This window comes from Psittacula echo (assembly GCF_963264785.1).
Source record: "Psittacula echo genome assembly, chromosome: 3".
NCBI lineage: Eukaryota > Metazoa > Chordata > Aves > Psittaciformes > Psittacidae > Psittacula > Psittacula echo.
This window is the reverse complement of record NC_137736.1, coordinates 53,388,093-53,532,271: the sequence shown is the minus strand read 5'-3', so window position 1 is coordinate 53,532,271 and position 144,179 is coordinate 53,388,093. Positions and strand designations below refer to the sequence as shown.

At 35.6% G+C, this 144,179-nt stretch overlaps 1 protein-coding gene across 2 annotated transcripts; it reads right to left on the bottom strand.

Moving 5' to 3' along the window:
* Positions 1–22,786: 22,786 nt before the first annotated feature.
* Positions 22,787–140,817, bottom strand: NLGN4X (neuroligin 4 X-linked; the record flags this gene model as incomplete). Of its 2 annotated transcripts, XM_080612070.1 has the most annotated exons (6): positions 22,787–23,636; positions 31,133–31,922; positions 34,468–34,653; positions 94,430–94,582; positions 97,863–97,922; positions 140,346–140,817. In XM_080612070.1, the coding sequence occupies 6 exons, from the start codon at positions 140,815–140,817 to the stop codon at positions 22,787–22,789; spliced, it is 2,511 nt and encodes an 836-aa protein (XP_080468196.1). The 2 variants fall into 2 exon arrangements, with proteins under 2 accessions (XP_080468196.1, XP_080468197.1); XM_080612071.1 differs by lacking the exon at positions 97,863–97,922.
* Between the last annotated feature and the right edge of the window lie 3,362 nt (positions 140,818–144,179).

Sequence of the window (144,179 nt, the reverse complement as noted above, 5' to 3'; positions counted from 1 at the left end):
GAACTATTTGAAGGAAAAAAATATTAAAGGAATACAACAGATAGTGTAATCCTTTTATTTGCTTCTTTCCCAATCATCATAACTTTATTTCTGTCCTTTTATAAGGACAATTAACAATGTTTGGGGGGGGGGGATTACAAAATCATACAATTTAATACCATGATGTTCAGGTTATATTGCATGGCTTTCCTTGTCTTGTCGTCAGTTACAAGTTTTGATATCCTGCTAGGAATTAGAGCTAACAGAGCTCTGTTTCATACCAGGCTCTAGTAATAACACAAAAAGGAGCTGCTGCCAATTCTAAAGGAAAAAGCACAGGACAAAATTTGAGGACTATGAATTAAGGCATAGCTTTCCCAAATTCTATCTGCCAATGAACCTGGGCTTAGTCAAAATTAGGAACAGTGTAACATGGTACAGACTTTATTTGTTCAGGTTCTTGAAAAGCTCTGAGAGAAAGAAAGATCATCAGTTTTCTTCAGAGACTACAAAACAAGCTCTGGAGAGGAAAGAGATAGATCTTTTATAAGTAATGAACTAAATCCTGAAATATGCTGTAGTACATGACTGGGAAAGATGATTTGACCATGATGTTTCCTTTTTTATCTTTGCTCAGCTATCAACTAGTTTCTGTGTCAAAGCACAGAAATGCAATTATTTAGCATTAGAAAGTGAAGTAGTTTGGTCTCTTCCCTTCTGAGTAAAATGCAGCAAAAGTCTGGATGAAGAAAACAGAGAGAGATTTCAGTAGAAACAATTTTTTCTACCTGTTGTTCATTCATATGCTTTCTCTGTATTCTGCTACAAAGCATAAAGACCCCAAAAGCAAGCCAGGCAGTCTTCTTTGTCCTTTCAAAAGCAGCAAGAAATCCAGGAGAGCTGATATTTTCAAAACACCTTGTAGGTTCCATATGGGAATTTATTCTGTTCTGTCTCTAAAGAAAAACTTCTCAGTAGGGATAAGACAGGAGAAAAATTCTTGTGAAGCTTTGGCTTTTATGAAAAAACTGATGGTGTCAGGTTAACCAGGTTATCACAGTATCACAGTATGTTAGAGATTGGAAGGGACCTCAAAAGATCATCTAGTCCAATCCCCCTCCCAGAGCAGGAACACCTAGATAAGGTTACACAGGAATGTGTTCAGGCAGGTTTTGAATGTCTCCAGAGGAGACTCCACAACCTCCCTGGGCAGCCTGTTCCAGTGTTCCGTCACCCTCACTGAGAAGAAGTTTCTTCTCAAGTTTAAGTGAAACCTCTTGTGTTCCAGTTTGTACCCATTACCCCTTGTCCTATCATTGTTTGCCACTGAGAAGAGCCTGGCTCCATCCTCGTGACACTCCCCCTTTATATATTTATATACACTAATAAGGTCACCCCTCAGTCTCCTCTTCTCCAAACTAAGAGACCCAGCTCCCTCAGCCTTTCCTCATAAGGGAGATGCTCCACTCCCTTAATCATCTTAGTTGCCCTGCGCTGGACTCTCTCCAGCAGGTCCCTGTCCTTCTTGAACTGAGGGGCCCAGAACTGGACACAATATTCCAAATGCGGTCTCACCAGGGCAGAGTAGAGGGGGAGGAGGACCTCTCTCGATCTACTAACTACCCCGCTTCTAATACACCCCGGGATGCCATTGGCCTTCTTGGCCACAAGGGCACAGTGTTGGCTCATGGTCATCCTGCCATCCACTAGGACCCCCAGGTCCCTCTCCCCTACACTGCTCTCTAGCAGGTCGTTCCCCAACCTATACTGGAACCTGGGGTTGTTCCTGCCCAGATGCAGGACTCTACACTTTCCCTTGTTATATTTCATCAAGTTACTCCCTGCCCAACTCTCCAGCCTGTCCAGGTCACGCTGGATGGCAGCACAGCCTTCTGGCGTGTCAGCCACTCCTCCCAGCTTAGTGTCATCAGCAAACTTGCTGATAGTACACTCAATTCCCTCATCTAAATCATTGATGAATATATTAAATAATACTGGTCCCAATACTGACCCTTGAGGCACTCCACTAGATACAGGCCTCCAACTAGACTCCGCCCCATAGACTACAACTCTCTGGCTTCTCTCCTTCAGCCAGTTCGCAGTCCACCTCACTACCTGATCATCCAGACCACACTTCCTCAGTTTAGCTATGAGGATGCTGTGGGACACTGTGTCAAATGCTTTGCTGAAGTCAAGGTAGACTACATCCACCGCTCTGCCATCATCCATCCATTGTGTTGTTTCCTCATAAAAGGCTATGAGGTTGGTCAAGCATGACTTCCCCTTGGTAAAGCCATGTTGACTGCCCCTCATGACCCTCTTATCCTTGACATGCCTTAAGATGGCATCAAGGATAAGGTGCTCCATCGCTCTCCCAGGGATGGAGGTGAGGCTGACCGGTCTATAGTTACCCAGGTCCTCCTTCTTGCCCTTTTTGAAGACTGGAGTGACATTTGCTTTCCTCCAGTCCTCAGGCACCTCTCCCGTTTCCCAAGACTTGGTAAAGACGATGGAGAGTGGTCTAGCAATGACTTCCACCAGTTCCCTCAGCACCCGCGGGTACATCCCATCTGGACCCATGGATTTATGGATGTCCAGATTGCTCAACTGATCCCTAACCCATTCCTCATCGACTAAGGCAAACTGCTCTGTTGACCTGACTTCATCTGAGGTCTCAGGAGTACAGGGCTCTTCAGGACTGCCTCCGGCAGAGTAGACAGAGACAAAGAAGGCATTCAATAACTCTGCCATCTCTGTATCTTCTGTCACCAGGGCACCCATCCCGTTCACCAGTGGGCCTACCTTGCCTCTGGTGTTAGTTTTATCAGCCATGTATTTGAAAAAGCTCTTTCTGTTGTCCTTGACCCCTCTGGCCAGATTTAATTCTAAGGAGGCCTTAGCCATCCTAGCTGCCTTCCTACATCCTCTAGCAGCAGCCTTATATTCCTCCCGAGTGGCCAGCCCCTCCTTCCATGACCTGTAAACTCTCCTCTTCCAGTGGAGCATACCCAGCAGTTCCTTATTTAGCCACGTAGGTCTCCTGGCCCTTTTCCTTGACTTCCTACATGTCGGGATGCTCTGCTCTTGAGCTCGGAATAAGCAATTCTTGAATGTCAACCAACTATCTTGGGCCCCTTTACCTTCAAGCAGCCTTGCCCATGGGACTTCCCCTAGCAATTGCTTGAAAAGGCCAAAGTTTGCCCTGCTAAAGTCCAGGGTTGCAATTCTACTTGCTATTGTACTGGTCCTAGCACACAAGATCCTGAATTCCACCATCTTGTGGTCGCTGCAACCAAGGCAGCCCTCAACCTTTACTGCTTTGACCAGCCCCTCCTTGTTAGTGAGGATGAGATCCAGCAGCGCTCCTCTCCTGGTTGGCTCATCCATCATTTGCATGAGGAAGTTATCATCCATACACTGGAGGAACCTCCTGGACTGTGGCTGGGTTGCTGAGTAGTCCTTCCAGCAAACATCAGGGAAGTTAAAATCCCCCACAACGACCACGGCCTGTGACTGTGAGGCCGCTCTCAGCTGCCTGTAGAAGGCCTCATCAACTTCCTCACCCTGATCTGGTGGCCTCTAAGACACCCACAACAGTATCACCCCTGCCCCCTGAGTTAACCTCAACCACTCTATGATCCTGGGATTCTGTAAAGTCCACAGCAATAGTCTGTAGCTTAGAGTAGAGTATACACTTCCTTAAAATGTGAGATATGAGTATTTTATTTGGGAACAGTTTTCTGCTTTGAGGGTTGTCATTGAGTAAATTCAAGACCTGAAACTTACATGTGAAGGACTGGAGAACAAGCAGAGCAATTACTTCCCTTCAGATAGAAATATTTTGTCTTCTCTCACTCTCAAACCAGGTTGCCTGGAGAATGGATAGGTATTCTGCAGTGTTTCTCACTTTTTCTTGTAGTTTGATGTAAGAATCATGTTCATTTATCTGTTTCCTGTTGTGATTTTACATTTTGCTGGCAAGTTAATTTGAAGACAAACACCAAATCAACTGAGGGGCTCAGGGAAGAGATTATGTATTTTACTCCTGACAAAAGCTGACTTTAAAGAGTGAAAATGCACTAAAAAATTTGCTAAAATAGCACTAAAATAACACAATTGAAATGGCTCCCTTAAGAGAGAAAAAAAAGAAAAAGGAAACCAAAACCGAGAAACCCGAACAACAACCAACCAACCAAAACTCCACAGAACAATACTATATCATGTTTGGTATCAATTACAGTGATGTGGAATAGCCATGTAACTATGAAAAAGTAAATAAGAAGAAAAGATACAAAATATCAACACTGCTGCTAAATTGAGGAGAAAAATATGTCCAAACATGGCCCTTATATGTCTGATCAGGCTCTTTTCACAAATTATGTTTAAATTAAGGTAAATAGGGTGGCAGTGGTGCAGTGGTGACACAGAGGCAAAACCTGATCTGAGAATTGCAGTACTATGGGAACTAGCATTTTTAATCATTTGTTCAGTATTCTACTCTTTCAAAGCACAGAGTACAAGCAATTCTATTATCTTCATTTACAGCAAGCAGATAACAGAAATAAAAAAAGGTATCTGTAATAAAAACATACAAGGAAGACTTTCTGTGACAAACCTTCAGTTGCCATAAATAGAGCTCTATGCAATTCAGTGGAGTGATATATTCTATTTCAATATCGCCATCAGAAAAGATACTGTACTCTTGCTTGCACAAACTAGTTTTACTTTGCTCCTTTTGTTCTGCTTCTATATTAAATGTTATTGCAACTTAAATGTCCATATCAAATCAAACCCACCTTTCAACCTTTTCTGTGAAGCAAGAAGCATAAAGTGAAAATGTACTCTAATGAGAACAATTATTTTTCTAGACATGTCACTAGTGTCACAGAAAACATTCAAATTCTTGTTTTGTTGACAATTATTTATCTATTATATATTTAAATAATAAAAAAATCACTTTGCTCACTTTGAATCAAACATACAAATCAGATTATTATATCACATGTGATTTTTTTTCCTTTCATCCATTTTTAGGCTTAAATGGATTTATTTTTCATATACAATTTGATAAGCTACACTAACTAGAGCATTTTCCTTTATTCTTCTGTGATTTGTATTGAAGCTTTTAAGAATGCATTAGTATGTAAGTCATGGTACAATGCAGGGGTTTTAATATCATGTTGAGTGTGACTGTTTCTTTGGTGCAATATTTTAATCTTTTATTTATATTTCTTAATTCTTTGGGCCAAATGAGCATGATTTACTAATTTGCAGGGTAAAATTAATAATTTTCTAGTTCATTTCTCTTAGCCTTTTTTATGCTTTATGTGGTTTTAAAAACAGAAAGCTGATTTTATAAAGTATTAAAAAAAAAAAACCCAGTCACTCCGGTTTCATATTTTTCAAAGATAACCAAGTTTTATTTTTCTATTTCTGGAAAAAATATACTGAAAATTTCAATATTAATACAATTCAGTCAAAAAAATTCTAGTGTAATAAAAATTCAACCATTTTATCACTCCCCCTTCCCTCATAAAAAAAAAAAAAAAAGGCAAGAAATTCTTACAGACAATTACATAATATTTATATGTGAATTGAATCTAAATGGTAAAATTTGCACATTGTGAGAAGCAGGCAGATCTTACAATTTAAAGTGAAATTTAATTTGTATTTTGTCTAATCTTGTTATTTTTGTAATTTCCCTCATGTGTCAGTTACCCCATTTTACTATGAATTCAAGTGAGAACTATGAATATGTATCCAACTAACAGATTTCCTGTATAATTAGGAAAAACTTTCCTGTATAAATAGGAAGTCTTTCTAATATAGATATTATACAGAGCTTAGATGACTTAAAAAAAAATGAAAACCAAAAACCAACCAGTTTTGCTGACTCTGGAATAAATTATTCTCTGATTTCAGTAAAGCAATCTGAACATCTCTTTGAGAAAGAATTTTTTTCTTAGGTTTCATTTTAATTTCTGAATGTATATTTCTATAGTACTTCATCTAGCACAGCGCTCGTAAAACTGGGTGTTTTGTAATAATTGACACTGTTCCTTATCTTCAGTGACAAATTATGAAAATTATATGACTTAAGACTGGAGACTTAGTATGTAAGTACCACTTCTAGTGATATTTATTAATAAAAAACTTCACTATCAAATGTTTTTAAACAGCTGTAACTAAATCCTGCAAACACATGATAAATACTGTCTTAACTGTAAATATCTTGCTATGGATAAGCTAAAGTTCAAATGTATTCATAGAATATGGCACCAGCAATTTTTTTTTCTCAGCTTCTAACAGAGAGGAAAAACACACAGGAAAGACCTGTTCGCAAATGACAAAGCAACTGTGATGCATTTGTCTTAAAGAGAGCATGAGTATTGTTCTTGGTTCAGCAGTGTTGAATTCAGTGGAAATGTTGCTATTGGGTTTTAGAGAGATTTAGACCAATATGCACATCTGTGATTAAAGAATTAGTGGAATTAAAGCGTTGTAGGAGAATACATAGTGCTTTCCAAAGTCACTAATGGAAACCTAGCTCTTGCAGGATTTATGTCCAAATATTATTTGATCATTTGAATCTGTATGAGATGAACCTGTTATGATAGCTAAATAAACAATGGGAAACATTTTCCACAACATTTACCTGTCTTCAAGAGTCAATTTTGATGTGAATGTTTGCAGTCTTTTCATGTTAATTAACTCAAATTCTGAAGTACAAATTTAAATGTAGTATAAAAGGGGGGGGGGGGGGAATAAGATATTTTCAAAGTAGTCCAATTTAAGGAATTACATTATGTTCTTAGAAGAGTGACAAAATGAAATACGGTACAGGAAGCAGGAACTGGCTATTTCTCTTCCACCTTTTAGGTGGAATTCCACAATTAAATACTAGAAAGGAAAAAAAAAATTGAAAAGGGAATGAAACTGTAGATTATAATATTTTCTACACTATCCACTACAGAAAGCCAGCTATTTCACCAAGTGTTTACTGAAATAGCTGGCTTTCTGCAGTGGATAGTGTAGAAAACATGATAATCTACAGTTTCACAAAAAGAATGGACTGTGATAGTGAAGATGAATTAAGATATTCTTCTGTATGTTTAGAAGAAAAACTCTGAGCAGAACACAGTACCTCATTTTCTAGAATGTATGAAAAAAACTTTTTCATCTTCAGGTTGCAGTCACTCACCTTTTTTATAGAAAACTCAGACTATACAGTTTTGGACTCACCAGACTTACCAATGTGCCACTACAGCCCACATGTAACCAGAAAAAATAAGAAAAAAGAATCAGAACAGTTTATGTTCTAGAAAATGCCAGAACTGACATGACTATACCATTTAGAATCATACAATCAAATAGGTTGGAAGAGACCTTTAAGATAATCAAGTCTAACTTTTACCCCAGAACTGCCGAGTCCACAACTACCATGTCACTAAGGGCCTCATCTACATGTCTTTTGAATGCTTCCAGGGATGGTGATTCTACCACTTCCGTGGGCAGCCTGTTCCAATACCTGATCACCCTTTTGGTGAAGAAATTTTTCCTAATATCCAGTCTAAACCTCCCCTGCTGCTGGTTGAGGCTGTTACCTCTTGTCTTATCACTCGTTACTTGGGAGAAGAGACTGATCCCTACATCACGACAACTACCTTTCAGGTAGTTGTAGAGAGTGATAAGGTCCCCCCTGAGCCTTCTCTTCTCCAGACTAAGGATCCCCCGTTCACTCAGCCCTTCCTCATCAGACTTGTGCTCCAGACCCTTCAACAGCTTTGTTGCCCTTCTCGGGACCCACTCCAGCACCTCAATGTCTCTCTTGTAGTGAGAGGCCCAAAACTGAACACACTATTCAAGATGCAGCCTCACCAGTGCTGAGTACAGGGGATGATTACTACCAGGGCCCTGCTGGCTACACTATTTCTGATGAAGACCAGGATGCTGTTGGCTGCCTGAGCACACTGCTGGCTCATGTTTAGTGGCCACCAATCAGCACCCCAATATGGGAATGCATGCAATTTGCACAATATTATTGCATTTACATCTTTCCACAATTTCACCAGTCTCTGCTGCCTTTTACTGTTATAAATATTATGTACACATCCAGATTCATAACACTGAAATTACACGTCTGTATAGTATTTCTACATTTCTACCTAAATGTAAGAGAAAGAATGCAAGAACATTTTTCAGCCTCATTATTTATCTCTTGTTATTTTACTTCTAGTCTTCTGTCCTTGTCTTGTTTTATATAATACTTCCTAGCAGTTATCTCCCTTATGATCTCTCTCACAAACTGTATTGCATTCTTCTGCTTTGTTATGCATGGCTAGTATCATACCTCTGTAAATATAAACCCTGCTTTCACCTATTCAGAGTTTTTATGTCATAGATTTTTTGTATCTTTACCCCCTGTCCCAAGAGCAGTTTATTTTTCATTGTGAAATCTCAGCACAAATACTAAGGTCACAGAATGGTGCTTCAGAACTACTTGAAATTAAATACAGTAACTCGATGCAGGCAGTCCATGACTGTAACTTACATTTTCAATTCCTCTCACCAAAGTTCTTCATTTCAACTACTTCTGGTGGAAAGGGCCACTAGAAAACTGATTCACTGAGTATGAAAACTGTAGAGAAAGGCTACTGGACTGCCTACCCTGTTCTGCTGGAGACTGGTCTCAGACCGGTCTGCTAAATGGAATCTGCTTTGCTGGATCACTCTTTTTGCTTGGTGCTGTGTAAAACCACTGCAGCTGCCATGCCATCAAACCATCCAGATGATGCAGTCCTTGTCTCAGTCTACATATACTTATGTCTTAAAGTCTGCAGGCTTTAATGATTCTTGCCATCATTTCAGCTGTGGAAAAACCGTCCCAGAGTTCAAACAATTGAGAGACTATCTATCCGATCTGTCCAGCTCCTCACGTGTACCAACCCATGTCTCAGCTATGAACAAAAGGTGTCCTACTGCTCGAGAGAGAAGATTAAGGAGGCACATGCCACAGAGCACCCTACGGTTTTACCTGCAGGATCACAAAGACGTGAGAAAGTGGGATGGAAAACCTACCTCAGCTCTGAAGGAATGGGTGCGTGAATTGAAGAGGAGAACAAAGGTCAAGGATGGTCATCCCATGAAAGCTGTGGCTTCAGTCTCTGGTGAACAGGTTCCCAGATGGAGTGGAAAAGCTGATTTTACTCCAGCTCACTGTTCCAGTCAGAGCTGGGCATAAATAGATATATTTTTTTTAACCTTCCGTAAGCACATAAATTTTTGTGCTTACAGTAATCTGCAAAAAATATTTCACATCTACATTTTCCATTCAATTTTTATCACTGAAAATTCTTTACCTAAACACCAACTCAATCTTGCTCTCTCAATTTCTCCATCAGTTTTAGCTCTTACTTTACAAACTCCGCAGTTCTTTGTCTTTCCTGCTCTAGCATTTGTTTCTCCAAGCACAGAACCATATCTATTCAGTTCCTACCTCTTCTATAAGTGCTTTTTTCCCTGGGATTTATTCTCCTTTTACATCTTCCCATTCTTTCTTTTCTTCCTGATAGCTCAATGACTGCAGAGTGACTGAACTACAGTGTCACTCTCCATTTTTTATTCCATTGCTCATTTTTCTTATGTGAGATGTTAGTAGTGTACACAGAACAGAAATCAGAAAACAGTTTCTTCATTTACAGGTGTGGATAGCTTGAAGAATGTTTGCAGCTGAACCAGAATGCAGCAGTCCTGAGCTGCTGAATGCTTTCTATTTTAACTCTGCCTGAGCAGCTAAACAGGAAGAAAGAACTCCACTTGCTGCATGCAATAATCTTGCTCATTTACAAACAAGGAAGCAGTCAGTAAGAGGTAATTTCCTAAACCGCTAAGACTGTTATATTAACACCTATGTTTCCTAAATCTCCGGATCACTGTGCTCTGAAGTGTTTAAGTATCACTATTTGAGTGTGCAGATCATCAGATTTGTTGATATTAAATGCCATGGAAAAAGGTATTAATGAAGAGAGAGAATTAAAGAATATCTGTGTTTTCCAAATGCTTCAACAGTAATAAAAGCATTTTTTTTATAGGAACATATATTTCTGAACATCTGTTGAGAATGATTTTTAATTTAATGTTTGCAAACTCCACTTTCAGTTTAGAAAGACTGTTTTCACTGCCTCCTTTAATACAATGTTATTATTTGCTATCCCTTCATAAAGATTAAAAGGAGCTTTAATAATTTCAAATTATTTTATTGCAATAGGGTGTTGGGTTATGAAAAGCAGACCTAATAATTATGTTGATACTCAGATACAGCAGACACAGAACTTCTGATTTTCTTGGAATGTCTTATAAAAATTAAATATATTTGCTTTTCTTTTAATTAGCTAAATGTTACCTTCTTATTAGGGAGGAGGTATATATACATATAAGTGCAATGTAAATATTTTTGTTTCTCATTCTATGGCTAATATGTTTGCAGGGGCTACAGAGGTTCCAAAAATATTTCAAGAACTTCACAAGATACCTCCACAACAGAAGCTTTCTTGTTTGAGAGCCAAAACTTCTTTGCCAATATACAACAATTTTAATGTCTTCAGCTTTTATGTGAGGCATTACAATCCTTAACACTTTTCCCATATACCCTTAATTAAATCCATCAATTATTTCTTACTTTTATTGACCACTTTGCTCAGTTATTTTGATTTTTTTATTGTTATAAAATTTTACCTATTTAATATACCTCAAAATCAGTTTTGAGAGAATTAGTCTAATTAAAACATTGCAATAAACAATTTTATTCCTGCATGGGAGATTCAGATATTCAGAACTAAATAATGATCAAGTTGTCATAATTCAACTGCTCGGTAAAGAAAATTCAGTATTTCACTCAAGTCTGAGGATATTCTTGTTTAATTGTGTTGCTTGATTTGCAATTACTTTACATAAATTACACTTTTAGCCTCTCTAATCCTAAACTTTTGTGTGGAGAAATCAATTTGCTAAAATGAAACGTAAGATATTTTGCTTAATCAAGATAATTTGATGTTCTGTCTCCCACATTCACAAATGCATCAGCAACTCAATGCAGCTATATTACTTTAGGTTAAAATACCTTTTTCTAATAAAAATAAATGGATTTTTTTTTATTAATGTAATTTCACCAAGAGTATACAACATAGCAATTCTATGTAAACAGCTGGTATACTTTGATTCTTTGAACTGATGGGTGATTTTATATGAATTCTTTCTTCTAAAAATTTCAGACATATAGAAAAGATCTTTAGAAATAAGCTTTGAAAGTTTAAGGTAATGATTATTCAGTAGATAAAAAAGAGAAAAAGAGAACTTAAAGGAGATTTAAAGTGCCATCTTTTAAAAAAATAAATTTAATCAAAATTAATCTCTGGCTTACTTAAGACAGAATTTTTTTTTTAATTGTTTTGTTAATTTCTACTTCTGAAAACTGCAAAGACCTCTCTTTAGACTAGTAGTTACGACATACAATGTGGGTCAGATTCAGTATTAGGTGCAAGTTTTGTTTTCTCCGAGAGTAAAAATACTTCCATAGTTTTGTGTCCTTCATAAATATGTAAATATTTGGGTTGGGGGTTTTGTTTGGTAGCTGGTTTGTTTTTTTTCCTACATACCTTTAAATTGAGAAAAATCTCAAAGTTTAGGCTTTGCAGTAATTCATGAAAAATCCTAGAAGTTCTCTCATTTGATCTGATACCAGAATTGTCATGAAAGTATGGAAAGCATGTGTTGTTCTGTGTCCTTTTCTTAGTTAACAGAGGGGCTTGTAACTGGTATATCGAAGACTAAGACAATAAAAAGCCCAGCTTTGACATGAAGACCCTCACTATGTCTGGTAGAGAAAAGAAACCAGAAGAGGTACTTACCTGTACCTTTTGCAGTATGGAGGGACAAATCTGTTGTCCATGGATGTAATATTTACTCAGAGGATGTAAACAGGGAAGAATCATGCAACCTAACACTGAAATTAATAGCTCATTCCCCCTACATCTTGTCATGAAAATAATTACCAAACTGAGTAAAATAGTGCTTATAAAGAATATGCTAGGAAGTGCCTGGATTTGATAATGAAAAAGGATTAAAATAAAATGAGGCATTAAGAAAATAAAGATCTTTAAAACTGTGAAACTGTTTTTTTTCTTAAAAAAATTCTTGCATATGTGCACACCCAACATTCGCAGGTGGCCAGCATTTTAGTCAGTGCTAGGAACACATACCATAATATAAAGGGTGCATATTTTCCCACTAAAATATTTAACAAAAGATTTCAGGTTCTGAAGTGGACAGCAAGTCAACTTCAGTGCACTGCTGGATCCTTAAATCACCAGGAACAGAATTAGATTTGGTATTAAATTTGTGCTTGCTTTATTTAAAAGAAAAGAAAAAAGAAATATCCTTTTGTCAGTATAATCTGTGCACAGTCAATGGTGGGACTCACCCTTTCCCCTTTTCATAGTGTTGAGCAGAATATAAAAATGAGTGTTTTGCAAATGGTTCTAGGACTTGACAGTTTAGGATGCATCTTGGGGCTGAAATCAAAGGCACCATGCCACGAACTGAACTTACCATGATGAATTAGCTTGATGCAGTGGGAAGATTTTATCATTTTACACCCTCAGGCCATATTGTTAAATTGCTAGCCTGTTAAACATAACAGGGACAAGGACTGGTGCCAGGGCTGTGGGGAAGTGTCAGAGAATGGTCTGCATTCACAAACCTCAGTGGTTTGCTTGAAGGCATGGGGTGCTCTCCTAGATCTTATCTTTCAGTATATATCTACAAAAGGAATCCATCTCATCCACTCCAAGATCGATAGCAATGCACACAAAAGTTTACTTTGTGAGGAAAGTTTGATAAATGGGGATTGGGAAATTTCCTTTAACAGCATATTGCCAATCCCCCCAAAATACACCTTGGGAGTCCAGTGTTACTTCTTTGTTCTGTGCACTATTTTCTGAACTTTTATTTTCAGTATTATGTGCTTTCTGGTTCTTTTCTCTTCCTGGTTTCTGGTTTATGCTTCTTCTTCTGAACTCTGAGTTCAGTCGACCTAGGCTCAGATCATTTCCCAACTCCTCTGCATGTGTCCTTAGTTAACAACTACATTTCTTCTGTAGCTTCTGCCATCCTCCCTGGCTTTGTCCATTATGCACCACTCTATTTACTCACATTTCTGTAACCTGATTCTTCACAGATGAATGGGATTTTTCCTTTTTTCTTTGAGGAAAAAGTGAGGACTAGATTCTGTAACAGAACTATTGCAGTTAAGGCATTATTTTTACCAAGTAAGTGAAAATAGACAAGTTAGCTTCTCACCTTTCACTTGGTTACATTTGTGTGTGCACACTCTCTGAACAAAAGTTTGTGTATATCTCTGGAAGAAAAATGTGCTTAAAAGGACCAGTTCTAAAATACCTTTGAAATGCATAAATGCACTGGTATTTTTTATATTCTATGACTTGTAACTAATTGAAAATAGCTTTTATATTCTGAAACTGAAAAGTGCCATGGAGGAAGCAGATAATAACTATAACTAAACTATAACAACTATAACTAAACTATAACAACTATAATTAAACCATATATATATATACATATAAAATAATTCTATTGGCACATATAGATAGGTGAGGAAATACATCCCAGATATCTAAAAATGTAGATTTCTAGATCCAAAAAATTTCAGCTAGCAAGAGTTCCTACAAAGGTTCTGTATTTGCACATAAATCATATCATTGTCTATTAAAATAATCGAAATGGTACATCTACCAAAAACCTTCTTTGTCCAAATTAATATCCTATAAAATTATATTGTTTTCATATTTCCACATTTCAAAGCCTGCAATGCAGAAACTGCTCTGAAACCAATTGCTAAAGTTATAGAGGCATATAATAACCCCAGAAATAAAAGCAATACAATTTGGTTTATGTTTTTTCATAAATTTAAATTTTCTACTTTAGAAAAAAAGAAAAGAAATAGAAGATAAATATTCTTGTTTACCTTTTTGTATCAGTTTGCATTTGTTTTACAAGTCTGCAAATTCTTCCTGAGGAAAAAAATACAGTCTTAAATGTCAAGTTGGATGACACTCCACCCCATTAGGAAAGAAAAAGTGCTGTTCTACCTTTACTTTGTTTTCTTAGCAGCTGGAAAAGAAAACAATACTGAAAGTAATAATCAGTCATCTGCTTTAGACCTAAAGCAACTATTCCTGTGAAATTAAAAGGGACAGTTCCAGCTTCCATACTCATAGACGTATCATTTAGCAAATGTGAAATAATTAACTCAGAGTAATAAAGATCAGTAAGAATTTGACAGTTGCAAAACCCTGTATGCTCAAACATGTTGTTTCTCAAACAACTTTACTGTCTCCTTCAGGCAATAATTAAGAGGACTAAAATATGTTAATTTTCCTATTTTTAATTACTCTGTTTCTAAGGAAAGCAGAGATGACAGAAAACCCTATAAATTCAGAATGTGTTTACTCCCCTATCCTGCAAAACCCAAATTTTTTCAAGTAAAAAATAAAGCCAAGATCAGATCTTGAGATCAAAATGTAGAAAGATGGTCAGTTTGGTACAAATATGCACATCTGTGCTTTTTAGTGTTTACCTGTTCCTCCAGGATTACCTGCAGACTCCAGATTATTAAGTGTGATATGCCAGATTCATAAGGATCTTTTGAAATTGCTGAAGTGCTTATGAACAGCAGCGACCTTATGAACAAAAATTAATTTCCATTTTGTGGTTGGTATTCTCTCTCACATGGTACTTACTGAATAGATCTTGCCATTTCCTAGTAGACATCTGTTAGTAAACTGCTGAGTCCCAAGGAAGTCTGTAAACCTGCTCTGCAGAGGTCAGTGCACTCACTGAGATATTCCCAACCTGTGGAAGAATTTTTCAGTCCATATCCCCAGTTACATGGCAGCCTTCTGGAGGAAGAAACGGGTCTCGACAGGAAAATTCATTACACGTAATGTCCGGATGGTAGCAGGAGGTGGAGAAGACCACATTCCTAATATAGGGTCTGAGCTCTCCAAAGTTCCAGCAAATAATGTCATTTTTCTTTAGCTGTGTGCTGTAGGTCTGATAGCTGCTGGCAGTTGGTCCATGTGTCCTTGGCATATACTGCATCACATCCCACAGACTCAGCAGGAAAAGGTAACTTTGTTGAAGCAGCAATGTATAGAAAATATTGCAAATGAAGCACCACATCCTAGCTATGTGCATTTACACCTGATGATTTATACTAGTGCCTCCATGAAAACTCTTACTATAAGTGTCTGATTTGGACACATTTGCAGCCAGATCACAAGATTCAAGCCACACTGAGTATGACTTCCGCAAGTGCTGGAGCTTCAGTTTTTGGTAATGAAAAATTTTATTTGATTAATTTTTAATCACAGTCTAACTGACTTTCTGCTAAATTAAAGGTGCTGAATCTACGGGCTGGGGAGTAGCATAAAAATATTTTAATAAGCCCATCATAATGGGGGAAAGAGAAGCATTCAAGCCCCAAAAATCAACTCAGCAAGTGACTAGTGTCCCATCTTTATCAACTCCCTCACTGACCACTGCTCCTTGAGTGCCTCCTCTCGTGTACCCAACTAAAAACTGAGTAAGAAGCTTGGTTGACTCTCCCACAGTACTGGAGAACACTGATAGCACACTTCTTCCCTTACTTCTTGACTGTCCTTCACTGAGAAGAGAAAAAAATGCTAGTAATAAATGAACAGCTCCTATTGTTTCTGGATCCCAGCTCCATCTTAGAGGGACCTAAAAGTACACCATTTGTCAGTGATTTTCGAGGGCTCAAGGGCCAGTGGTTACTGGAATACAGCATGTTCTAGGTACCTTCCCTCTCCATGCCACGCCACTAGGTAAGTGAGGAAAAAAAAGGCAGATTTGAAGCTAATCTTGTTGGTAAAAACCCTGACATGGAAGATGGGTTCTCCAGGTAGGACCTGTGCCTAGCTTGTACTGTCATTATTCCCTATTTACCGAGTCGGGCACTTTGCTTTTCTTGGAATAAAGTGAGTTGAATGTTTCTTTCATCATTCTCTGACACAAGTGCACAATTCACTTTACTGCATTATCTACCACGGCAGCACTGTTGCCTGGCTAAAGTAGGGCATCTTGGAATCTAATTTTGTACTTCTCAGTACCCAGATGAGCACTGGAGATTATATTCAACAACTCTAAATCCATATGGCAAAGCATTACGACACAACATCTCTGTTCAAAGTCCCATTATAATCTCATTATCTGCAGTGATTTCATTTGACTAGTCCCTGTAAAATGCATCCTTTGAGATACCTGTCCTTCTTTTATGTTTGCTTTTCACATGGAAGATATCTATTACATTATTATACGGTCATATCATATCACATAGTATCATATTTCTTCACGTCAAATTAATTTAAAAACAATTTGCATTTGATTTCTGTTTAACACATTCTTCTTGCAGTTTCTTTGCTGCTGCTGCTCCTTACAGGCATTCTTGAAAGCATAAACTGTGAAATATACCTCTGCAATATCATATCCATTTCCTGAAATCCACAAATTCCACTCTAGTTTCTGAAGTGAGATATTCAGTGACTGAAGTGTCCTAAGTACTCATGTAGATGCTCTCTATTGACCTGCAAATTGTTGCCTGTACAAAATAACCACCAGTGCAGGGTATTAGAGTGTGATTTTCAGTATTGGCAATTTCTATGAATTTTACCTTAGGTCTTCCTTATCTTTGACCTGATATAATGAGATTTTGATGCATGAAAATGGTAATTTTATTATTTCCTCAGATACAGGAACCAAGTGCCCAAGAAGTGGAAGGCAGCATATCACGAATTCTTGTCATAAAAGGCTAACTGTGCCAGCACTGATGGGAGAATCAGGAAATATGAATGGGTTAGAAAGTTTTTTATGTTTTGATGGTACAGCGTAATTAGGTGTATCTGACCAAGAATTAAGAACACTGATCTTTCAGGGTTTGAGAAATCTTGCTGTGGAATAGAACAACAGAGCAATTTAATTTATCCTTGATTAAAGATCGATATAGGAAACAAATAAATGCTAACAGTGAGTAATAACAGTAATATAAACTGCAGAATAACAGGAGAGCCTGTCTGCAAGCCGCCATTTCCCACTAAAACATACACTATGTCAAACCAAAGCTGTTGGGCTGGCACAAAGTGCAGACAGCCATGGAGATTGATGCATTTCAAGGATAATGAATACCGTCATGTACACATTCCTTCAGTTGAAGTTTTATAACACTAAAACCAGCAAGAAAAATGTCAAATGAAATACAGAATTTAACAAATCTGGGGCCAAACTTAACTACATGACAGAAAAAAAAAACCTACATATCTGTACCTTTTAGGGAAGTACCTGATGAAATAACAATAAAAGAGATGAGGTGACATGAAATGAGTGATGGCTGTGAATTAGGTATGGTAAAAAGTATGACATCAGATATTAAAACTGAAAAAAGAGAAAGTGCTCCCTAGAAATGCAGTATTTTTTAAATACAACATAGATAAAGTTCACTGTATTTTTGTGCCAAGATCTCTGGCTGTTGGAGATGATAAACATAACTGTGCTCTGTTCTGTAGTCTAAGTCAAAGTTAACATATGCCAGCTCTGTGTCTGGCTTTTCCCTTATATTTAAAGCTGGACTCCTGTGAATGGAACTACTCTGAAGATCTGCATAACCTATAATCCCTGAAAAAAGGCAGTAGAGGAAGAACTTTTTATGCTTTCAGTTCTTGAGGGTCTTCATGGAGGAGGGAAAACAAAAAGATGTCATCTATTTTAAGTGGCTATTCCAGAAGTGACTATAAATGGCTGCAAATGTTTTGCTATTCTTTTGGGGAAAGGGTGGAAAACTTAGATATTGAAAGAATTTGTCAACTTTCCATTAAAAAAGTGGAATGAGCCTAATTGATTACATGCTTTTTCTGCATTTGAATTGCTAGAATATTAATACATATTTGCCTTAATTAAAACTGTGCCTGCAGTTCACTTGGTTTATGACAAAAATCTTTCTCTGGTCTGGACTTAGCAGCTGGACTGCCTCTATGTCACCCCTGACTGATCTGGGGTTCCTTACAACAGTAAAATTTGGATAAAGTTGTCCAGGTGGACTATAAAAGACTGAGAAAGTAGACACAGTCAGGATCTTGGCGGCCACTGTGGAACACCAAACAAAATGGTTTGAATCAAAACACCATCCCAAAGTGAAATATTATTTATTACGCTACAGCTCAAGCAAGTTGTTTATACATTTCCAAACCCCTACCTTATTTCTCATTTACATTAATAAAAACTTGGTGTCTTGTTTTCAGAATTTGAGGTGCTGAGAAACATTTTAACATATTAAGATATTAAATACATAATATCATAATTTCTAGTGGGATGTAAATCCCAGGTTTTACCAGCTGCTAACAGCCTCTGGAGAGATACAGGCTGATGAGGTTTGTTATGTCAAACAGCTGTAGATGAAAAATACTAAAAACACTTGAAAATAATCAAATAATACAAATGTAAAACTACAAATCTGAGACAAGCACATAATTTTATGCTATTATTTCCATATGATTTTTATGTGATATTAAATACCATTAAATTTTCATCCTCTTAGCAAAGTCAAATAGGAACATACTAATCTGCAGATTTATATTTCAGACTGCAAAGAAATAAAAGAACCACAGTAGTTAGTTAACATGAACAAACTTGTGAAGCTTCTTTTTTTTTTTAATGTGAAACTGATTAACTGAAAAGAAAGTAATTTATCAAGATCACCCAGCAATTTAAGGTGAACAGTTCACATGAATGACATAACTGTAACCCCTTTTCTTGTGTATGAATTATCTCAGAGCAGGCTATGGAACTTTAAGGTGTACCTGTAATTAAACATATATGCTCAACAATTCTAAATCTGTAGTTTATTTGCAAGAGCTTTATATACAAATTCAATATTCAAAATTCAAGCTGCTTCATTAGGTCAGTAGGCACATAATATGTTTCTATCTTGAAGACTGGTTTTTCATACCAGAAATCTGCTATGAACCATTCAAAATTTGCTTTTTGCAAATACTCTTCAATAATATGCTCAAAATTAATCAAACATTATTGTTAGTACCTCTAGTCAGCAGAATAGTTACAGAAAGCAAACAACACCCAGTTCAAATTACTGTCTATGTACCTTTCCAGTGAAAGGAAACATTGTTGTCAACTGGAATTTAACAGTATAAAAGAACAAACTATATTTACTTACTCAACTTTTGAAAGAAGAATGATATTAACATACCTGCAATATACGTAAATCTCTTAAATAAATATATCGGTAACATATAGCTACTCCTACTTTTTTTTTTTTTCTAACAAAACCCATTCTTCATCCAAATTTTAAATACAAAATAAAAGTATATTTACTTGTGGAGGCTGGATGTATAATATTTATCTGAATTAGTTTGTTCCCTAATTTGGAAGATACATTTTTCAGCTGCTAAGCTATACATTAACATGGGAATCTGCTCACCTAAGCTTTTTATTTTTCAGTGATACAGAAAATACTAACAAAACAATTAAACCATTTCTTCAATGGGAGCTGCACAGCATGCAGATAATAAATATATTTTCTTATATCATCGTCTGAGTTTCTTTCCTTTTACTGGCAGGCTTAGAGAACTGCAAAAGCCATGAAAACTCAATGCTAACTTAAAAGTGCAACCTCTGTTACTTTAATATCTTTGTACTGTGTATCAAGGCATCATTTACATTAGATAATGAAATGGAGATAGGACAGAAAACACACCTCTGAAAGACCTACACAAAAGGATGAACACATAGTTTTTTGCACAAAGCATTAGAAAATACTGTGATATTTTATTATTAAAAATGCTGCTGAAAAGTTTACACATATGTGTCTAGCCATATATATCTTCTATCATTACTTAAGGCAAAAAAATAAAAAAAATTGCAAACCAATAACAGAAGAAACCATTAAACCCTGTGTGCCTCTTAAGGTCAAGAATATAAGCCTGGGAAAGTATTTCTGTTTTTCTTTTACAGTTTGCAAAGTATATTCTGATATAATTATTATAGAATTCTATGAAGACTGTATAAAGCTGTTCCCTCTACAAATCATACATCATTCTAGATGTATCAAATTATTAAATCAATTCGATTGTAATTACTTTTAAAAGCTAAAATCATTCACTTACAGGAACTTTTTTTTTTACCCAAATGTCACAAGCCTGATGCAGTACTGTACATATTGCTAGCAGAAAACAATTTGAAGTACTAAACAAATACTGCAATTCACATTACAAACACACCCAACTGATCATGATGCCAAGCCTCATTACTTTTTTTCCTTTTTTTTTTTAACCTTTTTTTTTTTTTTTTTACCTTTTTTTAAGACATGAACTGGTGCATCTCAGCTGAGGCATTACATAGGTAGTGGAAATGGGCGACTATGGGGTCATCATTAATCAATATTATGTGATGGATCAGTGAAAAAAAAAATCAAACGAAACAGTTTTCCATTTGCTACAGTTGTACTTTGGGGTTGTTGCTTCATCACATTCCAACCTGAGCATCCAGGTAAGGTTTATAGCACGTTTATGATAGATAAAGGATTATATCAGCCACATGTTGCATTTTTATCATGTAATTAACTCTTTATTTCTTCCCTTCAGAATATCTTTTACTGCCTGCTACAACAAGGAGTTGTGCAGATGAATAGACCTCAGTGAATCGGTGATTACCTTGTCTTTGATTTTATTTGTAGGGGTGACTATTCCAAGACATTGTATTAGAAAACAAAAAGCATTGAAAACAAAAAGAGGTACAAGGCATCTTGTGTTAGATACTTATGGGACATATGATATTGATGCAGCTTAGTAGTTCAGTAATAATAGAAAATACATCTGGGATAATCATATTCAAGTGCAGACCAATTCGTTCAAGTATCTTTGGTTACTATCTCTCAATGATGGAGTAACTTTCAAAGACAATATATAAAGCAATCTTCATCTGTGAGAACTTATTTCTAGCTTTTCATATTTGAATCAGTTGTTTGAATCAAACTGCTAAGTTCCTTATTTTGATACCTCTGCTTTCCTGCCTCTGCAAAGGAAGGACAGAAGGGAATAATCAGCTACGAATTTTCCCTTCCTGAGAGTGATGCTTGCTGGGATTTTCATTTTTGTTCAGATGAAGAACAGCTGATGATGTCCCTGCTTCTCTCTCAATGTTCACTGACTATGGGACTGCTGTGTGTGATAAATAGAAGAAAAAGTATTTTCTGACAGGTACACTTTCAAGCACGAAACAGGATACTGGGCAGAGAAGTTCTTTGCACACTGATCACTTCTGAACACTTTAAAAATCAGCCAGCCAACCAACTCACCATTTTCCCACTTTCAAATTGTGGTTTTCTTTCACTTAGCAAAGCTAAGAAGGTGTTTTCTCAGCTGAGATTCTGCTGCAACTGCTGGTGAATATAGAGCTAGCTTTCCTCAGAAAAGGCTGACCAAAACACAGGCTTTCTTTGCTTTTGTCAGGGCACAAAACTCTTCCTAATGTAGCACAATAACCAAGAACTACAAACTGGACTCTGAATATATATTATTGGATGTTTCTTGATTCAGTCCAACAAGCTTAAAATAGTAATTATTTTCTTTTGTGTTTTTTTTTCTCCATTTTCCAATCCATTGCTGTGTTGCAATTTAACAAAGGCTAACACAAAATTATATAGAAAAAAAATTTTCAAAAAAGAACAACAATCTCCTATGAATACTTTAACATGCACTAGTGTAACCTGTAAGAGAAAATACACAGGTCACACAGACAACTGTATCCTCTTCATGACACCATGGCCTCATATAAATGAAACATGTTAGAACAAACTCATGGTTTTTGTTTACCACTAGTAATTAAGAAGAAATTCCCCCTTTGGGCTTGGAGGAAACAGAGGTGATATGACTAATGCATATACACATAGGTCACAACCAAATGCACAATCTTTCTAAAAGCTCTTTTCAAACTGAAAACATCAATAAAAGCTGCTTTTTTTTTGTTTTTGTTTTTGTTTTTAAACTCACAGCTATGTACAATTTTACAAAGTTTCTTTAAATATAGTTCATGCTGGCAAGTCATCTCTTTGCACAGAACTATACGTATTTTACTGCATAGTCAGTCCTCCTCTTTTTTTTTTTCGTTTTTGTTTTTAATAATAAAATTCTATTTCCCCAATCTGGATTACAGGTTCATATGCTGGGTAAAAGCCCATGGTGATGTCTTTGTTTTAGCAAGGGCCATTCATGGTATGGCACATAAAGAATTTATTTTATTATTTTATTAAAAAAACAAAACAGAACAAAAATCAAAACACCTGTACAGTCACTGGATCTGCATTCCAGAAGACTTTGCTTTGCTTGTTACACTCAGAACACCATTTTAAGTGACTTCTTCTGGCCTCAACTTTCAATCAAATTGGCTGAGATCTTAAAGCAGTATCATAATAGCAATGTACACTTTTCACATTTCACAGGGTTTGTAGTTGATCTTTAACATCAGTGAGTTTCTGTGGGAAGGATCAGTAAGAAAATAATGACTGTCCTTCTCTTTAACTTGTTTTTACTTTAGATTTTGACAAGGTGTTCAAAGGTATTATAACTTTTTCCTCTTCTTTGTTTGTTTGTTTGCTTTTTCTTTCTTCCAAGTGGCTTGTAAGGGTAGAGGGGGAAGGGCTGAGCTATACTCTAGTGGTTGAATGTCCATGGGGCAAATTTGTACTGTTTTGTCCTCCACTAAAGGTGTTGAAAGTATGCAAAGGCTGCATTCCTGTTAATGTGTTTGGAATCATGGTTATGGTGTTGGGTGTCATTAACGGGATGTCATCTGGGGACCTTCTCAAAGTAAGCGTGTAGTCAGGTGGACAGGTTAGTCTCAGTGTGTCATGGGCCTGCAGCGATTCACATTCGTGGTCATGTTCTAGCTGTTTCATCTGCAACGACATAATCTCTTCATTTTGTATGTGTGCTATATCATTGGTTGTGTTCCTCTGGGGGCTAGGGCGCCTGTGAGTCTCATGACGCCGCTTGTCCTTCTTGTAATATAATGCAGCAAAAGCTAAAATATTGAGGAACAGCAAGGATGCCCCCACAGCAATGGTGACACTCAGCTCTGTGGAGTAATCTCGCTTGTTTTCTATGAGAACTGTCGTATCCTCTGGAGCTGTTTTATGGGTGTCTTTTGAATGCTTGGGATTGTTGGCAGGTGTCATTGCTGGGCGTTTGGTGGCTGGCCACAATTTACCAGGAGAACGTCGTGTCACATAAGGAAATGATGTCATGTCAGGAGGGGGGACTTTAGTTGTTGTGGAAACATACTGAAATATTTCATTCAGGTTGTGAAGGTGTGGTACGAGCTCCAACCAGAATGCAACTTTTGTTGCTCGGTAGTGATCACGAACTCGGGGTTTCAGGCCAATATGCAGGTAAAGCTGATCTTTAGGATTGTATTTGGACCAGGCCACTTCTTCAAAGCGGTTGGGTTTTGTGTGGATGAACTTTGTGTCCTGTGGAACAGGCTGGTTTGGATCTCTACAGAAATAAAAACAGGCAATATTATACTCTTTAAAAAAACTAAACCAAAAGCAAAACCCCCAAAACCCTCCATCTTTCAGTTATTGTTTTATCTGGTAATTAACGCAACCTAAAACTGGAATCTAAAACCCTCACTAATTTAAAAAGACAAGTTAATAAATAAACAAAAGAAAAAATACCTACTGTACAGTGCATATCAGACACTATAATACTTTTTTACACTAAAAAGGAGAAAGGGTTGTGTGTCAGCTCGCGAAAGCTTATCTGAAGTTCTATGTTTCAGTATCAATCTCTGAAGCTGTCTTAGAGAGGTATTACCTTTATCCATAGCAAAGGTGTGGGTTCAGCTCTTCTCAAGGTTTGATATTAATTTTTCTCACTTAAGGTACCACTATTTCCACTGCTGTAAGTAGTAAATACAGGCATCTAATCCCTATGGCAATGTTGGAAGTCCATGTGATTGTAAGAATTTACACTAGCTGTGTATATTACTTAAAAACCTTCCAAACATGAAGTAGCAGGGCTAATACATAACTGGGAACTATTTATCTTTCTGTTCCTTTACTGAATTATTAGTCCCCATTTTTGTTCAAATACCTACTTTAGGGAAAAACCTTTGAAGAATTTGCATGTCACAAATCTTTCCATTATTTGCATTAGTAGATTACTATTTGAAAGTTCTGTGCACTCATTGATTCTGAAAGACTATGTTTAATGGGTGTAGGACAGTGAGCCTTAATTCTGTCCCAGTTTGTAGAGATGAGAAATATATTAGCTGAGATCAATAGTTTAATAGTAGTTAAGTAGCAGTAGAGATAAGAGTACTACATGACTCAGATATTATTTCAAAACTGGTAACTCAAATATTTAATTGAAATTATGCTTTTTCCATCTTTTCTTTTGCTTTTCTTCTAATAGGTTCAGAATAAAGACAAACCAATGGCACAAAAACATTTAAATGTGGTTACTGTCTATATATCCTTATAATTCTTATAAACTTTATGTAAATATTACTTCCTTTTGGCATGCAAAAAATACAGAAATTTAAGGTTACTAATACTAATTTTAACATTCTGTTGTGCACATCTTTGAATCTCCTTTTGCAGCAAAGAGTATATTATAGGACTTTGCAATATATTATACCGACTACATGACTCATTTTCTCTGAATTACTTTGAGAACTTTCCATTCTCCTTTCCATTCCCATATGCATTAGTTTATTTTCTGTGAAAATGATTCTAGTCTTTTCCTTTTCTTCCAGTATACTCTTATGTATGTCATGGGAATACCAAGACTCACCACTATAGATTTGAAAGAATTTTTTTTCTCTTTCCCCATTTTCAAAAGCTCATGAACATGATTGCCTACTTTAGCATTCCTTTGCTGTCCATGAAGAGCTATTCCTTGGTTCTTCAACCAGACTGGTAATTTGACTTTAATGATCATATGATTCCTGTATTCATCTGTTTACCTGAAAGAATTTGTCTTACCTTTTTTTGAGTGAAAGAATGAGGATTTTTTCTATACAAATTTGGTACTTTGCTTTACTTATACTTGTGGGTTTAGGTGTTTGCGTTTTTTGGGGGGTGTTTTGCTATTTTTATTTTTTATGTTACTGTATCAAAGCTATTTATCTCTCATTATATGTAATAAGTTAGCCAAATTGTGCTAATTCTGAATGAAAATAAAATTGCACAGTAATTGTTCATTCTAGTCAAAGCTCAAGGAGTAATATCCACTTCTAAGCAGTACAGCAGCAGCTGTATGCTGCTACTTTGAGGGATTCTAACATGCATTCAAGAAGGAAATAAAAGTAGGTCTTTTGTTCTTAAAGAATGGACTGAAAGAATCGGAAAATCCAGAGGAGAAGATACTGGCCCCATTCAAATGTATCTATTACTGTATTACTTTGGCATTTAACACATAAATTCTAAAACAAACTAAAAATCAGCAAGACTATAAAAATACAACGCATTTTTTCTTTACAGAAACTCAAAATTCATCTTATGTTCTCCCCATTTGTTATCCTGGTTCACAGCACAAAAGACTCTGGGAAGGGTCCTACACAAAACATGTAAATTAAACTAGCTCATGCGAACATGATTGTCCACATGTATAAGTTGCACTTGATACACAGTACAGGAGATGAAGAAGCTGAACACTCACTTCAGTGAGCCAGGCTGGACATGCACTTTTTTTTTTCTAATGGCCCCATAAACATGATAGCAGATGCTAATTTTAGCAACTAATCTTTTAAATTAGCATTCCCTTCCCCTACAAACAGCCTACAAAACAAGTAAACATCAACCTCCCTTTCCTTTCCCTCTCTTTCATTCCCTACCTCCATTTCTCCTTTTTAGCTATAACTGTCAGGAAGAGCCAATTATGCTGCCACCTCCTCCAAACACGAGAGAGAAAATACATTACATGAGCGTAGTCTTGTATTTCAAGATTTGTTTACATGCCTGTGTGTGGGCATGAAACTGTCCATTGAACAGAAAAAAAATCAGCCAGCTCCACAGCAAGTAATCTTTTTCTGAGGTTTTTTGTTCTGAGGCTATCATAACTCTACCATTGCCATGAGTTCTATGGTTGATCACTTAATAACTGAATAAATGGTCTGAATATTCTGTCTGAAATTGGAGGATAGGTATAGAAATGATTTTTTCTTCTTACCAGAAGAAAACTAGCAACTGTAATAACTTAAGTCCAGTGCTAAATAAAGGATCTAATGATCCATGGATCAGTTTTACAGAGTAATGATAATTCACTAGAAATATTCAGTGGATATAAATAAGAGGAACTTTTACTTTCCTTGGCCTGCCTCCTACGTATGCTGGACGCAATTCATAAAATCATCATGTTACAACTTATGACAGGTTAAGTCTTTTCTAAGTAGCGGGGCAGTTTATCCTATTATGAAGACCTTTCCAGTATTACAGATAGGCATAAATTATAGATGTACATACAGTCATTTCTCCTATTGAATCAGCTGTTTGACAAAACTTTTGATCTGTTACTTTAATGTCAAATTTGCTTTTTTTAGCCTGTCACATCACCTTAGTGTTTGTGGACATATCTGATGCTCAAGTGTGCAACTGCAGAAAAAAAAAGCTGCTAGGAAACCTCCCTTTAAAAAGCTGTTGCAATCACGCTAATCCAGTAAAGAATCTGATAGGAATTGGATAACTTACTTGTTAGCAAGGGCCCTTTTTTTCCTTCATTCTATTGCCAGAATAAAATTGATGATTATTGCTGCTCATTTTGCTCTTGGATTATTTATTTTTACCACATTTAGAATTCAATTTAAACAGTTGCTCCATCAAAAAATGCCCCATCATGAAATGCTTGAACTTGTCATCCATGTGACAGAAGACCAGGATGAGAAGTCTTTCTTGTATTAAGATATAAAGTAAATGTGCCTGCAAGGGATACTGACTGAAGAGCAAAACACATGCCTGTACACAAGGTGAATTAGTAACTGACCTGAAGGGCAAATGAGGGAACTGAGTATTTCATATCTGGTGATGCTGGCACAGGAAGAATGATGGGGAATCTTAAGAAGTTTACTCTTATCCTGAATTCCATATAACTTGTTATAATACCATTTTAACTACTTCTGCAACAGTGTTAACTATCACACAGGACAATGGAACTATTACATTAAAGCACTTTAAGTGTTTTATTCATTTCGTCGTTTCCTAACTTCATTGGAGAGCAAAATGTCGTAACAGTTGCATACTGAGTCTGCCTCCAAGACACTGAAAGGCCCCTTTGACCATTTATTTTCTTTCAGCAATCCTCTTTTCTCCATATGGGGGGAGAGGGGTGAAGAAAAAGAAGAGAAAAAAAAGAAAAACTCTGTGGCATTTCTTCTTGCTTCTACTGATTTTTCATATTGTCATAATATTTATAATGGTACAGTCATTTCTGCCTGAAGCACTGCTACACAAGCGTATTTTCCCTTACCTCCTTCCCTCACTTATCACCAGTCCCACTGTTGCCATGCTCCCAGTCAGCTATTATAACTACTAAGGAAAGTAAACCATAAGTACAGTAGTTTTCTTGGCTAAGACAGATTGGCCATTGGAGACAGTTGTTTCTTCACACAAAACAGTTAAAAAGAGATGCAACAGCCTCATGAAGGGCTTCACAGAAAATTGATTTGAAAATACACTTTAATCATTGTGAGTTTAATTGTGTCTTCCATTTGAAAGCCAAACTGAATACAAAACACAGACATCCTTAATAGCTCAGGTAGTTTTCTGCTTCAGAAACAATGGTAGTAAAATAATTCAGGAGTATTTATCTGAATTACAAGGAAAACAAAGATATATCCTTTAGGTCTTTAACTTTCCCATTACCAAACGATGTAGACCTGGATGATTGGGAGCAAAAATAACAGTACTGTAACTCCTTAAAAGAAGGTAATTCTTAGAAACCCAACAGATGCCTCTAATGAGAGCATGGCTTCTTATATGCTCTATGAAACTTCAAATCCTTCTTTACAAGAGTGTGTCTGGCAATGTATCTGTGAAGGACTAGCACACATTCCCTCATGTTGTTCACTCTCTCCCTCGGGGTGTATCTGTGAAGGATCTAATGTAGCCCTAACTAACAACATTTGAGCATATAAAATTAGCTTTACATTGAGGATAGTACTACTGGCAGCAGACTAAAGTTTTAAGAGCACCTGTTAATGAAGCTCTCACATATAATTTTGCACATAGTGAAATAAAAAGCTGTATTTTCATGTCATTTTTGTATCCCAGATGTAGTTTCTCACACCTAATGTGTAACAAATTGCTTTCCTGTTTCTAAGGCATGTTAGAAACATAGTTTTGAAAAGGTCAAAACACTGTAAGGAAAAAAAAATTCATAGGAAGGTAGAAAATGGAGGATTAGCAAAATGCAGCTTCCAGGTATTCATTTCAAGCACGATCCACTTGCCATTTAACACTCTAATTGTCACCTCCTGTTTGTTAGCTTCAGTAACTAACTTTAAAGTAAAACACAATAAAAGCACTGTGCCTTGTGCTATTTCTTTGACACCTAGTGATTTTACAAGCTTGACCTGCCCTCCAAACCCAGCCTTGGCAGTAGGCCCATTAAACAATGTGTGTTTTTTAGCAGCAGGTGGCGTATCAGTTAAAAGCCCAGCACAATCCATCAGAACAATGCACCACCTGAGCCGTAATTATACAAGTACCTGGATGCAACCTCTGTGGGAGAGTCATCAAGACTGGAAAATTCTCAGAAACATTAAAATGAAATAAATAAAACTGCAGTGTTAATGTTCAAGGCTCATCAACAGGAAAAAATGGAATAAGAAAATCTTTCAGTTAACTGATTTTTCATATGTGTTGCTATGGGTACAAACACAAAGCAAGCTGAGCTCTATCAGAATACGGATGGAAAACACTCAATTACAAAAGGGGTGGGGAAAACAAACAAAACAAAGCCCCCAACAAGGCAGTCTTGAACTATATCAATCTTTTTGAGAGTTGGAGGACCCGAGTGGGCACATGGATTCCAGGTTACATGTGGGAGGATAGAGAGGAGAATGACTACCCCAATATGTTCCCTGTTCCCTTAGGCTTGAGATGCTACAACCTTCCTTTTCCATTGGAGGCATCAGAGGTGCACAGCAAATGTAATTTGTGCTACAGAACTATCATTATTCATATAAACAAACAAACAAAAATAGCAAGTCATGCATTTCATGTTGCTCCTTTCCTTGTGAAAACTGAAATTTTACAGCTAATTTTTTTAATGACACATCTTTTATACCATCTATAAAGAAGCAAGTTTGTAACAGAAGATACACTCCCCATTCCTGTTATCTGCAATGGCAAAGTTTCAGAAATGGCTAATGGCTCTCCCAAAGCACCTGTTGTGTCTTTAGGTACAATATGGCAATGGGTTCATAACCAGAGAACTGGGTGATGGCATGTACAGCCTGCTGAAATTAACTTTCAAGTAGCAACAGCTGGAAAGTGCTTGCAATTGTGAGTAATGGTGGCAGCTGGGACTGTGAGAAGCTCCTGACAGCCTCAAAGTAATTGCTTAAGTATGACTTCCTATTCTACAGGGAATAGTCATAAAGTAATTGTAAGCAACAGACTGTGGTGATCTTGCATCTTCATAATAATTCCAGCTATACATATTTGTAAGGATCTGAAGTCCTCTAAGTGTATGTGTCACTGCATCTATAAAAATAAAGACAGGCTGATGGGATAATCATCTTTCTGAGTGTGTGGTACAGCCAGCATGTGGCATCCTCTATCCATAAACCTTGCTTTCATCCTGAAGTTTCCCCTGATGACTTCCTGTTGCCAAATGCATTTAAATATTCCACAGTTCATTCATTATTGCTGCAGTACTGTGGGATTTCTCCATGCAAAAGTATCTGTTTGTCTAAAATGCAACAAAAGCTTTATTTTTTGCCTTTTAAATTGACCTGAAGCATTTCATTGTTTTTTACTGAATTAATGCCTGAGGTTTTTGTTAAGACTGCAAAATCTCTCTCCCTTGCACGTCATTTGGATTCATTAAAGGCTGCAAGAGCTGCTAAAGCCTTTGACTGTTTCACGCTAGGCATCTCTGAATTTCTTATATAGCTGCACACCATTCACTGCAGTGCAGTAAAGCTGCAGTTTCCAGAGCCCAATCCTGGCATTCAACATTCATTGGAAAGATTTACAGCCCCTTTGTGCCACAAGTATCTTTGTTTTAATCCAGTAGCCAAGACTCAAGGTTAAAAAAAAAGGCCTTGCTGCTCAAGTAAAGCACTACAATACTCTTCAAAGGAATGTGACAGGAAGAGCACAGAAATTATTAAAAGCACTTGCAGATTAAGCTGTCTTGAGAGTTCTTTCCTTGATTTTTACAACACTACATTAGCAAAACATTGATGTCTTATTTTGTTTCATAACCAGAATTAATTTAAAATTTGTAACCTTCTCAAAGCAAAATTTGTATCTGAGTCTTTTCTTCATTCCAGTCAAGTACTTATTATTGTCATTACAGCCCTCAGAGGGAAAATTCTTTCCAGTGTCTGCCTTTGTGTTCCAATTCCTTCCTGAGTCCCCATCCCTGTGAAGGTCGCTAAAAACACCTTCCTTTCTTTTGTAGCTGGTAAGTGCTATCTGCCTGACAGTTCCTTCTTCAAGTAGCAGACATGTTGCCTCTGATTTTTCAGTATCTTAGTGAACCCTCTCCTCTCTGAGACATGCTTTGTCTTAATAATTGCCCTATTTTTTGAATAAAAAATAGTGCATTATTATTCTCACTGAGCTACTGAAAGAAAATAGTTTGAGGGAACACACTAATTAAAAATCTATTAAATATGAATAAGCTCCAGTTACCTTCTGTCTTACGCAAGTACTGCTATAAAACTACTGCAAGATCAGGGTTTGAAGCGACCACACTGGGATGCTGACTATTTTAGAGTCATGCTATCAACAAAAAGGAATGCTGGGGGTCAAACTTACCCAGTTTTGGCGAAGTTTGTCCAGTATGTCATAACCACTGCACTGAGCATGACATCATTCTTGGAAAAGTTGCAGTTGAACAGTTCTGTGGGGCCAATCATAGGAATCCCAAACACGTAAGGGACTTCATCGCCATGAGCTGAATCAGCCCAGCTGGGTTTCATTTCACTTTGGCAATGGTGGTAAAATGCATAGAAATATGTTGGAGATCCATACTGGGCATGCAGGTCAGCAGTAGCAACAGCTGGAGCAACCCACTGGTGGTCTGTAAAAAGAGCAACTAGGGTCTTCCGTCTTGTTTCAGGGTTTTCTTTGTCTGCCCAATCAGTGTACATGAATTTAATAGTCTCTCGCAGTGTATCTTTCCCTTCTGGATAACCATATAGATTGTCCACAAAATTGGAGACAGAAAAGTCAAAGTCATTGGGGGAAACACCATCTTCATTGTCTACAATGCCGTCCACAAATTTTAGACCTTCCCCTTGGTTCACGCCCAACATTATATCATAGTTAAGGAATTCCCCTTGCTCCATGAGAATCTGAGGGTCATCTGGAATCACGTCTCCATCTATCACAGGCCCAAAGGCAATGTGGTATGTGGCTGGAGTGATGGTCTGTTGAATGAGTTCTTTGTAATTCTTATTCCGAAGACATTCAACCAAATCAGTGGTATCCAGCATGTCGCAGCCCACTTTATCTGCCAATATCCGAGTGTACTTGGCAGGCTGATAGTTCACTGCCCAGCTGGACAGGGCTGTTCCGCTCTGTATGATGGCCTTTTGGAATAAACCTGTGGGTACAAATCGTTTAAATGCAAATCCCATTTTTATATATATATATATATATATATATATATAAAAAAATTAAAAGCAGCTTTCACTAAGCAAAGAAAGTTTTGTTTGAACAATCACTAAAGGATGCATATACCTAAATTTCAATTAAATTTCCATATATTCTACTCACTGCTACTTTTTTATAGTATCTCTAAGAGCCTACTAAGTAAAGTATCTCTAAGAGCCTACTAAGTAAAGTATCTCTTGTTCTTGATGCTTGCACACATAAAGCATGATGGTTTCAGGTTACTGTTTCAAGAATAAAATCATGCTTGTTCTGCAGTTCTCTTGCATCTTTAATGGAAGTCCCCTGGCTTTAGCACAGTGGTAGTCCTGTAAAAATTTCTTTAAAGGAGTGGCAGCTACAAGCAATCATACCCTCTTTGCCATGTAAATGACTCTCATAAATGCTCTCTTCAGTAGTTTAAAGGTCAAATGAAAATTACACACTCTCATTTCCTTCACAGAAGCCATGTATCACATAATTTGAAAAAGAAAATCTGCTCTGCTACAATCAATTTAATAGGCTTGAGTCTTCTACTCTGACATAATTTTTTCTTTACCATTTCAATTTGTGTGTGTGTCAGCATTGCCTATATGTTGAATTTAAATATATTTACATTTTTTTTAGAAGTGTGTAGGATGAGATTCAGTAGTTCTTTCTGGTTTTTTTTATATGTACTAATATAAGGAGAGACAAAAGACTGAGTCTGAAGAGCTTCTTTGTGTCAGAACACTGAAAAGCTTACAGATGAATCTGCTCCATCTGTTTTTTCATGGTAAGATCACTAATATGGCCTATTTTATACTTAAACTGAAATGCCTGGGCCTCTTCTGCACATGGTTTATACTGTCAAGCTTTGTCTTTTTTTTTGGGGTGGGAAAGGGGTGAGGGAATAGAAGGGTAAAGTATTGAGGATAGAAATCCCACACCTCAAACACTTATGAAAACCTTAAGAATTCTGTATGGGATCACACAGTCCTTGTGGGAAGTTAAATACATTTTTAATAAGGTTAAATTATGTTATTATTAAGTAAGAAAAGCATCTAAATACATGTTGGAAATGCAGACAAGAGTGTATAAAAAATGAAAAAGGTCACTTCCTTTTTCCATTTTAATTAAGGCAAATTCTTTGATAGAAAAGCCATTGGAGACTGCTGATAAAGCTAAAAAAAGTATACTGCCCATGGCATTTATTGCATGAAATTTCTGCTATAATAGCATCTGATTTTTCATATAATAATATTTATGTTGACTAATACAAATCCAGAATACTAGCTAGTAGAATCACAGAATCATAGAATAGAATCATAGAATAGAATCATAGAATAGTTAGGGTTGGAAAGGACCTTAAGATCATCTAGTTCCAACCCCCCTGCCATGGGCAGGGACACCTCACGCTAAACCATGTCACCCAAGGCCTCATCCAACCTGGCCTTGAACACCGCCAGGAATGGAGCATTCACAACCTCCCTGGGCAACCCATTCCAGGGCCTCACTACCCTAACAGTAAAGAATTTCTTCCTTATATCCAATCCAAACTTCCCCTGTTTAAGTTTGAACCCATCACCCCTTGTCCTGTCACTACAGTCCCTGATGAATAGTCCCTCCCCACCACCCTTGTAGGCCCCCTTCAGATACTGGAAGGCTGCTATGAGGTCTCCACGTAGCCTCCTCTTCTCCAAGCTGAACAGCCCCAACTTCCTCAGCCCATCTTCATATGGGAGGTGCTCCAGTCCCTTGATCATCCTCGTGGCCCTCCTCTGGACTTGTTCCAACACTTCCATGTCCTTTTTATGTTGAGGACACCAGAACTGCACAAAATACTCCAGTGAGGTCTCACAAGAGTAGAGTAGAGGGGCAGGATCACCTCCTTTGACCTGCTGGTCACGCTTCTCTTGATGCAGCCCAGGATACAGTTGGCTTTCTGGGCTGCGAGTGCACACTGAAGCCGCCTCATGTTCATTTTCTCATCGACCAACACCCCCAAGTCCTTCTCTGCAGGGCTGCTCTGAATCATTTCTCTGCCCAACCTGTAGCTGTGCTTGGGATTGCTCCGACCCAGGTATAGGACCTTGTACTTGGCACGTTAAACTTCATAAGGTTGGCATTAGCCCACCTCACAAGCGTGTCGAGGTCCCTCTGGATGGCATCCCTTCCCTCCAGTGTATCAACCGAACCACACAGCTTGGTGTCATCAGCAAACTTGCTGAGGGTGCACGCAATCTCTCTGTCCATGTCACCCACAAAGATGTTGAACAAGACCGGTCCCAACACCTATCCCTGAGGGACACCACTCGTTACTGGTCTCCAGCCAGTAGCCAGTATTAGTTATTCTACTATTAGTAGAATACAAATGCATAAAATGCATTTGTATTTCTGCAAAAAATACAGACCTCATATGATTCTAATTCAGTTTACCTGGTATGGCCATTTTTGTTATATTGTAAGGTAAGGGAAAAAAATAAAGGAAAAAAATTCTTTGCTCAGAGGATTGTTACCTTCTGAATAGTGAGAGAGTGTCAGGAGACTGACACAGGAAGCTCCTGCCCCAGATCCAAAAATAGTAACTCTTTTCGGGTCTCCTCCGAAAGATCCAATATTTTCTTCAATCCAACGTAAAGCTTGGATTTGGTCAAGCAATCCATAATTGCCTTTTGCAGCTTGGTCCCCAGTACTTAAAAACCCTATAAGGCAAAAAAAAAAGATAATTTTAGCTCACCAGATACAGAGTCAACTACAGGGTATCCACATATACACAACACACATCTTCCCATCTTTTCATCTTGTGGGCTTTTTCTTTTCTTCTTTTTTTTAAAAGGTCACAGTCTTTAGTTAAATGTCTCCAATGAAGGCATGAAGGCAATGGAACTCATTCTGTATTCTGTTTCTCTTCGGTTTGTTTTTCCTTACTGCAGAGGCCACATTTGGGAAAAATAATTATTTCCTGTTGGAAATAATTTTGTATTAATATAACAGTATAGACTGAAAATTTTATACATCTGATAACTACATGTAAGGTGAAAAAAACTTAGGAGATAATTTTTCTGCAAAGAAGTGTTATCTCCGGTTTTTTACTGAGAACAAAGCTCCATAACACATTAATTTAAATGCTTCTTACTATGGACCAAAATGGTTCTGAACTGCATAGCTCTTTAAATTATTGTACTTGTGAAATGGATAGACACACTCACAAATAGAAAAAGAAGCATAAAGAAAATTGTAAATGGAGGAGGAAAAAGCCTAGGAAAAAATACACTCCAGTTTCACAGAGGATATTTATTAGGAAGATAGGAGGTAAATCCTTGGTAATTCAGCCTTTAGTAGGGAGATTTTATCTGAACAAATCAGGTTTTCTCTCTTTCCTCGGAAATTGCAGGAAGAGCTGCACTGCTGATTTTTGTTCCTGTAATGTGGTTATCAGGTTTTAGAAACAAAGCATGACACATTGCTCCTTGTCTTGCAACTGAGAACAAAATGACCAAAAAGGTAGGACTAGGATTCATTTTGTTTTTCTGAAACCAGGTAAGGTGAAACACGTTATCCACGCTGCCTATCATTCACAGTTAAGATCTTGAACTATGTCCAAATTAACACATTAAGCCAGCTACTCACCTTTTAACTCCTACAGACCTTATCCTGTCAGACAACTAGAAGTCAGAAGTCTATCAGAATTTACCTTAAAACATACAAAGTTTTCAGATGGACATTACTGATCTAGGCACTGCTGACAGATGCTTACCAAGACAAAACTTGGCTGGCGTTTCCAAGCTAATTATCAGTTCAGACAAATTTGCCAGAAGAGGGCCCCAGGACTCTCAAGATCTGCAGTCCTGGAGCAGTTAGAGATGAGAGTCTGCAACCTTGAGCCACCTTAGCCTGCTGTGACAAAACCTTCATATGTTTAAGGAAGACTACAATGGAAGCCTGAGGTCCTTAGAGAAAAAAAAGGCCTTGCAGTACATTTCACCTGCTTTGGCAGAGGGGAACAGATCTCTTTGCGTTGGCTGCAGTTATTTTTTCAGTTGATAGGAAGAATGAAAATTCACTAGGTGGAAGGGATTCACAATATAAAAGAAGTGGAAGAAGAGGAAAGGCATGGGAAAAGAAGAAGAAATTAGATGTCTCACATTTCCACCTGTCAGACTTTTACCATAATGTTTTCTGTAGTGAAATTCCTACAATAAAATACAAAATCCAGCCACAAAGTTTAAAAGCAAGATCATATAAGCACTAAGTTCTAAATATGGAATGCTATATGGCCTGCATTATGGTGGCATAAATTTCCGCATGCAAGGTCAAGCCTGATAGAATGCAATGTATTATCTTGCACCTAAAAGAATCTTTTTCACATTTAATTAGTACTTATTTATCAGTATTTAATGTCAGCAAGTATTATATCTGATGAGTCCTTGTATTTTTTACAAAATGGTTGCTACAATTGCAGTAATAAGAATCATATCCTTATTGTTAAATAGCATTTAATACGGATTTCTCATTAAAAAAGTCTCTAATAATGGCAAGCACGGTGGTTAGAATAGCAGTAACACCTTTTTTCTCTTCTATTCTATTGGAGAAAAACACAAACAAACTATTAATCCATAACTGCCTTAATTTTTTCTGACAAAAGTATTTTTCTCTTTTTCAAATGCCTTTATTATCTTTCTAGGACTGTCAATGAAAGAATTTCACTTGCTGGATTTGTTGCTGCAGCTCACTGCAATATTCCGCAATATTCTATAATTAAGCCTTTATTCAATCAGAACTATGACCTCCCTGGGAGAAAGTGACTGTTGTAACCTTTAAAGCAGCATGGTAATTAGTATTCAAAGCCTAAACACATTTTAGCTCTTCTACCAGCATCAGGCTAAAGCTGGTTGATCTTTGTGATTTTGAATTCTTTTCAAATGTACTAAAAGGTGACTGAGTAAAACTCCAGTCAATGAATATCTGATGCTAGACAAATGAAGATTTTTTTGTTTCCAAGTTCTCTGCTGATTCTCATTAATTGCAAGAACAATTTTTCTTGATTTAAAAACTAATCATCATGGCAAAGTGTCAGCCCTACATGACATAAACTGAATTAATAAATCTGCCTCTTCTTGATGAGGATATATTTTCTTTCATGTTCTGAATACCAGATCAAAATATTTGTTCAAAGCAATCTCAAGAAATTCAGGCAAAGAAAAAAATCTGTCCAGAAATACACAAGACTTAAGATTTACTTTTTTTTTTTCCTGTGACCACTGTGAAGATTTTGAAACAGGATCCTCATGTGTGACTCTAAAATCCTGAACAAAGAATGTAGCTATTTTTCTGAGATGGGGATTTACACTCTGTGCCTTTTATTTTTTTTTAACTGCAGTTAATATGTTTCCTATTTTATGATTTGGTGTGATTTGAAGGGCATTCTGTGATCTGAAAATTAGTTTAGGGCTTTGATAGAACCTGAAAGTTCTTCTCACTAGCCTAATGCAACAAAGAATGGCAATATCAGAATATGGAAAACAAAGAGATCTGTTTTGGTTTGGTTTTCCACATAATGATACAGAAAGGTATTAACAGTAATATTCAGTTCTTGACTTCAGAAACTTGTCTTCCCTTACACAGTGAAATGGAAGGGTGACCACATGGTTCTTCCACTGCAAAATTACTTGGACAGCAACAGCTGAAAAAGATGAATGTGAGGGCATCCTACATGTGTTGAGTGAAATACACCACGTTGTCTTAAGGGACATTTGCTCCAAACTTACTGTGCCAGAGGGAAAGATGACTACTATCTGGACTGAGTAGTAACCAGGGAATTACAGCTTTGTGAAGCAAAAGGTCAGCTTGAAAAGAAGGGCAAAAGTAGCATGACGATTTGTAAAAGCAGAGAGGGGGAGGTGGGAAGAGTGCAGCAGCTGGACATGGTTTGGTGGTGTGAGAAGTGGCCACTGACATTGCAAACTCCCTCCAGCCTGGACACAGCATCCTCCCATGGAGTGCCTGTACCCAGCCAGGGGCTGTCCATGTGGGCTGACACACAGGGACTCTCTTGGCGTGTGTGCAGTCTTGTGGGGTGTTTTTTTAGTCTGTGTCAGTCAGTGAGTGGTAGGAGCTTACTTGATGCTGGAGCAGCCATACCACAAGAGGGTCCTGCTTTTATACCCATATCAAAACAACCGGCTTTGTGCCAGATCGCTAACTGTTTACTCGTGCAACCGTGCAGTTTCTCATGATCTCACCGTTGTCCACTCTGGGAACATTGGCCAGGCGCCCCAGTGCAGCCAAGTATGAAGCTCACAGAACAGCTGCACACCTATGTTTTCCTGTCTTTTTTTGACAAATAGTCATAACTAACATAAACATATATACTCTACTGAATATGCTATGACAAGCATACTTTGTTATGTCTCTCAGTCATGACAGGCAATCAACTCTCAGCTAGGTTCCCATCCATTACAGTCTGTGGTTAGAAAAGTGTAGTTATACAGTTAGTTACAGAAGGGTGTTTAGAAACTTGCAACTCTACTAATCTTTCTTAAGTGTCAAGGATTGTAGCTTATCTTTTATAATGCTGATATTCACTGGCTGCTGGTTAGTTATATGTCATTAATAAATGAATAATCTGATTTGATTTAAACCACATTAATTGAGCAGCTTTTCCCTTATGACAGTTTATTCTTGAAAAATGAACAGTGCATTATTTTAGAAGAGGAGACACAAAGAATTAATTTTATTTCATTTTTTGCTGTGTTACTTGTAATAATCTTGTATCTCATATTTTCTACATTCTTTCATGTAGAGAAAAGAAATGCTTTTTTAAATTGAGGTTTCTGAAGTAACAGTTCTATGCATATATCTCTGATTCTGTTAATGGACACAGTCTAGATTAATGCTTTAGTTTTAATCTACTAGATTAGCTACAGTCAAGGAGGAAGAAGACTACACATGGAAATAATGGGGAATTTTCCTTTCCCACAGCCTTTAAAAATGAATGGACTCATAAACTACATGCTCTCACTTGCACTGTTTTAATAATGCAGTGAAGACACAAAACTACAAGCAGAACTCTTTTAAATCCCACTTATACAAGAGGAAATCCCTAGGTCTATCTTCAGTGTTGGTTTTGCCACACCACCACAAAAATCTTACTGAGAGAATAAAAAAACCCCAAGAAACCAGTGCTGATATTTCCCCTTAATTACTAAAAAGTCATGTGAGAACCCACAGTGCCAAATAGCAGATGCCAATATCTATGAAATCCACCCAGTTTACTTCTGTTTATATACAGCCTTGCCCCGAGGCCAGAGGCCATCCATTGAATAGCATGCTGTGCAGACCTACAAGTGTTGAGTCGAGAGTCTCAAACTGAATAGCTGGATTTTGTGTCCACACTGTACACTTTCTATGTGCTGTTTTTACTTTGGACCAACTCTTGTCCAGTCCCATGGGATAAATGAATGACCACTGGTGGACATAGTGCGTAAAGGTCAGCACATCTTTCAGCTGAGGTTCACCTGGAAGGGTCCAGGCTGTACTTTACAGAACGTCTCAGCAATGTGAAGCAATGTGAATAATGTGCAAGGAGGTGGTAAGAATAATGGGGGTTTCTGTGGAAACTCTTTATTGGAATTATAAATGCTAGTGTGGACATGCTCAGGATCAAAATTATATTTCTCCAACTGTGGAATTTTAATTTGCAAAGAGGAGGCTCAGCTGCAGCTGCATCTCAGCTGTGGACATATTCCAGATATGCAAATAACTCAGTAGGCTGCTTAACAACTATAATGCATTAAACTTGTAATAAATATGATATTGGAATATAATCTATCCTAATACTTAGACAAAAATATTTTCAACTGAAAGCTACGTGATGATTTATGTGCATTGAATAGATAGTTTGAGGAGAACAGCATGTCAAGAAACAACATCAATCATAATGGACGTATTTGAGCTCCAGATCAGAGGAGACATGTAAGGATGTATGGATCACAACTTCAGACACCTAAAAAACCTGTGTCTAATCTATTACCTTTGTACTAACTTGACAGCCACTGTGGAGAGACAAAAGAACCCCTCTAAAAGTAGCTTCAGCTTTTTAGACCTCTAGCTTTGGATTGGTCAAATTCCTATCAAAGTAATTTTATTTCTCTGTAGAAAATCGACAAATGTAGATGACCAGCTTAGAACTGACACCTGCATTTCAGGCAAATTTAGATGAAGTTGGTCCTTACCTAGAGAATAAATTAATCTCTAGTACTTATAGTAAACAAAATGTTTTAATTTCTGAGACATAGACCTTACATAAAAATTAATACCAAACTTAGTAAGACACAGTGAGTAGCCAAGATAGCACAACAAGAAATTAATTGTCAGGAAATCTGTATGAGATCAACAAGCTAGTGCATTTTGATCTGTCTCCTCCTTTTTAAGCCACTGCTGTAGTCTGGCTTCACATTTCTTTTGACTTTATGCCTCTTCACAACAGCTGCTCAGACCTGCTGCAATTTGTTTGTCAGGCAAAGTTATCACAAATAAGATTGATTTGTACATCTGATCAGAAATATGACATAAGTAATATAAAAGTAAGATACAAGAGACTGTGCTTCAAAGCATAATCATGTCTTTTCTGTTCTCCTTGTGAAGTGCCATGGTAGGACCATGTTTAAAGAAAAGAGCAAATTACAAGCATACAACAGAATCTTTATATTTTCTATTAGCTTTGGTCTGTATATATCACATTTACCACTGTAAAAGTGTATCTGTCTGTTGAACTCAAATGCTAATGTATACAAATATGAAGTGAAATCCATTGGGGATTACAGAGTACACAGAGACTACAGTTGGTTCAGGAAGTCCCTAAGACATACATAGTTGGAGCATAGAGGAATATTAGAAGGAATTATGCTTACCCTTCATTAACAGTCCCCAAACAACCTCAACTGCCTTCGGTGACAGGAAGCATGGTTAGATGATATTTTATTTGGAATCCATGTAACTATATATATCTTTTTGTTTCAACTGTGTGCAACTTTAACAGTACCATTTAAACTTTACTGAAAAGATGGTGGAATGCACAATGGAGTGATCATGTCCTTGGCACACAGTTAGTAGAAAGAAAAACATTGCTGAATTTTTCCTGCAGCACGAATGGCTCATACAAAGCTGAGTAAGCACTACTGCTGTACAGACTCACTCTGTGCAGAATCTGAGACAACTATCTAGTAAGACAAATGTGAGTACTGTGGACTGGCCACGTACAGATCTGTGCAGAAATAGTTACACAGACAGTTCTTCATCCTGAAAACAAAATAATAATGGTTTTCCTTCAGCTACAAAATGATTTGCTGTTTGCAGGTGTTAGTGTCAATGCAAATTTTGTAATGTTCAGCAACTCAAGCAGTAGTATGGCCTGCTAAAGTAGCAGTCACCAAAATAAACTTCTGCCTGCTCTGGCTAATTACCCTAAGCAGCTTGACATATTATATATATCTGTATTATATATATTATATATATATTAACATAATATAGATTATGTTAAAATATAAAGGATAGTGATGTCTTTAATCCTATTTTCTAACTCAGGCTTATGGAACAATAAAGTCTGTTTTGATTCTACCTTGATGAATTCTTTCAAATTATTTCTATTGTGAGAATAAAACCTAAATCTGCTTGTTTAGTAAGAATGTCTGATTACCACATGCAGTACAAAAGAATAGGTCAGAGACAGGGTGAAGAGAGAATATGATTTTTTTTTTTTTCTATATTGCTTTGGTACTGAAATCTAAATGTGTTCTTTACAATTCAGGCAAATACATAGTCTTAAATACATAAAAGCCTTTTGTAAAAGCTCTGGATAGCATATAAGAACAGTTGGGAGGGAAGAGGGAAATAACAGACAATAGAATGCATTTTAACAAGATTTAAAACCTATTTTTATACACATTTCTAAGCAGTGAAAAGTTTCTTAGCATAAATTTATCAGAGCACTACAGAGGTCAACAAGTTTCCTTCATTTAAGTCATTATGATATTTCTACAATGAAATACTTTTAATGAGTCCAATTAAAATTTGTACGTGACACTTTAACTGTTTTTAAATTTGCTTTGTTCATTGTAAGATGCTCTGAAACCACTGTGCAATGAGTTTAGGCCAGTGGATGTTATCTGAAGCACTAGAGATTGAACATTCAATTCTGTTGTTATTCATGATGAGTAGCACATAACTCTATGTGAAGTGTCATTAAAGAAGCTTTTGCCAAATGTTCTGAATGTAGATTTTTTTTAAAAAATAGTAAAGATGACAGCAACAAATTTTGCAAAACACATTAACTGATCTATTTTCTTCTTATTATTTATCCAAATATTCACAAGTAAAACCTGCTATTACACAAAATACAACCAATAAAACAGCAGGCCCAATAAAAAGATTGTTGTTGAATGCATTATAAACAGTCTGATTAAAATATAAAAATCCCAAGCTAAAATAAATCAATTGTTCTAGGAATGTCAGTGCCAGGAAAAAAAAAGCAAAAGTTAAAACAAATTGTGCGTTGCAGAGGACACTGACAAACACCTGGTGTATTCAGTCAGCCTATGCTTTCTCTAATTACTGATCTAGAGGGTCAAATCCAAAGGTACTTAAGAAGAGAAATGCACCATGATTACAGTAAAACAATTGAACGAGTCACTGCTTTTCTGTGATGTGTTGACCCTGGCCAGCAGCCAAGCACCCACAAAGCTGCAATGCAGTCACCCTCTGCCCCTAGAAATACAGAAGAAAGGAAGAGGAGAAAATACAAAGAACAAATGCAGCAAAACTTGTTGGTTGAGATAAAAACAATGTAATAGGTGAAAGAAAAAAACAAAAAGCCAAACAAAAAACCAAACCAAACTGAAACAACAACAAAGCAAACAAACAAACAAAAACCACATGAAAGAAAGGACATTCCCCCACAGGCAGACTGATGCCTAGCCAGCCCCTGAACAACAGCTACTCAGAAGCCAAACCCACCCCACTTCTTCCTCTAATGTTATGTCCCCTGAGTGTGATGTTATATGGCATGGGATATCCCTTTGGTTAATTTGCGTCAACTGTCCTGACTGTTGCTTACCCTCCAGCCTCTTGACCACCTCCAGCTCACCGGCTCTGGAACAGATGGAGAAAAAAAAAAAAAAAAAGCTCTGTGCAAGCACTGTTCAGTGACACCCAATACAATAAAACCAAAACACTGCACTATGTGCAGCCAGATCTAGTATGTAATTCCACAGTTGTGGCACAATCTCCACTTCTAAAGATTCTGGTGAATTTATAAGTGGCTATTTAGTCAAGAAAGAAGAGTTGTGCTATATGTTTATTCAAGCTGGAAATAGGGGGTTTTATTATTAAGTATAGATGAAACCTTGTCCTGGGTTCAGCTCTAACAGTTATTTTTCTCCTTCTTAGTAACTGGTGCAGTGCTGTGTTTCTGCTTCAGTCTGAGAGCAGTGCTGATAACTGATTCGGAGAAAACTCCAGCAGCAAACTTGCCAACAAAGTTTTCAAGTTGACAAGAAGGTATTCTTTATTGCACTACTGGGAGACACGGGGGATAGCTCCTCCTAACGTGTGTCACTGTATTGCTACACAAGCTGTCCTTATATAGCCACTGGGCATACATACATATTCATGAGGCTATGTATGGATTACATCATTTTCCAGAAAGTCCCCCATATGCGTACAAAAATGTGGTGGTGGTCTCTGAGGGTCGTTTACTTCTTCCAGCAATCTTCATCACTTCTGGCAGCCTTTGAAGCATGTGCAGTAGATGTTTATACCAGCTTAATTGGTTCGTTAACACCACAGACATAACAATCATCCTGTTCTTCTACTTATCAGTTAACTTAGCTGCAGCCCATCCTGGACACCTACCATTCCCAGATACTCCTTATCCTTACATCCTGTTCTTGCTTGTTTTCCTTACATTCATTTTGTACTAAGGTCATAAGGGCCTAAACCTACGTCAACTACAATGGTTTATATTGTACAAGAATTCTCAGTATGTTCTCTAGCTGTACTCTATTTTTTTTTCCTGTGAATCATGCATCTCAGTAATTTTCCATTGCTACTGTTACAAAGCCATCAAACTTAACATTTCTTAAAACTGATTCTAAAGGTTTATATATTTCATTTTGTGATTTTGTGCCCCCCTTGTCTCATAACACACCAATGTTTTAGTTGGTGCTAAGCAGCATGTACCCTGACCAAGGACATTTCAGTCTCTCATGCTCTGCCAGTGAGGAGGGGCACAGGAAGCTGGGAGGAAGCAAAGACAGGACACCCATCCCATACTAGCCGAAGGGGTATTCCATACCACAACACATCATGTCCAGTATATAAACTGGGGGTAGTCACCCAGAAGGCCCAGATCACTGCTTGGGTTGGACTGGGTATCAGTCAGCAGCACCACATCAAACCTACATGAAATTAAGACTAAACTAATATACTTCTTTTTTTTTCAATTAAGTAATCAATATTATTACGAAGACCTGACATCTTTAGCTAGCCATCCATATTAGAGAAAACCTAATAGGACACAGAAAAAAAAAGTTACATATTTTAAAGACTAGCAAAGACATTACATTTACACCTACAAATGACGGTTAAACTGTGTGACATAAATGGGAACCAGCTGTAAAAACAGCAAGGGGATTTTTATCTTTAATTGTCAGCAACAAGAGATTGGTGTCCTTCAATAAAAGGGTTTAGGCATAATTTTTTCTTGATAGGAAAAAAAACCCCACCAAAACAAGTGACCAAGCAGACACTATTATTGCACTAATGTACTGGTGTCAAAAAGCAAGTGCTAACAAGTCACTGTGAAAATGAAAAATAAGGGCTCACAACATTAAGAACTTGAGTTACTTTGTGTTTAGTATTTAAAACAAAGTTAACCAACAGTCTGTTGTTTTTATATAATGCTACTTTTAAGAGAAATAAAATTGAACTTTAAAGATATTCACTGAAACACACATTTTTCTACTGGTCAATAAGCTGTTAGTATAATGGTACCATTACCTCTGAAAAAAGGCAGGCAGGTTCAGTATTCAATGAAATTAAGTCACCCCAAGTGGCCCTCCAATGAATCCTGTTGCCAGTTTACAAAGTTTCCAGTACTTCCAAAACTTCCAGTTTTATTTTCTTATGATGGCATAAACTACCTCTTCTTCAGGAGGAATACTGCTCTTTGCTGTCTTAGGTAAGAACTGCATTGCAACTGGCAGCACCTATAGTACTCACTTTGTCTTGAGTGAATGAAATTATTAGAAAATGAGCTTTTGCAAGGAATTAGCATTTTGTACACATTTGATAAGGGCCACTAACAAGCCAATCAGTGTGCATTATTCTAATTGCCTACAATCGTTTTCACTCAACTTGTTTGACCTGAATTAAGATACATGCCCACTACTGCCAATGGAAAGACACTTTGAAATGAATGTTTCTGTAAATAAACAAACAACTAACTAAATAAAATTGCACTGCTGTTATCTAATAAATATAGCAGAGCAACCTTGATTCTGTGAATTCAGCAAAGTTGAGGCAGATTCATAGATTCAACAGGGACACAACAGGTAAAATCCAGCTCACAGAGCTTCTTGCAGGAAGATGAGCTGAGTTTAATAATTCAATGGATGGCAAAGACATGGAAGCAGGATAATGCTCTCTGCACTGGCCCTATAGTGGGAAAAAGTAATGCAGAACAAAAAAAGCATGGCAAGGGTCACTCCAGTTTGGGATTAGTTATGGCCTCTTGCATCTGTGTCTGGCAGAAACTGTGACTTCCAGTGAGCCACCCTCTGATAACAGAGTGGCTCACTCTCTGATAGGACAATGGCTCCACAACAAACAGGAAAACAAAGGTCAGTTATGATCTTGTCTCCAAGCCACAATGCATGGCCCTCCAAGGAAGCTGTATATTTGTGTTTCTGTTCACATTTTTCTTGTGTGTTTCATTTTGAGCTTAAGACTGCATCCACAGTTGGAAGAATGAATGCAGCAAAGTATCAGAAAGCAGAGGAGTAGCACATATTGGACAACTAATATAACACACAAGACAGATCATTTAAAAAGGGGGATGAAGAAAAATAAAAGGAAGATATAAATTTGATCAAATGGACTACATGAAGAGGTAAGAACTTTTAAATGCAAAATGTAGCAAAATGCAAGTAAGAGAGTGCAGCATCTAACAAAAAATATTTTCCTACTAGATGGCCTAACGTCGTGAATCTTATAAAAAGCTATGTGATTTCAAACAGCAGACTTCTTATGAGGACTGACCATTTGTAAGAGAGTGATGTTTCACAAGTGATCACTGGCAATGGTCTCACTCATCTTCTGCTCCATAGACAGCTGTCTTATCCTTTTAGGCACCATTCTCAGTTGCAAGAAGCAGTCATAATAACTTACCTCATTGGGTTGTGTTGCTTCCTGTTCTCAGATATAATCTCCATTCCCCTGAATCAGCAGTGCATAACATTTACACAGCTTAGAAAAAAATGAACCCAAACTGTACTTTTTTAATTTTTTTTTTTTAGCTAGAAAAATTAAAACACAGAAAAATATCATACATCTGGAATACAGAATACTAGCTGCAGAATTCAAAAGCTATTCAAATTAAAGCTGCTGCTTCTTCCTGTCTTATTCTGGCAGAAGAAGAACATGCTTACAAGCACAGAACTGAAATACAACAACTGTACCTGGCCTAATGCATCAGCTATTACTCACTCAGCAGCATTTGAAAGCCAGCAGCTACTGCATCAGTGCCAGTTAATTTATGATGAAAAAAGCATCCAAGTTGAACCTTCTTCTTTCAGAAAAGAGATTTTGCGTCAGTAATATGCGGCTGGCTTGAAGCCTGGACATTCATCAGTGCCCTGTGAGGAGCCATCCTTTGGTTATAGATCAATTCTAGACATCGCCTTCAAAAACATACTTTGAACACTGAAGCAAAATGCTTTTTGTTGATAAGCACAGAAAACAAGCACATATGATACTGAGAGAACAGCTAAATCTACTCTGCACAAATAAAGCAGCACTTACACTATTTCTCTGCCTTCCATTGTGATTTTAATTTCCAAAAAAAATCTACTACGACGTGAAACAAAATTCATAAACATTTATTTTGCATCACAAATAATGCTATGTTTAGGCTCACGTAAGAGCTGAGCTTTTCATTATGTGGAGTGTGGTGAACTTTTAAACCAGACTGTAAGTACGTATTTTTCAGTTAATAGTGAATTGTTAAAAATAAGCAGGTATGTGGTATTATTTTAATCTTAAGAAATGGTTCCTATAAGAAGCCAATTACATTCTGATTTCTTAAAAAAAGCCTGATAATATTGTTGCCTTATTTATTTGTGGTGCATACCATTATGAATTATGGTGTCAATAACCTATAAATTAAGTAGTATGCTATTCTGGAAGCCCATGTCATGCAGTAGGATTTTCTGAGAAATTAGACAAATCAGCTCTGTTGATATTTGACTAGAATTTATAGTCTCTTTAATAACCTGAAAAATGCTCAGCTCTTTTAACAAAGCACTTAGGAAAGGGACTGGGGAGAAATGAACTTTACCATTTACTAGTCTGACAGTGACTAATCACTGACAAAACCTTTACTAACATTCCTGGGAGCCAAAAATAAAGAACATAAAGTTATTAATAAAGTTATTGAAAAGTCTTTTAATACTACATACTCCGTATATATCTTCTAAAAATGATTAATAATTATACTATATAGACCCTTTTGAGAAAGGCAGAGCACAAACGGTTTTCAGACAGAGTAAATAATTCATAATTCTTTATCTTGAACCACTAGGTTTTTTGTACTAAATAATCCCTTAAAATTAAATTTCCTGTCCAACATCTAAAATGCTTGCTTGTCCTGGCAGATACTGGCATATGCAAATACCAATGTTCCTCTGGCGTCAGGTTTTAACAATGGTTTGAAGAAAAATAAAATATGATGTTCTATGTTTTGTTCTTTCTTAACATGCTCAGTAAATTGTTAAACTTTGTGTTTAATCAAGGCTAACTGGTAAATAAGTTTGCAAAGCTTATGAGTTTGCTTAATTTAGGATGGCAGTGTTCAGGATGATCACACATGGGTGTATTCACATTTCACTGAAAGTCTGGTTAGTATGCAAGGATGTCTCAGGTGTACCCCAAAGTTAGACCCTACAACCATGTAGATACAGGTTTGCTCACTAGGCTGTGATGAAGCTTAAACTTTCAGTGATTTACAGGGCTCTGGGGAACCATTCCAGTGCCAAAAGCCACAGATTAGAGTAACATTGTCACTACATCTCCTAACCTTTACATCTTGTATGTGTTGCCTCTGCTGAGTGGTCTTACCCAATAGCTTCAGATATGACTAAAATGAAATTTTGAAAAGATAAAAGTGTTCACATACTTCTATCTCCAACTACTATTCAAAATAGGGCTTCAGAAGACTGGAAGAAGACAAGGCAACGTTTCAGGAATTACATTAACAGATTTCTAGAACTCCTAGTAATATACTCAATTTTTTTCCTTTTTTGGGGTGACTTCTGCTGATAGGAAAAAGTCCTATATGTAAATTATTTTTTAAAGTAATTTTCCACAAAATGATCTTTTCTAAGTCTTTTTGCCACTGAAGTTCCCAGAATATATTAAAATAGATTGTCTCAGATTGGTTTTGGATACCATGAATCCCTTGTGAGAAATAAATGGATTTAAATAATATGCCTTAGCATTCACAGTTCTAAGAAAGTGAACCAATGCAATTCTACTGCACATTCAAACACACGGAATATTCTCAACAAGTGTTTCTAAAGAGGAGTTCATCACAACAGCAGAACTATCATGTATCACAATTGTTATTCTTAAAAGGAAAAAGGCTAGTGTAAACCCCTTCTTAACACTTCCATAGCCTCAGTAATTCAATAATTTACACAAAGCAATGCTAACAATTTTAAGGTAGAGCATTCCTAGAGAAACATCAAGCTAAACATCTATCATTATAACGTGTGCCAAACAAGTTTCATAAAGTGGAGTCATAAAATAGGTGGGCTTTTTGATAATCTGAGGCATTTCGTCAACTTTAAAAGAGATTTTAGGATAATAACATGTTATGCTCAATGAAACCATGGATCTGCTTCTTTGTTTCATCACATTATTTTATAAGTTTTCTATAATGCTCTGAATAAATTTGGAAGGTCTTGATCAGTCTTGCCCTTCCACATTATCTTAACAGGTGAAATATTTTTGCTGTTTTGTACCAGTCTTGAACAATATCTGATGATTTAGAAAACAAATATATATACTCCTTATTCAACCATGCAGTTCCTAATTTTATATTAAATATCACTTTGAGGATCCTACATGGCATTCAGTTAGGCTTGATCTTAATCATGCTCTATATAAGACTAAATAACAAATATATGATTATAGAAATATAATAGGTAAGTAACAATATAACCATAAAAATAAATTAGAGGGGAGAAGTGACTTGTTAAGTCTACTATTCTGTAACATGTAGTCCTGATGGGAGGCTGTCTTATTCATTGTTCACTTTTTACTTATCTGGCAGCATTTTTGTCTTCGTATCTAGTTATTCATGTCTTTCATGCTTTTCTTTATAGACATTTTAATATAAAAATCACCTGTTGGTAGCTGAGTTCATGCTACAATAGCTGTCATTTCATAGGAACTGCATAAACTTCCTTCTCTTAAGTGGTATATAATGGCTTCCTAATAGAATTACTCTGGGCCTTAGGGAGAAAATAGATTTTCAATTATTACATTTGTAATTTAGAAAAGGAAATGACAATTAGATTTGTTTAATTTAACCTTCCAGATAATGTGGGATTTTCCGCACTAGTATATTTGTATTGTGTTTGGGTTTTGAGCATTTTTTCTGTGCTTACTTCTCTAATTAATAATGTCTATTTTATAGGACTAAAAAAGGCTAACAATAATAAATTATTATTCTCTACTTTTAGAAATCTGGTTTTAAGAATCTTAGGCTAAACTTCATTAGCTGATGATGGTTTTAATTATTACATTGTTTACATTTATGTACCCATGTAGTGATTTTAATACTATGTGAGAAAGCTGGAAATACTAGAATAAAAAAATTGAACTAGAATTGGCTTTAGAACACATTCTGGGGTTTTTAAGTATCTCCAAAATATGCTCTAGCTCTTAATTTTCAATTCAGGATGGTTTCAGTTTTGCTGATTTCTGAGAGACTACTAGAAATTGCTCAGTGACAATCCCCTAGTCTTAGAGTTGATTTTGGGGGATACCCTCCCCCTCCTTTCCCCAATACACACTGCCATTGTACACAAACCAATAAATTTCAAAAACATAGTAACACAAATCCTTGATCAGTTGCTAGAAAATATTCATAACAACATCAAGAATTCGACTTCTGAGACAGAGATACTAATAGTAGGAGGATCCTATTCACAGGGGCAAGTTCTTGCAAATGAAGCTCAATCTTCATAAAATATTTTACAGTTATTGGGGTTAGAAAGAGAAAAAACAAACCTTTTTTAGAGGGGAAATTGAAACACTGAATCACTCTCCTGCTCTGAACTGCCACTGAAGTAATCATCTTCACACTGACAAGAGGAGTTTAATGGGAGTACTCTCTTCAGAGCACAGCAAGCACAACTCCTGATCCGTGCAAGGGAGGGAGTACCCCTCATACCAGGGGCAAGGAAGAGAAACACCCACAGAAGTGTATCACATGGGATAATTCAATCAAGAAAAGTGGTGCTGAAAGAGCAGCGAAAGAGCTGTTCATTTAACGCTCTCTGAGGAAATCAGGAGGAAGACAGAAATTACAGAGATTCCTCCTGGGAAGCAGCACAGGTTGGAGGGATAGTTGGAAAGACTGCTTCCCCTCCCCTCAGACCTAGGCAAGGTTGTGACAGCAGGTAACATGCTTCTCAAATCTACACTATTTCACCTCCTAGTTTGTACTACCACTTATTTTACAAAAAATGAAACATGCTATCAAAATCTCCCACATGAATCTTATTCCTGCAGAACCAATCCAGATCTTCTTCTGGCATTAAATGGCATGCACTGAAACAGCACTCTTGATACACCCACACTTGATGTATTACTATTAAAAGATGAGAGTCCTTACTAATTTGTACTCGAAGCGATCCTCAATGTGTTCAAGTTAACTTAGATCTAAGGGGTTGAAGGGCTCAATATCAAGCAAAATAGTTGTGAGCATATGACAATTAACAGCAAACAGTACCAGGCATAAAAAAATGAAGAAAGAAATCTATCTGCTGCAAAAGAAAATAAGGAAGTATTTTATAAAATGTAGTATGACCATTTCCAGACTTTAGATTAATTATTCAGATGAGATAGAGTCAGATCTTCTGAAATGCTTCTTCATAGCAGAAAATGTATCTGAGAAGCCTGAAAAACCTTGATTAAATTTGGTTCTAAACCCAAAGATATATATTACCTGGAACCATTCTGATGCCTTCAGATTCTAGAAGACAGTAAAAAGTTAAGGCAGCAGGTCCTGAAAGATATGTTACATATACAGAAAAGCTGAAATTGCTTCTGGATTTGCACACATACATCTTATTTTATGAAATGTAAATGCTGAGTATGTGGACTTTTTTTCCATGTTTTCATCCTGTTTTCTTCTGGTTATGAAACCAGATGTTTTATTCTGGTTATTTTGGAGAATTAAAAAAGGGTTAGAAACTGTTCAATATTCACAGTTTAAAAGTTTCCAAATAGTATTATATAGATAATTTTCTGTTTGTTATTTTCAACCAAACACTGTAACAGAAATAATTGGGTTTTTAGAAACCAGTTCTGAAGATCAGGAGTTCACATCCTGCAGTTTTGGCTAAGCTTTTTGTGCTGGTTTCTACAGAAAGCCAAAGATGATTTGTTCCTCCTATCTTTTAATTCCAGGAATTCATAAGCTTGAAGAGAGGAGAAGTTCTTGCCAAAATCAAATTGTCTTCATACTTAATATTTCTCCCAACTATCATGTATTCAAGAACATAATCCTAAACTTAAGAGACAATTCAGCCCTCTGAAACAAAAAACGTTACCATTAACCACACTAAAAGCACTCTCACTGCATGTTATGTATCCCTATTGTTCAGCAGAATAAAGAATATCTAGGAATGACTAGACAGAACTTCTTCATTTTTAACTCCACTCTATTCTGCTTGTAAAGAATAGTAACAATAAAGTGGTAAGTATTAAATAATCGGGGGAAAAAAATTGTGAATTTGTGTTCATAGAATCATAGAATAGTTAGGGTTGGAAAGCACCTTAAGACCATCTAGTTCCAACCCCCCTGACATGGGCAGGGACACCCCACACTAAACCATGTCACCCAAGGCTCAATCCAACCTGGCCTTGAACACCGCCAAGGATGGAGCATTAACAGCTTCCCTGGCAACCCATTCCAGTGCCTCACCACCCTCTCAGTAAAGAATTTCTTCCTTATATCCAATCTAAACTTCCCCTGTTTAAGTTTTAACCCGTTACCCCTTGTCCTGTCACTGCAGTCCATGATGAATAGTCTATCCCCAGCATCCTTGTAGGCCCCCTTCAGATACTGGAAGGCTGCTATGAGGTCTCCACGCAGCCTTCTCTTCTCCAGGCTGAACAGCCCCAACTTTCTCAGCCTGTCTTCATACAGGAGGTGCTCCAGTCCCCTGATCATCCTCGTGGCCCTCCTCTGGACTTGTTCCCCCCAGAAGTAGCTATTTCTGACCTGCTTATGTACATTATTGATAGGAATGAAATTATTCTTCCTAATGAAGAGAAACAAAATTGAGGGTAACTTTGTACAAAAGCCTCTTCATGTTATGGTATTAGAGACAAAATTAAGGATATATTAATATTTATGGTTGTATTTGTTGAAAAATTTTTAGAAATTCTGATTATTGTTGACCTTTTTTTCAAAAAATTTTTTTTTGTTTCTCTTTACCCTTAACAGATGGGTAAACCAGTCCTTCATTTCATTTGCAGTATGTGCCTATTAAAAATATTTACTCTCATACTTTACTATTAAAATGGAACAATTTTATGCTGCCTAAATACAGAACAGAAGGCTACTTTATATACCTAATACACATGAATAAACAAAGCAATCAATCACATGAAAATTATTATACTATTTTCTTTAAACTTCTCTGCCCTTTTTTGTTAACATTGCTTCATATATTGTGAAAATAAAATAATTTTTACTGGATTCTTACAACTCTAGCAGGATTTTATGGTCTTTCATTTCCATTCAAAGCATTTCACCAGCTAATTTTTTAAATAGATTATTGCACCCATTCAGTAGATTGCTGGCACAAAGAGGAGGATAAGCTATGGCATTCAACATTCCTAGTTTTACTTACTGCTTTAGTTTAGTTTGGATGAAAATACAATGCAAGTGTCTTTCTTGAAAAATCCATAACATTATATAAAGTTGTATTTTCCAACTTATATCATGAGACAATTTTAAAGAAATACTCTTTCTCTAAGTCTATTCTCTCTTACAATCATCTTAAAATGAAAAATAATAGAAGAATGCATTATTTTAAATGTGTTTGAAGAACTGTGTAACTTCTGTTATTACGCAGAAATTGTAATTCCGATTCTTGTTTTTAATTTGAACTGTACTTTTAGGCCCTACCTGTGGTTTTTGTTCTCTAGTGCAATTTTTATATACATATATTTGTGTGTGTAGTGTTTATTAAGTAACAATTAAAAATCCTGCCTTTTCTCAAACACTTCAACCCATTGGGGGGTGTTTATTGCTAGAAAAGGAAATGTAAGAAAAAAAATTTGCTAAACTGGAAGAAGGTTGCAGAACTGATTTTCTGGACTGTGGTTGCTTTGTTTGTTCTTGTTTGTTGGGGATTTTTGCCATGGGAATTTAAACACTAATACAAATGAAATACATATATATAAAAAAAATTACTCTGATACCACCTTTTTCCCTTCTCTAAATGTTTTCATCATTCATGCATGCAGGTTCCTTCTGACTCTTCATGTTATGGCCCCACAATTTTTCTAGCCTGTCCAAATAGCTACCCAGCTTACAGAAAGTTTCCAGTCTATCATCATGTGGAATATCACCTTTGGGGCTGAGCAAGTCAGTAAAATAAGTTTCCCACATCTTGGGTAAATACCAGGGTAAGATGAGAAATAGCTGTTTCTATACACTGCCTGCTCCTGAATGCAAATCAGACTGGTTCCTAAGGGAAAGGTTCCCATTGGTATCTCCTTTCTGTAGGATGGTCGCTTTGTCTTAACTTAGGAGAAACCTGCATTAGAAAAAGTCATTCTTTCCTATGATCTTCAGAGCTATCTATCTTTCTCCAGTGACTGCACTACTAATTAACTTAAACACTCTATTTTTGTAGAACAGACCTGAACTGTGGAGTCAGACATCTGCAAGTTCCATGGAGAGATGCTCTAAGTTAAGCATCTAGTCAAGGACAAGTAACTAAAACAAAGGTCTGACAACCAAACATCTCAACATCTCTACAAACATATAAAATAATTGCTCCAGAAATAATTTCAGCACTTATTTCTACGGAATATTTAAAAAAAACCCAAAAATACCCAAACAACTACTTGCCAAGTACTTCTAGAAAGCTCTCTGGTTTAGATCCTCACACTTGTAACATGTAGAGGGCTTTGCTTTTTCATTACAAATGTATGCAGAATACATGTGTAGTGGTAAAACAGCTAGTGATAATTGGTATTTGCCTAACAATTAGTGGAACTTCTGAAGCAGCCTGGATATTGTAAATGTTCTTTTATGTGAGCTGGTGAGTTGTTTGTCATCATTTGCTGAATTTGTTGCTTTATATAAAGAGACAATTTTGCCTGCATGCTACTTTGGGATCAAAGCAATGACTCACAAGCACTATTTGTCTGTTTGCAACAACAAGTCTTTGTACTAATATTCTTACTGAAGATACGCGAGCTTCCAACAGGATGTATAATTTTGATGGTGCTTTTTTCATTCTCTAACTATTTCATGGCAGGTCACCAAATATTTTTGTAAGTGGGTCATTGAGTCCATTCACAGTGTTTCTTTTTTTCCCCTATTTTTATCCAAGATTTCTGATGGCATAAATAGCCTTCTGAGAAAGAGCATCAATGCATGGATATATTTATCTGTGTTGTTTAATACCAGAGAATAGTGTCTGAGAATGAAAATTAGAATAAGAAAATACTCAACTGCCTGGACAAAAGCTCAGTGTATTTTTAATGAGTTTGCCTGATCTGAAGAATTTGAACACACACCCCAAAAATACCCTTTCTGGTGAGAAGATAGAGGGATACAGGTATTTTAATTTTCATAGGCTGATTTGGGAAGTTTTAGTTCCTCGTTAGTACACCATATCTATTACTTCCAGGGTCTTAAATTTTAGGTCATATCCATATCATTCGGCAGAAATGTTCAGCTACTACAATGTGAAACAGAAAGGTTCCAAGTTCCCTTCTACTTCCAGGTTCCTAACTCCCTCACTCCATAATCTGGATTTTAAAAACATCCTGTTTACACAGAATTTTGAAGAAGCTAAGACAAGAGAAAAACAAAACAAGTGAAATAAATGGTGTGAATTTGGGATAAAAAAGCCCAGATATTTTTTGACAATTTAATAACAAAAGACTTCATATGAAATTATTGCAAGTCTGTATTGGTGTTTCTTCTGGTATCACCCAGATATTTAAGATTGGAATAAGTACAGTAAGTGCACAAATACCTACTGCTTTTCTATTCTGGAAAAGGGACTGATGGAAAAGGTGGCTATGGAAGAGACATACAAATGTGTATAAATACTCTCTAGCCTCACCATAACTACCATCTGCTGAAGTATAGGACTACATAACAATTTATGTGGTAAGATTACTTTTGTCTCATTCCCTCCTCTTCAACTCTTCGCCTTAACCTTGTTGCTCCTATAGGCTTTCCATATATTTTTCATGCATATATTGAGCAAAGAATTAATTTTCCTCCCTTTTGTGAAAGACAGAAGGCACCTGCAGTACAGAATTCAAAGGATGCGTATACCTGTATAACAAAACTGTATCTGCCCTGTTTTCAGTAAAGGGCTATTGTAAACTGTGTTCTTAGATAGAGTGCTTGTCTGTTATGAAGTATATTCTTGGAGATGGTCATAAAAGGAACAAATAAATACTAATATTTATTCCATAATATGAACAGTCTTTCTGATACTAAATATTAAAAGCTGCTGCTGTAATTAAACCATATGAAATTATTTTATACTTGAAATATGTTAAGTCAATGCATCTTTAAAGCAACTCATAGTGAAATACATGAAAGCTGTCTAATCTTCTGTTTTAATGTTTTTGACACTTTCCCTGCAGTAGAGAAAAACATGTTTATAGAGACACATGAACATTTAAACACATGAACATGAACTTCAAGTGGTAACTTGGCTGTCCTGGGGTAAAGGTTGGACTTGATGATCTTAAAGGTCTTGTCCAACCTACTTGATGCTATGCTATGATTTTCAATCTTTTGTTGTTTTGTTTTAGGGTTGTTTTTTTTGTTTGTTTTTTTTTTTTTTTTTTAAACCATTGTAGAGTTAGAAAGCAGAATTATCCTTATCTTGCAAATGAAGAAACTGGATCAGAGAAACTGAAAACCCAAGACACAGAGAAAACATTTATTATAATTAATAACAGAATAAAGAAGTACATGGCTCCCAGTCCTAAGCTCAGCACGTTGTAAAGTGAATGTTTTCATCAATGATCTGAAAGCAAATAGAAAATTACCAATAATAAATCTTACAGATGACTGATCCAATGAGGATAAAACACCCAGGCAGCATGATACAAATCCACTTAGTATTCTGTTCTTTTTTCTTCAAACAAAATTCTATATCCAAAGCAAAGCACAGATTTATACATGAACAGTAATTGAATCTATAGCTACAGAATGTATGCGAATGTGAGGATAGCAATGGGGCAGCACACTACAAATCAATGACTAAAAAAGCCCTGGGGGTTTGAGGGGTTTTTTTATATCAAGAGAAGATTCTAGTGTGATAGACTGATGCTATCTTTGGGTATATAAGAAGGAAGCAGTTTATAAGAAAAGATGGATGACATTGACCCTACTAAGAACATTGTCATCCATTCTGAGGTTTTTATTTTACAAGATTATCAGCGTGAGTAAAGGATAAGCCAAAAAAAAAAAATCCCATGGCAACTCAGGAAAATGACAGAGGAGAAACAGTAAGAATCATCTCTCCTATTTTCAAAAGTTGCCAGCGTAGACAGCTAAGTTATACCTCTAGGTCTCCCTTTACTGTCAACGCTAATATCTACCGCACTTTAGGCATACACATTTAATAAAAGTTATCTTATTCTTTAGACTTTGGAGCCCAAGTCTCCTGATGTTTTGCAAAAGGAAGATTGAGACATGACTTAAAAAAAATATAAAAATACTCTTCTGATCACAAGAACTCACTCATTTAGCAAGAAAAAGTCCTAAAAGCAAAATCAAGGCAGCTATAAGCTAGAGTAAGACACATTCAAATTAGATATAAATCATGATACTTTAACCTAATGTCTAGTGCATTATGTTGCTATAACCCCACTAAGAAGTAGATTTAGTGGCTTAAAATTTAAGTGAGGAATTATTTTATTTCATGAAACATACCCTTACCTAACGAAGGGCAACTTTGAAGATGCTATATTATTACAATTTCAATGGGCATAGGTTATCTTTTAGCCTGCCAATAAAGTGAACTGAAGTTTATGTTCTAGTCTAGGACCAAGAGATGCCTCATTTTAAATTTTCTCATGCATTAATAATTATATATAAGTTGCTATGTACAACTAGTGAATGGTATAGCTAACTGAAACCACTAGTAGCAGTTACTGGGGAATATACACCCTTATAGAGCAAGAACTAAACTGGCAGCATGAAACAAAGTGCTAGCATAGGAGACCACTCATCATATTTGGCCCTTTAGAATTTCAATTTCTTAGATTAGTGGAAGCCCCTTTTCTGACAAGGAAGGAATAATTCTTATTTTCATGCAATTTTTTCTATTACTATGCAATTAGTTTATTTTGTAGTTATGTTTTTCCTGACCAAATATTTCCTTCCCAGTCCAGGCACTGGGATGTATTCAGTTCAGCTTCCTGCATTTCATGTCCTAAACAGAGGCAGATGATCACAGTGTTGTGAATGTGTACTGTTGTTACTCACTTTTAGAAGTGATTATCAAGTGTTAACCTTTGATCACCTATACAACAATTTGTCCCTTCATCTTGCCCTGTACAATTTGTTTAGGATGGCAGTTCAGCTGCTTTCCACTGTGGCATTACATTTACAGTTCTGCATGAAATTGTTCTTCTCTCAGAATCTCTGTGAGATATTGCCTTTTCGTTACAGCAACACAAACCACTAACTCCATTTAAATGAAATGCATAACAAAGTGGATATTGGCTTTGCCTATGACTTCCTCTTAATGCATGCTACAAATAACCCAGTTTTCCTAGTGTCTTTCATATGGATTCTGTGTTACTTCTTGCAACAGTATCTGAGGATTATTTTATTCTGCTTGTGAGTAAATTTTTTTTACATAAAATTAGTCAAAGTTCTTGGAAATAAGGAGAAAAATTAATAGACTAAATTTCTAACATATATCAAGAGGACTGGGGGGGGGAATTCAGGGTTTAAGTTGAAGCCTGGTAACAGAGCCCATGCGCCTTTAAAATTTATAATTTTTAGTAACAGAAACAATGTAACACAATCTACTGTTACTACTATGCAAAGATTACAAAACTAAATAATTACACTGTTGCTATTCCATGAATATTCACATTTACATGTTCTTCCTGTCACTGAAGTAGAAAAAGATAAAAAGGATTTACACAGAATCTAGCCCTTTCCTATAAGATGATCTCAGAAAGAGAACGGAAAAAAAAAAAAAAAACCAAAACCATTATATTTAAATATAAGACACGATTATAAAGACAGTAACTGGTTAGACCACAAGTGTAAATGATGGAAAAAAATATGGTTTGAATCTGCATCTTAAATTGGATTTTTAACTAATTTGTTACAAGAAACCAATGGATGTAGAGAAATATCATGGAATGAACAACAGAGAATACAGAATGAACTTGTAACAAGTATTTTCAGGATCTAGTTATTTGATTTTAAGAAAACAGTACAGACAAATTCATTGTATCTTTTAAGCTGTGCAGTTCAGTTCATAGTGGAACTTACATGCATTTGCCTATTATTAAATGCCTCACAAAGTCTGTAAAAAGGACATTGCCATGGGAATACAAAGAAATTTAACTAAAAGAGAGCTCAAAACAAGCAACAGGTTCACAGGCAACTTAATAGGCCTCCTGTGTGGAACAAAATAAAATGCTGAATGAAGAATTACTCTAACCTTTAAAGCCTAACACAATTATGATAACATGGTGATTACTTCTTGTTATTGTTTGCTTTTTGTTATTGTTGTTTTGGTTTTTATTTGTTTGTTGTTGTTTTGTTTTGGTTGGTTGGTTTGGGGGTTTTATTTATGTTTGTTTCTAAGAAGAAAACCTGTTTAAATCCCAGTCTTATAAATACTTGTAGACAAGGATAGCTTTGCACAAATGATTAGGTCTTCTGAAATCAATAGACCCACTAACATTCCTAACTGTTTGCAAAATCAGACTGCATATCCTGTAGGAACTATTTCCCAAATGTAAAATCCAGTAGCTGTAATTTTAATGTTTACCATCTGCCAGCAAACTGGACTTTATCTAAAAATACCAGACTATTATGCACTTTCCACTAGAGAAGAGGTTTTTCTATTACTCATTCCTCTGATTAGTCTAAAGCTGGATGATGTGACACAGATATAGTAAGATATATATTATTATCTCTTATATAAGATGTATTTTATGTTTGATATAAAGATATTTGTTATATTACTAGGTTACAGTAGAATAAAGGAAGCAGCCACGCTCAGCCCTAGATAGAAGAAGGGCAATGAGAGGTATCATACAATTAACACAACAGAAATCTTTTAAAATATTAAATTAGAGCTTTAAGAGGCTCTGTTCTACATATGCCTTATGTAGAGCATTAATTATGTTAAATTTCTGTTCAGCCATTGACAGAAGACACAGGAATGAAAAAAGATAAACTTTCTACATTAAAATATCAATGTCAGTTTGAAGCTCTATTAGCAGTGGAAAAGTAATATTTTGTCTTGAATACTGAAAAACATGAGTCAGTTCAAACTTTCAATACATTTTTAATGGGTTCTCAGTCAGTTTAAGAAGCTTTTTTACTTCAAATATTTTTTTAACATAACAAGTGAAAATCCAACTGGAAATGTTTTGTCACAGGTTATTCTCTTCCTGACAGGTTTCTACCATTCTGTTCTGCTTATGAGACTTTTCTTATGCATACCATCTGAACACATACACAGCAGACACTTTAAAGAAGTGAATTCTCTACACTGGGCCTCAAATACTCCCATTGGTAGTGATGAAAATGACATGTCCTCATAAGCTCAAATGAAGGTATTAAGGTATTAAAAGAGCTTAACCAAACTTCAGAGAAGCTTTTAAGGGTAGGATACCTCTTCATCTATCTTTACCAAGGTTAAGGACCTTGCTGAATCTTGTCATCTGGGTTCTTCTTTAGTCAGCCAACAGAAACTGCCTAACAGCAACTCTGACTATTTTTATGCAGGCTGAGTTATGAGCCTTTGTTTTATTACTGTGATGCAGTTAATATAAGAGGTTACTATCAGATTATCAGAATTTATGAAAAGACTGGTTAAATATAATATAGCTACTTATTTTATGCTAAATTCTACAGCAGCTACATACATGTGAATACTGGATGAGCATCTACACAGTTACAAATGCAGAATTTGTAAGACATATTTTATAGAGGATCTTCAGAACTCTCACATAATCCTGCACTGGACAGTACAGCCAAAGGACCGGCATTTGTAACTAATATCAATATGTTTTGAATGATGTACCCTTTCATATTCTTGTCCTATTTCCCAAGCAAACTCAGTGGTAGAGTGGCATACAGTATAATCAGTGCTATAAAAAGGTATAATTATCTTATTATCATGACTGTGTACACAGGAATTTGATGTCTGGAAAAAGGAAAAAATTAAAATAACAAGCACAAGGAAACAAAAATAATCTTGAGGACAACTGAGTTTCTTTCTATCATCAAAATAGCTAAGAAGCAAGAAGCCAAGTATCCCTGCATAAAGATCATCTGGATGCTAGTTTTGAAGTATTCCTTCTTAATGTCTTTCAAAATAGCTCCCTCTGCGCATTTACATTGAGATAGGAGTGGGGCTATTTCTTTCCCGTTGTGTTTTTTTTCTTTCACTTTAGATTTACACTTCTCAAATCAACACAAGATGTCTCATTTATGAGGATGAGAATATAAACTTGACAAAAAAGAAATCGTCCATACCTTTTAAACCTGAAAGTAAGTTTTACTGCAAGAAAAAAAACAATTTACTGAGATTGCCAATAAATCTGCTGTGCTCAAGGCTAAACAAATATTTATACTATGTACACAGATCATTACCAGCCACATTTCTAGTTCAAATCTAAACTGACACTACATAATAATATATATATGCTTAACAATAATGGTGTATCTGGATGTCGATTATATTTCCACTGTTAGTGGTCTTTAAGATCAGAAGTATTTTTGTTCTTGTTGACCTTACTTTCTTTGGTAAAAATGCTTATTTCAATTCCCACTCTATTTGCTACTTAATCTCTCATAAAGACACAGTCACTTCATATTTTACTTCCTACTTCAGAAAAAAAGAAAGCAATACCAATGGCCTCTAATTCATTTAGTAATGGGGTTCTCACAGTGAAGCTGTTACACAAACCTAGATTATTTCAATGATTAAATAAATATAAAATGGGCACAATTTTTAAAAAAACATGTAGTGGAAGAGATATTGTTCTATTCTTGCAGTATCTTTCTAAAACATTCTTCCACAGGAGACTCTTAAAAGCTTCCTATAAACTATAGGCTTTGTCTCCTTTTGTTCAATAACTCTTCCAACTTCCCAGAAACATCACCAAAATCTGATTTGGTAAATCAGTCCTTCTGACAGTTAAGCATTATCAGTGGAGGATACAGTGGCTGGATACCCAAACACTGAAGAAAAATGCTAACTTACAATAAAATATTCATTGCTGACTGCAAATGAAAACATCATTTCCATTTTTATTATTTCCATAAAATGAAACATTACTGTAGATTTTTCAACAGCGATAAGAACAGCAAGAGATCAAATCAGTTCCCGCAATACTGTGTTCTGAGGGGAAAGGATGAATTAAAAGATCCCTACCAAATCAAGGATAAAGTTCAGTATGCTGTTTGATAGCATATGAAAGAGTGCAATTGACAGAATAAGATCACTATGCGACAAAGAGACTAGACAGAGTAATATGTGATCAGTTCAATGTAACTTATTTGCCTTATTTATATTCTTTGCTAAGACTCATCCTTCAAACAGGTAACAACTGAGTCATAATTGAATAAGAAAACAATACCATCAGACTTGCTGGTAAGCAAATCCGTTCTTCAGATTCAACTTTTACATATTTCATTGACTAAAATTAACTGTATTTGCTTTACACATTTCCTTCCAGTTTTAGTTCTGTAGAATACAGAATTTATGAATGTTTACCTGAATGAATGTATGCAAATGAAATAGCAAAGTCCTTCACCCTCTTTTACTGTGAACTTAACCTTTATAAAAACTGAATTACTCGTAACTCTACAAGGAAATGAAGAGTACGTTTGCAACAAAGAAGAAAATTTACAAAATAAAAAAAACCCTTAAATATGATTAAATCATTCATACGTGAAAAAAGTACAACTTACTGCTATAAAGACAGAAAAACAAATGCTGTCTTTCCCTTTGTCTTCTTTGTTACCTATCATCTGATTTATCTTTTTTTACACCTTGTTTTTTTAGTGTGTTGGGTTTTTTTGTTTGTTTGTTTTGTTTTTTGGGTTTTTTTGTAGTGTGTTTTCAAAACACTATCTATCTATCTCCTTGGTTTTTGTTACTTTTTCAAGTACTGTTATGTGCAAGCAGCGTGGCGTCAGTTTTACTGGAAGCAGTGGTTTGGAAATAAATAAATAGCAAAGATTTATTATAACACTGAAAAGAATTTTTGATAAACCATTTGAATCAAACCAGAAAATCACTTTGTTCTGGCTTCATGCAGCAGCTGGCCTACCTGTCCACGTATGTTATCCCATTACATCGCTATACTATTTAGGAATTCTAAACTTGAGTAGATAAACAAATAAGGCAAAGCAGACACAGAAGAAGACTGCAGACAAAAATCAGCTGGAACTAGTAAAAGCATAAGCAACCAAAACAAAAGCTGCACTACCTAAAGACTTTCCTCCCGTTTGACATTCTTTGATACAAGCTTCTAGAGGAAGAAACTCCCAGATGTAAGAATATCAAATGACGCATTTTTTCTCAGTCCTATGCTTGGTACATGACAGCAGAGAAAATGGAAAACAACAAAGAAATTAGACTAATAGAAGCCAAATTTGGGCATGAATTTACATGCTGCTTTTGAGTGAGATTTCGTCTATGTTGTTCTAAATTTCCTACCCAATTTTCATTTTTCTTAGCTGTTCTTTCATATTCACCTCAGCTTATCATCCTTCTCTATTTCCTATTTCTTTCCACTAGATTGTCCTAAGAATACCTTCTCTTCAAATAAATTATAATCCATTACTTCTCTCACTACCATATTCTTTATGTGCCTTTCTATCCTTCTTTCAGTATCCTGTGACTGCCAGTCTAAAATAAGATTTTAGGAGAAAGACTGCTTATTGCTTTGCGTCTGTGCACTCTTCAACAGGAACAGGTATCATTCCTCTAGTCCCAAAGGGAAAAAACGTAATTAATCCTAAGGGCAGATGCTGCCTAAAGAGAGAAATATATCTTCCCTGAGTCCACCAAGGTTAGTCATATTTCATATCATATATTCAGCCTGCATATTAGTATTAAAAAAAACCACAAAACAACCCAAAACAACCACACAACAAAACCCAAGCAAACCAAAAACCAAACCCCAAGAACGATCCTTTCTCATTCAAACTGAACAGGAAAAAATCAGTTTCTGTTTTTTTCAAAGATTCCCAAATCATTTCTATAGTGGCTATCAAACATGACATTGGCAGTCATCCCTGAGAAATTTGTGAGTCAAAAGCTTATACAGAAGGATACAAACACAAAGCAGAACAAGAAAAGAGTGGTTTCAGTCTTTGGAAAATAGACCATAGAAATAATAAATCTCTTACAAAATTATTAAGGAAATAAACATTCAAAAAAGTTTGTCTTTATCAAATTCATAAGCAAACACAAAGGGCAGAATTGCACTTGCAAATTTTATGAAAAAATATGTAAACGCAGAATTTACAGCAAGGGAGTTTAGTGTCTGTGAGAAACAGCAATATGTATTCCTGCCTATAACTAGAACGTATCATGTGTGAATCTTGCATCTGTAAGAAACCAGGCTCAGTTTTCAGAGATTATCAATGGAAATCTGTGTATCTAGCACCAAAATACTGCATATCAAATAATACTAATAGCATTAGTAAAAGTAGCAATAGTAATAGTGAACTTCAATAGATTTAAAGTAGGCTTTATTTAATTCAAGAAAACATTTTGTAACTATTTTCTGTTAGGTCAGGCTTTTACCCACAATGACACTCAGAAATTTTTAAAAGATTAGGAAGGTATTTCATGCACTAGGACATTCAAATGAAGATCTGTTTGTGTGAAATCTTCCAGAAGTGAAAAAAAACCCACAAACAAAAAGCAATATCAGTTTTCGATGTTACTCTAATCCTGCAATTCTTTCATGTCACAGCAGAGAAAGTCCTGTAGATTGACAGGGCTAGTTTTCAGTTTCTGAATTAATTATTTGATCACCTTAATACATTGTGTCATTTCTTCTCTTCAATTAATCAAAAAATTAAAATATTCATAAATATAAAAACTGTTATGAATAAAAACTGTTGTGAATAAATACATTGTCCAAAGCTGACCACAATAATAAGTACTCTAGTAAAATTCCAAAGCCACACTTGAAAGTTCAACAATTTTCTGCAATAAAAATGAAATATAAATATGAAGATGAGGTGTAAATTCAACATTTCTTCTTCATAGTGCCTTATGTCTTTATTTTAAGGAAGGATGAGAAACATTTTCTTCACAACTTAATATACATCCACTTTAATTTTACATGGCATTTAAAGTTTAATTGCTGACATATCTCAATGGGTGTATTTCGTATGAATTTTATATAAGAAAATTGGTGGTAATCTTTTTAATAAAATAGAAATCCTTAGCAATTGATCACATGTTCATAAAGAATTTATAGAACGTGTAAACACTGTTGATGTGCTGTGCTGTCTCTGAGGGGGAGAAACATACAAAATTGCCTTTTATGTGAATGATGGTGGCAACAGAATAGGTGACTGTACATAATGATGAACAGCTGCAATAAGAAATCTGGTGGGACATCCCTCCACTAGGAAAAATCATTTTACTGAATATCACCAGCAGGTATTCTTCATGGATTCAAGGGATCAGACCAACACTCTGTGTAGACAAATTTGTGACTAATAATGTAATTATTAAGTATATTATGGTTTTAGTTCAGCATTCTGATAAAGCAAAAGAGCCAATAACTCTGCAATCCTTAATAAATCTTCTGATACAAATGGCTACAAATCTGGCAAAATTGTCTGCTAATGTAAATGGGCAATACTTCATCCACACCAGTGCAGACATTTTATGTTGGCAATGTTTTGCAATATCATAAGGTGAAACTCAAAGACAAATGCAGCATACCAGTGTCAACATAATGCAGCGCTAATGCAGAAAATAAGCTAGAGTGTAGGGGTCAACTGGGGTAAAGCCTGGTGGCAACGTTGAGTCAGAGATCTATTCAAGGCAATATAGATAATACTTGGATTGTGAAATGACATAATGGGACCTCCATATTCACAGAAAGTGGAGTTAAAAATAATCTTATGCAAAAAAACCCCAACCAAACGGACACAAGCCCTCCCACCCCCCAAAAAAAACAAAAACAAAAAACAACCCTCAAAAAAACCCCAAAACCAAACAAGAAAACAAAAAAACCAAAACAAAACAAAACACCAAATAAACCCCCACCAAAACCCCACCAAAACAAAAAACCAACAAACAGGCAAAAAAACCCAAATAAAACCCAGGGAGACAAAGAGAGACCTCTCTAGCATACAAAGTGAATGTACTATAAGGATTGAATTTCTGCATTTTCCTGAGATTTCATGGAAAATGCCATGCATTTAGCTAAATTGCCTTTCTGGAACAAGCAGTGCAAAATGTAATGGCCACAGTATCTCTATCAGATAGACTGAATTCCATCCTTCTAATCCATCCTCTGTAAGTCATTGGGTCAACCTCTTTAGCCATCTTTAGGGCATCAGTGGAAGCTGAGATGGATGTCAGAAAATTAAAACAATGCCTCTCAGATTCTTGGTTCTGCTCAGCCACTCAGGACCTGAAATCACATTTCCTGCAGTCCAGAAGAGTGTTCCAAACATTAGTCCATACAGTATTCTAGAGCAAAATCCTGCTTATGGTATTTGTTTTCCTACTGACAACTAGCTGAACAAACAGGAATTCAAGAAGCAGCAAAGGACACTCACTAGAGCCAGAGAAGGTAACAAACAGAAGATGCTCTAAGGAGCTCAGGTTTTCAATCCATTGTTTTATATTTGTATCTAGGAATTAAAGTACTTAAAATACACTGATTAAAATTTTTAGCTGTGAAACAGATTTGTTCACAGCATTGTGGTTAGTACATTCTCCCATAAATAAGCTTTGGACTTTAAATAGAGCAATCAGCAAAAGCCTCAAAACTATTCCTAAAAAATAACCACATAGGATAAAAAAGAAAGTAAAAACATTACCCTCTTTGCTAACAGCAGAGGCCAATTTTAAGAATTTTTGAAGCTACTGTTACATGGTTTTGAAATAAAATATTATTTAAGATCCTGCCAATATATAATATTTATGATGGCTACCTGAATCTTTATTGTATCTGAATTCTTTTGCTGTCTAAACTCCCATCTTTGCATTTTGGCTGGAGAATGATCTGATCAGAGCATAATAAAAAGGCTTAGACTGAATTTATTTACCACACAAAAATTCTCTTTCCATTTATTTTACTCTGTCATAAAGTATTTACATGTTCTGCACATTATTAATTTCATATAAAGAAATCTAATATCAGATTCTTCAGGTTCAAGGTTAACATTCAACACAGGTGTCTGCACTCCCATTGTAAGCAACAGAGCTCTAAGCTATGCAGCCAGTGGAACTGAGTGTATCAGTCGGCTGGCCAAACGTAGGCATCTACTTTAGTGACAGCTGAATGGCTTCCTTGACTTCACTGACTGGATCTAACCCACATTCAAAAACCCACAATGAAGACATCTAAATTACGCTATTTGAATCTAGCCTTTAGCTCTCACTTCTCCCAGTCAGATTGGCTGTCTGCTACAATGATTTTTAGCTTTTCCCTAATTAAAGACTATTCACTATTTTATTTCTTTATATGCATTTTTTCATGTAAAGTGTGAAATATTAATTGATTCAATGGTGGTAAAATAATTCAGCTTAAGAAGTTACACAAGTCATTTCCTAAAGCAAAAGCTCACCCAGGACATAAAGAAGCTATACCATATTTTTGTTCTCTTTTCTTTCAAGGTCCTTTTTTTCTTTCTAAATTGAATATAAGATTTAAATGGAAAGTTGAAACATTAGGCAAATGCCACTTATAATACGTTAATAGAAAAGGCACAGAACACAGTTCACGACTATTTATATCAACAGACTAAGTTGTACGTATCAGAAATACATAGACACACTCTGCCCCTTCCTTACTATATTACTACATATTTTTATACAACCTAAAAGATAAACGACACTTTTCATCTCACAATCATCTGCTTTTAAACAGATGAAAGTTTCAAAAACGGCCTAGCTAAACTACCTTGAATACATATATTACACTGTAATACATTCTGTACACTCCACCCATATCGTGAACGTACTGTCATCATACAACAGTTGTATACAAAAACATAGCTTTAAACCACATCTATTTCTTTGAGCATTGTGCTCTATGAGTAGTGGCTAGGTATATAGAGACAATTTAACCCATAGCCAAAATTCTCAAAGCATCTTAAAATGGCTTGTCCTTGCAATTAAAGGGTCAGTCATTCAAATTTTTTGCACTCATCAATTTCTGACCCTCCTGGATTACTGCAGGACTAGTGCTCAGAGGAAGGTCTGTAGCCATATACACTATATGCCGGGCTTGACCCCAAAGCAGGACTATCTCCTCGTCTTGTTGATCCTGTGTGAAAGCCAGCTGCACATGCCAACTGAACGTAGGCAAAACAAGGGGATAAAGAGATTGCAGAGAGAGAAAAGTGTATAAATAGTTGCAAACATTCTTTTCCCTAGTCCAAACTATTACCAATATATGGCATTTCTTGCACAGACATTGACTAAAACCTTTTAGAAAGCCAGTAAGAAAGCTTACTGGTATTTTGGTGTGAAGACACAGGAGGTGAGGTGCATTGTCAAAATATTACTACAAATTGGGCAGGCCACATGCATAATTACATGGAAGACAAAGAAACAGAAGAATGATGCAAAGTAGAGCTTCCATTCAGTCTTTAAAAGCATGCTCGAAGTGCTATAAAGCATCACATTCAGCATGATCATACCCTTTATAAGCAGTTATTGAGATCCTGTAAATCATGTTGGCTGCTTAAAATGCTGATAAAAGTTACTTCTGCAGACAAGGACGGATAGTGCAGATGGCTGTCTCTGTTGTATGTCCTGTACTTACAGACAAAGATGAGGATGTCTTCTAAATCAGGAAAATTAAAAACATCATTAATATGCCCTTTACACAAGTAGCTGATGTGTATGCTGATGGGCTTTTTTTCCCCCATTTCTTTCCCATTTGTTGACTGTCTCAAGAGGATCTCAGTGTATAAAATACTTTGCATAGCAATACTGTGTCTAGTTTGAGCAAATTAAGTGGCAGTGAAGCCGTAAATTTAATCATTCTAGAAGTGCAGAATATCATCCATTTTCTTCAAATCTCATGCACTTACACAACTTTCCTCCAGGAATCTTACATGTGAAAAATAACTGTCTTGCAACTCTGTATACATTTCAATAAATCTAAGTGATTCTCCACCTTTATACAGAAAAACAGAGAGAGGTTAACAAGTAAAATGAAATTTTGCTTGATATATTTCAGTTTATTTATTTATTTATTTTTAAAGCAGGCTGCTGTGACTGTGGTCCATAGCTTCATTCCCTTTTCAATGCCAGTTCTTTTGGACTGCATATGTGCTAGAGTTCAAAATAACTTCCCAATTGGAGAGACAGTGTGTGGGCAGAATCTGAGTTCACTCTACAGTAGGTGAAGTCTATTAGAAGAATTGAGAAGAATAGGATCAAAATTCAAAAATAAGAAATCTCATTACAGTTACTTTTCTCGAAGAATGTGGGCATTTGGTAACTAAAACAAAAATTTGTGTGAGAACTAAAATTAGATCTGTTGGAAAATTAAGATTATTTCAATACTGCTATATCCCGTATATTCTCCTTTTATGTTTTTGAAATACTGCCTTGCATTTGAAGAACAAAAGGGACAGAAAATGGTGTCTCCTTTTCATGACTGCAAGTTGTTATTTTCATTAGTAATTTCATTTATTTTTCCCCACTAGGCTATTAGGAGATATATCATTGTTAGTAACAGCAGTAATTAAAAACCGGACTTAAGTTGTCAGAGCAACATCACATGATTATTACAAAGCAAGTGACAAGCTAGAAGACTTTCTCTAGGGAAGATATTTATTCATTATATGAATACAGAATGCAGGCTGTTGAACAAGCCATGAGAGAAATAAATGTTGCAATTCTTTTTTAGTCCGTTTCATTTCCCACTTTGATTCTCTGTTCCTTTCTCGAGCTGCTCCAGTACCTTATACATCAATTGAATGTAATAGTTTAACTACTTTTTTTACATAAAAAAACCTTTTTGAGTTGGCTTACACTAGAATGTCTAATGTAAACTGAAAGTCATGCATGTAATATCTCAATTGCAAACTGAAAATTGCTACACATGCATGACAAAATAGGAAAATTATGTTGTATGCAAAATATTTTATTAATTTGTCTTATTGCCCTTAGATATCTTTTCAGGACCTTTCAGTTACAATGAAGATATTCTCCTCTGCCATACAAGGAACTCTCTTATTCATTGGTTTATTTTAAGTATTATTAATTGGTATTATTAATTTAAGTATTATTAATTGGTATTATTTAAGACCATTATGTGAATAAGAAATAGGTGCTACTGGGGTCACATACAAAATAAACTCATTTCAATTTGTTTGTGTCACAGGATATGAAATTTTACAATATTTTTCAATATTCTATTCCTCTGGTTTAATATTTACTTATCATGTAATAATGTAAATCACTAACCTTGGGAGGAAGAAAATAAAAACTTAGTAAATGCACATATTTGTATCCTGTTCTGTCCTGGATTTAGTAATGCTTAAGAAAACGGTGACTCAGTCACCCCATTCTGACAAATCTTTTTTATTCTTCATATTTAACAACTAGGGAGACAGCCTTTTTCTTAAAGGTCAGACGCCATACACTGGAGCTACATCTTCGGCTGTCAAAGCTGTTAGTGCTGTCAGGTCTTCTCCATGTTTCTTAACTGAGGTGCAGTGTTCCCATTATATTTTGTGTACATTGTACCCTCTAGGAATTATGTCAGGATTCCTTTCATTCTGCATGTCTTGCATTTTAAGGGGCACCAGTGGGTGTATCATTATGACATTTCTATTTGGTGTTTCACACATACAATGTTATTTTTATCTCCAAAGTTTACACCTTGTTTTCACTATTCCTTCAATCAACTCAGAGAAGGATACATAGTTGAAAAAGCTGGATAAGGATACTGGATAACTGTCACGTAAGATCCCATATTCTTGAGAATTAATTTAATTAGTGCTTAATTAATTAATTAAATTAATTAATTTAATTAGTGCCTATTAGATTGCAAAGCACAGAAAGGATAACTTTGCTCTAAAATGACTTACATTGCTTAATACGTTTGCATATTCTGCTGTTTTGGTTTGGTTTTCTATTGGGTTTTGCTTGTTTTGTTCTGCTTTGTTTTTATTTTAGGTTTTTTTTTTTTTTTTTTTTTTTCATTCAAAACCAACAAACTATTTCCCAGGATCAAAAATTACTTACCATGATAGTGAACGGCTGATTCCAGAGACTATCTTCAAATGCAGGAGGTAATGTAAATTTTTATTCCACCTTTGTTGTTGAACAGTTATTTGACTAGTGAGATCAAACCAAATTCCCTTTTACAGTGCTCCAAAAGTTAAAAAAGATTATTATTTCCAAGTCTCTTATTCAAATAAGTCTCTAAACAGTTTCACTTTGAAAATAAACATAAAGCATAAAGAAAGAATACAAAAGATACTGAATTTTTAAGGTTACCTTATAACAAAAATTTAACAGAAAAATGATGCCTGTGCATACACTGTCAAGTAGTGACATGGCTCAGTTCACATCATAGACAAAACAAAATATTCCATGAGTCCAATTGTGTGGGATTTTTTTCCTCAAAGTTTTCATATTCTAAAATCCAGAGAAACACGACACAAAGCATGAAAAATGTACAACCAAAACGTCCAAACAACAGGTAATTTCAGCCCGAAATACTATTTTAATAGTACAAGAAACAGCACCTCTTTCCTTTACCTCCAAGAAACTACTTTTTTTCAGAATCACTGCCTTAACAGATGATTCTGAATCATCTGCAGTCCTTACCCTTTTCTTGCTGGTTACTCTGCATAAAAAAACTGAAAAGAGCTATTGACTCCGGTGACAAGCATGTGCTTTGAATTCCATTATATACAAATTATAATCCCCTAAACATTTCAGGTCTTTCGGAGTCCAATAAAGTTTTTTTCATATAGCGCAAATAGTTGTTACCATTACTTGAATGTTGCGTCAAATTGCTGGTTGCCATTACCTGAAAGTGACAGTGCTGAAAAAAAGGAATTTTTTTACTCTTTTTTCAAGATCTGTAGCTTGCAAGCTTGTTATTATTTTTGTATTACATTTAGCATGTGAGAAAAATCCTCTGTCCTTTTTTTAGTAGACTTTCTGACTTCACTCCAATATAATCAACTTTATCTACTGTAATTATCAATTTCTTAAATAAGCTTTCGTAAGAACATTAGTCTCCTTAAAATTCAGTCGATATAATTTTAACTGCTTTTGAATTCCTTCAAATTAAAAAGGTCAGGTTATTTTTTTAATTTTTTTTTTAATGATGCTATTTCCATTACTATTAATTTTTAAAAACCCCTCAGGAAACAAAAATAGGACCGAGATCATGTTTTGAATTAATGATAAACAAGCAGAAATTTTTCTTTTTTTTTTTTTTTTTCTTAAGCTACTACTTGATTGTGAAAGGTCACTTTTTTAGATCACCATGTCCTAACAAACAGATAGCTATAAACTTTTGAGGAACGGTTTTGCTCGTTTGTTTATTTGTGTACTTTTCCTCTTACTCTCTGAACAATGTAGTTACCCTAAGAAAGTGTTTGTATACATGGCAGGAGGATAGAGGACACTGTATTTCTAAAACAATTGGTTCTTAAGCATTCTAAGTATTTTTCACACCTAAACATAAAGGCACATTTTAAATTTTATGATGCTTTGCACACCTAGCCTCCTACTGCTGATTTCATATTTTATTAAAATTCTCATTAAAATATCATTCATGAAATGACACAAAAAACTGTTTATAGAATGTATTTAACTGTACTAAAGCAATAAATTATATTGTTAAAATTGATTTATGTAGGAACGACAGGACTGCAAACGAATAAACAAACTTGTGGTACACTACTACTATTAGTTTCAATTATTAAAAAAAATGCACACAAAAAAGTGAAAGCTACTTCAAAACACCACAACTATTGTAACTAGACACTAGATTAGACTCAGTTGAACATCTTGTTAACAGTTCCCACCACCAGTAGACTTCAATTTTTCCTGATACTATAACACCTTGAAATAATTTTTTTTTTTGTGGCCAAAATGTATGAAAAAAATGTGATTTAGAAAAATGACACAATACCTCAGTGGAATATTATCTGCAAATATAAGGTAGGATTCACCTAAAAATATAGATTTATGTATGTATCTATCTGAACTGTCAAGACTTTCTTTCCAGTAAGTTCAGAACAGAAGGCACTTCTGAGACTATTTACTTCCTAATTCACTGTCTAAAATTAATCAGAGTAACTTTGCCTTCCTGTACTATGTAGAGAGGATATATCACACACAGACAGACATGCAAGTTGTAGATTTTCCCAGTCTACTCAGTCAGCTGAGCTCCCAAATAGTCTCTACCTCCCAAGTCTTCAAGAAGTGATATTGTTACTTCATGTAGAAAGTATCCTAACTCCATATATCCACGCTTGTAGATACAGTTAGCATCAAATAAAAAATATTTCTGAATAGGAGCACTTAAAAAAAAAGTTTAATAATTTGCCAGTTTGAGAATCATGTAGGGCAGTATAAATGACCAGATCTTCTATTAGGATTAAGAGACTGTTTCCATTCCGTTCTCATGTTTTAGTATCAGAATTCTGTGCAAGCAGTCTGTTACCTCCGTAGCCAAACTATTTAACAACCAATTTCTTTTCATTTTGGTTGAAATTCAGTTTCAAAGAAAAGAACTGTACTCACCTTTCTTCAATTTAGTATCTAATTTAGGCCCTTTTCATAGATACAGAATGGTGATCTAGTCTACCCATGTCAAGTATAAGTCTTATCTACCAACTATGGGAAATACCATGCAACGCTATTCACTGGAACTTCACGCTAAGGTGTCATCTTCTGAAGACAAGTAGTAAATTAAGTAAAACAAAGCGGTGATTTCAAACTCAAAGACGCCTTGTTTCCAGAAGTGTCCTACCCACCAAGACATGCTGAATCCTTGCATAGCATTTTGTTTCTTTCATCAAGCTGAGAAAATATGTGATTGAGAATGGAATATTTCAGGAATAGCAGAGAATAAGAAGAGCATGATGAAATTTAGGGTAGAAAAGGGCAGAAGTCTGACTAAAATCCACCTGAGCACAGAATTACTAGCTACATTTTCCACAATATTCAGTAGTTAGGACCCCAGTTTCACTCTTAAGTGAGTACTGTAACCACCAGACTGCTATATACCACAACCACCAGGTCAAAAGAAGGTAATTATAGTCCTGACATTGTCTAGCTTCAAAGGTTTCCCCAAGAGGTTTAGGTCCTCAGGACCTTATCCAAAACCTGGCTGTACTGGATCATAGTGCAGAAGGTAGATAGAAAGGTAACATTCCTCTCCCACACCTCAATTCCCAACTAACCTTACGTTTTGTGCAGGTTTTTTCTTTCTGTTCTTTCTCAAAAGCTGTCATGTTTACAGCCAGAAAAACAGCTGCTGTGAGTTCAAGCTTGCTTTGGGGTAGAGATCGTTATTTGATGGTTTGCTGGTTCAGTTTATTCTCCAGCTTCTGCTTTTCCTATCACTTTTCATGTTCCTAACCACTGAAAATACAAATGCTATTCTACTTAGTACTAGTTGACCTTTAGAGACTTAGTCCTTTCTTTTCTAATTCTTTCCTACCTTGAGTCTAGATATATTCGAACCAGCCAAATATTCTGAATCAGAGAATATTTCAGTAAAGATTTTATGTTTCATGTTAACATGTTTCAATAAGATCCACACAGTGTATCTTTTTAATAGAGTGATCCTCCTGTGATCTTTCAAAAGTATTAGGCAAGACCAGGCCTAATCCTGAGAACAGCAATTAAAAAAAAAAAAAAAAAAAAAAAAGAGCATGCAAAGAGAGAAAATACCTTCCCAATAAAAAAAATAATAGTGAAGGAAAGAAATAATAATCCATTTGCAATAAACAAAAATTATTTCAGATCTTTGGCAATCCTTTGCAAGTTTACAAGTAGATCTTTACAACACACTAAAAATGCTTCACTGGATGAATGAATCTACTATAACTGCATCCTTGAGTTTAGAGGTTGTTTAGGTTTGTGGTTTTTTTTTCCTTTTTTCTAGCAATGAATTTTCAGTGCATTTTAAATGAATAGAGAGATTCATTAGATTGAAGCACAAGTGAAACATTTTGCTGGATTAGAGCCAACTGCTCAGCACCTTACAGAATCAAGTGCCAAATTAATTTATTTGGTGAATGAGCCTGTAATTTTGAAAAGAAAAGCTCATATACATCTTTACATGCAGATCATCTTCTAATACGCTCTGGCACAACTGACTGAAACTGATATGGAGACAACAAGAGGACTAAAGTAATCTTCCTGTTTCTGTATTAATATAATTTTATTTTTCTCTATTTGCCACTCTGCTGTTTTATAGAATCACAGAATCCACTAGGTTGGAAAGACTTCTAAGATTATCACGTCCAAACTCAGGTCCACCACTAAACCATGTCACTAAGGGCCTCACATTGATATTTGCCTCTGTCAGACCCATGAGGGCACCACCAGCGCTGATTGTGCCTTCCCAGGCCCCCTGGGGCTCCCTGAACCTGCCCAGGACCCCATGTCACCCCCCGCCAAGGGCCAGCAGTCCCTGCTCTAGTGACACCACAGCAGGGCTGGTCTCCAGCACCCCACAGCCCTGCCCTGCTGGGCCCATGTCTCAGCTGATCTTCCCATCCCCAGGGAGGTACCAATGCCCAGGACTGGGGCTGCCTTGGTGCCCCTGGCTGCCCTGATCCTGACGGGGGTGAGACAGCACCTGACTGCTAGGCCCTGCCCTTACCCACCATGGGGAGCCCTCAACATGGTCTCTCTGGCCCCAGACAATGTTTTCTATCAGTTCTCCTATAGAAACTATAGGAGAACTATCGTTTCTGACCGCTAGGCCCTGCCCTTACTCACCATGGGGAGCCCTCAACATGGTCTCTCTGGCCAGAGACACTGTTTTCTATCAGTTCTCCTATAGAAACTATAGGAGAACTATCGTTTCTGACCGCTAGGCCCTGCCCTTACCCACCATGGGGAGCCCCCAACATGGTCTCTCTGGCCCCAGACAATGTTTTCTATCAGTTCTCCTATAGAAACTATAGTTCTCCTATAGAAACTATAGGAGAACTATCGTTTCTGACCGCTAGGCCCTGCCCTTACTCACCATGGGGAGCCCCCAACACTCCTGGTCTCTGTGGCCCCAGACAATGTTTTCTATCAGTTCTCCTTACGTATATTTTTGCATCTACAACACCAAACATTTCTTGGGTTATGTCATACCTGATAGCCACTTCCAATTTCTGTGTGGCACCAACCATTAACTGATCTTGCTAATTTTTTCCCATCCTATTACGTTCTTATAGACCTGTGGACATTTTTTAGAATTTAAAAGAAATAAATCAAAATCTGTTTGCAACCTTAACAGTTCAGTGTATTTCAGACAAAGGCATTATTGTTTGGAAAGAATTTTTCCTTCAGTTACTAACTTAAAATATCTTTCTGCAATGATCTCACTGTATTGCCCCCGTTTGATTCTGTTCTCTTTTTTCGTCGTTTGTGCTCACTGCAACTGCAAGAGAAATACGTAAGCCTATATAAATGTTGTCAGTATTTCTTGGTTCATTGTTCATATCCTGTAAGCTTCCTCCCTCACTCTCTTTCAAGAGTTCTTAGCTCTTACACAAAAAACCCCAAAACAAAACAAAAAATAAACCCAAAATTACAAATGAAGAATTCTTTTACAAAAATTATTAAAGCAGAAGAGAGGGGAAAAAATATTGTGTTTTATTCCTGAAGGAAGTGTTTAATTTCTTTTAAATGAAGCAACTGAATATAAGTACTTACAAAAGGGACATAGTCTTTCCTGTTTTCCAAGTATAGTCGTGATATCTTGGGGCTCTCCTAGAAGGTGATTCAGTGGAACCAGGCTCCTGCTCTCAAGCACTTTTTCCCTTGCTGAGTGTGTATGGAGCCTGCTGAGACTACGTGTCTGCTTACCTCATACCCCACTGTTTTCCAGCTCCCCGATATAATGCTGGAAACCATAAAAGTGGATTTCAATAAGAATCCTGATGGTCCATTGGTAATGCTAGTAGTATAAAGATGTTCATGGAAAGACCAAGATATTTAATTTTATGGAGCTACTACAGTCTACATTTTAACTCCCGGGGACCATAAAGAAAACAGACTTCCAAGAGGAACCTTAGATATATCCACAGAGAAAATAAAAATAAAAATGTGGGTTTCAGAGCTTTTCTGATCATCCACTTGAGGGCTCAGAAGACATCCATACCTCATATGATCCTTTGCCCTGACAGAGAGTTCTCCTTTTTAAGCAGAACCCTTTTCATGTAGTCCTGTTCCTGACTTCAGCTGTGAGAACGAAGGCCTCAGCCATACTTCATTCACATCCACAGTCTCCTCTCCTTCACCTTCTAGGACAAGGTGCCATTAAGTATCTTTAGCATGTCATTTCTCTTTGGTTCAGTAAGATTAACCTTCTGAGGTTAGTTCCACCCAGTATAAGACCAGTCCTTCCCTTTTCTTGCCTAGTGTGCAGATCAGCTCATTTGGTTATCTATGTGAACACATCATCTCATATATTCAACTGAGTACATTCTTCAGGGCAAGATAAAAGGATAAACTGTATTTTCTAACTAAATTAATAGAAATCATAAGAAACATGTCATACCACTTTTTTGTTAGTAGCCTATAATATACTAATAAACACAGTCAGCATTCATAGCAGTGAGGAGGACCCAACCACCTTTTCCTTTTGTGTTTATACAGCATGTGTTCTCACTGGTAATTATTTAGTGGAGTCATTTCTGCTTTAATTAGAGGCTGGGATTAGCTTTTAGGATATAATCTCCACTAAGTAATGATCATCAGACAAGAACTTAGTAAGACAATTCAACACATAAATGAAGTATATATTGATTGTGAAAGAAGAATTTCTTCAAGATACTCAAATAAAATTCACTTTAATTTGATCACAAAGACATTAATGAACAAACAAACATGTATTCAAGTTCTTATTCATGCCTAAGGAACCACTACTTCAAATAGCCAGAGCCTCCTATAGATACAGCTGTGACAGTTTCTGTTTGTCTGTTCCATAACCATAAAAAAGTTCTGTTCTCTAAACTGCTCTTCAGGTACAGGTAGCTGTTTTTCTTCTATTTCTGTCATGGTCTCTGATAAGGCTTTTCTCTCCATAGGGAAATAAACATATACTATTTCAACCTATTCCACAATTATGATCATGGCATTTGTAAAGAGTTACATAATTACCTGTGAATGGAACACAGGCAGAGAAATAAATAAGTGAAATTTAAGTCCATAAAATTAGGTAGATGAGGATTAGAATCACTCAGGAAAACAAAATATTACTGCTAAGAAGTATACATAAAAAATATGACACCTGTTCTGTTTTCCATATTCATACGAAGTCTAAAACCTGCTTACATGAAATCTAGATTTCCATTATCACAGATTATGGTTGGATCTCCTTATCCAAAAAATGTTCAGAGTATTTCAAAACAGCTCATTTAAAGAAAACATAATTACAGTTTATAACACAATGTAATTAGAATATGAAAAATAAACAAATCTCTCAAACATGACCGAGCACTAGGACAGGCATGCCCTTAGAAAAGATAATATATACTAATATATAAACATATATAATTTGTTGTTATTTATGCCTTCCTTTAAGAAAGATGTTTTGAAAGTAAATAGTATTTACATATTTTTAATTGGTTCTTTGTTCTTGGCTCAAGCTAAGTTTTTCAGATCAGACTATTTCTAAATACACAAGCCTGTCAATTATATCACCAGGGCTTTTACTAGGCATCCAGCTTAGTGATAGCCAGAGAACACAATACCCTGTCACAGATGATAAGCCTTCCCTTCATTGTACACTTACAGCATTCATTTAGCTATTCTTGCCGCTTAGCTTCTGTCATCTAAAAGCATTGAATCTTTAGATAATTAATCAGTTACAAAAAATGCAGTAGGAGGCAATCTGCATAGTAACTAAAAGGGCATGATATTAAAACAATACATTTAAAAATGTATAAATACTTAGTAACTACTCTAACAATTGGAGGTCCTTTTGTTTCAAGCTTCATCACCAAATCCAGCATGAATTCAATAGGATAATTACCTAGTTCTGATTTGGTTGTATCTGTCGTTTATTTCACGTGGTTTCTGAGCATTTCTTCTGCTCTTGGCGTTCAGTTTTGCTCTTTCTCTTTTGATTATTAATTTTTCTTTTTTTAGTAGTTAAACATGCCCTTGAACATAACTGTCCAGGCAGTGCATGTGCAAAATACACAGCATGCTTCAGAAAATATTATGGCACAATGTGCAATCAGACCTTGAAACCATGTCAAAAGTAACCTTCAACCCTGCTGTCTGTAGGCAGCATTCAAGAAATGTCTGATGTTCATACATACAAAAAAAGAGTCAGCTCTAAGAGGATTTGAATGTGATTCCTAGGTTACCACGAGGAACAAAGACACACAGTATAAATAGAAGGAATACATGAAAGCAATTAACTTCAGGAAATGTGACATTTTGTGTCCCTGCATCAATGGGTCAAAGATTACTGGTTTATACGGCAAAGGTGACAGGATACACAAACTAAAGAACAAAAATATCATTAGCTTGAACCAGAATGGCTTTTTAAATTTAGTTTTCTTTTTTGCATTGCAACTGGTATAACCACCATTTTATGTGTTCCAAGTACTACTCCAAGAAAACTACACTCAAAAATATGTAATGTGACAGACCAAAGCATGACCAAGCCTACAGGGAATAAACCAAACCAAAACAAAACAAAACCCCACACTGTTTCAAACATGTCTTCATTTTTTAAAAGCTTTACATTTGTGATCATTTTGATTGCATTTGAGCAATAATCTTTTCAGGGATGTTATAGTCAACCTACTTGGCACCTCAAGAAGACACAGAGCATTATAACCAAATTAAAGAAGTCCTATAACCAGTTAAAGAAGTCCTTCAGAAAAAGAGATAGAACAAGCACGTGATCAAAGAGTCTAATGAACACATTTCAGCCGAGTTCTGTATCAAAAGGCTACCATTTCACAAGCCTGGATTGCAAAGTTTCCGATACAGTCAGACAGATACTGAAAATCTGTATGTCTTTTATTGAAAACATCTGAGAATGGTGCTCTGATCTATTCATTTCATGACTGTTTTAAACTTCAGGGTGCAATATACCAGCTCACATTCCTGTTCTCTTGCTTATGCCAGTTCTAGTGCTTATGTGACCATAGGTAAAATCAAATCTGCAACTATCACTTGCAGAAACTGTTTTCAATCAGATGTGTGAAATGCCCTCTCTTGCCCACAGCTGCATGTTTGCTAGAACAGATTAAAGGAAAGACCTTTACCTCTGATTTACTCATTATACTGTTTCAGGCAAGCCCACACAAATCCCCATCCTGTGTCCTAATCTATCCTTAAAAGGGAAATGGGAGAAGGAAAAAATATAGTGTTCAAAGACTTACAGGAGTTTCAAAGCCAGCAAGTACCTCATATCATCTGAAATTTTCAGGCAAATTCATAACCAAGCTACAACTTTTAATTAAGGCTGATATATAAAAAAAAAAAAAAAAAAAAAAAAACCAAAAAAAACCCACCAGAATAACAGAGCAACTACTGTATGAAGAAAGAATCAAGAATCAGAAGTTATGGCTTTACATAAAACATCACTTTTACACTTCAGGGTGGGGGAACAAGATTTTTTTTTTCCTAAGCTAAACAGCAAAGAGTGTTAAAAAAGTTCCTTGAGTACTAATAATTTTGGTTGATTCCAAATAGAGAATACCTGTTGGCCTTCAGTAATTTCTTGAGCTTAAAATGTCACAAACTATTATCTTCAGCACTCATGCCAGATGCTTCAGTAGTTGAAGTGTTACTTTAACCAGGAAATCTCCTTTTTTATATGACAGAAAGGAGTCAGTGCCCTAGGGAAACATCCATGTAAGAAAAATATTCTTGTAAAAGCTGCTATTAGATATGTCTGACCTTATCTCAACTGTAGCCAAAATATGGGAACTGTGTAACAACAAAAAGTATAAAAAGAGTATAGGAAAACATTAACATTCCAATCAAGAGGTTTTTCTCTTGTTTTGGCTATTAAGATAATCATATTTTAAAAGGGCCAATATTGTAAAAAACACTGTATTTGCCAACTATACATGCTGGTTGGCAACATTAACCTTTTCTGAAATATAAAAGTGTAAAAGATGTTACAATTAAGGCCCAGACGAGATATGCCAAATGTTGGGGGGTTTAATTAGTCTGTATTTTCCAGAAGCAATGTGCTTTTTATGTATTAGAGGATATTTATTAAGTCATTATATAATAATCACAACTGCAATTTCTCCAAAACTGGATTTCCTTAATTAAAAAAATGCCAAGAGGATGTACTCTGTTTCCTGTTCTTCTAAATGATATACAAAGTTCACAGATTTTGGGTCAAACTTCTTTAAATACTTTTTTTTGTCTTGTAGAATAAAATTAATTTGAAGCTATTTAACAGCATTCCACCTCACAATCACTATACAGCAATAGAAGCAAACTTTGGGTAAATTTTGGAGTGTCTAATCTTCAGAATTCTGGGTTACCCCCTAAACCATAGCTTACATGGCATTCAAGAAACCTAAAGAGTAATTTTTATCTGCAAGTGCTTCTTCCCTGATATATATATTTTTTTAATTCTTTTTTATCTGACGTTCTGATAGCCCTTCTAGTACATCTCCCATATCGTTTGTAAATATTCCAGACTATTGTCTTTCATGCCTGGACAAGAAGGAACCCTGCTGTTTTCTATCCTTTAATAGAATCTACATATTCAAGATGCAACAAAACCCCTACTTTAAACCAATATATTTCTGAATGTTTTGTAAGATTTTGTGAAATGACCCCATTGCTAAAGTATAAGTAGTTGCTTACAGACAAGTTAACAAAATTTGTTTAACATCTGTGGGTCAGCCTTGCCACTTGTAGGATGTTGTCATTGTAAACTACTTTTGATTGACTATTCTATTTCTGGAAGTATGGAGGAAAAAGTAAAACATGGAAAACATGGAAAGCAATTATTTAGAATATGTATAGCAAACTGCATTAGATGTAGTTCTTTGAATATTGATATAGTTCAAGATGATCCTGCAGTTGTCCTTACAGATTTAAAAAAAAGTCAGAAAATCCCAGATTGCTTACCAGCATGCTGAGTAGCATCTAGTTTCTGTTAAGGTACTCTTGAGTCCAGGAACTTTCCACTGAAACAGCCTGCTTCAGTTACATTATTAACCAATGTCAGGTGTTAGTGATCAGCAAGACTAACCAAAGACCCTGCTCAGAATTTTTTTTCTGTAATCTTGCTTTTCCATTAAAAACCAGTCAGCATGTTACATTCCATCAATACAGGGTGAAAATAAAGCTCAGTTGTCTTCTAAATAAAATATATTATTTGCATACATATTAACTATATTAAAAAAATTGCTATTTCTCATTTTTCTGATCCTGTCTTTTACCTACTTCTTCTTATAAACAGAGAGTTACATAAATGATGCATTAGAATTTCTAAAGCAGTATCTCTCTATATATTATTTCCCTAAGCCATCAATTTAATTTCCCTTAGGCAGGGTATATCAAAGTCATGCATGCTGAGTACTGCCTTCAGAAAGTGGAAAGGGTAAAATGTCACCAATTTATAACTTCTATGGTAACTTATCTTGTTATGTTTCTAAATGTAAATTTTCCTTCTTGAGATGACATAGGAGATATTTTTAGAGATGGGAATTCTAGTATATCCTTCTTTTAGGTACTGCCTTTTGACAGATACCAAGATGCAGGCAATTTGACCTTGATGAGTCAGCTATATAGGTAACCGATTACCAGACTGAGATACTTCTTTGTCTGAGTGATTTGCTTCCTGTTATTATCCTTGCAAATGACAGAATCAAGTTATTAAAATTAAAGGAAGATGTACTCTGCAGTAATAGAAGCTGCTGCCTTTTAAGGAAGACATCTGAAGGTGAAAACTGGATGACTTAAATTGAAAAGTAAAAGCCCTATTGATTTAAACAGCAGGATTTCATCATGAATGTGAAAAAAAAAACTGTCCCACAGGTTATTGAATATATTGAATGCAGTTATGAAGATGAAACAATAATTCACGCTCTGTGTTATTTTAGCAGACATGCACAACAAATTTTTTTCTTCTCTATAAATTTTCTCTTTCAGAAGACCGTATTTGAAGTAAATATCTAGAATATTTCTCATAAATATTGTCCATATACATATCCTTCATGAAGGTCATCAAGGGGGGTAAACTACTGAACTTTAATAAAACTATCCCTTATGAAGATAGATTTTTAATAAATAACTTCATAAAGGGGCCTAAGAGAAATCAGCAGCACTCGTAGAACAGTAAAAGGCTAGCTAGGTTTGATTTTCTCGTATCAAGACACAGGCATGGCTAGCTGACTTCAGTAGGCACTATGAAGATGACAGTAAAATTAGCTGGCATTTCAAATGATCCTTGATCAAAATTACAAGAAAAAATCACAATTATAAATTGGTAGTGGTTGTAAAACAGCCTTACAGAAAGGGATCTAAGATTCCTAGTCAACAGCAGGCTCAATAGGAGTTAGCAGTGTGCCCTGGGCAAACCACACCCTGGGGTGCATCAAACACAGCATAACTAGTCGCTCAAAAGAGGTGATTCTCCCATTGTGTTCAGTGCTGGTGTGGCCTCACTTTGAGTACTGTGGGCAACAGTGAGGGCAATCAGGAGGGCAACAAAGCTGAAGGCTGGAAGGAGGAGTGGCTGAGGATTCTGAGGTTTTCTGTTTGGCGAAGGGACTGAGGGGCGACCTCATCGATCTTTACAGCTTCCTGAGGAGGGGAAATGAAGACAAGAGGTCTATTCCCCCTGGGATCCAGAGATATTCTACTCTATTTTAGTCTGTTTGAGTCTAGTCTATTCTATTCAAATGCATTTTAATGGAAACTCAGTTACAGATGAGATTACAAACAGAAACATGAGGAAGTTAGGTCAATACTTGCTATTCAAACTAAAATATTTTCACAGAGAACAAATATTTACAGTCATTGTTTGTTGTACATGGAACAAAAACGAAATGTGAAAAAGCATACTTATGATATTGTTGCAAAAATAGTGTCACATACCTGAGTAAATGTTAAACAGTAGTTTAACATTCCTAGTAGAAACGAAAACACAGACTTATGCAGCTTACTTAGAGATTGGTTTGGATTTTCTTTACATGTCTAAGATTTGATTTTATGTAAATTAATCCTGTATCAGTGAAGTAACCTATGTTCCTTCTGGTTTTATTCTCTTATCCTCTTAAGTTCTGCTTAAGTATAAGCATTTATTTTACCCTATTCCCAGTTCCCAAAAAGGGTACCTAGTTTTAGGCAAAATATATAATATGATTCCCAGATGGTGTGGGAAATGGAGGGAAAATAAAAAATTGGAAAAAAAAAAAAAAAAGACAATTCTGAAACCATTTTTTTGCCTGTTGTAAAATGAACTAGTGCTATTGAAGGCGACCTGGCACGAATGAGTGCCAAAAGCACACATTCTTTTCATTCCCTAAATGGAAGTAATCATTTTCAATTAGAAAGCAGAAGTGAAGAGATGAAAATTGATCACCTGTCTCAGCTGGTAACCTTTACCTGCAGATATCTATTAAAGTACCACTTAACATCCATCACTAGAGAATGCTTTATTTGTTCAGTATGCTCAGATATCTTATACAGGCATTTGGAGCTATTGAAACAAAACAAAAAAAAACATTGCCGGTTCTGAAACAGAAGCCCCCAAACACACAGGGATCATAGTTTTAGCTGTGTATACTCTTTATGTTCATATAGTGGCTAGTACAACAGAGTTGAGACTTTACACAGTACTGTAAAGCAGTAAAACATATTCTGATCCTTCAGTGACTGACAGTCTGTGATTGCAAGGAATGGCATAGTGGTCTGAAGTAGTTCGGAAAATAATGCATTTGTTTTGTGCTATCCTTCCAAGAGTACATCTCGTTGCACGATGCCATCATGCAACTTTAACTCTATGAACTATTGCACAGTGCCGCTCCCCTTCTTATGCAGTATGAGCACCATACTGACATTACTAGCTACCTCACACACACTTTTGCCATTCTGCTTTGGTTGTCAGGCTCACTTCCAAGGGTTGGTTAGATTGAGTTACACTTTATACTTTTTCCCCTCTAATTTCTCTATAAAATGTTGCAACCCCCTGCAATTATGGAAGATTTAATACAAAATAAAAGATTTAACATGTATTTCTTTAAGTCGGTCAGAATCTTTATGAAAGCATGCATTTACACTTTTGAGGAAACTATACAACTCTGTTTAAAAACACAGACTATCATATTGGTGATTTCTTGTGAAATAAAGGGATTCAATACACTGAAATCTTGCCACACTTAAGTTGACTAGCAAATTCCTTACGAACTTCAATGCACTCAGAACTTCATCCGCAGTTCTTTTTCTGTAATAAGCTACAATATAAGCAATGTGTGTATTACCATTATATCACCACTGCATTTCAGGTCGATGCTCTAAATTAAACTGTGGGAATATAAAAAATATTGTGAAAATATTTTATATCCATATCATCAAAATGTTTTAAATTATAGAAGGAAACTTCCTTCTCCCCTATGCTTGTTCTATTATATAAAAGCATTCTAAAGACTTCACCTTCTTTTGACTGACATGAAGTTGAATGTAAAGTTTCAGATTTCAATTACTAAAATCATTATGATCCAAGCTAACAAGACAACTTCTGTAGATTGCATAATAAATACTAAAAAGAAAAAAGAAGGAACAAATGAACGCTATGGACAATATGCAAGAGTCCTTATAATCTATCTCACTACAGGATCCAGCGCATAGATATGAACAGCATTATAAAAGAAGTCCAATGTTCTGACTGACTAGGTTCTCCAAAATATGAAGAAAAAGAAAAGAAAACAATGAAAGAGTCCTTCCTTTCCTCAGTTCAAATTCAACTTCCCTGGGCAACCCATTCCAGTGCCTCACCACCCTCACAGTAAGGAACTTCTTCCTTATATCTAATCTAAATTTCCCATTTAAGTTTCAACCCGTTACCCCTTGTCCTATCACTACAGTCCCTAATGAAGAGTCCATCCCCAGCATCCTTGTAGGCCCCCTTCAGATACTGGAAGGCTGCTAGGAGGTCTCCAGGCAGCCTTCTCTTCTCCAGGCTGAACAGCCCCAACTTTCTCAGCCTGTCTTCATATGGGAGGTGCTCCAGTCCCCTGATCATCCTCGTGGCCCTCCTCTGGACTTGATCCAACAGTTCCATGTCCTTTTTACATTGAGGACACCAGAACTGCACACAATACTCCAAGTGAGGTCTCACGAGAGCAGAGTAGAGGGGCAGGATCACCTCCTTCGACCTGCTGGTCACGCTCCTTTTGATACAGCCCAAGATACGGTTGGCTTTCTGGGCTGTGAGCACACACTGCTGGCTCAGGTTAAGTTTCTCATCGACCAACACCCCCATGTCCTCTGCAGGGCTGCTCTGAATCTCTTCTCTGCCCAACCTGTAGCTGTGCCTGGGATTGCTCCGACCCAGGTGTAGGACCTTGCTTTATGCTTTTATAAGAGTTTTATCACTGTTCACAAGGTATAGACAAATGAAAATACCAAGTAAACCTAAGCAGCATCTAATTTCAACGAGAGCCTTAAGAAACTTGACAGCTGGCAGTAAGCATTTACAAAATACAGCTGGAAATGGGTTTCATGCAAGTTGCTAAAACCAATTTGTCCATTTTAAATTTATCTCTACCTGCCTTATGGCATGCACTCCAGCCTGTGCTGTGTTGTGGCTTCCAACCTCTTTCACAGTTCCCAAAACTGCAAATTTAATCAGATTAAGTCTTCCAAAAAGGAGTATTAGTTGCACAGGGAAGAAAAAGAACAATAGGGTGGTAGGTAAGTCCCTATCACAAACTGTCCTGCACAACTGCCTGCTGGCTATCAGAAGCTTGGGTAAGTGTCAAAGAAAAATCAACTGGATGGTTTATTATGTCATTAATTTCTTCAAGATTAGATTTTTGGGAAAAACTGCAGAGCAGGCCAGCACATCCTTGGAAGCATAAACAACCAGTAACTTTCATTTACCTGCTTAAAATTCATACTGAAATTCCTCAGTTGTGAGAAGAATAACTGTAAGTCCAGGTTTAAATAGATTTGCCAATAAAAAAGATGAAATGGAAGTTTTTATAGCAAGAGTTGGTTAGGTTTTTGGTTTTTTTTTTATTGAATCAGAACACACTGTATTAGTTGTTGAAGGAAATTTGAACTTTGCTTGAACTTTAATATTACTTTTTTTACCAACCATCATTTTATAGTGACAGCTGCTTAATCACAGGTTATTTCAATAGCTTGTTACACTTCTTTTATTGTCAATTTTTCTCAATTAAGACAATGACAGTAAGTCAATATTTTCAGATTTATACTGTCACTGAGTTAATTTCTGAATTTTGTAGTAGCATATATTTAATAATAGTAACATAAAATCCATGAGTTAAACACAAAAATGAACAATAGTTGCCAGGCTATACTCCAAGCTTTTCACTCAATCAGCCTACTTTATAGGTATATGTGAGAAATTTAACCCTAACTTTAAGCTCTTCTTGCAAACTTTCAAGCAAAAGTCCCACTTGGTGCTAACAAAGTGAAACTACACTTAAATATAGTTCCAGTCTAAAAAAACTTGCTACTTTTAAAATACAGTTTTTCACTATTGCCTGTCTGCAAATTCTGAAATAATAATTCCTGAGGCATATTACTAATACAGAATGATTACTACCCAAATAAGTATAAAATCACACAGTTTCAGATAAGGAATTAGGAATTCACAAAAAACATAGATAAATCCCCTAAAACTATGATTTTTGCAAACATATCACAATGCAGAAAATTCTTACTTTTCAGTGTTATTACAGGAAAAATAAGGAAAATTACTAAATTAATAATTAAATTAATATATACTATGAAAGAATTGTCACATTTTTATTGTCATAAATTCATATATCATTTCAATCTAGACAGAGTCATACTTACCTTGATGCTGCCAGAAATGTTCAAGTGATGACAGCCATGCTTTCACATGCACGCAATACTAGGAAATGTAAACTAAGTAAACTAGAACTACCTCATAGCATGTTAACATTTAGTGCAAATTTTTATATTACACTGCCCAGTATGATCTATAATTGCATGTGGATATAATTTCTATTAAAAGGAAGTTCAGCCTTTTCAGATAGACTACTTAAAATGGATGCTTATTGCCCAAAAGGCAGATAGATAAGAGATAGGCTATTTTTATCTGTATGATTCGGAATTCTAAGAGGAAGCAAATGTTAAACTGCAAATGGTCTTGGAAACGTGATGTCAATTTCACAATTTTGAACTCTGAGTGTCTCTCATTTACTGCAGTAGATGCTTCACTTAACTCTGGCTTCCAGAATACCTGATTCATATTTCTAGAATTCATCTCAAGTTTTGCTTTTCCTTTTTCCTGTAATAAGATTCTGGCTTCCAAAATGCCCAATTCACATTTCTAGAATTCATCTTTTGTATGCCTTTAATAGCTCACACAAGAACGTAAAATTCATATTTGAATATTATAACATTTTTGAAGATAGGATTTTTTTGTTCTTCAAAATGTATAATACTATGACTGAATTTAACTGCATAAAAAAAATTATTCTAGGGCTTTACAGCTTTGATTTTATTTTTTTTGTTTTGGGTTAGTTGCTTGGGTTATTTTTTGGATGAAGGGTGATTTCTCAGATTTACTTTTTCCTGATACACAAGCTAAATGGGAATTAAGCATATTGAAGTCTCACCATGAAACAGAGAATTCAGGTCATGTCACTCTAAAACAGTAATAAACATAGTTCTACTTCTGTATTTTTCCTGCCAACATAATCCTGAAAAAGGCACTAAAACCGTGTTTATAGATAGGTTGGGAAGATACAATTTCTTCTTAAAGCACATTCATGAAGACTAAGACAGCAGATAATAAACAGGAACTGAGCAATACCTAGACTGAGTGAGTCAGGATATTCAAACCATCCCATTTTCTGTAATACTATAACATTCTTTGAATTAGGATGTTAATTTTGCCTAATTCTCCACTCTGCTGATTTTCCATTATTTCAGTTAAATAATTCCATATATAGTTTTGAAATTCTGAAAATTCAACCCAACTGCTGAATCACTTATAGTTATTATAAAAAATTCTATCATCCTACACAGGATGGGAGGCAGGGGTGGAGACAGTGGAATTTATTACTTCTGTGTGTTGCAGTATGCAATTTATCAAAATACAGGAGCACTGACTTGTACTGGGACAAGTTAGGAATTTCCAGCAGTGTCTTCCGTTGTCACCACGGTGAGGTGTGAGTAGGAACAGAAACTACTGAGCTGGCACATGCAGGATCCTCCCAAACCCTAAAGTGCACAAGAAATTAAACTTAGCACAGCAGCACTCCACTTTTTGAACAGTGTCTACTAAAATAAGTAAAAGGAAAATCTATATCTTTCTGTTTTACTATCCCAGAAAGATCCTATCCATGGAATGTATTTTGATAAATGCAAAATTATATTCAAAGTCAAAATAAGGCCTTCTGAATAACATCAACAACCCATATTATTGCTGCATGCAAGCTTGGGGGGGTCTGGAAATCTCAGGAAGAGTAATTCCAGAAGTACTTTTACTCAAAGGATAGAGAGGGATAATTAAGAAGTTGGTAAGTCTTGTTTCCAGCTGTCTGCTATTTTGCTGTGGTGCTATCAGAACACAGAGAGAGAGGGAGAGATGAAGTACTTATTCCCAGAGAGCTCTGCAGTTATTCAAGATGTAGACGAAATGTGGTTTGTCTGTATTCTGGAGTTACAGCACAATCTAAAACTTTACATTTTACCCAGATGGAAGAAGAAAAGATAGGTATTAAGATATTTGTCTCCATTATCCAGTTAAAATGTTTTATAGCCCCAAAGGTCAAGTAAAGCCTTCTTTTTCTGTCTAGGATGCCTGCTTTCTAGTTAACCTGAGACTAGAATTTTCGGTATCTCAGTTTAGCCAACAGGCAACCAGACTTCTGCCAACTAAAGATGGAGAAACCTAGCCTTTATCATGCCTGCTAAAAGCCGGTTTTAAAGTTCAAGGGGTGCAGTGTGCTGTATTAAAACCAGGTCTTTTTAACTCATAAGACTTCTACTAACTTATAGGATGATCACAGATTTCATTAAATGCAATTAAAATTACATTATATCAGAAGGCAGTAAAAGAAACACATATAGTTTATATTCTATTACCTTGACAAATATACCATGGCTGTATAGATACTTCTTTAGGCCAAACTCAGCGAAGGATAGTTAGGTAAATTGGTCCCTAATAATTTTCATTTTCCCTCATGTATGCATTTCCAAAATCCAGATTTTCTCAAACATATGTAATCATGCTATCAATTTGATTCCAGGATCTCAAACTGGGATTTGTTCCCACAGTTTAAACCTTGGGAAGCTGATGCTAGCAGCGGCAGGATCAGCAGCAGTTGCCTCTGCAAGTGTGTGGACAATGCAAAGAGTAGTGCACTTGATATGCTAGAGGGAGCACTTAATAGGCTATATCATACAAAGGAATCTTGACAGCCATGACAACAAGGCCAAGTGCAAGGTCTTGTATCCACATTAAGAGGAAACCCCAGTATCAATACAGATTGAGTGACGAATGGATTGACAGCAGTCCTGCAGGGAAGGGCTTGGGGATATGGGTGGATGAAAGAATTGGACATGAGCCAGCAATGTGAACTTGCATCCCAGAAAGGCAATTGTATCCTGGGTTGCATCAAAAGAAGCATAGCCATCAAGTGCTTCTGCCTCTCTGCTCTTGTAAGACCCCAGCTGGAGTACTGAATCCAGTTCTGGAGTCCCCAGTACAAGAAAGACATGGACCTGTTGAAGCGAGCCCAGAGGAGGACCACAAAAATTATCAGAAGTCTGGAACACTCCTATTAAGAAGAACGTCTGAGTTGGGATTGTTCGGCCTGGAGAAGGTTCCCAGAGGACCTTAGTGAGGAATTTCAATATGTAAAGGGGGCTTATGAAAAAGATGAAGAGAGAATTCTTACCAAGACCTGTAGTGATAGGACAAGGGGTAATGGTTTGAAACTGAAAGAGGGTAGATTTAGACTGAATAGAAGGCAGAATTTTTTTCACAATGAGGATGCTAAGGCACTGGAACAGGTTGCCCAGAGAAGTTGTGCCACACACTTGGAAGTATTCAAAGTCAGGCTGGATGGAGCTTTGAGCAACCTGATGTAGTGACAGATATACCTTCCCATGCCGGTGGGGTGGACTGGATGATTTTTCGGGTCCCTTCCAATCCAAACTATTGTATGATTCTATGATTTGTCTGGCTACTATCATCCAGTGATTATCTATACAGTCCTAACAGATTTTCTATCTACTGCTGTTAATGATGCAATGTAGACTGAAAGGGAAACAATGTAATGTGCCTCAAGAACAGAACTAACATTTATGGGAAGTATGATGTCCTGCATTCAGGTCTATTCAATTCAAGTGATAATTTTCCAAAGAAAGGAAAGAAAGATCAAACACTCTATCTATCTATCTATCTATCTATCTATCTATCTATCTATCTATCTATCTAGGGTCATCAGTAACTCATTAATGTGAACAATTCAATGCATATTCCTCCATCACAGGATGCAATAATAGGTACAGAATTACACGTCTCTGCCATTAAAATCAGGATCGCATGTGTCTTCTTGTATAAAGTTACAAATTCAGTGCAACCAAAACACAGCAGATCTACAGAAAAAAAAGATATCTTTCAAAAAGAAGACAATCCAGACTAGAATAGATACAAATTTTGTTAATCTTTCGAATTGTATGTCATAATAATTATACTACTTTTTTAACTTTCATGAATAACAGTTTGTTTTCCACATGGTTGCTTACCTGAAGAAATTTTTGTTTTCTTTTTCTTTTTTTACTTATTAAGCAAGTAAAAAATACCTGGAATTCACCTATCTTCCAATGTCAGGCAGAACCTAGTGAGTTCTCAGGATCACATTTACATTTCCCCCAGGAAGAAAAACCAGAAATATGCTCATAAAACACAATTCTCCTGATTTTTTAAAAGCTATATGTATATTCTGAATATCTTTTGTTCTTCTAATTCAAACACAGATCTTCTATAACAAAGAATAAATTCCATAGTGTCTCAAAAGCTTGATTGCTACTGTTGAAAAGCAGTATTTAATGCCAAACATAACTGTATCATTTATTAATCCATTTAAAATCTTCCAATACTTTCCTGTTTCTTCTCGGAATGCCTCTGTATTGTGCCTTCCTTTCTTCTAAATGCCAAGCATTCTCTTTCTCCATTGTTTATTTTCAATATAAATACATAAAAATAGGAGTTCACCAATGAAAATATTGTATTTGTTCCTTTAGATTGAAATGAAGCAGCTGGACAATGAAATGTTTAAAATACTTATTATCACCTGTATCCTTCAGTAAGGATTTTAAGAAACCAAGAGAAAACATTCTTAGGAGACCCATTAAATAACCTTTTTTACAGATAAATAACTACCACCAAGTTCCTGGGTATACTCTTTTTCCGACATCAATAACAACAACAATAATTTCTTTTTTAAAAAAAGTCTGGAGTTCTTCACTTATTTTTTTCTCTTTTTCTTTTTTAATTTTCCTTTTTGGGGAAGTGCTTCTAAGTACCAAGACTGCATGCATTAATGTACCAAAATATCCTTTTATATTCCTGGCTTTATGGTTAAGTCTGACTCTATCATAAAAAAAATGCTCTCATATTTAAGCATGGGAAATCAGGGAAAAGAAAAAAAAAACCAAACATAGTACTCTGATGTGCTAGAACATTGTTGAAACACATTAACTACATTAATAGACAGCTCAGCAACAGAAGTTTCCTGTGTTTCAAAACAGTGCATGCCAAGAATATAAATCAACTTTGCTATCAAGAACGATTTAAAAAAAAAAAGCTTTGTCAATGCCATTCTAAATAAAAAAACCCCACAAACAAAATTACTACACCTTATCTTGCATATGTAAAATGCTGGAAATATGAGCATGTGAGCAGTCTACATGCTATTCTATACAAAGTATATGGTTTTTTCCTTAAGATAAATAAACTCTAATGTTTGCTGTTATGAGCAAATTTTTAGTTTAAATTTCTATGGAAAAGTATAACTTCAATAAATAAACCTTCATGTGCAGAGGAGCCTGGTATGTCCAAACATCCAGGAGTTAGAATCACAAAGGCAGCAGAAAAGATTTGTGGTGTATTGTCATGGATCTAAGGTTATTTTGTTATTCAATCTAGTACTGACAAAGGAATTTTTATAATGTCAAGAAGATGCAGTTTTTTCTATTTGAAAGACAGAAATATTAATTTCTCTCAATATTACAGTTCATTATTATGGAGTTCTTTATATTTAAAAAGATAACGTGACATTACTCCTTGAAGCTCCTTGACTCCATATTACCTGCAACATAAATTTAATCAGTGTACATAGCCTGTTTTGTCTGTATTACCTTTATATCATCTACCCCAAAAAACAACCTGCACACAAAAATAATAAATACAGATAAACAGTAACATTTCCCTCTTCCTATCATTACCCATTGTTTTCAAACTGGTGAGTACTAATCCTTGGTTAATTTATTTTTCTTTACATGGAATTGAGAAGATTTTAATAAGAAAAAGAAGCAAGTTTTCAAACTTGTTACACCAGTAAGCCAAGAGCAAATATGATCTAATGAAAAATTTAAAATAAACGATCACTAACATCATTATAAATATCCACTCATTTTTGTCTAAGGTGAAGGGAGCTGCCAAAAAGAAAGTAACTTAGCCCAGTTTCCATAAAATATTGAACAGAATTCAAAATCCACCAGCAAGAATGGTCTGTTTTAAAACTAGCCCAAGGATGTAGGATCAATCAGTAGATAAATAAAGCAATCACATCTTTATATGAAATTGGTGATGAAGAAAATAATCACTTACCTAGAACCCCCAGCCTGTAATTGAGAGTGATAACAATGACATTTCCATAACTTGCGAGAATGCTGCCATCAATCATATTGCCAGTACCCTCCATGTAAGATCCACCATGGATGTAGACCATAACAGGTTTCTTGCTGTTCTGATCATGAATGTCTGAAAAAATTCAAGTAAGGAAAACATAATAAAGTAATAAAAAATATGGAAATATGGCATTAACAATTTATAGCAGTGCTAAAAACATTTCCTATGTTTTCAATAGGAAATTTCACCACTTCAGCTAGTTTACACAGTTTAGGGTCATCCTACAAGTCTAATATTTATAGCTTGAGTATTTCTCTTGGTTACTTCAAATAGTATTTCCTCTGACATGTTCTCTGAACACTTGAAATATCTTCAATATTTCAAGGAATTTAATTTGTATATAAAAATCTAAAAGCCTAAAGAGAAAAATCAAATTATGGAATAGTCCTGTCTGTTTTTAGAATATTCTGAAATATCTGTACATATCATAATAAAATTACAATAATAACCTATACTTTCCCATTCCTCACTGAGACATTGTTGAAATTATAGTCCCAATAGTTCAGTATGAGATAATATCACAAAATCACATTGTTCCAATAGAAGTAAACATAGTACACTGTTCCTTCTTCCAATAGCATAGGAGTTATCAGAATTTACGTGAATTCATGGACCAGATTTTTTGTATTGAAATCAAATGGTCTTCTGTGTTGTGCTTTTCCTTGTCATAGCAGCTAAGTCTTAAAGAACAGCCTTGAATTAATGCTCCTTAATGGTATTGTTAATCTTCTGTATATGCAGAAAAGCTCTTGACTTCTTGCAAACAGGTAAACAGCTGGGTCTTTATTTATAAAAAAAATTACACGAAATTGATAGTAACACTTTCATACTTCACGGTGAGTTATAAAGATTAACTGAGTTATATTTAGTACTGTATTCATCTCTCTTCCATTACTAATCAAAAAGTTAGGCTCCTGACCCAGAGATGGTTCGGACTATCAAAATTGGGAAGTTACAATCTCTACAGAAACAGTGGGAACAGGGGCTAAGGTCCTTTAAAAAGCAGAGGGCAATTCAGCAAGCTGCGTTAGGTATACACACCTTTTACAAATAATTTGGTGTATCTGCATGTGTAATAGGAGCACTTCTTTCAATCATACAGTACAACATAGGAGAGAAAGCAGAGTCTCTGATTATTCTAAAACAGTCAGAGATTAAAATGCAGTGTTCTTTTCTGGGTCGGATAAGCGTATACTGAATAGTGGGAAAAGGAACTAGCGAAATAAAAAGCTGAGCTAAATATTTAGAGGTAGGCCATCTAGGTTTGAAACCTTCCAAAACTCTTCCTTCTCCTGAACGTTGTTAGAAAAGATAACAAATATGTGATCAGCAATGAGTTGCCACCTATATAAAACATGCTGTATTTTATGTACTTGATCAGCAGAACAAAAGTTTTTGTGGTAAGATCTTAATTGTTGTGACTATAAGAGTGATGCAGCTATTAAACAGATCATATAAAGCAATGAGGTGCATTCCAGTGGATGTATTTTTTTTTAATTCTGAGCATTTTCAGCTAACTATATGAAAGTGTTTCTTCTGTAAAAGCAAAGCTAAGCCCTGAAAAAATGAAAGCAAACAGTTATTTAACACAATTATTTGTGCCACTGAATTACCTCTCTCCAAAGTCTCATGGCATGGTTTGTTGTATTTAATCTTTCCTTATTACATAGTTCTACCTCAGGGTTGAATCTTTCACTGCTGAAGTCAATGGGAGGTTTCCTCTTCCCCTTCAATGGGAACACGATTAGCTTCAACATAAAGGAAATGAGCTCCACGCTTTATGTTCTCAGATCTAAAGTGGATGCCCTTGTTAATCACAAAAAACCTAGCATTTTATAATTTTTTAAGAAGTCTTAGTTACAATGTATTCATAATCCAATATATATCATAAGTTTTTAAAGCAATTCTGGTTTTGCTTCTAATTTACCTTTTGCTTAAATTAAATACAGAATTTGATACAGAAAATTATGATATCATTTAAAAAAAAACACCTACGTTACACAGAAATAGGAAGGTAATATTCAGAAAATAACAGAGAAATTTTGGAGTATTTTGAACAGCATTGTTGTTTTATAAGAAATAGTGTAATTCAGTAACAAAGGGAGTACAGTAGAGGGCAATCAGTGTGAATGAAAGACCAGAGTTTTTTATTATGGCATTTTGTGTACATATAGAGTAGCTGCAATTGAGCTGAATTCCCAGGAAAAGAGGAGATAGTGTATGCAGAATGCATATTATGTTAAGGCAAACAACAGGGACAAATATTTCAGTTACTGGAACTGAATTCAGATAGAAGAAAACAGGAAAAAAACCCAACCCCAAACCATGGAATAACACTTTGGATTGGCCGAGAATGAGAGGATTAAGAAACATACTGCACAAACAACACACCAATAAACTACCCAAGATTTTTATCTTTTCAATTAATTTGAAAAATATTTGTCTTAATTTGGTAAATATAGAAAGTAAAATATGCTGTCAGTGTGACTTTAATGAAAACGGTGAGAATAAAGGGAAATTTCATGACTTCTTTCTGTATCAGTGCATCCCAAATAGAGTGGCCATGCCAAGGCAAGAAAAAAGTATTTCCTTGTAAAAATTTTTTGGGTACTTCACTGTGAACTTTAACATTTCCTTTCAGTGAATCCAATCCAATTCTGAAAGAAGTCAATGAAAATGATTGTAATTGATTTCAGTGGGAATGTGGTCAGGGTCAGAACAAACGTATCTCAGAGGCGAGCTGATTACAGGAAAAAAAACAATAAAGCAACATCAACAGCTGCCTTTATTTTTGTGTTCTGAAATAAACCACATCCTGTGAGAAAAAAAAAAAGTAAGTACATAAAACCAGCAAAGACAAAGCACAATTCAACTGCATCAATGTACAGCATGTGCACTGGGGAAACAGTGGAAGTGAAAGAAAGGATAGATGTTGAGTTTTTTCATGAATTTCAAACAGGTGAATTTAGAAAATATGTAGGAGGGAAAAGAGCACATGCATGTTTTTAAATTCCATTTTCTCAACCTAAGAAAGAATAAAGGAAAAAAAAGTGGTTTCAAATAATATTTATGTTACTCACTTCACACATATTTAGGAACAACTTTTACACCTATGTCAGAGGAACTGCAGTCATCTATATGCTAATTTGAAATTTAAAAAGAAAAACAATGAAAGTAATCTCTAAAGAAGGAAATGAAGAAGCACACACTGAAGTGTGCTTCTGCAAATAAGGGATTAAAAATAATGTTGAAATAACAGCAATAACAATAACAATAATAATCACTATTATAATAAAAATTTAAAAGTTTATGTTCATGCATCAGGGTTGAGCTTTGAAAAAACAAAAAATACCTTCATCTTCACCACGATCATTACTGGTTATATCATCTGCGCTTTTCTTTGTGTTGGCTCCTGGGATCATAGTGAGGAGGAGAATAAAGGGAAAAAAGAGAATTCAAAAACAGCAGGTTCTCAAAAATAAAAAAATATAAAAAAACCAAAAACACTAGTACAAAAAAATGTAACAAAAATGTCAAAATCTGTTACATTTTAAATCGAAAAACAAAAAAGATGCAAACTGCACATAAACATAAAATGTCAAGAAGAACAAATTGAAAATGTTTGAAAAAATGTATCATATTCTGTGATAATGCAGTTACTTCAGTTAAAAGTGATTTCTGCAAAAACAAAATTAATGTGCTATTAAAAAAGAATATAAACCAAAAATTATATTTAAAAATTGACCAAATCATGGTTTCTAAGCAAGAAATGCAATTTATTTCATTCTGTTCTGTAACCTTGCAGAAATAATGCCTTCAGTTACTAGCTTCAATGACTTAACATTTCATATATGCTCATTAGGATTTATTAAGAATCATTAGAAATAATGCAAATGAAACTATCTTTGAATCTTACTCAACATGACTGGACCAAGACAGACCATAAAGACCTTGAAATTTAATCTCGCTTCCCATATAAGCAAGAAGATATTTAAAACAACAGACTGTAAAAAGGTGAAACAGATTTGAGTCGATCCCAAACATGAAATTGGTACAAAAGTAGCCTTGGTTCATATTGTATCACATTTCATGCTCTTTAGAAAAACCTGAAATTTAACTGAACACAGTTACTTACCATGAGAAAGAACTTGTACTTATTTATTAGCAGATTCAGTAAAGAATATATTTTAATTTGTATTCAGTATGCTTTGTCAAAATACTTGTGAGGTGTATACACATGCACAGACACACGCACACACAGATAAACACACATGTCCATACATGCCCTAGACTGTGCTTATGGGAGCAAGAGGAAATAAACATAGCTTTTCCCACTTGTTTCCTTGTGCAGTATTTCTGTTTTCTGTCTAAAAAAAAAAAAAAAAAAAAGACACCAAGACATCCTTGTACCCAGCATTTCATTGTGACGTCCTTGCTCCTGTAGCAAGTAGACCTTTTGTTAAAGGTTACTTGATAAAGAGTGAAACATGAATAGGAAACTCAGTTTCTAATTTAAGACATGAATTAAACATGGCTTCTAAAAAAATCAAATGGTCTAAGTCACTACATTAACCATTTTTTTCCTGAATTGTCTTTATTTGGAAGTGAGTTTTCAGGACACATTGAAAAAGAGCAGTATATTAATTTCATAGAATCATAGAATCATAGAATAGTTAAGGTTGGAAAGGACCTTAAGATCATCTAGTTCCAACGCCCCTGCCATGGGCAGGGACACCCCACACTAAACCATGCCACCCAAGGCCTCATCCAACCTGGCCTTGAACACCGCCAAGGATGGAGCATTCACGACCTCCCTGGGCAACCCATTCCAGTGCCTCACCACCCTCACAGTAAAGAACTTCTTCCTTATATCCAATCTAAACTTCCCCTGTTTAAGTTTGAACCCTTACCCCTTGTCCTGTCACTACAGTCCCTGATGAATAGTCCCTCCCCAGCATCCTTGTAGGCCCCCTTCAGATACTGGAAGGCTGCTATGAGGTCTCCACGCAGCCTTCTCTTCTGCAGGCTGAACAGCCCCAACTTTCTCAGCCTGTCTTCATATGGGAGGTGCTCCAGTCCCCTGATCATCCTCGTGGCCCTCCTCCGGACTTGTTCCAGCAGTTCCATGTCCTTTTTACATTGAGGACACCAGAACTGCACACAATACTCCAAGTGAGGTCTCACGAGAGCAGAGTCTGTGCATGAACTTTGAGTATGTCACAGAGACATCATTTTTAGCTAAAATAAGTATTTTACTACTTCTTTTTATTCTACTAATTAAAATGTCCTCATATCTCTCAAAATTCAAGGTTTTAAGTAAATCTCATCCATGATTGTAAAACTGACAGAATGCAGCTAATCGTTACTACCGTACTTAAGAATTGTTAATATATTCAGTTTCGGGTTCTGTGTACTGGTTTGCTTCTCTTTGATACAGACAGAATATAGATTTTCTATAGAAATTTTCTGGAAACACTGCCATTCGATATGGAGTAATGATGATTAGTGAGTCAAAATGTGAAAAGCAGTGGCTGAGACTCCATCTCCACACAAAGCTCACATTTTCAATGCCGCTGTTCAATAGTTATTGTGTATGCAATATATGAGTGCATTCAATTATATGTATTCAGCACATAATTAAACTAGGTAAAATATGATTGTTAATGAAATACAGATGCTCACTAATCTCAACTTCATTGAGAAATGTTAGATACAGGCTTTAAATCTCAGTCAACATCCAAGTTTTGGATGTCATGTGGGCTACTTTTTTCCTCGCTGAGAAGCTCTATGTGCAATGTAATTGTGAAGTTTAATTCAGTAAGCATTTATCTTTAAAAGTTTTTAATTCTGAAACACTGACCCACGTATTAATAAACTTAAAAAAAAATACCTGATTTCATTTATCTGCGGATGTAAAGTCACTTTGCATTCTGAGATTCATTCTCAGTGCCATGCATACATCCATCACGAATGAAGAAGTCAACACCTGTAAGCACATCTTCTGGCTCACATTTCCTTTGATAATGAATAAAAATCTCATTCAGAAACAGATTTTCTGGGATTGCAAGTCTTCCCAGATGTATTCACAGTTTATTCTACATCTTCCTCTATCCAGATAATAATGATAATATATACATACATACATAAATATATATATATATTTATGTAATGTAGTGAGGTCCCATGCATGCAGTTTACCACTCCTTGCATTTTAGGTATCCATTCTGAAGCCTCTCATGGCAGCAAAAAATTATCAACTACTGCTTAAGCTGAGGCCATTTCTCTGCAATTTATATGCAATTGCTGCATCTGTCACATAGTGCACCTTTTGACCCCATTTAATTTTAGGAAAGCGCTCAGTCTTCAGAAACCACATAGCACATTATTAGTTGTATGACCTCCTAGTTTCACAGAGAGCATGCTCAACTTTCTGGAAACTTCCAGCTCAAACCAGATTAACACAGGATTTAGTAGTCATTCTCTTAGTGAGATGTTTTATTCATACAGTCATTTCGATAGATCTCTAAAGCTCTTGGTTTCCCATCCCATGACAGGTATTGCAATTTTACAATCACCTCAAGTCAACAGTTCATTACAGTCTCAAGGGATCATTAGGAAAGTGGAACTGTATTTTCTTTTCTGCATTTCTCCCAAGACTGGTAGGTTGGCTTAACTTTGAGTTTCTCTTAGTGGACAAGCCTCAAGTCATTTCATGTCCAAAAAGAAGGGTCTATCAGTGGGGGAGTTTTGTGGTCATAACACTGTCCCTGGCTCATGGCTATGGCCAAGGCTCTCCAGCTACCTTTATAGCCATACCAAGAAGTTCTCTACGAATCTATGTCCTAATTTCAGCTATAACTGTTATTTTTTCTTCTTCCTAGTAGTTGGTGCAGTGCTGTGGTTTGGCTTTAGTCTGAGAATAATGCTGATAACACACCCATGTTTTAGCTGTTGCTCAGTCTCTCATGCTTTGCCAGTGAGGAGGGGCACAAGAAGCCTGGAGGACCTGAGCCAAACTAGCCAAAGGGGTATTCCATACCACAGCATGTCATGCCCACCGTATAAACTGGGGGAAGTTACCTGGAAAAGACCAGATTGCTGCTAGGGTCAGGCTCGGTATTGGTCAGGGGGTGGTGAGCAATTGTATTGTGCATCACTGCTGTTTATTGTGGTTTTCCTCTTCCTTTTCCCCTTTTAGTTTTATATTCTCTCCGCTTGTTATTTCTCTCATCATTATTATCATTAGTAGTAGTATGCTTTACTTTAGTTACTGGACTGTTCTTATCTCAGCCCATGGGGCTTACATTCTTTCAATTCTCCTCCTCATCCTGCCTGGATGGGGGAATGTGGCAGGGAGAGCAAACAGCTGCATGGTTCAGGGTTACTGGCTGGGTTTAAACCATGACAGTCTACATACCTGTGTTTTTAGAAGCCTGTTGATTTGAATTAGAGAAAAAGAAATATGTGCATATTGTCTATATTTAAATAACCATTATTTCTTAATTATTTCCTGAATATTGGCAAAATGTGTGTGCCATTGTGTGGGTGTATACATATGGGTAAATATATACACATGCATGTACATGAAAATGCTCTGTACAGTTAATAGTCTGAATACAGGTTTATTCTCTGGCACACTCTTCCCATAAAGGTATTAAAATGAAATTATAATCTGTCAGCAGTGTGCATAAGTCCAGCAAACAGCCACATTCAATGATTTCAAAGCAGCCCTTAGATGCCTTCCATCTCTCGCCTAAATGAAATTAAGACTTAGATTCCTACTGTAGTTTTTAATGTGGAAGCCAATGAAAGCTCAGAATTTTACTTCACTTTGTCTGAATTAGATTTCTGGGAGTTTATTTTAATTCCTATATTATCACTGAATAGCAGAAGACCATGATTACAATGGCTGTTATTTTAATATCATTAACAACAAAAACAGAACTATTTGGGTAGCAGCTGCTAATTCTGTATACCAGCAACATTTAACTAAGGAACATGTAACGTAATTGAGTTTGTATTCTTAATGACTCCAGCTACAACACACATAAAAAAGAAATCCCAAAGCACTAGAATTCCAGACCACAGCAAAAGTTTAAATGCTGCTGTATAGCCAGGAAATGTCTCTTTTCAAGAAATGTTTCTTTTCAAGGCTAGGTTGGACGAAACCTTGGGTGTCATGGTTTAGTGTGAGGTGTCCCTGCCCATGGCAGGGAGATTGGAACTAGATGATCTTAAGGTCCTTTCCAACCCTAACTATTCTATGATTCTATTCCATGATTCTATTCCATGATTCTAAAAGAGAATTAAAAGACAATTTTCTGTCAGATATTTGAAATTGGATGGTCTGTAAGAAAATGCAGCAAAAAAAACTACAGTTTTGTGTTCCATACATTAATGAGGATTAAAACAAAAAGAAAATGCTATTTCATAGGCTTCTTTCAAATAGTTTTAGAGAACTTACGAGAAAAAAAAATCTATATAGACACTTCTATTGAAAAACTAGATGAATAGATGATATGCAATCCTGATCACTATTAGGATCAAAAAGAGATTACAAAAGATAGTAACAACAGTTACCACTTAGAAGCTATGTTGTTACATGAAATGTCGGCCTCTCTACATTCTGATTAGATGTACTATCCTGTATTCACCAGCTAAATGTTATTGGCTCTTATTCCAAGTAAGATACAAAAGATAAATAAAACCTTAATTTATTTACCTTTGGGCAGTATTTCTTCCCTTTAGTCAATTTTTTCAAAGCTTCCTATATATTTCATTTTTGGAAAGTGAGTCATTCATTTCAGGAAGATCGTTAAATACATGTCTGTGATGAAGATAAACACTGGCATTTACACTAGACACTTGTCATAGCTACTAGAAGAACCACAACTGAAAGTTATTTCTTATTCTGAAAATAGTTTCATTTGCTTAGATTGAATTTATTCATACAATCATAGAATAGTTAGGGTTGGAAAGGACCTTAAGATCATCTAGTTCCAACCTCTCTGCCATGGGCAGGGATGCCTCACACAAGACCATGTTGCCCAAGGCTCTGCCCAACCTGGCCTTAAACACTGCCAGGGATGGAACATTCACAACTTCTCTGGGCAGCCTGTTCTAGTGCCTCGCCACCCTCAGAGTAAATAATTTCCTCCTTATATCTAACCTAAACTTCCCCTGTTTAAGTTTGAAGCCATTACCCCTTGTCCTATCTCTACAGTCCCTGATGAATTGTCCCTCTCTGGCATCCTTGTTGATATCCTTGAGATACTGGAGAAATTTCATCCTGGAAAAAACTGTAAAATTACTAAGTTTAATCTTTCATCCTGTCTTACTTTGGCACATTTTTTAATAAAATACTCTGAATAAAAATTACTAAGAATAACAATTTTTAAAACTTTCAAATTAAGGTTTAAAACTTTGTTACACAAGTTACACAACATTTAGAACTTAAAGTCTTTATATACAGAACATTGCATTGACACAGCTGTCTATAATGGCTCAAAAGAAAGAAAGCATTGTGCAGCCTATCCTTTCAGTGACCTCCAACAAATAAGGGGAGTGTTTCTTGAACTTCCAGTGTAACTGAATCTGCTTTATTTGATGGAGGACTGGACTGAGACTGCAATGCTTACTAACTGAATGGTGAAAGACTCATTAAAAAGCATAAATTTATCATACAGCTATTTAAATTAATTTAGATATGTGTATTTTTTTGTACAAGCATCAGAAGGAACACTGTCATGAAAGTGTGGCAGTGACCTCTAATAGCTTATATTTCTCTATTAAACTGGTGTACTTGATGAGATGTGAACATAAAAATGCTAACATGTCTGAGTGCACAATACTGCTGTGTAGAAGAAGCACAGCATTTCCTTTCATTCATTTCACCTCCCTCATCAGCAAAGCCATTTTGAAATTTGGCAAAGATACCTACATGCTACTTTCTTGAACTACAACATCCAAAATATAACAATCAGCTCAATATACTGAAATATTTAAAAATACACTCTTTCCCTTTTTGTTACATATACTGTCTCTGTGCTGGCAAAGCTCTTTGGGCACATGCAAAGTTTTCAGCATATGAGAAGTCCTATTCAAAGAAAATACCAGTATATACAAGCTTTCACACTGTCATGAAGCTGGTTTCAGTCTTGTCTGAGGACTGACAACATGAGTAAGTCTATAGTAAATACTACAGTAAAGATCCAAGAATATGAAAGCCCCTGTAGGATATATAAATCCCACTGCAAATTTGTCCAGAAGTATATATAATATACAGCACTGGCAAGTCAGCAGGTGTAAGATATGGGTAAAGTACAATTAGCTGTAGACGGACATAAGGTTGTTAATATGATGATTATACTATAGTTAGGCTTCTAAGAATATACAGGACTTCTAAAATGCGCAATTCAACATTTGTTATTAAGCAAAATTCCCAAGCCTCCATGTAACTACACCCTATGTAATCTAGGTAACTACTCTGCAGAAGGAATCCCATAATGTTCCTCTAACACTACTTATAACTGAAGTGTGAATATCTTCAAATAAGCTTAAGAGAGGTAAGTACCTATGTCCCATTTAAAATGAACGAAAATGAATGTGTAAAAAAATGTGAACAGCCAGTTTTAATAACTAAAGGTAACTGTTACACCCTCTGCAGGCTGCTGAACAATGCAAGCACATAGTCTGCATTTAACAACTGCTGATGAAGTTGTGCAAACTCTCCCTCTGGGCATTTGTAGGCAACACTGAAAGCTGTGAGCTGAATAATCAATTCTTAAGAATACCTCTAATTATTTGGTGCAGCTATTTTGATTCTTCATGTTGGAAACAAGCTCAATTTGCAACTGCCTTCAGAGAATTCAGGAAATAATTGTGTTTGTTATTTCAGCAGATCCTGTGAGAATGCAATTTTCTTCCATTGTAATAGATAGTGTAATAGTCTGGCATGCTATTCACTTCCAATTTTGATGTTTACTGGATCTCTGACATCTTAGATTTTTGTTTGGGAATCACGGAAGTGTTAGTTACAGATAAGTAGGAGGTAGTAGATAGTATCTCTATTTAAAAGAGATACATGCAAAACTTCGTTGTATTTTTTTGTTGGTATTAGGTTGGGGTTTTTTCTTTGGTTTGGGTTTAGCACATAATCCAGTGTTTTCAAGTTTTTGCCTCTAGCAGATTTCAATGTCATTTTCATTTACACACAATGTATCAATTCCTACTGGAATCAGCAATATCAAACCAACCGAACTATAAAAAAACTATAAAAACCCTAAAATGTTAAAAAGGAGTTCAGTTAAAAAATAAAAATTAAAGGAAAAGATGGGATAGAATATACTAATAACTATTTTAGAGAAAACCAGATGTAAATTGAATATGATGAAGAGCTTTATAATCTGAAATATGTATACTTAATCATTCTAATATTTCCCAAAATAATACATGCATAGGAAAGGTTTTCCCTAGATTGAGTAGCAGGTGACTAGGAAATAAAATAGAAACTGGAAAGTTCATTTAAACATTTTACTCATTATTACTCAGTATTGAAAACACACTTGACTGAAAAAAAAAAAAAAAATTATTGTCCTTATCCCAAAGAAATTATGCTGTGAGCAGATACCACGGGAAAAAACTGTCAAGACTTCTGAATAAACACACAGAAACCATCCTTTTAAAGAAGAAGATCTTGCATTCTATTTTTTTTTAAATTATTACTACAGAAAGATAGTTGAAGACCACAAAATATTAGGATTGGGCTGCTTAAAAATAGAACAACTCTATCCAAATGTCAGGAGATTGATTTAGAGGGTAACAACCAAGGAGTTCATGAGCATACCACTTCCCAGTCTCACTAAAATCATGGAAATTAAATGGGCCAAATCTAGACTTAAACAAAAAAATCTAGAGACAAACCAGAAGTTTCTTTTATGTTAATGCTATTGGTTTTGAGGTTTCATTTTGTGGCATGCAAAGTTAGCACAAGGCATTAATAACGGTTAAGCAGTTGTAGGACCTTATGCATAAAGTCATCAGAAGATTTAGATGTTCATGAATCTATACCAGCAACAATTTTTGAAAATATATTCAGTCCATACTAACTAGAGCTTGAAAACAATATTTCTGGCAATACTTTCCTGTCTTCAACCTGGAAGATTTTTAGATGTTTTCATAGAAAAATATTACAGAGGAGGTACGAGAAGGGTGAAAGCACAGACTGAAATTGCAGCATTCCAGATTATTTACATTCTAACTTCTTCGAACCATAAATTCAGAGCATATCATGAAACTGGGAGATTTTATCTACAAATGTTAAAGCTGAATAAGGATCATTTCAGTTCACACATGCTATATAATTATTAATTATATTAAGCTAGCATCAAAACAGCTGTTTGGAATCATGATTTAAACTTTGAAATTTCAGTACCACAGCACCAATCTCACTAGTATCTGACCCACCTAAACTCCACCCAAACTTGACAGTTGGTTAGTTTTGATTCATACTATGTTGTGGATTATACATCTGTTCTGGTGGAATAATCTTTTCTCTATTGACCAAAGTTAATGAGAATTCATGTCTCATGTTGGTTTTCCATTTTGCAATGTTTCAAGAATAATTTAAACTTAGTTATTTTCTATGTTGGGGTTCATGCTTTACTCAAAATTTAGAAAGGAACAAAAGTAGCTTGTCAATTATCATTATGTGACAGAAGTGGGAAATAAGATGAAAATAATAAAAACTTCTGTATGATATAGCTACTACAAGGCATGTGACATTTGTTATAATATAATGATAAAGTGTCATTATAATATATTATTTTACTATTTACTCCACCTGAAAACAAATTGAATTTTGCATTTAAAGGGAATCATATATGAACAATATAGAATCATATTTTAAATGGTACAGCTTATGTATGCAATTACTTCTGAGAAATCAAATTTGAGTCTTTGGCTAAATATAAATAGTTCTTGTGAAAAGGAACAAGTCAAGCTTTTATTCTTTTGGTTTACATAAGCAGTACTATTTTATGTGTGCTGACGTTACCTGTTGTCACATGTACTTCAGCTCCTACAGGAAAAAAACCCAAAAACCTAGTACTGCATTTGTATTCAGCTGTAAAAGAGATCTGAATATTTCCTTATCTCAATCAGTGCAATTTACAATTTAAAACACCTACCATCTATTTGAGAAAATTAACCATAATTGGCAGCTTTGCTCAGGAAAATAAGCCACGGAGCTTAAGCGTGTTGAAGGTCACTGACAAAGTGAGCGAGGTTGAAGGTGGAGCTGGCACAGCATCGGTCCAAATTATACCTGTCTGTCTGTTGCCATTATTCTCTCAGTCATATCAATACTGAAATACACTTGCAAGAACAAATGGAAATAGCAGCACCGCAGCCAACTTTCCTACCACTAAGAGCAACAAGAAGTTATCAGACTTAAAAACAGCAAAACAATTGCTGTAATCAAATCTCTCAGGTTCTTACTTCACCTTTCTCCTGGCATAAAGAAGTATTCTGTCCAAGCTCAAAGCCTCCTGACAAAGACCTACATGATGTAGCAGAATGAACTTATTCTATGCCCTTCAACTCTCCCCTCCACCCTAAAAAACACCCTATTTGTGCCAACTGTTTTTCACCTGAGGCAAAATTTTGAAAAAAAAAAACACTAGGTGAAAGGTGATTTTTGTAATAGTTGTTGCTCAGCTGGGAAACTGCCAAAAGGCAGATTTCATTAGTTTCACTCTGTGTCTATGTGGTTGTACATGTGCGTCTGTGTGATATCTGCCATGTTCTCATGCCCTTTCTGGCCTTCCATGCCTGGATCTTTTAACAACACAGGGAATGGCTGAGGATGTCCATTGTATTTGTTTTGCTTTTCAGGCACCACAGTGGGTAATTTCATAATTCTTACCATCAAACCCTGATAAAACTGGTCACAGACAGTGCAGGAATGTAAAAAAAGGAAAAAAAAAAAAAGAGAGACAAATCATGCTTAACTAATCCAGTGGTCTTCTAAGATGTAGTAAGTGCACCACTGCATAAGGTAAAAGCTACGGAAGCCATCTACCTAGACTTCTGTAAGCTTTGCTATGGTTTCTAACAACATTGGTGCTGCTAAACTTGAAAGATATGCATGTGCTGGATGGACTGTTAAGACGGAAAAGGAATTGGTTTCACAGCTGCCATCCATCAGTGCTTACATCAGTGCTTACATCCATCATATGCTTACAGTCATCAGTGCAATGTCCACGTGGAAACCAGTAACCAGTGCTGTCCCTTAGGGGTCCATACTGATACTAGTACTATTTAATATCTTTACCAACAGCACAGTGGGATTGTCTGTACGCTCAGCAAGTTTGCAGACAGCAGCAAGCTGAGTGGTGTAGTTGATATGCTTGAGGGAAGAAATGCCATCCAGAGGGATCAACAGTCTCAAGAGGTAGTCCCATGTGAACCTCATAAAGTTTAACAAGGCCAAGTGCAAGGTTCTGCACCTTGTTCTGAGCAATCCCCAGTATCAATACAGACTGGGGAATAATGGACTGAGAATTGAGAATAGCCCTATGAAGAAGGACTTGTGGGTACAGGTGGATGAAAAAATTGGACATGAGCCAGCAATGTGTGTTTGCAGCCAAGAAAGAAAATCATACTGTTGGCTGAATAGAAATGTGGCCACCACTAGGAGGAGCATGGTTTCATTTTCCATGTTTTCTAAAATCTATGACACATTAGTTTTGTCATATGTTTAATAATTTCTGCAACAAAACTGTGATGGAACATTCTGCAAATTTTGCATCTAGAGTTCAGTGCAAACATCCTTCTACCTTTTAGCATTTAGATAAACCTTTGCTGTCATCTACATTTGAACTCTGATGGTATAATTTTCTTAGTGATCAAAGTGCATTGCCCTTCTCTGTCGTATATTGACTTTATCACATTTTATTTTAGTATCTCATTTCACAGGTCTCTACATAGCTTCCCTCTTAAGTTTATTATGAATTCTGCTGTAAAAAGCAGCAATTCCAGTAACCCCTAATTTGTGATTCAGACTCTTTACTTTAAAAATAGGTTCCAAATCCATTAATATCAGCAGCATGGTACAAAACAGACCATTAAAATAATTGATAATGTTCCCTCTCTCTAAAAGTAGCTCACAGATTTCCACATGCAGAAACCTGACATCATCTGACAAGTTATTTTCTTCCAACTCTTTCTTCATTCTTTTACACGTTTTTGCATCCTCTGGCACCATCCTTTCTTCACACTGGTTATCTTTCTAAAATTATGCTCTTCTTCCTTACAAGTCTTTGATCCTTCTTTTCTCTCATGCTTTTATTTCATAAAGGTCTATTTTTTCAGTTAACTTTACCCTAGGGTCTTGTTTGACTAACATAATATATACTACACTACATTAGACTACAGAAATTATTCAATCTCATGCTGCCTTCAGTTATTGCTCGTCTTCAGCGTTCACTAATAATTGAACACTTTTTCAGGTTCTTTGACTCCGTATTTTTTAATTTTATTTTCTTCTATATTTACTCTCTTTTTCTTCTCTGGGTATCTACTTTTACAGGGAGCAAAAAAATAATACGCATTTATTTTGGAGTACCTAAGAATTAAGATACATAAAAAAGAGTTACAACATATTTTGATAAACTGACATGTCAGAAGAGCAAACACTAGCACCTATATCCTTAGCTGCATTAAGGATAAACCACTATTTTATTCTCAAAAAGGGTTTAAGGATACAATTATTGATGTGCTAGCAAAATACTTCAGCGTCTAATTAAAATAAGCTGCTATAATAGGAGACAAAAGAGATTTCTAAGAACAGATAATGTGCCTATTAAAATCAAGAAAAATAATGTTACAACAGCCTAAAGAAAAGAGCAGTTAAAAGCATTATAGAGCATTTAGATGCGTAGACATAAAATAACCCACAGTTGTCCTTAAAGAAAAAGCATCACTCTTTGATCTCCTAGAAATCTTTAGGCCTCTTCATAGAATACTTGATAGAAGAAACTTGTTGATAAAATTTTGATTTTCAAAAAGTCTTTGATAAACCCTTTATCTGTGGGAAGATGATGAGAACATAATTATTCCCACAGAAAGAGGTGAAGTAAGTCATGGATTAAAATCAAGCTACACAGTTGTAACCAGAGGTCAATTTTCAACATACCAAAAGATTAACAGTCTAGTGAAATATTCTCTATATTAATCTGATGTTGTGTAACATTCTGTTAACGATCTGGAAAAAGGGATGAATTATGACATTGTATGATTTTCAGTAATAGAAACTATATGAGCCAAGGCCAGAGTGAATATTAATATCTTCAAAGACAGTTTATAAAGCTAAATGATGGATGATACTTAAGGTGCTATTTTTTTAACTGAAGTCAAACATACATCTAAATGCTTGTGAAATATGACTGCAGCCAGTGAAATATTTGCCCCAGATTAAGATAAATTGCAAACAAGATATGCTTTTTTTCCTCTTTTTTCTCTCTGAATAAAAGGTAACATTAGCACAGATATGGAGATACCTACACAGTAGCAGGTTTAAAAACTTCAGAGTCATGCACAGTGGAAAAAGTACTTGAGCCAGATACAGATCTGTTAAGATCCAAATTATCCGTAACTTCCAAAGAAAAAGGCTTGGGCATTACTCTAGTCATAGTAATGAGAACCTTAAGAAAATGGACAAATAAAACACTCAGAATGTCAAAGGATAGCGTGAATTGTTTCTGAAAATGCAGTAGTTTTGTGCATTAGTGTATAATAACCAGGTATGTCAGGTCTCATCAGGAATGATATATTCACATCCAGTGTCATTTCCAGAGAGAACACAGCAAAATTATAGTCTTCTATCAGTACTCTGCATTGCCGGAAGACAAAAATGGTCTTGCATGAAAAAAGATTCAATTACAACCCTCAGTTAAATCTAGAGAACAGAAAAATAAAAAAACAATACCATTGTTCATTTATAGCATGTATGAAGTGAGACTAAACTTTTTGGTAAATTCAGGAGTGTTAAATTCCTCTAAGTAACTGAATATGTATTAACAGCCTGACTCTTTAACAGCTCAACAAAAATGGTAATGCTTAAAAAAAGTAATGAAGTCATAATGCACAGAAATATAGAACATTTATTAGCATTTTGTATTAACTTCTAGGTATGTTACACCATGTAACTGACACCAACAACTCAACAAAAGACAAAAAAGGCAGTTATGTCTAATTTTATTGAGATAAGCAGGACTGCTTTAAGTTCAAATTGAGTTTAGGGAGCAGAGAGCACGAATTATGTCTGTCACAGCGCAGATCAGCCACCAATATAACTGGAAAGAAAATTCCCATGAAGTTCCTTGAGACAGAAGTCTCTTGCACCACCAGCATTCCTTACCTTGATGCATAAGAGAGCTACCAGTTTGGGAGAAAGGAACTGCATACAAATTTTTGATGTGGTCTTAAACAACACTTACAACTTCAGTTTTTAATGATATCACAGAGTATACTGACTTACATAACAACGTAGTTATTCAAGATGTGACAGCAGTGAGATCAAAAGCAGGCGCTAAACTGATATTAGGATTGAAGGCAGGACTTGACTTATTATTGATCTTAGTACTCACCTGGAATCACAGAATCAAAAAATAAAGTTTCCTGAAAGTTTTCTCCTTGCTTTGTTTTCATTCCACCTTTAAAACTTATTGTGCTATTCCATCTTATTCTCTTCCAACTTTAGTATCATAAAATAAATACTATTTTCGTAGGATAAAATGTGGACCTCTGTTCATCTTTAGAATATTGTGGGCTTCACAGCTGTCTTGAAATACTTTCTCAAAACACAAAAGCCAAGCCTGCAATTACTTGCACACAGGTATCAAAAAAAGTGCAGCTCAGTTTCAAAGGTTACTTCAAATCTGCAGTGCATGTGCCCGATAACTTACTCTCAGAATGGACATAGTAATAAAAGAAATACACAAATATCTGTCCTCAAAGAAGGAATGGCAATGGGAAGCACAAGGCAAGTGACCCTAACATACACACAGAAGACAGACTGACCTGACTGAGAGCTGCAGTGGCATAAAAAAATGCATCAAGTTGCAAACAAAAAAGAAAGAAAAAAAAAGCTGTGATCCTCACACTTCTTCACACGTGCAACTGGCAATGCAGAAATATTTAAACTCTGTGGATTTAGCTACTCTATTAAAAAAATTGAATAAATACTAAATTCAGATCTGAATTATTATGTTTTTTTGAATTTTCATCAGAAATCTATGATAATGGATAGACAGCAACCATACCTATATGTACATAGAAAAAAATAACATTTGCCTTTTAAGGATTGAGGCTTCATTGTCCATAATTAGAAAGGGGACCATTCATATAAGTAAGAGTAAGACGTAAGCATTCACAGACTGGCAATGGGCATAGGTTATTCATTCCCAGACGAAGAATGACAGCACATTCCTGGAAAGGGGCAGAGGGACACAAAGGGAATGTTGATGTTTCTTTAAACCTCCAATGTATCACGACGCTTACATCATGCTGCGTTGGGTTACATCATGTTACGACTAGTGATGTAACCCGTCGCAATGCAATGCACACATCGCATTCAATCAGCACTTTTTCAGCTTGTCCACATGATCACCGTGGCCAAGAAAGGTTTGATTGTGTTAATTAAAATTGTTGTATTTCTATGGCGTTTCTGGTTGTTCATGAATGAAAATTTCCTCATTTTAAGAAAAAGAAGGAAGGCAATTAAAACTAAAGTGTATTCTAAATACATGAAAAAAAAATGTGTAGAACATGCAGATAGGCTTAGTCCTAGTTAGGTGAAATGAAAAGCCACCCACATGAATATATTACATAGTAAACTTCAGAGCAAGTAAATCAGGGGAGGAATACCAAATGCTTCACTCTCACTATAAGAATGTTTCCTCCTTAGGGATAAAATACATTTTTGTGTTCAGTCAGAGTTTGAGTCAGAGGTCTTCTTTATGGAATGTGTTAAACAGAATTTTAAGGTAGGGGTTTAGAGTAAGCTTATCCTATATGTCATGGGTTTAATGCTCTTGCACTACCAAACCAGGCTTCAGCTCTAGATGAAGAAATTATTTCCATGCAGTAGCAGGCTTCTGATGGTATCAAAACAGGCTCATCACCAGTATCTCCAATGGACATGCTGGAGTCTGTAGCAGCTGAACTGTGGTTGACGGTGGAAGAGGTGCCCAGCAGGATATTCAGCTGGGGCAGCAGCAGCAATAAGAGCCAAATATTGCACACCAATGTTTTACTGTTGTTTTTGTTTATGTCCAGTTAATGTTTCTCCCGTTCTGCCTATCTTTGCAAATGACATAGATAGAGGATGTAAAGAGTCTTGCTGATTTTCTACTCTTCTCTTCACCTTGCACACTTCGCTCATAGCTTGGACAAATACACAAGGCCAAATACAAGTATTCAAGGCCAGGTTGGACAGAGCCTTGGGTGACATGGTTTAGTGTGAGGTGTCCCTACCCATGGCAGGGGGGCTGGAACTAGATGATCTTAAGGTCCTTTCCAACCCTAACTATTCTATGATTCTATGAAATATACACACACACATACACCACAAGCAGATCATACCACTTTCTTCTGAAGAACTGACTGTAAATTGAGTATTTTTTTTAAACTTGGTTTTCAATTAATGTGAATAGCTGCATCCTCTTCCACTGGCAGTTATAGTCATGAAAGCATTTACCATTTCTTGAGTAAATCCTACCCTTTTTGCACCATCTGTCATCTGCTTATTACTATCTTCTTGCTAGAAGCTAATTCAACTGCACATGTGATTTCTCCAGGGTTCATTTCAGACAAAAATGTGTCAAGTTAACAAAGAACGGCTCTTTAAACTGATTAAGCTAAAACACTCTGACTGAAATGGGTTAGGAGACAATCATCTGAGTAGCTTCACTAGCAGAGGCAGCAATTGCTATCTTGGAGAGTGACAAGCAATGACTTTGTTTGCTCGTACAGCTGTAGCAGGAAAAGGATGTATCCGCTTCTCTGAAATATTTAAGCAGGTGAGAAGTCATTAGCAGAGAAAGAAGGATTAAGAATTTGCTAGAGAAAGATAAACACTAATTCAATCTCTAAGAATGGAGTCAGAAAGCAGAGTGGTATTACGTCATCAGGAAGCAGGAGCTACAATTGATAAAAGAGTAGATGCTAACAAATGTCAAGTCTCAAGATAATCAATACAGCTGATTCTCTAAAACATGCGACTCCCAAGTTGCAAAAGAAATATGTTATCTAATTTCTGTACATATTCTTCCTGTCCTTCTCCTTTAATGGCAAGACATGCTACTCATAAATGAAATCAAATGCCCTTATTAAAAAGATTCCAAAACAACCTAATTAAATGCCTGGTATCAGATCACAAGACAGTCAAAGTGACTAAGCATGACTGACAAAAAAAAACAAGTACATTTCTGGAACTGGGACTTCGGAAAAGCCTATATACTTCTCAAGCATAAACTGACCTCTGAAATCAGGTCAATTTAGAATCAGTTTTACTGAAAGTAGAAAAAGAGTAAAGGATTACATTTTAGTTGTATTAATACGGGTAGCTTTACATGGAAAATAAAATCTTTAAATGCTGTGTTTGAACTGCAATCAATTTTAACTCTGTTGTGTTAAAATAAGTGAATCCCTGAAGCAAGAAGGGAAGAAAAAGGGAACAGAGCTTGAAGGTTTTCCCTAAGGCACTACACCTTCCAGGGCTCCTTTTGGGACAATACTAATTATGCATTAGCTTTCACTCAAAGCTTGCCTAAAGGCACAGTCTAGCCATAAATAATTATTCATATCATTGACTCCAACAAAGACTCATTCTTTTCTAAAGCAAGAATGTTAAACTCTGAATCAGGTCAGAATCTGATAAACATTAAATAAGCTGAAAAGTCTTTCTTTGTAGATTATGTAAAGCCTTTAGAGGAAATACTCATATGAACTTGCTCTAACGTTTATGCTAAACCAGCTACATTTCCCTATAATTAGGAGGACAATTTATCATGGGATCTTCTACAATCTTAGTGAAAAGTATTAAGTCATTCCTGCACTCAAGTAACAAGGATTTATGACATGACAAGCTGTTATAATAATGAGGTTTTCGCTAATGAAGAGAAAGTACAGTCTAGCAGAATGAACATTTCAGCAGTTTTTCACCCACAAGAGAAGTCTTTGGCAAAATGATGTCTTGGTTTATGAAGTTTGTGGTATGACATTTCACATTTGCAATTAAAAAACATATGGAATATATAGTCTGAAAGTAGCCTAGAGAAGTTTATAAAAGGGCACTCTGGCACAAGAAAACAAATTCTGATTAGGTAACTGTGGGTTTGGGTTTTTTTAATGATTTACAGCTTCACAGATTTATTTTTTTTTATAATCTCATTCACATGCTTGCAAACTAAACACAATTATCAAATAAATGTGAAATTTAAAATTAAGTGCATAACTAGCTGAGATACAGCAGGTCCGCATAGAAACTAACAATGCTTTTAGAAGTTCCAGTCTTACGGAGTTTTGATCCCATCACAGAGGTTTCTGCACAACATGATTTATTATCTTGAATGTTGCAGATACAGTCTTTTCAACTCATGTATTCTGAATAAAACACTGAAAGTTATTTATCCTAACCCATTACATTGTCCATACTTTCACTGCTGTAATACTGAAGCCCTAGTCCCTATTTTAAATGTGACAATATTATTCTTTATTGCACTTGCAGAAATGCATCTTCATATAAGCAGCAAAATCAACTACTGACTTTAGAATAGGCACAGATAACATCCATTAACATTATGAGACAATATGTTTGTTTCCACATAAAATATCAATACTATTGTGGTAGATGGAGTGAGATGAAGACTATTTTATCATATCTATTTGCTGTAATAAGAAAATATCAGGGGAAAAGTAGGCCTTAGCAGCTGAGGAAAAATTAACTAGGAAAAGATAGAAAAAGACAAAGTTAGTACATTAAAAGCCTGCCTCCTCAGCCTTCACTAAATTTAGCATCTTCTCTTTTCTGAAATGGACTCTATTTTAAGTGCACATGAGTGTGCGCTTCTAGATCCTAAAAGTTCTAAAAGGGTCAACAGGTAGAAGAGGCAAATAAGCTATTTAATTTTTGGCCCTTGCTTTACTGTCAATACAACTAAACATGATGTGAGCTTTGCTGTAAGACCTGTTAGGGTGACTGTCATATTTATTGTAAAAACAGTGTTAGAATGACAAACCATAAGTATGCATACAGGTACTACTTATAAACATACTCCAAATGGAAACCTGCAAATGATAGAAGGGAAATCAGGGGTTTAACAGAGAACTATAATCTCAAGTCTACCTGCGATTTAAAATAAATAGCAGAGTTCTACAAGAAGAAACTGCACAACTTGTGCTGCTAACTCATTATTTCTGGTAATCCAAATAAATGGAGTACCTATGGATAAATAGGCATTACTTTACGGAGACTGAATTTTGAAGAAGCTGTTTTAAAATCAGAACATGGTCCCAAATATCCATTGCAAGCTACACATGTTGCTCATACAAGTTACCCTTCAAGTTCCATCATTAAAGTCCCTTTCTAAAGTTGCCATACATGACTGGAAGAGAATGTGTAGAAAGCAGACAGCAAATCTCACCAACAGGAGCTTAATTAACAGTTCAGATGATAAAAAAATAAGCAATGTTTATGTGAAACCTCCAATTAGACCTTTCTTACTCCCTAATGTGGTGTGCAAAGAAAGAAATGCTTGTTCTTAGGCTGAGAGAGCTGGGTCTCATTAGCTTGGAGAAGAGGAGACTGAGGGGTGACCTCATCAGTGTTTACAAATATGTAAAGGGTGAGTGTCAGGATGATGGAGCTAGGTTTTTTTCAGTGATATCCAGTGACAGGACAAGGGGTAATGGGTGTAAACTGGAGCATAAGAGGTTCCATGTGAACATCAGGAAAAACTTCTTTACTGTGAGAGTGACAGAGCACTGGAACAGGTTGCCCAGGGGGGTTATGGAGTCTCCTACGTTGAAGATATTTAAGGCCCGGCGGGAAAAGTTCCTGTGTGATGTATTCTAGGTTACCCTGCTCTTGCAGGCGGGTTGGACTAGATGATCTTTTGAGGTCCCTTCCAAAGCTTGGGATTCCGTGATTCTGTGATTCCTCTTGATTATGTTCCTTTATTGCCTAGTTGCCTCAGACCACACTAGCTTCAATCCTGTTCCCTTGGGAATTTATTCTGGAAACAGTGTGATGGGCATGGGCCAAAAGCTGCGTCAAGTTTACTTTTGAAAATCCAGGACAACTTAATCCAAGTCTACATGTGGCACACTTGACTAAATAACCTGTCTACATCTAACATCATACAACACAGTTGTATTGCCTAGGGGCAGGAATTGAACAGGAAACCAATAACCTACCAGAAATTCTAGCAGAATAAGAAAGGTAACCATTTGAACTTTGGAATAAATGCTCATATTGGAATATTTTCACATTTTATATTATGTTCAAAGACATCAGAAAGGGTCAGAGAGCAACAAAAGTCAAAAATCCATGCATGAATACATAAGCTACACATTCAAATGAGCTGGAAATCTGCAAAATATTAATTTCATAAAAAATGAAGAATTATCAGTAAAGAAATAGATTAATAAAAATAACAAACATAATGACACTTTATTTTTTCAAAGCATCCTGAACAGCTATGCAGCTGACAAAAATACAGGTGTGAGGTTTAAATTTGCTCAGAAAAAGTAAACTGCATATTGTTAAATCTTGTAGATTCTCAAATGCATGTTAATCCACAGTTAAGGAAGCTATGTTTGGTTTCTCCAGTTTATAGCTAATGTAACAACTCACAGAATCATAGTATCATAGAATAGTTTGGACTTGAAAGGACCTTCAAAGCTTGTCTAGTCCAAATGCCCTGCAACGAGAAGGGACATTTTTTACCAGATCAGGTTGTCCAATGTGTCTAATGTGGCTCCAAGTCCAGGCTCCAGATTTCATATCCCTAATTGTTTTATTGCTTTGGGTTTTTTGGCTACATATAGATGACTCCGTGAATATGGTTTAATTCCTAACTAAACTCAAAGTGAGATTTCTGCTCTCTTTCCATATACTCCATGTTAAATTACTAGGAATAGCCAGAAATCAAAGTAATTACAGAAGGAAATACTTGTTATGCAGTAGTAGAAAAACAAGAGAACTACGGAGCAGAGGACTAAGCCCTAGTTTTCTATATATACTTAGACACAGTAAAAACTTTAACTTTCAAAACCTCTCTTAAGCCTCTAAAAAAAGAAAAAAACCCTGAGCCTCGGCAAGCACTAGAGAAAGGAAGCCTCTCCGGGAAGCAATTTATGACACCAGTGATTGGCAGGTTTTATGAGTCCTAAGTATTTTAATTCTAAAACATGTGCCTACAAATTCTCTTGTACACCCAGTTTCTACTGTCCACCTTATTACTGGAGACCCAACACTCCTAATTACATCACGAAGTGGTAAAGCAATGACAAGATGGAAAACAGACAAAAAAAAAAAAAAAAAAAAAGGAAAAAAAGGTAATACTAAAATTCAGATTAGCTTTCAGAAGAGTAATATATTTGTAAAATATAGGTTACATTAAAAAATAGGTAATCCAGGCAACACACATAATTTTCAAATGCAGAGAAAAATAAAAGGGCTTTAATGAGTCCCTAAGAGATCATCTGCAATGTATGAAGTAGCACTGTAGAGATCCCTGAGCTAGCACCAAACAGGCTTATTGGTGACTAGAAGCAGAAAAACTATATTGCATTCTGCCTACTCAAGCTAATTAGTTCTGATAATTGGCAAGAACACTTAGCTTATGTGAAGCAACTCATTATGTTCCCCACGCAGCGCTGCACACTGCAGATATATAGGTTTATTTGGGATAAGCTTAGGGTAAGCATAAGAATATTTGAGAGTATTGTATTTTAAAATGACAACATTTTCTCAAGGTTTTTCCTCTTGTAGTTGAACTTCATCTGTATTATAGTTACTCTCTGAAACACCTTGTATTCCTAAGGGCTGCTTTTTATATAAATATATATAACTTCAAGTCATGATTAAATTAGCCTCTTTAAACAAAATGAAGAACCTAAAATTATCCAATCAATGAACAGATCTTTTTCTTTTTAATGGCATCAGGTTTGAATATTTACCAGGAATTTGGTACTATCAAACAGTACAGGAAAGAAAAAATGCAGGAGAAAAAAAAAATCCTTTTTCTTAAAGCACTGCAAACATACAACTTTTGTTTCAATTTAACGAAACAACACAGTGGTACAATAATGGCTTTCCTTGATACAACTGAGGTAAATGTAGTAGTTTAAATTAATACCTGCAACACAGAGTTGAAATTAATTAGAAATTACTCTCCATTAATTAATGGTAGTTAATTACTACCATTTACAAGAAAATAAGCTATCATTTATAATTTATTTAAAGAAATATTTTTGTAATTATTATGAACATGAAAAAAACAAATTAAAGCAGATTAGTTCCTTTCTCTCCCTTGTAAACGTAAGCATTTTTACAAAAATTTAGTCATAGACAAATGTAGTTCAGAAGTCTAAACTTGCACTACGATTTAAACTTCCAAGTAAAAATTGATAAACTCTATTTTTGATAGCCTTTTACTTGAATTGTTTTCAAAAGTTAAAAAAAAATTTTAAAATATATATATTTCTGAAAATTCAGCTAAAATAGTTCAACATGACTGAAAATGCACTGCTGAAAATACAAGCTAATGAATTTGAATTCACCTCATCTGTTTGGTTCTGTTCTTCAGAGAAAACATACCATTTATTTATCTGTATTATTTTCAGACATCTTCAGACCACTGAAGTCCCAAATATCATGTCCTTTCGATAATTCTCCGTGGTGATTCTACTGTCAAGAACTCTGAGGTAATTCATCTCAGATATTCTGATATATATTCTTAATTAACAACAAAAAATCAAATTCTACACCCAGTCAGAGAGATACAATTAAGTAACAGGGAAGGGTCCCACATAAGAATGAAGGACACACCTTCAGCATACCTGTTATAAACCCATAGTGTTTAGGATAGCTTCATCCAGCTTTGACTAGCATTTACTTCTGCAGAAATACCTGCAGCATCCAAGTCAAGCAATTGTACAAAGTTACCATTCTGACAAGCTTTGAAGGAAACTGGTATCCTCACAGTGCTGGGGTTTTTTCTTGTAATACTGGGCACTTGCTACAAAGGGAACTATTTCTGAAAATGCAGTATAGCTAAAATGAATTATCCCAAGCATTCTGACCTACAGAATTATTGCTGTGTTCAGATTGGTCAAGAACAACATAGTGATAAGAAAACACTGGTTATGTCATACCTCTTATTAAAATAGGTAATGGTAAACAAACTTTAAGTCCAAAATTTAACAATATTTATCCCCAAAAATATTTATTTCCCATAAAGTAATGAAATACCTTCTTAATCTAATTACAACATTAGTTTTTTTTCTATGCAAAATATTTTGCTCAGTTGCTTTAATTAAGGTTCTAGAAGAGAAAGCAAAGTCCTTTTGATGCTATTCTATACCTAATGTTGTTATTCATATGGTACCGCTGTTCTTACTTCACAGTCAAACAGTAAATTCAGCCCCTGGGAGTTTTGCTGCTCTCTTTTAGTTATTAGTGTTAAACAATACTATTCCGTATTCCACGCATATTGACAATTTCCTGGTATTTTTTTATACTAGAGTACATATGTTATTCTTTACAAATAACAACTCTTTTTTCAAGCTTATTAATTACACAAACTGGTTTGAAGCCTCCCATGACAACCAGGATGGAAGGTTTTAATTTCTGTGACTGCCATACGCATAGCTCATCTAGAATTTTCCTGGAAAAGGCTGTAAGATTTATTTTGCAATTACATTTTTCATTTGGTTTCATAGGCCAATAAGCCTCCTCAAATTAAGTCTCCTTTGCTACAAATAATTACACCGTTAATTAATTTTAGTCAATGTCAATGCCTTAGGTAGCTAAAAGATTCGCAAAAAAAAAATACATAGCAGAGATCCAAGCTATGTTGCTTCTCAGGAAAACAAGGATTGATTCAGGAATTCTACCTTTTCTACTGCAACAACTGGCAGCGCAAGCAGCATGACCATATTAACCAGTCCAGCCCAGCTGGTGTGCAGAAGCATGACTACCCAAAATGATATTTCTTACTGCCTTGAATTGCCATGCAGGCATGGAAAGATCTCGAAATATTGTAAAAGGCAGGGAGTCAGACAGACTGAATAGGAGACCAAATGCTTAATAAACAGGTATTAAATTTTTTTGCGTCCAAATGATTATTATTTATTATTACCATGGAAGAGCTCTCGTAACACTAGATATCAGAGAGGGCACAGAGAAGGCACAGCCCTCTGTTTTTAAGAATCTCATCTGCTAATATATACAAATTAAGATAGGGTGATTCCACAGTACCAAATTAAAAGCTAGTTCAAAGATCTATTATGAAAACTTTTTTGTGATTTTCTTTTGTGTTTATGTTTTTCCTATACACACTGATAGTAGAGTTTTGTTCAAACAGTTCACACTGGTGGCCCACATAAAAGCTGTTGGAAGAAAAGAAACAATACTATCCACACAATGGAAGGGTAAAAATGCATTAAATATTTGTTTTAGGTTGGAGTAAAGCATAAAACTTGCACAATGAAAATTTCAAGGGACAAAAGTCTTACTTATTTAGTATTTTAATTTAAAAAAAAAGAAAAAAAAGTCAACCAGATTTAATGAGAAATCCAGTGAGAACTAAATGCAGTGAAGTTTACTTGCATTCTAGCAAAAGCGTCAAGAGATTCAATCTTAGAAGTGGCAAGATAGAAAAAAAACTTTAAGAAGAGGACTTGAAGAAGAATTTGACAGTTCAAGGGAGGTTTAAAAGAAATTGATTTTAGCTGCTTTTGTAACCAATATGCTTTATACTGAAGTATTTATTTCTTATAAAAGTTCAAACTTTCTTCTTGAGGTAGTTTCATTTCCCACACCTAGAGGTAACAACAGGTAAGTATAACAGAAGAAGGAATTAGGAACTAGATATCCTCCCTCAACAGCACTTGAACAACATTTTCTATGATGCTGTCTAGATCAACAAACATTCAACAACCTCAATGCCCTCAAAATGAAAATGGCTAAGAAAAGCCACTCTGAAATACCCATTGTGTAGTAGTTGAAGTACTTTCCTCTTAAGAGGAACTTCTGGGTTCATGTCCCCTTAGCAGAGGAAACAAATGCGTTGCCTGCTATACTTTAGATAAATGCCTTAAATATTGACAGTGAATGAAAGAGACTCCACTTCTGTTCTTCATTTAACTGAATCTACCCCAGTAAAAAGTCAGAGAATATTTACTTTTAAACCTCATATTAGCCTCAAAGCTGTAATATCATTCATATTATATATGCATGCAGCATAACAAAGGGACTTTGCCTCTTGGTGGCAAAGCTGTAAATAAAATACAAATACAAAATTATCCCATTTTAGACTACCATTATTTAATTCCTAAAAAAGTTTTGCTTAGGCGAACCCACACCACTGACAAAATACCTCTGGAATATGCATATGTATCAATGATAACAAAATGAAATTACCATTTCTAGGATTCGTAAGACTTAGGATTTATCCAATCTACTTCAAAATAATATGGTCTTAGTACAGAATAAAACTTCACTCTGTACAACATTGCTTTTTCTTCTGTTCTGACATTAACTTCAATTAATTCCCCACATGTTGCTTTAACCCTGTCAGTAAAAGAAATACATTGCACGCATTTCCAAGAACCAAAGCTGAGCGGACACAGCAACAACAACAATAACATATGGTCGCCAGTAGAGTTCTCCTCTGACATTTCTTTCTGAGCCTGCTGAATGTCACCTGTGCAGTCCTACACACGCTTCCCACAGCTTGACTGAAAACACACTGGTAGGAATAGATTGTCTAGCCAGGCTAGCAATGGGAAGGTGATGATAGCCATCTAACAAGCATTTTCCGAATCACTGGAAACAAAGATAAGAAAAATATGGGTTAAAAGTTAAAAAAAGTAACTAAAAAATAGTAGTAAGTCTTTACTATTACATTTTATATTATGAAACCCTGTGAGCCCAATGACTTGCACTACACTGTTGCGCACCACAGGTGGATACATTTCTGATGTAAATAATAAACTTTCATTTTCATCAGAATTTTTTCTACAATATTGAATTCTCCTTACTGATAAAAATAAAATAAATAGAATAAAATAAAATAAAAATGCTTATATTATTGAAGTAGTCTCACTTCAAAATGTCAGCTGTGGTTCTTATTATGCCTTTTCTATTACATTGAAGAGTCTTAGTACTTGCTATTTTCTCTCTGTTAAAGTACTTAAACACCATAATTAAGTTGTTTGCAATAAATTTGACTTTCTTTAGCAGTCCAGTGAAAACGCAAGCATACAGGCTGATACTGCAGCGAATGTAGTGATTGAATTGTGCAATAGGCAAGTGGGCAATTAGAAGCGATGATGAAAAAGCCTTGATAAGCCTCTTCTCTTTTTTATTTTTTTTAAACAAGAACATTCATCTGGATTGTTAGAAACAGCAAAGAAAAGGAAGAATAGGTGACTACTGATGTGCAACAGATAGGCAGGCAGCCACCGTGTGCAACAAAGAACAGATCTATTACCTTCAAATGCTCCAGTCAGAACTACTGGAAAAGAAACTAATAAACTGAGGAAAATAAGTCCACAAAATAGCAAAGATGTAACAAAAGTATTTTTAAAACTCCAGGAACTACTGATGTTTTTATAATAAAGTTAATACAATGTATCAATGAAGGAAAAAAAGAAAAGAAATGGCTAAGAGTACATCCTGAATAACATCACAGTTTGAGAGAAATGAGAACGAAAATTCAGGAGACAGAATACGCAAGACGCTTAGGATGGCAGAACATAAGTTTCTAGTTACTCTGGCAATAAATGCCCATTAATAACTGATAAATTAATGCATTCAAATGCAAATGGAAATAGATTCCCTTGAACTACTCAGAGTTCATTAATCAAACTAGTTATGATCTTCTCTGAGATGGAAATCTCTCATCAGTCCTTCAAAGGGATCAGGCTGCATCTTCAACTAAAGCATTTCATCTCAGATTACTAAAGAATAGATTAGATACAAAGAATGTGTGTATAGATGCATACAAGCACACATATGTGTACATACACATTTCGGATATGTTGGATAATAAGAGTTTGTTTATGCAAAAGTCCATTTGAAACAAATACATTTAACCTAATACAAGAAACCTGCCTGTACCTCATTTCTACTTATTGCAGTATAATTAAACTTTTAAAATATGACACAAATTCTTTACAAGTCCATGTTGTTCTATCAGACCTATCATACAGCTTGCTTCAAAACTAGAGTCAGTGCACATAAAACCCTGAGAAGACATCTTAACATAATCACAGACTTTTCTAGAAAACACAAACACTTTTGACTAAATAAAGGACTGCTTTCAGCCTATCCTAAAAGACGAAGAAAAGACTATGAAATATGCTTATTCAGACCTGTGAATAGAAGTCCCAAAAGGAGAAAATAAAGCTAAGGATTTATGTAGTAATTTATTTGTAGAGAAGACAGAAGAGGGAAATACTAAAGGAAGAATAGCTAAGAATAGTGAAGATGCTGTGCTGTTTAGGAGGGAAACAAGTAGGAAACGTTGTAATTAAATGTCTGTATCCCATCACAACCTTTTCATTCTTTTTTTTTTTTTTTTTTTTTTTTTTTGTTTGGTTTATGTACTGTTATTTCTGAAAAATGTAGGTTTTCTTTACCACCTTAGATCTACTTTGCCATGGCCTATTCTCACGAGACAGGGTGAACCATGCTCTCTGCATACTCGGCTCTTGTAGGAATTCAGGCCAGGTTTCCCAGTGACTGTAAAAATTCCTGACTTTTTTTGGCAGCCGCTGCTTCTTCTTTCTTCAGCAACTTTGTTCAGTAAATCAGCTACTCACTGAGGTCCAAACTATATAAATGTATTGTCATGGCCATTTGCTAACTATTAGCAGTTTTCCACTTTGCCGGAGCTTTGGATTGCTCCCCAAAGGTACTCATAGCTTTTTTTCATCATTAAACCCAAATATTTCACTTGGGCACACTGAATGACTTGGCTGCTATCAGGCCTTTCTTTTAAGGGTGTTCTGACAGCAAACTGACCAATATTTTACCTACTGTGTGCTGAAATTAAGAAATACAGTGCCTATATCTGACATAGAAATTTCTATACAGAGCATAGATTTTCCTCTAAAATCATAAGGGCTGTGCTCAACAGAAACTTTCAGGGTAGAATTGAGAGATCTACCAGCTTACTTGAATAATTTCCACCAAGCTACAGCACTAACATTTTATTTATAACATATTTACAGCACTAACATAACAGCACTATTACTTTATTCTCTCTTCAGAGAATAAAGGAACATTTTATTTTTCTTTGCTCATTTCTGTGGCCAGTGACTTTACCTATGAAGTGTAACTTCACAGCAAAAAATGCAGAGTTTGTCCTCAGCTCTCTTATCTGAAAGCTTATCTGTGCTATCATATAATGTAGTAAGGAGTACTGAAGTGTAATGTAAATTATCAGCATAAACAGGTAATTTTGAAGGAAATATCAATCAAATACAAGAGTAATTTTCAAAGCAATTTTCAGGGAAACAGCTTAGTGCTTTCTCACTCTTTGTTAAAAATTCACAGCAGTGTATGTATTTTCTGGGCTATAGGCAAGCCAACATTTTTTGAAAACAACACATAAGGCTCTTAAATCTATTTCGTCATAAACTTCAGGAACTATCACTGGCAATATAGAAGTGGCATCAAGACTGCATTTTGTGTTTCTAAAAAGAAATGCTAATAAATGCTGGCCTCAATATTTCCACAAAGAACATAGCAAATCACAGGTACAATCTACAGTCACTGATACGTGATTTCCAAATGACCGAATTCGTATCATTGATAAGAAAACAGAAAATTTGTTAATTCATTTGATCAGTATGTCATGTGGGGATAGGAGGAATCATTCTTGGTTTATGCTGATGAACATACAAGGATGCCAGCTCTTGCTGTTTTATTGTGTTTCAGGTGAAATTCACATTACCTTCAGTAATTACCAACTATGTATTCGTATGTCATCTTGATTACTCAAGCTGACACATTTAAATCATTACATTACAAACATCAGATAAACTGTGGCTGCGCATAGTGTGCGTACCTTAAACTCACAATAAACAGGGTAACTTAAACAGGATAGCTTAAGCATCCTTAATTAATGCTTTTTACATCTAGGTTAAAAGTCAGGGCAGTTACAACAGATTAAGAATGTTCACCTAGTCAATTCATGTAGCTGTATCTTACACTGCAATAGCCCAATTGTGTCTGAAATCTTTTCAGTCATTCTTAGTTGTGGGGAAGACAGAGCAATGTACCTATCAGTAGAGAGGGAACACATCCTGCATGAAGCTGTTTAGACTTTGAAATCAAGTCAAGGTTACAGACAAGGTTACCGATCACAGAAAGCAAGCAAGGTGTACTGGTTTCAGCTGGGATAAAGTTAATTTTCTTCCTAGTAGCTGACACAGAGCTGGTACAGGTCTTTGGTCTGAGAATAATGCTGATAACACATCAATGTTTTAGTTTTTGCTAAGTTTTTGCTAAGTAGCGCTTACCGTGACCAAGGACTTTTCAGTCTCTCATGCTCTGCCAGTAACAACAGGCAGAAGAAGCCTGGAGAGAGCAAAGACAGGACACCTGACCCAAACTAGCCAAATGGGTATTCCATACCACAGAACATCTGTTCATTATATAAACTGGGGATAGTTAATCGGAAGGGACGGATTGCTACTTGGGTTGGGCTGGGTGAGCAGTTGTATTGTGCAGCACTGCTGTTCATTGTGGTTTTCCTTTTCCCCTTTTAGTTTTATATTCTTTCCCCTTGTTATTTCCTTTATCATTAATAATAACAACAGTAGTATTATACTGTACTTTAGTTATTGAACTGTTCTTATCTCAACCTGTGTGTTTTATATTCTTTTGATTTTCCTCACCATCCCGCTTAGGGTGGAGGGAAGGCTGTGTGGTGCTGTTACCAGCTGGGTTTCAACCACAAAACTAGGGATACAAACCCAAATGCTGTATTAAGGAAATGGGAACTGCGGAAAGTGCTGGTATTTTCTACTAATAAAACCCCACCATTTCCAAGTTGTATACACAATAAGTTTGCTGCAATCAAAAAGAATACAACTTCTTCAAAGAATTAAGCTGTGAAAACAGAAGTAGTTGTTTGCTCCCTGTAAGGGTTGTTTAACAGCCACAAGAAAGTTGAAATAGTCAGGGTCTTAGGTCTATGCAGTCTTAGCTGATTGAAAAGTGTGATAAACAAGTTTGTTCATAAAGAATACATCTGATGGTCCCAAAGTGCTGGACACAGTATACAAGTACATATCCCATTAAGTCCAGGCTCAGGAGCGTGTTTATAGGTCATGTGAAGTATTTATTTCAGAATGATCTATAAAGGTTATGCCAACTAGGTCATAATCAGCTGGCAGATCTGCTAGAGCAAACACTTTCTATTGTACTCAGGAGTAATTCCTTTATCAGTTGAGAGATAATGAAGAAAATTAAAGGACTCACAGCAACATTCCAAGCCATTATGTTGCATCTGCAAATGGCATATTTTCTTCTAAAATCCATTTCTGACTCCATGCTTTTGGTAATCTTTATATGAGAAACCTATTAACTATGTAACACATTAGTAACAGCTTTTTTTTTATTCATCAGTAATTCATTTGATCCCTCCTGAGTTTAAACACATTACACTGGCAGCTTATATGCCTTACCCAGTCACAAAATTTTTCCTATCTTTCAGTATTTTAATGCCTTAGGATCCTCTTCTGGCTTAAGTCCTATTTCCTATATGTCTTTTATCTCTTGGAGAAATTCCATCTGCCATCTCATTTCTGACTCTACCCCATGAAGATTGAGAGTAAATAATTAATGTAAACTTTGATAGCGAGGCTTCACTCTTCTATCAGTAGAGTCAGATCATTAAGGAACCACTTCACTGAAAAACCGCTTTCCTGAATTCTTTACCATCATCACGGTCCAATGACTCCCAGATATATTGCCCTTTGGACCTTCCAGAGTTTTCCTTAGATATTACAATACAACGCAATGGTATGGGAAGTGCTGACAACAAATGGCTCACAGAAGGAAGTAAGACAGTCTATAAAAATCTCTGCATGCAAATAAAAGTAAGAATGTAGTCTATTAGGTGATAAGTACATAAGAAGTAACTTCAGCTTTTTATCACCCAAAGGCAATTCCCTAATCAATCAGTATAATCCTCATTTTCTGAATGGACAACTAATGCACAAAGACAGTAGACAGTCTACCTCACATCTCTCGCTGTTAGAAATGCCCTCAGACCACCTCAGTCCCAACATATCTAAACAATTCAATCCTTTCAGTAGATTAGAAAATAAATAAAAGGAACAAAACCCCAGGTAATTTTGCTTCACGTCTCTTCATGAGACAAGAAATCTTTAATAAAAAATGCACAGGAAAAGAAGGAGTTGGAAAACAAATTAGTAGGTGTTTGTGGTTCCAACTAATGCTTACAAAAGAAATAGAAGTCCCAAACAAAAAAAAAAAAGGTTACTTGTGGTAAAATAACACATTCACTAAGTACCTCATGAAGAAATATGCTTTAAAGTTGCTCCTCTTATAATACAGAAGTAACAGTTTTATCATATGGTTTTGGAAAGTAATGGTAATGACCATTTCTGTTGATGCAAAGTGGGAAAAAGATCAGAACAGGAAAAAAAAATAATACAGACAAGCAAATCCAAAAGCTATTTATTTGCATTTTGAAAGAAGTTAGTTAATAATCCCAATACTAAGCCATCCTGATATACTATATTAGATATGCAAAACAAGCATGGTAAAATAGCATGCATTTAGAATTTTGATACAATATTAAGATATATCCAGAAGCAGCACTCACAAATGGCATGAAGTATTAATTTCATAATATTTTTAAAACTTATACATGCTGGTACATTCTAAACTTACCATTACTAACTTCTCAATTTATTTCAGAATAATACAAAATTATCTTAAGTATTATGGGCCGCATTTATAAAGGTGCTAAAAGCTGAAAACAGCTGGTTAAACTAAAGTTGTTATATGATGGAGATCTTTCACTGGCTTCCTAGATGCTCAGATATTTTTATAGGCAACCGTATGCATTTAGAGAAAAGCCACCATTAATATCTGAACCCTATCTATCTCCCCTTTGAGTCTTGCACTATCCCAAGTACTTGCTGGGCATATTTATACCGTGTAGTGTGGGACAAACATTTCATAACAACCGAAATGCAAACAAGACCTATGTAGCTAAGACTGAAAAATTAAACCTACAGCAACAACTAACAAGCACAAAATTAGAGAAAATCTTAATGTACCATCATAGGGTTCATTAGGATCCTCACGTACTACCCTACAGCCAAAACACAGCTTGCCAGGAATAACTGAGTGGACCACTGAGGGAGTCCATTACAGAAATAAGACATGAAAGGAGAATCAGGCTTTTCTTTCTTCAACTGATCCTTTTACACCCACTGCATAGCTAATTTTCTGATCCACCTATTTGTAATCTGTCCCCTTTCCAAAAAATTTTTCAAAAGCCATAGCCGTTGTTTCCTCACCTTTTGTCTTGTGTGTAACTCTGGTATTTATTTTTCTTTTTTTTTTTTTTAATCATGAAGAATATCTAGATAAATCCTTTTCTAGAAATGGAAACTGCTGCTACATCTATTTTATGGCATTCACTTGTACATCGAGCAAAGGTGTTCACTTCTAAAACAAGCAAAGAAATGGTGGCAAAAGTCAGTAAAAACAAGTGGTCACAAGGAATGGTGAAACTGAATAAAAAGTATTATGGCTTGTGCACCTCAGTGGCTTATTCTGAAAATGGCTACAGTTAGGAATAAAAATTTACATATTCAGTCTATCGACTATGATTTAGTTCCGGGAATAAGACTGAAGGCATTATAGATAATTTCTTGATAATGGAAATAAAGAATAGACCCTCTATCATGATTTTAAGAAACTTTTCCCATTTTTGAAGTTAATGTTACTGCATTTATTTGCATTCAGTTCATTCTTCAATATGTTTTCATTAAAATATTCCCACCTAGAGACTGTCATACTAAGCTTCTCTCTTCTGTACAGTGTTTGTGTCATTTTCTCAGACTTAAATACACTTTGAAGTAACTGTTAGTAACGAAGCATAGCAATCATTCCATATGGGTGGTTTTACACATCACCACAGTAAATACATCTCCCGAGCACACACCCTAGACATCAGTTGCAACTCAGCCTATCCCCTGAAGGCAGCGCAAGATCTATTGTTTAGGTAGAGGGAGTCCTGAGGATAAAAGTATCTCAAATCAGCAAGACTATAAACATACCAGCCCTTTTGAACCAGGTACACTATGCCTGGAAGCAAGGCATTTTGGAGGTGAAGCCCTTCAAAATTTGTGTAATTTGGCACTTTGGATGACTTGATATACCTTAGTTATACTGTTAATTCCAACGTGATGACAGCAAAAACTGAACGCTCTGTACTGTCACGGAGGATCAAACTTCAGCATACTTAACATTTTTGGTCTCAGTGAAATAAGAGGATGCAAAACGCATTTGGCATTTTCCATGATTCAGCTGTATAATACAGAAAATTGAGAGTCAACTGCATTAATTGGGGAAAAAAAATTAAAATCTGCCTCTTGTCTAAATTGAGATTATAAATAAGAAGGAAAAAATTATTTCTTTTTACACAGGAAAGTTTCTACTAAATCAGCAAACAAATGAAATTCTCTTCTTTGGAATCAATTCTTCAATTAAATGCCTTGTAAGACTTTCATAGCAAGTACTATTATTTGCTATTCAATCACAAACTGGTGCATTCCCAGTATGCTTCTCATCTAAACCTTTATTATTTATTATAGTTTCATGTAAGTTTGTCAGTATGAGCACATGTTTTGCTTGAATACGTTCTATTCCATCCATAAATTCCTCAGACCACAAAAACAGAACCAACACTAGCAATGTTATAAATTTTCAGCTTGGGAAAGATGGATAGGATACCCTCCTATTTGTTCGAAGGGCATAAACCAGCACCTGTTTCTCATGGTTTACTTCTATATCCACCAGCATCACTGCAACGCTCTCAGTGCTGAGAGATAGAAAAAATTAGTTTGCTGGTAACTTGTGCTCCCTCTTCTGGCTGAATAAAGAATGAAGAGCAAGTGAAAGAATAACCATTGGGGCAGTACTACAAATACAAAATTATTATTTGAAATTTTCTAGCCACACTTAAAAATACCACATAAAAGATAATTTGATTCTTATTTATTTCTAAGAGACTGAAATCTATATATTTAGATTGGGTTTTATTTGCCCTTCTGCATATTTAATAAATAGGACAATGTATCCATGATTTCCAGCTATGATGGCTTGTAAACATTACCAGTGATTAATTGAATAGATGTTTGAGTCAGCACAAAGTAATTTCTCTCCATTAGAATAAATATGTCACACCCTGTCAATTAAAAATCCATTTAACACCAACTCAACAATAATAAGCATTTTGGAGCAAGGCACCAAAAGTGTATTTCTGACTAAAATTCTCTGTATATAGTATAGGAATTTGGCTTAGTATTGCAATTAAATTTATTTTTCAGTGTAAGTTTGTCTACAACAAGAACTGTAAAAGAAAAATTTTCCTTTTATTATAACATTTCTGTAATGGATTTTTAACATATCGGCACCAGATGGCTGTAAGCATTAGTTCATTTTCACGGATTTATAATAATTATTTCCTATTGTTTGCCTCTTCGGGTACCAGGAGCAACATCCAGATAAAAAAGCCTTAAACCTAAATGTTCTTACTTAAGAATGTAAATTCATCCATATTTCTTCAGATAATGATAATATCACAACCACAAATGAAATATGCTAGCTTTAAAATACTTCTTTTTTCTATTTGGATAACAACTTTTTTTTCTATTTGGATAACAACTAATACTATCACAAAATGAGAGCATGCATAATTGATTATATGCCATTCTGAGAATTTTATCTGGAGTTATAAGCAAGAAGCACTGATGCAAAGTCTTGAATGCTGGAGCTATTCTTTCAGTTTTAAAAGGATGACAAAAGTACTGTGCAAAAAGCTATTATGTTCAAGAGAAATTTTTGTCTTCATTTCAGTTGTCAACAATTTTGTCAGGAAATCTGAGGAGCAATTGACAAGCATTTGCTTTATTTCCAGTCTGTGTTAATTTATCTTGAAAATATCTAAACATTCCTAGAACAAAATTGAAAATTTGCCTGATTCACACACTACCTATGACTATCATACTGATGTGGGGACAGTTTCTTTAAGTATTTCCACAGATGCAGGCCGATTCATGAGCCTTGTGAGTTAGCTATTTAGCAAGAGTCTATTTCATCTGAAGCTGCAACTAATATACTAAGTAAGAGAAACTGAACCAAATTTAAATGATCTTAAGGTCCCTTCCAACCCTAACTATTCTATGATTCTATGATTCTATGCATGTGAAAAAAACACCTGAAAATCAATGAGATCACAAAGCCTTATTAGGAAATTAAAAATGCAAAATGTATATCTATGACACTGCTATAATCCGAGTATATTCCACACTATTCATAACCCAGACTTCTGCTGAGGACAACTGCACTGCCCTAGGACAGAGGCACTGCCCCAGTGTTAGTAGGTGTCATGTTAATTTGTGTTCTGTCAGAAAGCAAGACACAGTGAAAAGCAGCACTGCACAAAGACATGTTTTGCAGGAGTGCAGAGGAAAACTACATTTAAAAAAACAAAACAAAGCCAACAACAACAACAAAAAAAAAAACACCAAAAAAAAAAAAAAAAAAAAAAAAAAAAAAAAAAAAAAAAAAACAACCAAAACAAGAGGGAGAGAATGGGCAGAATGAAGTAAAATTGCCTATGATCTGTCTCATGACTCACACGATTAAAGGCTGTGTCTTGTGCATCACTGGGCCAAATGGCGCAGCCTCTACAGCTCCAAAGACATTGTTCTTTGACTAAGAGGATGATAACATCAAGTTGTCTTTGCAGAAGAAACATTAATTCATCGTGTTTTATAGACCATTCCCCCCATTCTAGCAGGTTTTTCAATATAAGGCAGTGATGAAACTCTAGGAAACAGTGCCAAAAATACTGTTCAGATTAGATAATGTCATATTGAATGCTGAATCTTCCTGCTAGGCTTCACTTCATATCAATTCTCGAAAAGGCTGTTTGGGTGCAATGCTGTGAAGTGCCTGGGGAATGGGCAAGTCCTGGAGGAAAGGACAGCATTTTGAAATTAGCAACTAAATCTGAATTTATCTCTAAGGATTTAAGAACTTTATTTCATCTAGATTAGAGTCCTGCTCTTTGGTGTCAGAAGGTATTTGCGACTGTTAAAAGCAAGAATGTAAAATAAGGGCCTGGATTAGCCACAGCTTTATCCTGGTAGGCAGAGGATAGGCAGACATATGCCGCCTTCCTTCTCACAGATGCTGCAGTATTTTTGGATTAGGAGTAGGGCATATATTGGACCCTAACAGTGAAAGAATTCATTTGAGGCACTCTGACACAATGAGGAATTTATCTTTCACAATGGAGAGCGATTTCCTCTCCAACATTAAAAAGTTTATGTTTATGTACAACTGGAATTATATGAAATAATTCCTTCTCCACTATCATTTTGTATTGTGATGTTATCTACTATTAATCCTTCTCACTTTCCAAAGTGATTCAAGCATTTTACAGAAGGATATGTCTTACTGTGTATAATTTTTGCACAGTATAAACTGAAATGCATTTAAATAGCAAGATAATTTTAAAAATTAAACTGCAATTTTTCCAAAGAAGACGAAGAATTCAGTGAAAGGGTGGAGGCTAAAAATAAACCAGTCACTGACAAAAAACTGTGACAGTCTCAAAACTGAGAACAAACTCTTGTTACATTCTGTTTTGTCTCAGAACAAACACTATCTGTAATATGAAACTGTACAAATGTTATCATCTAATAAAAAAAAACCCTAAATATGTTTAAGAAAGATTTAACTGTTAAAAAACCTATATTTAATTTGCTTTTAAAAATATAGATCATATAGTAATATATATAACAAAATATACTATTAAAAATGAAACAGTAAAATAGACTTGAGAAAACAGAATTAAACTCTACATTCTTACACCAATTACACAATTCATAACTGACTTCAAAAACACATAATAATGATTTTGAGAAAGAATCAAAGCTATAAACATGTAAACAAGAGATACTGGATTCAATTTCTTAAAACTATATACATAAATCCTGGATTTGATTCTCAAGTATCTACTTAAGTTGACAAAAGTAGTGAAGAAATAATAGAACAACTGCAATTTTGAAATTACCTGAAAAATGTCAATACGCATCTGCTGAAACTTGACACCACATACAGTTCAGAAGAATCTTGTGCAGAAATTCAGGTTTATTTGGAAAATAAAAGTTACTATTGCTATTATCACGTACTAATAATTCAACAAAAATAATATTGTACAATATTGCATCTGTCTTGTACACTATGTTACTATTTTATCTATAGACTCTTATTTTATGTATTAGTAAAGAAACCATTGAAGAATTATTTATTCCATGTGATCAAGTAATCGTAACATTTTTATTCCATGCAGTCAAGTAATTGTAATGATAGGACTCATCTTTCTCTTATCACCTCCTTTTTCCCACCAAAAAAAAAAAATAAATTATCAGTTAGGTTTTATCATTATAATTTTGCTAAAAATACTTTTTCCAAATTAAACAGACACTGAAATTCAAGAGCAATGACAAGGAGGAGGCTGCAAACACTCACTTATGTACTAAGCAGACATCTGACTAATATGAAAAAGTGAACCAGTATGCAAGCTGTAGAAATCAGCTAAGGCATATCTTGTTTATGAGTTTTGTTCAAGTTTTTCATTTCTCTTTTTCTTAGTCAAATAGATAGTCTAAAAAAAATGAAGGCACCTTTCCTTCCCATGATTGCTCAGAGAAGGAACACAGCTGATCTCTTTGCTCTTGACCAAGTCTTTTTTCTTCCTATTTGCTCACCATTAAACATACCATTAATCCCGGACAATATTCTCACTTTCCCTAATCTGATGAAAAAATTATGACCCACCCAGTCAGCTTCAATAAATATCATGGTCTATCACCTTTTTTGTCACTTCAGCTGTAGTTGTTGTAATATAAATGAGACAGGAGTTCACAGAGTAGTTTTAGTGAACAAACCTCTGAAGATGCTAAATACTTCATTAGTTAATACTTAACATTTATATGGTGGTTGAGCAGCAGCGCACTTGTGTAAAAAGTACCTTCTATCCACATACCAAAATAAGTTTATGCACTTACTATTGATCATGCTAAGACAACAAAAAGACATCTTTTTATTATATCTTCCTTTTTGATCAGAGCAGAGCGGGTTTTAAACAAATTAAAGATTTATTGAAATTAAGTTTTGTTTGCTGGGTTTCTTTTAATTTTTATCTTTGCTTGTTATTATTAAAATTTTGAAGTTTACTGTGAAAGAAATGCAAATTAAGGGTCTTTTCTGGTTTTTGTTGCCTTTTTTTTTTTTCCCAGTTATGACAGGAGTTAGCAATCTCCTTCAGCATCCACAGATTCAAATTATAAAGGCCAGGGATTAAACACAGCCGATTAACAGTCTGTGTCCTCTTCAATCTAGCATTTCCACTGTAGATAAACCCATATTCAGACTGAAGATATAATAAACAGACTGTCCTCAATATCATTTCCCTAGATGACCTCCTCAAAACTGACATTCAAGTATTCTTGTAGAAAATTACAGACAAGACAATACAAACCCACACAAATGATTCTGAAGATCAAGCCAATTGTTTAGAAAGTAATTTTGATAAAATGATAATTTCACTATAAATATTTTATTTGCTCCGGTTCTGAGTGATTGCTTATGATGACAGCTTTGGCACATAAAATTTGTGAAATTTTATCTTTGTTGCTTGTACTGTATTTCTTTAAAATAATTGCATTTTTATACTTATTATGAAAAAATAAAACAAACCTCAATGGATTATAGTGGCTCAACTCTTTCATTTCCAAAGGTAAAGGCAAAAATAACCCATTGTAATTCTTCAGCTACCCTAGATTCTCTGAAATACAAATGTTACCCTAAGGAAAGTGTCAGCAAAAACCACTTGTCCCATGAACAACAGCAAAAGAATAAAAATCCACATAGCCAGAATTGCAGAAATATTCTGTTATGTGTTTTGATTTCTATCATGAAAAATATTTTCACCAAAAATTAAAAACAAAAAAAGGCCCTAAAAACAAAGACGCTTTTTGCTTTGTGAGAATATTTTAACATGGAAAATTCTGACAGGATTCTGCTCCTATTTGATTGAAATTCACGGTCAAAAGAAAGGCTATGATTAATACAGACATAAGCTGTGTAACAAGGCACTTTTAATTTCTTTGCCTAGACGCTCCAACTATTTTAAGGAATTATGGAATTTTATGTCATTTACTCCAATAGAAGTACCAACATTTCAAACTATTTTATTATAAATAACTCATCTGATCTACCCAGTTAAAGGGACGGTATTCTACTCTTTTATTTCCATTAATTTACACCAGCAGAATGCTAGTGAAGTAATTCTGCAATCAGATGAAGGATGTGTGCATTTATTCTTCAACTGTTCATTCAAAGTACATGATCAAAATTTGGTTCCCTTTGACCAAACCACATAAGCAATAAGAAACAGGTCATGTTATACAGTGAAAAAAAAAAAAAAAAAAAAAAAAAAGGAAAAGAAAAAGAAAAAAAAAAAAAAAAAAACAAAACCAAACAAAAACCAGCAGCAAAACAAACCAAAAAACCCCCACCAAACCTGAGCTATATTCTGATTAGATATTTTCCAGAATTGGTTTGAAGTAAGCACTGCACGTACCCACACTTAATTCATTAATGTTTTTCACTGAAGTTTTAAAAAAGAAGTAGAAAATAATTCAGATTATGTTTCATAGTCAGAACATTAATTAGGTTTGGATGATTCCATCCACCTTTTCTCTCAGACACAAAACAGTTTCAAAGCTCTTTTAAATGCATCTGTACTTGAGAAAGAACTGAAAATGTAAATTTTACTCAAAGTCATTCACTTTGAGATTTTGCTTCAAAAACTAATTTCACGGTCTGTCTCCATAACAACATAGCTTATTTTTGCCAACTAAAACTCATATAATGAATCATAATGCGTTTAATCAGATTGTATGGACTACAATTAAAGGCTATTCACATTTAGCATCATTTGGAGACACACTAACTTAGGAGATGTAATTTGTAGGTCAGTTCTTAATGATCTTTACAAGCAGAAGGTTGCATATTTTCCTCACCAAAAAAGCCAAGTTATAGTTAACTAGTAATAGGATATACAGCATACAATTAAAACATCATGTACTCTATTTATTCATTTTTAAGTTTCCCATTTCCCCATTGGAACCTGTTAACAATGCTTGTTATATTGTACAGAAGCAATCTCGCCTTCATCACTGACACCAAACCTTGTTTCTCATTATTCAGCTATATACTTTTTTATGTATAGGTTTATATTTTAAAGAGGATAAATGAAAGAAGATAGATTCAATTTAGATGCTATTCAGTGTAAAAACAAAATCTAAAGCCAGAAGGAACACACACACATTTTGTGGAATTAAGCAGACAAAAACATCTACAAAAGATAAATTTATCAGTCCTTTCTATTTTTGATCAAAGAGCAAATGCTATTGGCTATTACAGGCAAGATAAGGATTTTTATAGATCATTAGTCATTCAGCACATGGCATTTTATTATTATATATTCAATATCAAATATTCTTTTCCTAGATATTTGTATATATTTTGCCATATCTAATTTCCTGTCTTCCTTAATTAACGGATGAAAAGTCTTTTTACTAGATTGGAGGAATATATGAGTTTATTAACACTGGGCCTTGAAATAAGACTGAGTTAGCAAAGATTAGACACCTGCACAGCAAGAACAAATAAAATCTTAACTTGAAATGCTTTCTTAGGGCAAGCTTACCCTAGTGACTAATTAAAAGCTGCAGTACAAAATCAAGGACATAAACAAATTTGGGAAAGAATTATCTATGTTACTACCCAAGGAGTGAGATACAGTGCAATGAGACTGGAAGAAGGAAAGAACTGAGTAGAATGATCTGCTCCTTCGACTACATGCATGTGCACACACACATGCTCAACAGAGCCTGAATACACACCTTTGCTTTCAGAGCACTTTTCATTTAAGCAGCTTAGTAATATTTATGTTTGCAGAACCCCCAGTACTCCCAAACCTTACTCCTTTAATTTTAACTTTCAAGTTTTTGCTTCAGCTGATGAGAACAGGAAAAGAAGGTGGTATGTTTATTGCTGGCAAACAGCTTGGAAATTCTGAGTAAAGAAGCCAATCAAGGCAGAAGGATTACAATAATCAAAGTACAAAATTTGCATATTTAGAGCATGGTTACTGAGAAATAACAATGCCTTGGTTATGCAAATCAAATCCTCAGCTAAAGTGAAGGGATTTGCATATCTGGGAGAAATCTGTCATGTTATGCATTGGTAACTACGTTCTAAGTGGCTGAAAGAACTGGCTTTTAGCAGAATATCAAATATAACTGTCAGTAGAATTTCTTGTTTCCCTGTGATATCAAATAAACTTATCTCATTTGGGACCTGATGAAAACAGGTCTTCTTGTCTGTAAGAAGCAACACCATTCAGAACAACAAAAGACATATTCAGTATGCCATAAAGCTAGAAATTTTAAGTCTGAGATTATGAAAAAGTTCAAAGAGTTGTGTGTTACCAACTGTGTCCATTCTTTTTGTCTACAGAAGGTAAAGTAGCCCTCTTGAGAAAAGACTGCAGAAAACAGATGAAAGCTTAAGGCCACCTATTCAGCTCTGCATAATACGATCATGTTTACTTCATTTTAGACTTAAGGAATGAAGAAAAATAAGTTGGACTGCAAAGTTTCGTAGGTAAAAATCCTGGAAACAAAACCAGCAGACTGAACTACTATAACAATTTTCTATTATCTATTAAAATCAAACAGAGTTAACAATAGGCTCAGAGGTATTGTAATAAAACTGAACAAAAAATAAGAGGTGAGATTCTCATTTAAAAATTAGTATGTGGCAGTATTGGTACCATTAATGCATGGGAAAATAAATGCATTACTTCTGGTTATTGATTATTCCCGCTTTCCTCTCTTATGAATGATGCTCAGCTGTAGTGTAAATGTAAACTTCAGGCTGGCTTACACACCCTGGCCACTGCTTGCAAATGAAATTGTGGTTTGATGTTACACTGAAACATAAGAGAGAATTCATGTAAGCATGTTCAATCAACAAAGTATTACTTATAATGCATGTCCAGAGGCATGATCCATTTCCACAGACTAAACATGCAGGAAACTGAACAAGATGCTTCAAAGACTTGGCTACTACTCATGTGCAGAACTGGTGACTGCATGGTTGTGTGGTCCTTAGAGTACTTACCATCCTCTGTGGGCACATAAATATTCAAATACAGACAGTCTTCATTCTGATCTTGAACATATGTCACCACAGTATCCAGATTGGCTGTAAACCAGACTGGCAGCATGTCGTTGAGCAGTGACCTCTCATCCAGGTACTGCGGGCAGACAGCGGCAAATTGTGTGGCATTGCGGACACCCGTCCAAGATGATGGTGGCTCCGGGGGCTGAAAACGCCTTTCTCCAGTCGGAGGAGAGGCATAAGGAACACCCAGGTACTGCTCCACTGGACCAAGGATCTCATTAGGCAAAGGTGTTCTTAAACCACGTATTTTGCCATAATTCGTGGTAACAACTGGGTATTGTGCTTGGCCATCAATGAGAGTAAATCTTATAGCCAGTGCAGTTATCCACAGCAGGAAGTTAGAATTCAACATGACACACACTGGGGTGAAGATCAAAGGCAGCCATAGGAGTCCCATTGGTTTCGACATTATTTAAATCAACATCAGCAGGGCTCTTTTCTTCCACAGCCAGGAGAAAATTAATCAGTCAAGGAAAATAAAAACTAATAACATAAAAAAGTAGTCAAAAGGAGATGAAGTGAGGAATAATGTAACCTTGTTCAAGCAGCAAAAACACAAAAGCTAATGTGTGGTAGGTGTCTCAGCTGATTGGCCACAAAAAAATCCCAACATCAGAAGAAACAAGGGAGTGTTTGCCCTAAGGCTCATCCCAGACTTCAGTATTGGCTTAATCCTGGCAATGCACAGCACTTTCCAGCAAGCAGCATGGGGAGAGATCCACAGTTACTCCACAGCGAAATGGCTCCTCCCAGTGAAGTCCAGCCCACTCAGCCTGTGGCCAAGAGAAAACAAGCAAGACAAATCAACAGACACATCCATATTGGCATAAATCTATTCTAAAAGAACAAACCAAACAATTAAATTCCCACACTACTTCCATGCCAAGGCTCACAAATGTTTTATGAGATGTAGCCACCATGGTTAGCTATGTGTTTCCAAAGATATGTAAGGTAAGAGAGCTGAAGTTAAAGCCACAAGCTTGTCAGAGGTTATACCACAAACCAAATATTTCTGCTTCTGTGTATGCTGCCAAACCAAACCACAGCCCAAACACTGCTGCTATCAGGAAGGGTATCACATTAAGTGCTAGCTCCAGGGTATTTTCTGTCCTAAATAAACAAGCATCTCCTCTTAAGCACATTTGCACTCCCACTTGAAACCTTTATTAAATGCTATGCTGCACTGGATAATGTTTCTGTTACTTCTCACAGGTATCCCTACACTTCTGTATGACAACCTAAGTTACCTGTATCTAACTTAGAAATTCCAATTAATGTAATATCACTAGTTCAAATCAAGCACAAGAACAATTGGTCAAAATTAGATGTGAAGTTACTGGTTTTCGTATGTTTTCTTTGTTCTATGTCTGACAAAAAGGAACAGTGGAAACTTAAGAGAAAAACATTGTACAATCTCTCAAAAGTCAGGTTTTGACCCATATATTGTTACAACTATGCAACATTGCCTTCTTGCATTCTTCTGTTTTTAATTTTTAGACAGAAGGCAATTAATATAATTCTGTTAATTTTTAATAAAAGTCACACATATATATGCTAACCATCACAAATAGCATAAACACAGAGCACTTGTTAATTCTTGCATTCTCCTCCCTGACTAAAGAAATGAAAGAATTAGTTTTTATCCATTATTCAACTCAAAATGACAAATAATAAAACCATAGCTAAAAAGCTCCTTGTTATGGGAAACTGATACTGACACTTTACATTTAATAAGATGAACACACACACACATATAAAACTCATGTAAAAGGACTATTAGGTCCTGTTTTCAGTCAAGACTCTCATGAAAATATAAAAACAGTTTTAAAAAGCAGAAAAGAAAAAGGTAAGTAGCTATTGACAGTGATTTCAAATTAAAACAAACAAAACAAAATAAAACCAAGCAAATGAAACAAAAACCCACAAAAAAAGCAAAAAACAAAGAAACTCAAAAAAACCAAACCCAAAACAAAACAAAACACAAAAAAAAACTCAACCTGAAAATCAAAACAAGCCTACAAAAGAAAAAAACACCCCCAAAATAACCACAGGAGACATCTATGCTGATTCTTTTAGACAAGAAAAGGCATTTGAAAGAAATATACCTCATTTTCTCAAAACCCCTGGAATTCTTCAATGACTTCATTTTAGCACTCATACACCAAAATTTTTGAAACATCTGAACATCAGAGGCCAGAAGAATATCAGATACATATTACTTCCGGTGAATCAAAATTTCTATTGACATTTTCACTGATAGATAATAAGCTTAGATGCTGTCTCCGAAGGACTTGCAATTTAAGCATAGTTTCTGGAGGACAAATCAGTAACAGTTCCCCGAGGGCACCACCAGGGCCATCAGTCCCTGCCTGAGCTATGCTGCAGGAAGCTCTGCGCCCATACCCATCATCAGGCTGGATCCTGCCTTGACTGCGTCCCCAGGTCAGCCTTGGATCTGACTCCTTACCCTGCCTTGTCCAATTATTACAGGACAGTGGCAGCGTCCTGTCAGTGTCTCCAGCCCAGCATCAGTGGGGTCCTTTAGGAGAATGCCCCAAGAGCAAGAGTATTTCCCTGCCAGTCCAGCAACGCCTTCAGCTCCTGGCTAATCCTCGCCCATGGAGCAGCCCAACTCTGAACACTCAGAGCATTCAGCCAGCTAGCTGAAAATTCCTCCTGAAGTTGATACATATACTAGAGATAATAGACAACTGTCAAAAATGTGATGTAATATTTATCCATACTAATTATAGGGTATCTTTGGATCAAATATCTGGTTATATGTTGCTATTTTGAATAAAGTGAGAAGCCAGGAAAAGGGAAACATTCATTATTGACCTGGAATTGAATTTGTTAACTGGCTCGTTATCTAGAAAGTAAGACCAACAAAAGTAGATTCGTGGGTATTAAATCCACTCATATAATGTTTTATTTCACCCTATACCTTAAGAGAAGCATACTCAAACTTTGCATTTCTGATTCATGCACACATAGACATAGATTTGACACCTCCTGAATGTGTAAGGAAACAAACTGTTTGCTAACATGCAAATTATAGCCAGCTCTCTCAGCCTCAGTGGTTGACCTATAACAGATCTGCAGCCTATGTCAACCAGTGAAAGACAAACACTGGATAGTAATAAGTGCATTAGCACAGGCAAGGTTTATACCATAAAAGAGTACCCCTAAGATGGTAAGTCAGAATAAAAACAATATTTATTGTGATGTGTTTGATTATTAAACTTATTGTTGTTAGCCCCTTAAAAGGCAACAGAACGAATAAAAATTTGTTGTATTTCTTATTAAACAGGTATCTTGAAAAAGTTTATATAAGCAGTAAGTTACATGTGACCACTGTGTCAAGAAAGTCTTTGAAAGAAATCTCCTGAAAAAAACTGTTTTGCAAAGAGACTTTATAAGACAGAAAATCTCACTTTTCAGTTTACTGACATACTGCTAGAGAAATTATCATTTTCAGAAAGTTATTTTCACACATGAAAGACATACAAATTCATGCACAGAGAAAGATACATGGAATAACTTCCAATAAGAGGATCAAGAGATAAGGAAGAAGGCATGCTGGCAATACATAGATGAACTAGCTGATTTTGCTACATGCATTTATTAAAAAGGCTGTATGACACAAACAGAGTCACAGATTGAAATTAGAGATTGCTCTTAAAGAAATAACTGCATGCATTTTAGAATAGTTTTAGATATTATACCAAAACAACTTTAATGCACATCTATATGGATCCAGTCAGCTATGCA